The 144,179-nt window shown below is 27.0% G+C and overlaps 1 protein-coding gene and 1 long non-coding RNA gene across 2 annotated transcripts; both read left to right on the top strand.

Moving 5' to 3' along the window:
- Positions 1 to 57,574: 57,574 nt before the first annotated feature.
- On the top strand, positions 57,575 to 103,021 carry LOC136985791 (probable G-protein coupled receptor B0563.6). The gene is made up of 2 exons (XM_067283148.1): positions 57,575 to 57,779; positions 101,422 to 103,021. The coding sequence occupies exon 2, from the start codon at positions 101,432 to 101,434 to the stop codon at positions 102,512 to 102,514; it is 1,083 nt and encodes a 360-aa protein (XP_067139249.1). The 5' UTR covers positions 57,575 to 57,779; positions 101,422 to 101,431; the 3' UTR covers positions 102,515 to 103,021.
- Positions 81,202 to 82,312, top strand: LOC136985794 (uncharacterized). Its single transcript, XR_010882394.1, has 2 exons — positions 81,202 to 82,032; positions 82,240 to 82,312. It is a non-coding gene; the product is annotated as an uncharacterized lncRNA (long non-coding RNA).
- Positions 103,022 to 144,179: the final 41,158 nt, after the last annotated feature.

Genomic DNA, 144,179 nt, shown 5'->3' on the forward strand with positions numbered 1-144,179 from the left:
CCCCGTCCCCAATTGATTCCGATTTTCGACTCTCTACTGTACTTCGTTCATCTCTAGCTGTTGCTAAAGATGGCATTGCGTCGAATAAATATTCCTCAATATTTTATTAATATATTTTAAAAATAAAATAATTAAATTCATTAATATAAAATATTCATTCTTTGTAAACGTTATAATCTATTAAAATTATAACTGAATTAAATAAAATATCAAAGGAACTCCACTTAAAAGAGTAACATTTAACTTTCAATATAATTCAGCCGTTTAAGTAATAAAGTGTTATCAGTTATGTAAATTATTAGAATGCGTTTTCAAATAAGAATTTTGTATAAACGTCGAATTAATAATGCGAAACTAGTTTAATAGAATTTCTAACATCACTTGATTTGTAATTATAATTTGTCAGTGTTTTACAAAACATGATCAATTGTATAGCTTAAATATGAAGAGAGAGTTCGTGTAATAGTAATCCATTGTAAAACTTATTCATTATGAACATTCGATAATTAAATTTTAAAATTTGCGTAAGTTATATTCTAAAATGCAGATAAATTTTCCAAAGGAATAGAGATGTAACGTATATAACATTAAATTTACTTTTCATTTCAATTCTTTTATACAGAGAATTAATACGAGACTTATGATTTAGAGAATGGAAAGTATTAATATTTAAATGTCGTCAAACTTTAAAGACGTTTTATTTGCTTTTTAAAATGACTCAGTAAATTTCCAAAATTTAACGGATAAAACACGTTTATTATTTAACATCTATTAATTTTATATAATGAAATAAAAATTTATTTTGATAGCCTTATGATCAACAGTGTAACCATAAATAATATGATTATATTACATTATTTATTTAATACATGACTAAGTCTACAGACCAAATAATAATATATAATATATAATTAGTTAATTAATAATAATTTAATTAAATAAAAGACTTAATTAATTTCTTAATTTTAATGTACAGTGTAGATTTTAGTGATACAAACGTTAATTATTAATCAAAAACATGAATTATATATATATTTGATAACTTTTTAAATGTATAATTTATCATTTAAAACACAGAACTAAAGAAATATAAAGTTAAATTAAATAATATTTTATTATATCTTATATTATTATAGTGATATTAATTAAGGATGTATTTGTTTAGCTGATAAACTATAATTAATTTATTCATTATTTATTTGTAAATATTTATAACAACAACAATAATAAATTAAAAATTTATATTAATCTCTTAAATAAATACATAACAATTATTATTTCTTATCTAAAATATTTATATTTTTACTTTGTAAATAAACATAAAACTTGATAGGAAAACACGATATTAAGAAAATAGATATGTTTTATTACTGGATACTCGATTGTCAATATGAAGATTGCTAAGTATTGATTCAACCATTTGATATTATAAAATATAGTAAATTATTATCCATTTAATATAGTTTAAATTGATCTAATATCAATTTTTTATAATTGTTAAAAATGATAATTAATTGATAATAAATGACATTTGTTCAAGTCTCGAATGATTTAATATTATTGTCGTGTACAGTATATGGAAATAAATTTATCAGACATATCTACTAATATATGTAAAATATGAAAAAAAGAGTTTTAAATTAATGTTTATGACTTAAATAAGTAACGTAGAACTGTCTTAAAGAACTTTATCAACAGAATAATAAATATTTACGTTTGAAGGAATTAAAATTTCGAATAGTTTAAAATTGTTTAATCTTTCTATTCTAAAGCCTTACTTTTATGTTTTACGTTTTATTTCTGCTTAATTTTCTTTTTTAATCTAAAAAGTACACATAAGATTAAAAGAGAAAGATTGGAAGTTTTAAATTTATTCTGAATTTCTTCATAAAAAGTCGTATAAATATTTAAAATTTACTCTTTAAGAATAAAATGCATACAACTTTAACACGATTATAAAATCAAATTTATATTTATTTGTAGATAGAAATGATGTTAAAACTCGTTTCTAGGTTTGTATTTAATACAAGATCGGTCCTATTAATACTTCTTTTTTTCGAATGATTTTGGAAGATTTATCGATTGCAGAAAGCATTTTTCATTTAGTTAAAACTAAAAATAATCCCTTCCCTGGAGAATTCTCTACGAGTCGATTTTTATTTCTTGCTCGTTGTTTAACCAAAGTCGTATTTGTATACAATACGTACAAAAATAACATTCGATTATTCTTGTAATTACTCAATATTTTGTTTTATTTAAATTTCCTTTATGCATTTTTATATTTTGCATTTTAGATAAATATATATTTGTATTTGCAGATGCTGAAGTAATAGGATTTCTCTAAATCTTTATAAATCCTTATTGTACTTCAGATAATATTGAACAAATATCTTTTAAGGGTAGCAATAACAATATTTGCTATAGAAAATTTAAAAAATAAATATATATATATAAGTATTTTTTTAAACAAAAAATAAAATAAAATAAAATAAGAAACCAATTTTGAAAATCAAATAAAAGGAAAATATTTATGTTAAGAAATTACATTTTTATTTACATTTCCATTTACTCTGAATTCATGTTAGATTAATCCATTTACAAATATCTAATTTTTTTTTTCTATTTCGATTTGTTTTTATAATCAACAAGCGTGTAAATATAACAACAAATATACATACATTTATAAAACGTTTTTTAAAAAAATATTAATGAATAAATTATTTTCGACGGGAAAAATTTTATATAAAATTTATTTAACAAAATTGACGCCAGATGGAAGCACGATAAACAGAAATCGAACCAAGCAATTAAGTGGTTAACATTAAATAATTAATTGGTTGATAACATTTAATTACTCGGTTTTCTAATTTGTGTAAATGGGATCTATTTTTAATAAACTTTTTTCGTTTAATTAGAGAAGTTTAAATTCTCTGTAGGTTTTTAATAACTAAGCTGTAACAAACAATGTAGTTAACTTATTTCTTTGTAGAATAGAATTCTCTCAATGAGATTGTTCTCTTTCATTGATGTTTGAATCAAATTCTTTACATGACTTTCAATGGTAAAAAAATACTGACAGATTTCATTAAAGTTAGTCTGTTGTAATTAATCTAATTATGAAAAAATATGAAATTTTAAAACATATAATTAATGATGCCCAGACATGTTAAATAGCAATATTAGGTAAATGTTAATTGAGTACTGTTATTTCATAATACGTAGAGGACCTTCTATTTTTTGACATTAATTGGTTTGTAAAAAATAATTGTTAATCGACTCGTCGTAAATCGAACTTTGACTTCTCCTCCATTTAGTGTGATAAATCAAGATTATATTGCAGAAAATACATTTTGAAACATATAATGCTTTTTCGATATAATATAGACACGACAACAAAGAATGAGGTACTTAAGTACAATATTTCATAAATCACAATAGTAAATGTATACCTGTCGTAAAGCGAGAAATCAAAGCAGAAGACGTAAAGCGAAACCAATTTCATTGATTTTTTTCCCAATTGAAAGCGATTTATTACAAATTTTCTTATTCTTTCCTCGTATAAAACAATTTTTAGTGTTTATTTATTTTTATTAAGAATAAGAGTATCGTCAGAGCACCCGAACTGAAGACTTTACATTACAATAATAAAAACAATATTATTATTGAATATTTTTAAAATAAATTTTTTTAATAATTGAATTATTGGCAAAAGCTTTGAAATTAAAATTCAAGTTATAATGTAGTATTTTCTAATGATTCATTATGAGCGATGACTGGAAAAGAAACAATTATTCAAATCAGAATGGTATTATCACATAATCAAAGCAGAAAAAACTAAAATTGCGATCTTTAAAGAAATGCAAACGAAATTAGATTAAAGAAAAATGAAAATTCCAATTTTTTAACATGAATTAGGTAATTTTTTATGTTCTAAAGTTTTGATAATTTTTAACATTATCTACTGTAACTTTAGGTGAATAGAAATACCTCATCGATTCTGTAACTCCAATAACGTTAATGATGTGACCTCGTAAATCCTGTTAAAAATCGGTCTTATCCTCCTTAACAACTTCATTAAGTGATATACGAAGTTATCAAATTTCCTGATTTTTCTTCTTCTATTTCTTGGTGTTTCTTTTTACCCCTATCCTTGACGTGAAAAGAAATAGCAACTTAAAAGTCATGTTTGTTTCCATTTTATAACTAAAGGGTAAAAGAAAACTTTTTTCTTTTTAAAACAATATTTATTATGTTAGGGCTTATGTTATACCAATTACAGAACTTATTAAAAAAAAACTTTTACCAAAAATTGTTCGGTTAATTTTAAAAACTAATCACATAAATAAAAATAAAAGAGCTTTTAAAAATACTCAAATCACTGAAATCATCACAAAAACTTATCACTTAGAAGCGTGCTGAACAGCTGATAATGGGACAGAGCTTCTTGACAACATTCTCATATATAAAGAAAGATTCTTCACACATTTTCAAAAATCTCATTATTTATGACGTTCTCTTGTAGAGCTTCACATATCCATCTTCAATTTGACAGTCTTTGGCAACACGCAGTCTTCTGGAGTCCTTTTCCTTCCTACACAGCAAAGTCACTAATTTTAAGAGATGTATTTTTACTGAAATAAAAGAAAACAAACGTGGAAATGTAGCTATTCCAGAGGTAGATCTTAAGCTTCTTCGATTTTGAAGTCACTGATATTGAAAAAGTTGCAATTGAGTACAGACAGCCATTTTTACTGTTTATATTTACCATACAAACTCAAATCATTACACCCCAAAAAAAGAGATGAATGATTATATGAAAATCATTACAACCATATCAATAAAATTTAATGAATATTGCCATTCGTTTAAAAGTAAGATGACTATTAAATTAACATTTATTAATTTATTATGAGGTTAATATTTATTTGTTATATGATGTAATTAAAAACTACGAATCTTAAATCAAATAAATGAAATGAACTAATACAGTTATATTAAACTTTTTAAATGTCTGTTTTCTTTTTAAAATACTTTGGAAATTAAAACTAACTTCTAGAATTTGAGAAAAGAAAAATAGGTCCCAGGTTAGTCACAAATGTAGGTCATGGATACATATGAAATTCTTCAAAATCCATATTAAAATATATATATATATATACGAATAAATTCAATAAAATACAATAAAAACAATAAAAGTCACGGAAGAAATTTATTTTTAAAAGAAATTCATATTTATTAAAAAACTTTTAATTTAGTGTTTGCACGAAAATAAAACCTTTTACAAAACTTTAAATTCCCTTAATTTATTTTAAATTCAACTGATTAACTACACTTGGTTAATTAATTTAATTTATTCCTGACGAAAGGCTATTATTAACGCATAAACATCCAGTCTAATCTATATGAATTTCTACCACAATATATAATATATTTGATGTAAAACTGATGTACAATTTTGAAAGGAATCAGCTAGAAAATAATAAAATTAAAAAACAAATTTCAACGCTTCTATATGTCAGTTAGGGAAGAAGTATTGATTTTTTTCTACTCAGAAAATATATTAATTCATTTGATAATATTAACTTTGTTGAATTATTGTTTAATAATGTTAAATTATGTTTCTAATGACATGTTTTAATAAATGTTTTGATACTTTAAATGTTTTACACTTGATTTAAATTTGTGAATCTTTTAAAATAAAATCAACAAATGGATTGAATAAGTAAAACTAATGTCTATAATTTTTCGGGATTGGTTCGTCTCGGATATGTTGACCCCGTCCCTCACCCATTACAATCCATGATGGCCTGATAAAAAGCCATCGCAGTGCCCACAGAGCAATGAAAGTAAACAAATCTAATATATATATTATAAAGCGTTAACTAATTTGTTTCTTTGATACAAACAATTAAGTTTTATACAAGTTTTATTACTTGCACAAATAGGAAAATATGTTGAAACTTTTATAGTTTATAAAGTGCTGTATTACTACTGTATTAACAAAATTCAGATTACTTTATACGCATAAATATGATTTATAGAGAGTATGTCTCAAAAATTCATTACAATCGATTTTGGTTTTTTTTAATTATAAAATTTCTAATTAATTTAAAACTAACAAAGAAGAAAATACAATTTAAAAATTAATACTTAGACTTTTCTTTCTTATTTTATTTTAATAATTTAAAAAGTTTATCTTTAAAATTTATCAACACCATTAAAATCATTTTCATTTTAAAAATTTCTCCTTTCTCTTTTATTATATTCTATATATAAATAATTTTATAAAGTTTATGATCACATGGCTTAAATATAATGTATTCACTTTCTTTCATACAGATTATTGTAAGAAAAATAAAATATATTATTATTAATTTAATAGAAGTTGTCTGCTTTATGTTTTATAATCGATCATTTTTAATCTTAGTATAAAAAAAAGTCGAAGTAATTATATCCAAGGCTATTTACTTTATCTATTTAAATATGTATATAGTGACAAATCTGCATAATTGTCTCATAAATTATTTTCTCTTCTTTTTTTTGTATAATGACTTTTAAAAAACATTAATATTTGTATAAAAATATAACTATATCAAATATACTTTTTAAACATTTGAATATTTAAAAATATTCATTAAAATTTATTAACAAAACAGTAATATTTTATTCTACGAATAATCATTTAATAAGTAGATTTATTGCTACATTAACCAAAATTAAATGCATAATACTTTTATGCTTTTATTTTGTTACATTATTTTCTATAGTTAAGCTAATATCGATTTTATATTAATATCATTTTATAATACAAATAAAATTTCTTTTCTAAGTAAGAAGCTTCTTATAAAGATGCATTAAATCAAACAATGCACAACTAAAAAGTCTTTACTTGTAATCCAAAAAAATCCTGGCTACTGCTATTAAGCTATATATATATATAAGAAGACCATTTATATGATTAATCAAAGAAAATGGTACCGAAATAGATATAAATCATCAAATGGCATAAGTATAGTAGAAGCTAATCTGAAAATAGAAAAATCAGTTACCATTATGACTAATATTAATTCCTCTTATTTCTAAACTTAACTTTTTAAAAGTTAAGTTTGAATTTATATTTATCTTACAAATCCATCATTTTATAAGCTTTAATCACATATTTATTATTTATTTTTCTTTCATTATCATAATGACAGAAAAATTAAAAATTACAATAAATCTCCGTTTTATGGATTTGTATAAGGATTACATTTTAATCTATAAAACAGAGATTTACTGTAAATATACATCTATCATAAACTTCAGTTTTACAACCTTGGAAGTTCTTTGTTATGATATGAAATGCCATGTCTTTGTTGGTCTTCACTGTATGGTAGTATACTTTATGTGTTGATAATAGTTAAATTAAACTTTTAGGAATGTAATACTAATTAATGGCATCGAGTTTGTGAAAAACAATGCAGCTCACTTAAAGAGAAATTTGAAAAATCGTCGTTAAGTGAGCCGTTGTTATTTCTATAAACTCCATGCCATTAATTTTCAGGTACTAATTAACATTTCTACGACAGTTTGACGGAATCTCAACAGAACAAGAATTAAAAGAACAAAAAGAATTTCTATAGCCTTTTATATTGTTTTGATATATTCAAATTTTATAGAGTATTCTTCGCTTCTAAGACTGGTATAAAGTCTTTATTATGTTTGTATGAAAAACTCTATATAAGTATAATAATTTTTGTTACTTAATTAAGTATAGTATCTCTGTTAATGTATTGAACCAACTAAAATTTAATTTGCAACAGTTTTCCAGAAACTAACTGAAGTCCTAAATGAGATCTACTGTAGACCTATATAAAAATTAAAGTTTATTAAATATTATGAATTTCATTTAAAAATTATAATATGTGTAAACGAAATATTATTCTTACTAAATATCATAGATTAGAAAAAAGTTATATTAATAAACCATCAATCATTATTCTTAATGCATTTCAATCTCATTGAAGTAGTTATTATTCACTTCTGCATAGAATTTTGAATCATTTCGATTTCGAATTTATATTCTCTTAACCTTGCAGTAAAGATATAGAAAACAGATTAAAAGCCACTCTACCGCTTTCAGCATAAGTTAAAACGCATTATTGGATTATTGTTAACTTCACACAAAATTTGAAATCGATTTGACGCGTTTCAAACTTCGTAGAATCGGTAAATCGGTAAATGGATATGTAACTGTACAAATTTAATGGCAATATATACAGTCTCTATTACAATTAGGATCCAATAGTTTATGACCATTCCATAATAGTGAGCATTTATTATATTTAATTTAAATACAGATTGAAATCTAAATTTATCTCTTTCACTTTGCAAATATAGGCTAATGTTGGCTAATACTGTAAATTTTGCATTGATCTACATTAATTAATAATATTAGGCTTCATAGAAAAATGAAATAGTATAATAGTATTCTGAAAATGAAGAAATATATTACATGCGAATATATATCTAAAAAATGTGTTTTTTTAATATATTATAATATATAAAATATATATTATAAAATTATAACATATATTATAAAATTCAATGTAAAAGTACTCCAATTAGTGTAATATTGATATAACTGAATACACTCAAAGTTAATTAAAGTTTTATTATTAATTAACTGATGTTGTTGTAATTAGTATCATTTCTCTCTCTTAACATCTTAACATATATATTTATAGGCTTATAGAGTATATATACGATTTAAATGAGCGTATATGTATTCGCACTGCTATTGCTACTCATTAAATAATTTAATGATCCGTACTCATTAATCATAATTTATGTAAAATCTATAATTGGCCGATCACTTTTATTGAAATTTAATATAATTGCATAAACTATTATCATATTAACTTAATAAACGACAAAAATAAAAGAAATATTTACTATTTAAATACTTTTGAATTAAAAACAAAAGTAGACTATTGTATAGGATGAAAAATAATTCAGAAAAATTTATTATTTTCGTCGACGAATAAATTATAATAAAAAAAGTCATGTAAAATACATTATATCTCACTTTATGTCTAGTATAAATTTTCTATTGCGTAAACTGTATTTTTGTTGGTCACTTTAGTGATACAAGAACCAATTAGATCATAAAAGTCATTTCCACTGTATTTGACATGTTAATAAAATAAAGAAATAATATTCTAAATTTTGTTTAACTTTTTGTATTTTAATGCTTGAAGTTATTCTAAAATTTGACTAATTAATATCTGTTAAATCTTCAGAAAAAATTTTAGAAATTTTTATTCGTAGCCATTAGATATAAGAACAAAGAAAACTGGCTCGAATTGAGGTGATAAGATAACGCAACACATGGGCGAACTGCCAAGGAAAACACATTTCCCAGAGGAACGTGGCCCTTATTTGGGTGTTATTTGGGTATAAGGGAAACTGGCCCTTATTTGAGTGAAAAAATTTGAAAAACTCTATGCCGCAAGCCTAATGGTCAGGCGCAAACCCACAGTGTTCAGTGGTTTTATCTACCGCGCCACCGGTAGGTCACAAAGAAATTAAACAACCATGCTTTTAATGCGTGTTATCAATTTTTTCATCTAAAAATAGCACTTTTAACTGTAACGAAAAGATTTGCAAGTATGAAAATCGTTTATTAACATTAATTGTACTAATACACCTTAATGGAACTACAAAGAGATTTTTGCTGAAATATGACTACTTTATTTCTCTAAGGTGCCGCCTTTACAAAAGTATTTCGGACTAAAGAACGTTACCATAAAAAATAACTTCGGCAAAACATTCGCAGTGGGCTTCCGTCTTTGAAAGAAAATTCACCTTAGTTTAATATAATTTACTTGCGGGTTCAAGGAAAAGGATTAAATATTAATTATATCTTGAGAATCAAAGTCTGTTATGAGTTTTTTAGAAACGTCTTAACATATTTGCCAAGAAAATCAGTCATAAATTTAGTCATTAATTATTGAAATATAATTTTTTTTTCTGGTTACTACACATTATATTTCATGATTATTTCATGTTATAATAAAATTATCGACATCAGACTCATCGTTTATTTGTGAAGTTATCATTATGTGAATTATTAACTCTAATTTTGTATAAATATTTAACTTTGAAATTTTTAGTTTAATATTACTCGTATATACTTAGATAAATTTGAATTATCTCATTAAATAATTGCTAATTACAATTTATAATGTTATACATAAATGTCAATTGTAATAATGTATGATTGTTTACTTCAATAATTAGAGACTTCCTATTTAAAATATAATTTGTGGATGCTAAATTTCGTTCGTAAATTATAATAATTATCATTTGTTTGAAACATTTTAATAACAGTATATAAATACGTGTTGAAAAAATATAACTTATATATAATTAAGCACGGTCTGAGAGAGATAAAATAGGCCTAAACAAGTAGAAAATGTAAGGCCCTAACTGTTTTTGAAAATATATGAATAACGTTATTACAATTAATACACTTAAAAAGCAGATTTTTCACCATTCATCAAACGAAACATCACTTTCATATCATGGATTTATTTTTTTTATAAAAGATGAAATATTGGAAGCTTCTTTATGTTCGCAGTCTATGTCAGATGACCTTTCAAGTCCCCTTTATCTGAGCTTATAACCGGGAAGAGTAATTGTTTGACCAAGCCAACGTGACATTTGTACTTGCAGCTAAGAGAACAAAGCGCAAACATGACATTTATAGTCAGAGATCTCGAAACATTCAATTTACTAAAATAAATTTTTGTATTTTTGCTACGTTTTTAGTGAATGAATAGTGTTTGGACAAGTATCGAAATCTCGATCATATACAAAATATGAAGTATTTCATTCGTATACTTGATTCGAAATGATAAATTTCATAGATTTGTCTATTGATAAATAATCATTTATCGATCTATTTATCGAATGCAACATAATATAAGAGTAATTAATTAATGAAAATCGGTTTACATATATTTAGATCTATAAAGCATCTCGCGTTCAATTCAATGTTAAATGTGTTTCTTGCAACTAAATATTTATTTCAAGGAAAACCTGAATAATAACAAATCGTAATATTGTATCTGTTATATTATAATCAGAAGAAAATAACGCTTTATTGTTCCAATGAGGATCTAACTTTTGAGGAATCAATACAAAAATTTAAATATTAGATGGTCGTAATTAAAGTAATTCTATTCAACGTCGTGTAGAGAGATATTTAAGCAGTCCAAATGCAATCCAAATCTGGTATGATAACATCTCAGATAAAGAAAATGGGAAGGCCATTTCCGTAAAATAATTACTACCAAAACTGGCCACTATGAATGATATTTTTGGCTCTGCAAGCAACAAAAATAGAGTTTCATTTGAAGGGACATTTATGGATGATTTATCGATGACATTATTGAAACTTAACAGTCTTGAAAGGCATATGAGAAGCATCATAAAGGATCAATTACGGTTGCCCGTTAAACCCTTTTAATTCCTTCAGATTTTACACCTTCAGAATGGGGACCACATTTTGCAATATCCCTGCATCGCTAAGGTCTCTATATAGTATGAACGTCACGCAGAAATAAAATGTTGCTTGCAGCATTAAAAGCGATATAGTGGTGCGTTTTGGTATATTTCTTCACGGAAATGTCTTCTGAAATGTCATTATACCAAATTTGGTTGCATTTAGACTGTTAAATATCTCCCTACAGTCTAGACAGCATTGAAAATAGGAGTACTTAAATTACGATCACCAGATACGTTAAGATTTTTAAGATACGAATTTCTTGTTATTATTTTTAAAACTATAATGTTATATATCAAAGCTTTGCAATTGGAGAGTAAATCTACAAATAAAAAGAAAAAAATATATTAGAATTAGAAAAAAGAATCAAGTGAAAATGTAATAAAAGAAGGTTATTTTGTCAAAATATCTTTGTGTATCACATAACATTTGATATTTATATTTATTATTTTCGTTTACTGCATTTCGATGCAAAGTATTGTTTTAAATATTCAATACATTCGGAATCAAAGAAAATGCTTACTAAAAAGATTTTAATTGTGTTACTAGATAAATGCTAAAGTTTAATTCCAAACTAAATACATGTAATAACCTAACATTTTTCTATTGTAAATGGAGACTTGATAGAATTATGTTATAAAACATTTAAAACCAATTTCAGGAATGAATTAAAAATCAAAATTTTTAAAAGAAATTTATTTAATATATTCAAAAATAATTAAATATTCACTTTTCGAATATATCTTGTAAATAGTTTCTATTTTATTATATTTCAAACGGGAAAAACATCCACAGAACAATGATATTACGAAATGAAAATCAAATATTCAAGATAATGCGCTTTAAATATTGAATGTAAAGAATAATTTATTAACTCTATGAAATATAAATAGGTTTCTACGACAAAATATTCTTTTGTGATTTTAGCCCATTTATAAATTATTTTTAAACTTTGTTTCATTTTATGTTTGTATTGAAAAAATCGCATAACATAGATACAAAATTCCGAATTTAATCGAAATATGAGTAGAATTGTAAGATTTCATCCTATTATTAAATAAAATCCAGTTATATATATAAAGTGACAAATATTTTTTTTTATATTTAAAAAATGGCTGACGAATTTATACATTAAAAAATACGTAGAAGAGACTAAAATGTCTTCATTTTCACCATGTCGAATCACCAGTCTATTCTACGTATTTTTTGACAAGACTGTCTTGTTTATAAAATCGTATTGCCTGCTGTGTTAGAAGCATAGAGGTATGAAGAAGTACATATCAGGATTTGAAATTTGGCACAAAGTATTAGGTGCCCAAATCATGCGCGCATAAAAAAACCAGACTTGTAGGAAGTCAGGGGACCGAGAATCGAGTCAAAATAAAATACAAAATGGCGACACTCTCTACAAACAGGTAGTAATGCGAGATTTGCGCATTCGTTGCTGGTTGGGAAGTTCGAAAAGCGAATGTTGCTAAATCGAATTTTGACAAACGAATCTTTGAAAAATCCCATTTACCTGTCCCGTGTTATTCCCCACATATTTCTGGTCGCCACGTGCTAACCAGTGTTGCCGCAATGAAATTTCAAAACGTACTGAATCTCCTTCCAAAAATGTACTATTTCTATGGTTGGTTGCTTTTGATATTAATATACCATCATACTAAGTTTTTGTGCTTATTTTAAATTCATATTCATATATACTTTGATTACGTGCCAATATATATAGGGGCGATCGGGGCAACTTCGGCATACGGGGCAAGTTCGTCAATTAAATTTTCTTTTAAACAAAATAAAAGGAGACTCTCTTTAGAGGCTAGACAGATGAGTTTTAATGACGGCTTGTTTAGTGTGGTGTCTGTGTTGTTCTCCGACAAGCGTAGTTGAAATATCAAATAAGTTGACTGTTTCATTCAATTTCATATAATATTTTGCTTCCATTTATATAGAATTGGCACGTTTTGTTATAATTCCATAATAACGAAAGTTATTTTTCCTGTTAGAAATATAAAACATTAACTTATTCACGTAACCAGATCATGGATTAGTACCCTATTCTCAGGGTTCCACTTAGTGTTTCTTAATCGTCACTATTGGGGCATCTTCGGCAATGTTGCCGATCTTGTTCCCGATCGTGTTTTGCTATGGTTTGATTTGGCCGCAGCTAACAACTAGCAGAAGAAATAACTAGATTCTCGTACAAAGCCACACTAGAAGCCAAGGCTAAAAATAAAAAAAATCAGAAACTCGCATAATAAGTTCATAATTTAAGAATTAAATTATGGTGGTAAAAAATAATATAAAAGTATTTATATTATTTATACTCGTACAATTTCAAAACTATTTTCTGTAATAATTCGAACTCTGACTCAACCGATATTTTGATATTATTGACGACAAAAGTTTAAAATCGTTGATTTCCTTACCTGTCCATTATTTTTGTTTGGCGGATTTGAATTGCCTGGACTACGTGGCGTGAAAAATTTTGTCAAGGTCCTGATGAGAATGTGCAGACGACTGAAACGTGTGACACACGTGTGAAAGAGGACCACTGAGTCAAGACATTTGCACGTGAAACTATCTATGTTTTTGACGTCCACCGACATACGCCATGTGCATGTTGTGATTGGGTGATTCAAATTAACAAGTAGTGACACTAGTGAGACTTTATTGAACTAATTTTTTCTCATTTTCTTGTTAATTAAGGCATGAAATATTATTTTGTACCATAAGTGGTACTGAAATATTATAATGTACTCAAAATGTACTAAAAAACTAAGTGTACTTTCAATTTACTCGAAAAAGCAAAATGTACCCGAAAAGTACAAATGTACTAGGAACGGCAACACTAGTGCTAACCCTGACCGATTGATCGGAGATATCTCGTTTCATCATTGGAACGTTTGAAATTTGAAACTAGATGGCGCGTCTTTACAATTTTATATTAAAACTAATTTCCGAAATATAATTTTTTTTTTCTTTTTACATTTATTAATATATATATTTCGTTTGGGCAAAATAAAAAAAAATAATTTTGAACGATACAATAGCCACCATTGCTTTTTCAAAAACGGGAAATTTTCGCATTGACAAAAATTCAATCTAGGGCGTCATGCAACGGAGAGAAATTTCAACATTAGATAGGTTAATCTTCACCGAAAATGCATCGTGGATGACCTCGTGGTCGTGGCTATCGGCGAAGTTTGAACGATCGCGCTCAAAACCAGCGATACCAAAGTTGTTGGAGAATGAGAACGAGACCCGCCGTGAGCCCGCTTAGTAGTGAGTCCCAGAGACATAGTCTTGTCCCAAATACTGCCTTGCCGTTTTACTTGTTTTTTTTAATGTGTAAATTCTTCAGCCATTTTTTAAAAAAGAAAATTATGTATTTTCTAATTATTGGTTTGTCACCCGTAAACTTTTTAAACTATTTTGCATAGTTTTGTACAGGCTTAGCTGTCAGGCTTATCAAAATACATTTTCAATTTATATTAAAAATGTATTTTGAGACTATAATCAATGCCTCGATAATTTCTATGTAGTCTAATGTAAACACTTCGTTTATTTATTTTCAAAACGTTTCAATAAATTTTTGATAGTAAATAAATAGAAATGTTTATATCAATATAATTCGTAAATACATTAATAAATAGTTTCAAAAATTATTGTTGATAAATTAATGATGAACTTATAAAACTATTAAAAATGATTTCTACAGAAGGAACTTAAGCTGAAGAAAAGCTGTTTTCTTATCAATACTCTACTGTTGTCATTATCGAGGGAAGTTTGGGTAAGAGTATGCATCCAAGGAAAACATGTTCATAATTACTAAAAACTTTATTAATTTGAAATTGTACAGGTGAAATGTATGTCTCGTTTTCTTGAAACAGTTATAGAGAAATTTGTGTACAAATGTTTAGAATTATAAAATAATTATATTTAGAAAAAGAAAAATGCAACTCGTCTACCTTTGGAGGACTAGGAGTATAAGACAATTAGGGTATCTCATTCCCCGGTTCTTTGCTTGTCCCGAGATTTCGAGAAAAAAATTATCTCTTTCCTGGGAAATCCCGGAATAGAATTAATTATTTTTAAGATATACAAAATGTCTTGAAATCAAATGATATAATTATTTTTCAATTTTTTAAAGTAATTTAACGCGTTCTATCTGCAACCTCCAAAATAATAATATTAATAATGCTGTGTAAAATATGTATTAAAAATTACCTTTGAATTACGTAGAAATTTTCACAAATAAAAAAAAATTATTAAATTTTGTTGGAAACTGCTTACAAAAATTTTAAAGAAAAAAAATGAACTTAGATCAAACTTCTAACTTAGAAAGTAATTTTCGTTTCTTAAATAAAACATAATACAAAATATCATTATAAATTTTTATAATAAAATTTTAAAAAGCAAAGATGGTCAATATTCCGATCACTCAATCTGGTTCTTATTTCAGTAATGAAAAGTCTTGCTACCGAGAATGCCCTTTCCGATTCAATTGATGTGAGTGGAATTGTGTTTAATGCATTTAAGAAAAGACAGATGTTACGTGTTTTTTCACCCGTAGCCTAAAAGATTTCTAGTTCGTTTTCGAGATTGTAGTACTTCTTTTGCTCTTTAGTATTCTTGATTTGTCTACCTCGGCTACTTTAATAGAAACATCAAGCTTATAGCCCATTAATTCGGTAGTTCGTTTGTTCTTAATAATCCAGGTTTATGAAGAAAAACTTTATACTTGCATACTTCGTACTCGTTTGTATCTTTGTCCAATTTGTACAGCTTGGCATAATGTAGTTATTAAAGCTACTGGCATGGTTAAAGATTAAGACATCGGCGCAATTATTCGAGATATTACAGGTTCAGACAAGTAAAGAATTTTCTGTGTTCTGCCACAAATAGGCTACGTATTGATTATTGACCATTTGTGACATACCATAGAGAGCAAAAATGTAAAAAAAAACTAATAAGTAGGCTTAAAATTAATAAATAAAAGTGTATTCTGACAATTTATGTGTTGATTATACTTTCTATTTGCAAAAATTCCTCAACCTTAACACAAAAAAAAGTAAACTTTTAAGAAATTTCCGGTTTAAAAAACAGCTGGGATCTCGTTAGAAAAACCCTAAACAGAATGAAATAAAGCGAAATTAGTCCACTTCTCACAGTTTGCTAACAATAGTTACATATGTAAGAACCAATCCCTACGTAGTAGGAGTACGCTCGTGTCAGCACTCTTCACAACTGTTACACTGGCCCAGTCTTCCTCAAAATCACCCACACAGCCATGATAGACACTACACGATCTTCAAAATCAGTGTTTATTTTTGCTTTACTCACATATTCGATATGTCCTTTCACTCTAGTCTCCTTTTCATTTTCGTTTCATTTTTCATGTGCTCTTGTAAATCTTTCTCTTTCTGCTTTTTCAGAAGATCCTTAACAAGTGTAGATGATATAATTTCATATTTTTTGATTTTTCCCTTATATCTGCAAATACATGTAATTGATCTCGCGTATCAAGTTCAGTATGTATTTTATATTTATTAAGAGTAAGAATGTAAAACAGAAGTATTGTAAGTTCATTAAAATTGGAGGATAAGTTTTTATTCATGACTTAATATCACAATATGTGTCGTACTATCAAGTTATTTTGTCAAACAAATTAATCATTGATTTTTATGGTTCTTTAAGTAAAGTGTAATCTGGAATGAAGGGGGAAAGGCTATAAGAAGGTAAGAGTACTTAGTATGGGTAAGTGTACACACAGATTCTTATCCGAACTTTCAATGCGTACAATTGGATGATCTTGCACAGTTTCACAGAGGGAGGAAGATGCCATCAAATGTAACAAACGGTTTTTATTGAGTACATAGCTCTGGCTTACATGGCCCTAGAGTTTTTTGTTTTTTTTACATAGTAAGATATATTCACTCATCTAACAATTAAGAAATTCCTTAAATATCACAATTTATAATAATTATACCAAAAATATTCACCTACCTATTAAAATTTTTCACTTGTAAACAGAAAGTTCGAATATGATACTATGAGCACTAAGTTTTGGCTCTATGGAGGACTTATCACGCGCTATTGACATTGTTGGAGTAATCACACAGATGTGGGTAGACGGTGTAACCTAACAAATTGTAACAAAGACGGCTGAAGAGGGACAGGTAAACCTGTGTCTATCCACTTCTGGTTGATTACTCCGACAATGTCAAGCGTGTGATAAGTCCTCCATAGAGCCAAATCTTAGTGCTTATAGTTTCATATTGTAACAACAAAAAGCAAATCATTAAAGACAGTTAGAAGATACTGTATACACAATGACATCGTCTGCAATGGCTACTACTATTTTCCTTTCAAGTGTTTCCATCTTATAGAAAATAGTACTTAGTACTTTTACAATATCATTGATAAATTTGATATTAAATAATTAAGTAATTATTTGAAATAGTTTAAAAATATAGCGCTCAAGAATATAGAAAATATCATTTTATTCAAATCAATTAAAATCTCCACTTTTGCCCTCATTGTTTAATCAGAAAATGGAAATCAAATATGATATTAAATGAATATACCGGTAAGTAAAAAATTCTAGACAAGTGCTTTCTGTATAATATTTAATTTCTTTTGAAAAACAATATTGAATCAATTTTAAAAAGATTTTTAAAGCGATAGTTAATATCAATTAGAGAAGCCATCAATCCATTGGCATAAATATTGTAGAGTACGAGAAAAAAATTAATAGTTCTTTGCGTAATATATATACAATCGATTTTATCAGTACATTAAATACTACGTACTGTACATTAAAGCTGTTTCATTTTTACAAACAGTACTTGTTTGTAAAAATGAAACAGCTTTAAATAATTGGGAATAATGTCTCCAAATATAGCATTAATTAAATTTTTAATTATAAATTTCATACAGTAACAGTAACAAATTGTCATTAATGTACAGTACTTACGTAGTATTTAATGTACTACGTAACAATGTACGATGTTAAACAATATTCATTTTTAAATAAAAAATAAGATAAACCGTTTCTATCTTACATCAATCATTTTTATTGAATTAAAAGTATTTAAAGATTATTTAAATTTATTTTTGAGTATTATTGAAAAAAATTGTTAAGGGTTTAAAAGAAAACCATTTTAAAAATTATTACAATTATTTATTAAGTAATTTAATTAAGAAAAAACGTTCAAACTGAAAAACTTAACATTATGACTTAAGCAAGGTTAAATAATAACAATAAGTTTCATGATCTACATCAGAAATTTTAAAATATCGAGAACAGTCGATAAAAAAGAATTTTGAAAAATATTTTAATATTATGATTATTCTATTTTATTTTAATTTAATACCTTTATAATTTTGAAAAATACTTCACGTTTAAAATTTTTGTTTCAATTGTAATTTTACGTATAAAGTTACAAGTGAATAATATGAACTATAAGCCAAGGCTTAAACTCTCGTACTATCAGAAAAAGAAACATGCTTTTTACAGCTTTTTCTTATTATTTTTCAAAGTTTTTATCTAATAAATTATAATTTAAATTGTGAAATTCGATAAAAGTCAATTCATTTTATTTATGAAAAGTCGAAGATTAAATTTGAGTTAAGAAAATCAGTTTATTTTTATTTTCGGATTTGTTTAATAATAAATAATATAAAAATGACAACGATTTTATTTTAATTTCCAATTAATTGTTTTAAAAATTATTTGATTAGCTAAATCCTTATTTGAATAATATAAGGAGAAACATAATAGAACTAAATATACTCTAAAATAAAAATAAATGTATCGTTAAATTAAATTTTAGTGAGAATGATTGATTTGCTGACAGGAAACAGGTCTTTATGATCGTCCTATTGCCTTCGTTTTCCTTATTTGACCTTAACTTTGTCTTATACGGAAAAATCAAACAATATTGAGGTCAACCAGTATTAAGGAAGGTTAAAAACAATGTTCTTAAGCAAATTACTTGTGATACAACCAAAATCACTTTTTACGATATTTTTATTGCTTAAAATCTGAAAGAAAAAGATCATTTTTTAGTTTACTGAAGTCAAATAATTATATATAAGTAATAGCATAATTTCATTTATAACTTATATTCAGTTTATGTAATATTGTAATATTTATTTTCTACATTTAAAAAATTTAAACAAAATACTGTATCTATTAAATTTTTCAATAATTTTTTACCTTAAAATATGATACATCAAAGCATAAAATCAGACGAATTCACTAAAAGTTTTTATCCTTTTTATCTATAAAATAAAAAATGTGACGTACAAAACCTTATAAAAAATGGAAACATTATTTTTCACACTTATAAATAAAATGTAAAATATATATACTGTATATTAAACTCTAATTTATTTGATTTTAGAACTTTCAACGTAAAAAAAAACTTAATTTTAAGTTCTCACGTTATTTTAAAAATTAATTTCATTTGAAAAATTTTCGAGTATTATCAATAACATTTGATTTATTGTGAAATAAGTTAGATATGTCAGAAAAATATTTAGTCGACATTTAATTTATTTCGTTAGTAACGGTATTCATTTATTATAATACCGTAATGTCTTTCAATCAGGCAGCTTTTTACCTTAATTCATATTCTCCAATTAGAAAGAAATGTTCTCTTATACGATAACAAATGATATAACGAATGAAAGAAAAGATAGAAGATAATATTCGATATTATCTAATATAGAAATTTATCTCTTCGAAAGCATTATACTGAATATTGTTTAGCGAAAAAGTGAACGGTTTCATATTTGTTCATAAGTTATATATGAAGCAAATTCATCAAATATTTACATCGTCATACATACCATTTGTATTGAGATACAGTCTCGAGTGAAATTCACATTCCAAGGTATTTAATAGTCTTCTTTGAAATAAGATTGATCGATACTGAATATTTTCCTGATTTTAGAGCAAATATTGAAATCTTCAATATTTATAAATCGTCTACAGAAAGTTTCCTAACACTTATATCATTTAAAATAATTTAACAGTATATTGAATTTTTTAAAATATATTATTGACTTATAATACTTTAGAAAGAGGATAATAATATGTATTATTAGTCTAAATTACCAGAATATATGTAAATTATAATGGTGAAACTTCACAAGTATTTTGAAGATATTTTTAAAACACTCTCTTGAACTGATTTATGGTGAATATCAAATTTTATAAGTATAATATATGAATATTATATAGCGATATTGTACAAATATTGTCTTTGAAGCGTTTATTAGAAAGAACTTTTGCTTTATAATTCAAATATAAACACTGACTAAGTCCATGGGCGAAAATAAATGTTTTTGTTTACATTGGCCCACTCAGTTTAAAATCTAATATTAATATTCTTTTTTATTCATTGGAAATTCAATAAAATGTAATTATAGAGTATCTCAGAGATGAGTAATTCATTATTATCGTAGATTTAAAAAATGGAAAGAAAACTAATTATTATAAATAGATGCTGTTTACTGATGTGGATGTATGAAGATGACAAATGAATGGATGTGTATATTTATCTAATAATAATAATAATGCTTTATTAATTATTTTCGTTATCGAACATGAAATATTCATTTTAAAATCTGTTATTGAAATGATGAATTAATTATAGTTTATATTAAATTGATTAAATTATATTGTCAAATTCTTTCATCCCATTGTTAACATTTTTTTTCTTAAAGATAATCATAGAATAATTTTTTTCCCTTTACTTTGATCGATTGCTATTCAAATTTATTGAAAAATTTAAAATATATTGAAGATACATCTACGCCTTCGACTACTTTAGTAGTATTGTCGTAAATTTTTATTATATATGAAAAGTTCATCATTCAAAGATATTTTTTTCTGCAAGATAAGCCTAGGAAAAATATCGCTTTCAAAGCGAGATAAAATATATTTTATCAAATATAATTTACGAAATGACGTTATTTATTCTATCTGAAAATAATATATTTAATTAATTATAAGTATTTAATATTAATTTATGTATATTAATATTGTTAAGTTTAAATAAATATTTAAGCAGTCAATTAGGAAACAAATTCTGAAAAGAGAGCAAATTTACAGCTAGTGATTTAAAAAAAGAAAGAAGCTTATTATCTTTTGAACATTCTGCGTATTGTTTGTTGTCGAGTGTTTCATAAATTAACTTGATAATTCATTTACAGCGCTTGATATATAAAAGAATATTTCTAATTTAATTCTGCGACCGACTAATTACATGTAATTAATGTGTAAAATGTTAAGGTATAAATCGGAATTTCTACTTAATAATAGAATGAAAAAATAATGAAGAATCAACAAAGTGAATAAAGATTGCTAATTACCCTCTTGTAATTTTGAAGAGTTTTGATGAATTTATTAAAAACTAACAAAACTTGCAAAATTACCCTTAAATTTGAATAATTGAAAATTATAGCATTAATAATTTCAGTAATTCAATTTGTATGAACATATGTATGTAAATAAAATACCGTATTTTGATTATAAATTCTTTTTCCGAAAGGGTTTATATTGGGACTAATAATACTAAGTTAATTTTTAAAATAGATAATATAACATTAATAATAATATTTGAAAAAGTCTTTTCTTTTGAAGTAGGTCTGTCTTAAAATTAAGTGATAAATTGTTTAATATCAAAATTTTATGTTTATGACTTGATGTTGAATGATTCTATTCAAAATCGGTTCATAAACCCAAAAAATAAAGAAAATGCATATTACAGAACACAATATTTGCAAACGACACATGTAGAAAATGGTACATTATGCACGAAGTATCATATCACATCAAGATGCAAGTCTGCTGGAACATTTACGATAGATTACTTTCATAGATATAATATACTGTAAGAAAATCTTGCAGAAAATACAAATTACTACACACACACTCAGACACTACATTATAAATTCACACTACAGACAGTAATAGAAAGTGCACATTACATCGTATCCAAAATAATATACTATGAAATAACTATAATTGTAGATAAAATAAACCACCCAACAAACTAATTTTTATTCTAACATTTGTTAGTAAATAAAGTAAAATCAAACATATCTGCGACGTGCTCATTCCAACACCTACAACACGCAAATACCTTACATTGAAAAATCAATAAATGTACAGAACTCGTCTAAGAAATAACGCGCCTAGGAAAAGGGATGAGGTATATTGTGAACATCCTCTCATCTGCAAGTGTGGCATCGCATACACCAAACAAACTGTGTAGAAATATTGAACTTTCATCTATCATTTTCATCAATCAACAGAAAGCAGCAATACTGAATGTGTCACGCAGTAAAAAAACTTTTCAAACACAAATACGAACATTAACAGTATACAAACGTGATTAAAGAATTGTTTTTAGTATCAGACAGCTATATCTTCATTTATGTCCGACACAGCACTTAGCACCAGTATCAACGGAGTAGTATATTTGCATTATCCTCTCAAAATGATGATAATATCACAGCAGTCTTTGCATCAAAATATAAAAACACCAGATTTAAGAGATTAATAACTAACACCTATTATTAATTGATTTATTCTTTAGTTAATCTGAGATTTCAACCGAATTGTTTTTGAATATTAATTAATAACAATGTAATCGATATAAGAAACTTTACAAAAAATATTATACGAGTTCATTAATTGTTTGATTTAATATTTAAATTAGAATAAAAAATAGCATTCATCAGCAAATTAATTAATTAAAGTGAGAAGATAAACTGTTCATCTATTTAATAAGAATTAGATTTTATATTAGATATGAATAATTTCCCAGAAATTCTAAGTAATAGCTAAAATCTTTTCTAAACCGAAGATAAAAAGCTATGTTTGATGAAGTACAGTATATGTGCTTTTATTATATTAATATTTAAGGAGGAATTCATTTAAAAAATGAAAACGAATAATGATTATAAAATATGAAAATTCTACATACTTTATTTTTATAGTTGATAAGATTTGTGAAAAATCTATACAAATTATAATTTTTTTATTTACAAAATGAATGTTTAACATTTAAAATAGATTATATACTGTATTTGAATATAAATATTTTAAGATTTTTTCTTATATATTTAAAGATAAATGGCTCAATTGTTAATGGTTGATATAATTTAATTTCAGCCATTTAAATTAATTTAATTTAATTGAAATAACAATTTTCATTTGTTTTTCTTTAACATTTTTATTTATAAAATAAATTAAATAAAACTTTTATGAAAAGAGATGAAAGTCTTATGAAATATCGTACTTTTGTTGACCATTTTTATATTATATTACGTAATTTAAACTGTTATTTTCAGACATGTAATCTCAATTTAAAACACTGGGCTTATGGGAAACAGAATGATTCGTTTTGCGACATTTTTTCCAGGAACCAATTTGTCGTAAAAGCAGGTATTTACTGCATAAAGAAAACGCTTTATGGCATGTTTGATATCTAATTGTCATATTAAATATTTACATTTTCAGTGTATTATATAATGAAATAATAAAATCTTGTAATAAATAGTCAATAAAAATTTCCTGACATTACAAAACAAATTATACAAGCTAATAGAAAATTCAGAAGAATAATAAAAATGAAGGAAAACGTATTTATTATATTCTACAATAAATCCTTTGCATAAATTCAAATGCGATAAATTTACGTGAAAATGAATTTTATTATATAGAAAAGTCCAAAGTTTTGTTTTATAAATGACAAATTTTGTTTCACGTAATCCGAATTTTATTGATAAATGTATTGCAGCTATACTAATGTTCTTTCAAATATATTGAAATAGGATTGAATTCAATTTCATTTACTAGAATTGATTATAGAACAAATTGAAAAATTTTAAATGATTACTATTTTTTTATAAATAATACGTTACAAAGTTCTACAATCAGTCCTATTCTTTCTATTGTTTATAACTTGCAAAATTCTACTTAAAACATACAAGAATATACTAGTTTAATAAAAAAAAATGTTTATTAAAGCATTTTTTTTATGAACATAAATTATGCCTAAAAATAAACTGTAAAATGTTTAATGTTATTTGAAATATATATTATAAAAACATACGTAAGTTTATGTTAACATAAAAGTTTGTTTACAATTTGCATAAATTAAATCAAATAAAAATAGAATTTAAAAATTATAACATTCCCAAAATTATTCAAAATTTACGATATTCAAATTCGTAAGTATATAATAATAACCCATGCAACTGTTGGTATACTAGATACATTCATATTGTAAAATATATTATATAATTTTATAAATATAAGGCTATTCAATTATAATTATATTAACTTTTAAGGTTTTATAAGAAAAAAATTAAACAACTTAAGTTTCTACAACAATTTCTCTAGATTAAATAGACTAATGTTGCTTATTTCTCAAGCTCTTTGAATATGCTATGCAACCTTTAAACATATCCTGACCTTTATGAAAAATACTTTTTTTTAATAATTTTTAGAAACTATTTTTGATAAAATTAAAACACTGAGGAAACAATCTTTAAATTATTTTATTATTTCAAAAACTAAAGTATTCACAAACTAATATAAATTATATTCTCAAAAGTGTAAAGGTAACACGTAAAAAGTTAAATTTATTCAGTTATTAGATTAAAAAAAAAAACTAAAAAAACTTAAGAAGAGAAAAAACTGACAAAGTTGTGATATAAACGACACCTAATCTAATTCACTACTAAATTTTTTTTCTAATTCCAATCAATAGGAGAATATAAATCCAGATACAAATCAATATATAAGTTTGGAGAGTTTTAAAAAAATTTATTTTAAAACGATCATATAAAACGACTTATAAATTAAATTTAGAAAGTGTTGGATTCGAATATAATTCAAAAACAGTGAAGTAAGCAGACATTTACCTGTAATGGTATGATAGCGCATCATGTAAACCTGCTCCATAATAAAAATTATGAAGCAGCTGTTGGCATCAACATCTGAAAATATTTTGTAATCAGAGAAACTTAAAAGTTGCATTAATTATAGTAATAACATATTTTTTTATTATCTTTTTATGTAGAAAATATTACAATTTATATAGCTTTATACAAACAAACATTTTTTTTAATATTTAATCTTACATTTAATTATAAAAATAAACATTGAATAATGTAAACTTTCTTCAGATTTCATATCTTTAACAAAATAGTTAATTAACAGAATTAATTTGTTAAAAATTTTAATCAAGCGCTATTAATTTTGAATTTCTTCGTAAAGTAACTAATAAATTATACTTCTTACACCCTCATTAGCAACATCTCAGTATCTATTGTTAAATTCAATTCTAGCAAAAATAAATTCTAATAAATGTCTGTAAGAGATTACCATTTTTTCAGTCATCGATTTCTCTTGGTTAATTATAAATATACAGTGCCTGCTCCAAAAAGTAATCATTCAAAGTAGAAAAATTATTTTAAAGAACAGCAAGAATATTTTGCCGAAAGAGGAATAAGTTATGAAAAGTTAATTATCCGTTACGCATATTTTTGTTTTACGTAATATTCATTTTCTACTTAAGTTATTGATCATTTTAAACGTAATTTAAATGAAAATAATAAATTATATAATATTTTTTTACTTACGGGAAAGTTATCATACCATAAGTAACGTAAAATTAAAAAAAAACGCTTTTTTGTACATGTAATAACTACGTATCTGTATCATTCTTAATATATCATCATAACTAAAAAGACTTTCGCGAAAAAATTATTTTGATATCAGAAAATTTGTTATTTTCACACGACAGATTATATTGATCCTCAGAAACGATATAAAACCGGAAAGGGAAGTTGTTAAGAGTTTTTTTTATTATATGATCGAGCACAGCACTGCAGTATATATCAAATATGTTATATAATATCGATTTAGAATAAACGGTGCTTTTGTGTAAGTATGCTACCAGTTTTCACTTATTTGAATAACATTTCGAGAAGATTAAGCCGTTATGTGACTGGTTATATAACTTATATAACTGTAGATCGATTTAAACAATATAACCTTAAAAATAAAGCCAAATGATGTTATTTTGGAAAAGGTTTTATTTACTTCAAATAATTAAACATTTTTGCTGATTAATAAATTAATAAAAATGTGAAATCAACAAAAAATCAAAATAATTATATAAAGTTTAATGAGGCAACTAATCGAACAATTATGTTTATATAAATATATATATTAATATATGTATTAAAGCAATAAACATAGTGTGTGTGTATGTGTGTAATAATTATTGTTAATTCCTTATTTTCTTATTATTGTATTAATTGTATTATGATTAAATAACCTATATATATATATATATATACACACTTACTCGTAAGCTTAATTATTGTAAAAAAAATAAGTTGGTAATAAATAATTGTTAAAAAATATTAAATTACTCGTACAATTTACGTGTATTTGAATACCGATATAAAACATTTTATCTACTGATTCTACTTTAATAAAGTTTATTTATTTCAATTAAATTACTATTAAAAAATAAATGGTTTGACTAAAGGAATCGATTATAAGATAGAAAATCTAAATTACGCGTATTTTTATACATCAGATGAAATATTTTTAAATTTCTTGTAAACATTGATTTTTTTATTCCAGCAATTAATTTACATATATATTTTATTCTTAAATTCAAATTTTTATTACTGCATTATGAAATGTCAATAAAAATTTTTTTATTTATAAATAACTGAAAAATTCATTTATTAGCATTAAAATGAATTGACAGCATCTAATACAATCCAGATTATAAATAGAAAAATAATAGTTAGTTGATATTTTAAATTAATATATATATCTACTGTACATGCAATCAGCTCGTAGTATCCCCTTTTTCCGCATCCGCAAACTCAACGAATGGATCGAAAATATTCGGGAATAAATGATCCAGAAAATTCCAAAATGCAAAACTTTAATATGCTTGTATTTGAAATATTCTATATTTTCTCTTTCATATCATTAAATGAAAGTAATCTGTATGTGTTTAGAGAAAGAAAGTGTTACGTTGTTGCTAACGCGTAGTGTTCATAATTAAGCCTACAATAGTTGCCTATTGTAGGCTTAATTATGTATTAATTATAAATGCGTACACTGCATAACTACAGTATTTCTTTGTAATTATTTCGTGAATACAATATAACAACTATTTGCATACCATTTACATTGTATTAATTATTATAAAGTAATCTAAATATGATTTATAGCATAGGAGTGTTATATGTAAATACTACGCTATTATATGTAAGTAATATTCGCGGGAGATCTCAGAGCCAAACCTCTGTGGATACTCAAGGACGACTTTTTATAAAAGTGCTCTGTGACATATTCTATTTACTATCTTTAGTTATAAATAAAAAATAATTTTATTCACTTATTTTTTTTCGTATTTTGATTTGTAAAAATAAAAATATGAATTTATTAATGAAAATAAAATAAAATAAAATAAAATAAAATAAAATAAAAATAAAATAAAAATTTATTATATTTTATTCTTATCGTCGCTTTACTTTTGATATCAAATTAATGTGATATTGTTATTTAATATATAAACAAAAACGTTATTAAATGTTATTTTATTTTCAATTATTTAACATATTAATATGTAATACGATGACGTAGAGAATTATTCAGAATAACAATTTGTAAAAATAATATGCTTTTGCTACGTGACACAATTATAGATTTACTTAAAACACAGTCTGTTATTTCAAATAAAAAGCAATTATTTGGAAACAATATTTAATGTAATCAAAGATTATATTTAGCTTATTTTCGTTCATATAACCTAATTGGTTCTTGAAAACTCATAAAGTGGAACTTTCTATTTTCCATAAGTTTAAAGTCATAAATTGGAATTAAGTTCTTGAAAATTCGATTGTTAATACATAATACTTCATAGAGATAACAAAAGAAAAATTTTACAATCTAAATATGACGTTTTATACAGACAAATTAGAAAATTTATACCAATCGTAAAAGCCAGAGTTTATTTTATATAATTTTGAATTTCCACCATGTTTAATTTTAATTATAAGAATTTTAGATAAATTAATATTATCATTTCCGACGATAGAATTATTTAAACATAAGAATAATACACATGAAATTTTTAGAGTAAAGTCAAGAATTCAAACATGTATTTTCTCAACTTTTATTATCAATTTCATTCTAAACTTTTCGACCAATAAAAAAATTTTAAAAAATACTTTAATCTTAAATAATTTTTCATATAATTTTAACATAAATGATTAACTAGTTTTTATTTTTTTTAAAATCCTTTGTTGTTTTCTTTTTAATTATCTCTGCAACGCTCTTCAATCAATTATTCGCGGCTGTCTTGTTCATATTGTTTAATCTGAATGCAAAATTTTGTTTACATTATTAAAAACTAGATAAGAAAATTTATCTAGGTTTTTTATTAAAAACTTCTAAGTGTAAAGCACTTTAACATTCTCTTTAAGAATTGGAGAACGTACAGTTCTTCAAATGTTTAAAGTCATCTTCAGTTTTAACTTTCGAACAATATCGAAAGTTAAAGTATATCGTTCTATTAAACGATATACTTTCAAGAAACAATATCGTTCTATTAAAAGATATCGTTCTATTTTCGTTATTTTTACATCAAAATTTTATATAATTATAAGTAGTTTTATTACTTTTATAGGTATTTATATGCATTTTCCATTCTGTGACTAATAATTTGTTGTACAAGTAAACCATAAGTGAATAAATAATATAATAATAATAGTAATTCATTGATTTTATTATTAAGTTTATCATTCACTTATGTTTTATTTGTGTGGTTAATTTAATTTTGCGTTTTTTTCTACAAACATTTTTTTTATGTTCTATAATTTATTTTTAAATTAACTTAATTCGTCTTTGATCGTACAATATTTCACTTTTTCCGTGTTTTATAATTATATTTATCGATTAATTATATATTATAAATGAATATAAAATTACATTTATAATATATAATCATAGTTTTTATGAAATGTCAAGAATTTAATTTATCGAGCGATTTTCAAAAGATTAAAAATAAAAATTTTCTTATTGAAACTTAAACTAATTAATTTGAATATTCAGTTATTATAAGTAATTCTCTTTGTACAAAAATTCACTGTCCTAATGCATATGAAAATTGATTTTAATCTCATTATAGATTTATTGAACCGAAGAGTCTCTTAAACAAAAACACTTGTTATTACAATTTGTTGGATGACGAATAGTTTATTTCATATAAATTATTAGGAACTTTTATTACGTGAATGATTTGAGATAATTCTAATTTATAAAAATATCTATAAAATTTATAAATTTATAAAATTTAAGTGATTTTCGAATTGACTTAGTAATTGTTAAATGAAATAACACCGAAAACTCTTGTCATTACTTATAATCTGTATGAAAAATATACATATTAAATATAGGCTATATTTAAAAAATAAATGTATATGAGTTAATTTATACTAATAAACGAATATATCAATTCTTTTTATTATGTTAAAAATTATAAAAGAGAAAAATTAAAGACAATTACGACTTATATGCTTTCCATAGCGTCTGTTTGAATGCTTGGTTTTTCTGTCTGTCACGCTCTATTTCTCGAGAGTTATTATCATCAACAAATGCGGTTGACGACATTATGTTCCTATATGGAATAACACCCTGGGAAAACTGTTTTTCATCAATCAGTCGCGTTTTGAATTGTTTCCATGCGGAGACAATAACATAGAGAAGTAGGCTAATAATATTACGACATGAGATAAAAACGATACGATAATGCTGCCACACGTTACATAATTTCTTTTTACGTTTAATAATTAATAACTGGAATGTCGAGAAAAGTACATTTTATTCAAATTTATTATTTACAAATTAAAACAATATTTTTAAACTTCTTAAATATTTAATCGTTCAACGGCAAAAATATTAACTTGTATCTCCGTAACTCAGTTATTAACGACAAGATTTTGTTTATATACAAAAATTATTATTCTCTTATTAATGCTATTAAATTTATATATTACCTATTTAAAGAATATCAGTTGTGTTACATTATTACAAACAAATTCGGCATTTAAAAGATACTCTACTTTCTAAATAATATACAATAAACTTGTTTAATTGTATATAATATTTCGATAAGCAAATACTAATGTATTAAAAATTAGAGAAAAAATCAACACTAAATCCATAAATTATAAATTACATAAATACTCACAAAGGAAATTTCATATTTAGGTACTGTGCAATGAAAGTGACATAGAAGTCGTCGCATCTCTTATTAATTAAGATGGAAACATTAGCCGAATTAAAAAGCGTCGAGAAAAAGGGGAGAACTGGAAAAAGTTTATGCAAATAACTCCTTTAAGTCGAAGTGTTTTTTTAAAAGTTGATGAATTTTAAATTTTTCCTATTGATTCGCTTTTAAAGTAATCATTATAAAATTGCTGCAAAAGCAATTAAACCTTGGACGAATACTCAAGAGAGATAAAGACGAGGTCATTTTAAGAATTTCTAAATTCTTTCTGATTCAATTAGTTATAAGAATGAAAATAACTTTCATTTTTACTAAATACTAATCAACCGGGGCTACACGGGCTTAAGTCCTCCCCATTCACACACATACACACAAAAACACGAAAAAAAATTTATAATTTTTGTTCGAACTTGGAAACGTTTTGAAAAACATTTACGATGACGACAACTATTGTTTATCGAGCCAATCACAATGCAATCGTCGTGCACGTGTTAATAAGTACCTTTATTAATAATAATTACTACAATAATATGTGACTAATTATAAATACATATATATTTTACTAATTCAACTAAACTCAATACAAAAGCGACTTTTAATCTAAAAATATTACTTTTTCAGATTATTGTTAGTGTTATAAATTATATCATAATTCATATTTAAAATAATTTTTATTCTGTTTTATAATTACATATTTACACTGATTATGTTTTGATAAATATTTAACAATTGATTTTAGAATTAATACAAAGTTATCTAAATTACTTTTGCTGATGAGAAACATTTCAAATTTCGAATTAATAACTTGAAACATGCTATTTAAATACGCAGCCTAAACGAACATTCGATATTTAATTATAATTACAAAAGTAAGAACAGAATTTTGACTGTTATAATTAATAAATCCTCTCCATATAGAAAAATATTTATTTCGACTTATTTTTAAAATGTTTTCATATTTATAGCGTTTAAATTAAATAATTATAATAAATATTTAAAATTTATTACAGTTATTAATATAATATTTATTTAAAATTAAATTATTTCGGAATTTTATTTCGAAATTGCTATCGATTAGTTTAAAAAAAAATTACTAAGAAAAATACATTTACCATTCAATGTGTATAATTTTCTATTATATTTATTCTATTTATTATTTATTGGATGAGGATAATATTTGTGAAACATTACAATATTTTAATTTAAAATAGCCATTTATTGAAACTAAAAGTAATTCTTCACTAACTATAAATTTCGTTCTTCAATAAATACTTTTCACGTATACTGTCGATATTAAATACAAATATATAAATATTATAGCATGATCTAACAATCATTAATCAAATGGTAAAATATCAACATTATTGTTTACATTATTTACTCATATAATATTTAATTACATACTTTCGTAATTTTCTTAAACTGAAACTGGATCCGTTAAAAGGGTTTATATAAAAATCTAGTAATTTTACCATAATAGTATATTAAATCTTTTAACTTTACATGTATTTTTGTAACTTCTTTATGATAAAATTTAATATCATTTAATTTTATACCGTTTTTAGAAACACATTCTTATACAGTAAAATCTCGAAAATTCGACATGTATAGGAATATTGTCGGATTAAGATTGTGAATAATCACGTTACCAAGATGATGGATTCCATTAAATTTAGTGAGAAATTTAGTGGGAGTACAGTATTTTGTGGGAAAGTCCGTGCGACTAAATATTATATTTTTAGAGCATTATATTATAGGATACAACACTTTTTTCGAACTTAATAATCTTCAATATCCTGTCCAAGCACGAGTGTTGAAACTCGGTCTCGATATCATGCAACGTTTAGTGGAAAGGTGTTTAAAGTTAGTGGGAACTGGAGTTTGAATTAGTGGGAAGCTTGGTACGACTTGGCAATATGCCGGTAATACTCGAGAATAGATAAATGTTGGATTACCGGACGTGTCGAACTAGTCAACGGCCGGATTACCACAATTCTGTTTTATTGTTGAAAATGTACATTATTAATCTATTGAAACTCTTTTCGAAACAATTAAAAACTGCAAAAACATGATAACATTTTTAATTACAAATTTTCTAAAATTGTTTGTTTTCTATTGTGTTTTAAAAGCATAAAAGCATAAAATGAATAAAATTATTAAAATCACTACTCAAGTGATAAAACCACGAGTTGAGTAAGAATATCAAGAAAATGTAGGTTCATTATTTCTCCAAAACATCTGTTGAGATCTGTTTTGCTTAGGAGAAAGCATATTTTACCTCGAATTGCATTTATATATGTTTATTACATAGAAAACCAACATAGTAAACAAATGCTACAGAATTATTTGTTTACCAAATAACTTTTTCTGAGTTCTGTTATATCTTCAAATGTAATCATATGTTGTAACTGTTCAATCTGTAAATATATATACTTTTCATAATAGAAAAACATTTTATATCATGACATATCCATAAATAACATACAAACAGTAAACCGTTATTTAAATAAAACAAAGTTAACTAATGCTGATAAGAAAAACATTAAGCTTTACGTATTAACTTAATTTAAAATGACGAATACATGAAATATTGAAAATGTTATGATGAGTATAATCATGTCTTTATTATTAAAAGGTGAATAATACGCGGGAAAAATAAATATTGGAATAACAATATTTAAAAAAAAATAGGTCTACGTGGTAAAAATACTGCGTAATTTAAGATGAAATAAGTAAATATTTCGTTTGCGTTGGTCATTCCAACAAAGATTAAGCCATAGTGGGTAAAATTGACCAGTGGTATAATCCATTGTATGCTATTCCTTTTGACTGAAAATCCAATTTAATTCTTCAATAACACTCTTACGTGAAAATTACAAATAACACCCTCACCTGAATATATGCGCTATATCAGTTATTTGCTAAAGAGCAAACAGTACATACAATAGCGAGATGTCATATAGTTCAAGTGAATTACAAAGAAAACAAATCTACAAGCAAAAATAAACTTTTCAAGATGAGAACTTTGACATAATTCCAATAATTTTTATTGATATGAAGTTTTTCTTTATACAATTAAGATTAAATAGGGAGCTGATGATGATTAATAAGTCTACATGACTTATCTAATGGTAATTATTATAGATGTAATGATGAATGCTCGAAAATTCACATTTTTTGCTTATGTAAAGAAGCTCATAAATTAGGTCACAATTATAACTTCCGAAAATTAAAAAATATTAAAGACGAAAAGAGTATGTATTGTATATCCTTTTTCCACAGGTTAGAGGTCAAAATCTATATATAATTTGTATAACTATTTTCAAAGATAGAGAGTGAGGTATTGCATGATTATTAAAACTCTAATTGTCAATAACGGAAAAGGTAGTTTCTGTTAATAATTAAAATAAAAATGGTCAACTAATTTAATTTATATAATGTTATGTACTGTACGAGTTAACTTGTTCTGAAAATTAAAAGAAAAGAAGTGTAATATTATGGTGCTTATATAAAGACTGGATACTCCAAATGTAACGGGAATAACTCTTAATACAATAAAGTTTATTTGGAATTTAAAAAAAAATAATAAATATTGTATATATCAATTAATAATTTTAAATAATTATTTTATTTTATTGTCCACAAAAATTTTTTTATTATAATTTAATAAATTGAATTTTCATATAAATCTTATTTATATCAAAATGCTAAAATAGGAAATGATTATCAGTTTGTAATTCTAGTGAAATATTTTATAGTGTATAATATATTTTAATATAAGAGACATGTTTTTAACGTATTCTTAATTTTATCTTGTAGGGTTATAGGATAATATTGAACTATGTTGTATTTCATCTCGTAAACTTTTAATAATGTTTAGTCGTGATAAGAAAGTATGGTTTGGAAAGATGTGAAAAATAGAATTATTATGCAATAAAATAATACAGGAAGAAATTAAAAAGGGCGGAGTGAGTCAATGTTGCTAAGCCGATTTAAGAATTCCAAGTTGAAATGAATAAATCATGCAAGAGAGAGAATGTAATGTAATCAAATTTTCAATTGAATCTACTCAGAATTTTCGAATTAAATCAATATTCGAAATTAAAACAATTGTTTATTTTGTTAAATTATACATTTCATAAAACTATTTATAGTATGAATAGTAGTGTACTGTACTGTACTGTACATATGTAATTTTAACCTTGTATAAACCTTAAAATGCTTTAATTTACGTCTGTGAGAACGGAAATAAAAAAACAACAAGAAATTAATTAATCCCAATGGATTGGAAAAACTGAAAAAAAAATCTTTTATCAAAAAAAAAAAAAATCGATATTTTTGAATTTATAAAGAATTAACAACTGAGAAACAGAATGGTCTATAAATTTTTCAATTGATTAAGCTCTTACTACTGTATTTCTGTTTTTAAATATTCTGGAAAAAATTCTGTCTTATATTAATATGTATTCTGAGTTTTTGAATGTTATAGTTTTCAATGTTTAAAATATGTAAATATATTTAAAAATTATGCATTGAAATTATCTTTATTTTAAACAAAGGGCAGATAACACATCTATATTATAATTTATTATGATTTTGTTTTTGTCATTTTATCTTGACTTTCCGAAAAATCTTTTGGATTTATCTAATTTTTCGGTTCTCGAAAAATTTCCTTAATGTTAAATTTCTAATATTAAACAAAAGTACGCAAAAATGACATCTCCAAAGGATGTTAAAGACTGTTTTTTTCTGAATCTTAAGGTATAATTTAATAACAAAATGTTTACTGAAAATTTATGCTTTTAATTTAGAAAAGAGTATTAATTAATTTAATTTAAAATATTTTAAATATCACTTTCCCTAGCTTATGTCTATAGATTTAATATTAACTTACATCATTAAAATGAATTTATCATGAAAATAATAACTATAATAAGAAACTTGAGAATATAAAAGAATATTTTACATTATTATATATTTGGGAAAAACATTAATTTAATCGTTCAATTAAATTGTTATTATGCGCAGCTATTAACTTTATTGAGAATAATCAAGTGCTGTAATTTTAAAATTCGATTACAGTTATTAAGAAGCATCGAATTATTGGAATTATATAATGAAAAACAGAATATCAATAGAGAATATTCAGTTTTTTCGAATATATTATAAAATTATAAATATTTTTACTATTTATTTTTAGTTATTTACTGAGAAAGCTTTTAATTCTTTAACACTACATACATTTATTTATAATAGATTATATTTATGTAAACTTTGTAAAAAAATATTTGTTATCCTCAACCGCAGAGGCATTGTAAATTTCACAGTTTAAATATTGATACACGCTTTGTAGAAAACTAGATACGCGTTTTATTTACAGACAGAAAGTAATTAATCACAATAATCAGATCTTAAATGATTAATAATAAGCACACCATAGTAAATCTTATATGCATAATATAATGGAAAAGGTTTACTTTCATAGATACATATTACATATCAGAAAAGTTACTAAATATAAAAAAATAATAAATACAAGCATGGGTTTACGCGATATTTATTACATTACAGATACGTATAAATAGATAATATCAACTAAAATATTTTAAACTATATTTTACAACGTTTAAATATAAGATGATCGTTAATGATGTTACATTTCCAAATTAAATATAGAAGTTATATAAAAATACCTGTTCAATTTAGAAATGAAGCAATTTTAAATAGTTACAAACATTAAAAGACAATTCATTAATTCATTTCATGACATTCAATTCAATTTTTACTGTCGAGTAACTTATATTTGAATAATGGAAAAATAGATTTTCAATATTTAATTGGGTCTTTGATCGATCAGTTAAATAGTTCATTCGTATTCTGAAGATAAGTTGGAAATCCAATTTAGTTTAACATAATAAAAGGAATTTGCGCCGAAAAATAAAGATGTTTTAAACGCTCCTTGATATATTATTCAAGATAAATATTCATCTAAAAGAGTAAATTTGCAATTGAAAAATTGAATTTAACCAATAACTTAGAAATTTAGAGTATTATTTTATAAAAATAATAACGAAAGGAGCAGGAGAATAATACTAATGACAATAAGTATTATGGAGATAAAGTTATACGAATAACAACTGATTGAAGAAATAAAAATTGGAACTTCATACACTTTTAGTTTATCAAAAATCTCTGTTATATTCTTATATTTAATACTGTCTCTCTCTAATTTTATAATCTTAAATTTGTAACATTTCTATTTAATTTTATTTTTTCTTTTTACATTTTTCGAGTCTGTTTTATTGAATAACAATTCGTAATTGAATTGAAACAACATTCACAGTCGAATAGCAGAAACACAGATAACGAACAAACATAATGAAAGAAAGTTGAGCAATTTAGAGAATTTTTAACCAGTAAAATACGATATCAGTAGTATCTATTAATTCATCTAGAAGTAATATGTCTTAATAAATGGCTATCCTACAAAAGAAGAAAATAATAGAGGGGGAAAAAAGGAAATTTTATATTAGCTTCTTACATTAATAGACTATTTCTAACCTGTAATTCCGTTTGAACAGAATAAAAAGACAGAATCATAAACTCGATTAAAGAATTAGCCTCAAAATAACAAATGCAGAGCAAAATTTAAAAATTAGTTTTATATCTATAGACTTATCAAAGTGGAAATTAATGCTAAAAATACCTTTAATAAATTATTTCTGAATTACAACTCTAAAAAATTCAGATAAATGTTTTACTATTCAGTTGAATTTCTATTGTGTATGTATGTATATTATATGTACAGTACAGTACAGTACAATTACAGCGTAAAACAACAGACAAAACATAAAACTGAAATAGTATCTTAATATAATTGGTAGTAATGCAGATAAAAACTGAAGTTTAACTATCTGATATAACTTTAGACAAAATTAAATCAAAAATGCAAAATTTAACGTATTATGAATTGTACAGTACATGATAATTAAAACTTATTTTAATTTTAATTATTTAGTTTGTTCTTTCATTACATTTTGGTTATTTATTTTGTCATCATCTGGTTTTTGTTTCTTTATAAATAAAATATAAAAAGTTTGTAAACGTAAACGTTTTGTTTGCAAATAAAACAATAGGAACTTATTGCTATTACAGGCTGAAATATAAACTATAATATAATGAACAAATCATCAAATTTGTATTTAATATTAAGAAAATGATAGTAATGTTATTAAAGATAGAAAGTTATTAAACGTCAGCAAATATTGATAATGATCTTGTAATATTATTATTTATATCTATTTACATTATTCCTATTACATATAAAACATGAATTTCAGACTGTTAATAATCAGATTTTCTTCAAAATATTGTTTGTTTTCAATTCAAAGACTAACAAGTTCATAAACAATATTTTTATATTGGAAACAAAGCTCTGTTGTAGATCTATAGTCCTAAACTTTTTGTTTTATAGATCATTAAATGAATTGCCCTCTGATACGAAAAATATTAAATATAATGAAGGATGCTGTTGGGATCTTATTATTATAACAAGAGTTTTTAAAAAATAGTAGTAATTTTTATAACGTTTTTAATCAACCGATCAGTAATAGTTCTGTTTTCTCATGTTAATTTCTGTCGTAAAAACATTTTAGTATCTTTGAAACATCAAGATTTAACATGTTTTCAAGAATATATGAAACAGTAAAAATGGCTTATTTAAAGTTTTTAATGGCTAATTTTAAAAATTTAACTATTTACATCTATTGATCAAATATACAAATAGAATATTTTATAGTAATCAGATATTGAATGTAATTATAAAATTTGAATCAACTAAGCCCTAACCATAAATATTATGTTACATATTTTTCATATACAGTGGTGCCTCGTATAACGTATGCCTCGAATAACGGACTTTCCGGCATAATTGGTGACTGTTCCATGGGTGCGTTCTTTAATAGCGGTCGCTCTGCGTCTCTGGTATTACGGGAGTGCGCTGCTGTTTGTAGGCATTTAGGAACGACGGTGAAAGAAAGAAAGATGGCGGCGCCCGCACTATCGATATAGTATGGTGATGGAGGAATCTATAATTCTAAAATATGAGCTTTAAAAGGCAAAAGAAGGGTCCTAATTGTAAAATTTAACCATAAAATGGATTATTTGTTGAAAGAGCATTCAAAATAGCCTCGAAAAAAATTCGTAAAGACACTTACATCACCGCGTGCGCTAACTCGCGCTTTCACAATTTCTAAATTCTCATTCATAAAACCACATAATGGACTCGGAAACGAAACTATCTGAGCCATGGAGGACGCCATGTTGCTTTTCACCGTAAACTACTGCTACAAGCGGCCGTTTTTGCCGTTCGACGGCGCGCACTCCCACTGGAATTTAGGAACGCGTTCCTCAAGAATTTTTAAACGGATGTCGCTCGCGCAGAGTTACGCGGAGGAATAAAAGAACGCACCCCATGTTCATTTTTTTATGATACAGTACGGTTATTTTATGCTGCGGAACGAATTAGATGTTTTAACATGTATTTCTATGGAAAAATGCGTTTCGTATAACGGACGTTTCACTTAACGGACGTAAACCTGGAATGGATTAAGTACGTTATATGAGGCACCACTGTACATTCTGAAATACATACATTGTACATGAGTCCATATGTTATGAAATATTATACTTTGTTTTCTTAAAAGTTCATCAGAACAAACTATATTCTAACATTCAATCATCAAGGATGAAGGCTTTTTGCCAATATTTCCGTGATTAATTGTTCGATTTATATATTTTTAAATTAAAAAATAATATAATTTTTATTTCTTGTATGCTTTAATAAAAACTGAAAAAAATTCGTAAAACCATCGGGGAAAAATGAATTTTAAAATATCGATCAGACTATGCATTTTTAAGCAGTCTTGATGATGCTCATAACGATAATGGCAACATCAGTGAAAAATTTCTCTTCGGGGGACAGAAATACGTATAGAGAGTATAGAAAAAAGAATTAAAGATATTTTTCAAGGCATAAATGGATTATTATTAAATTGCATATTTTTTGAAAATGTATTACTTAAATTGCTATAAATTTTATGATAAAAGCTGCTTTCGAGAAAATAATTGATTAAATTTCTATCTCAGTCAAAATAATAATAACAATATCATTCATAAAACGTATACATAGTTTTGAAATATGGTATCAAGCACTATATCAGATATTATTAATCACATTATCATTTCGTTTCAACTTTCAGCGACAGTATTTTTAGACAGAATATGAACAAACACGAATTTTTCACAGTTTTCATATTGAAAAACAGAAATAAGATTTGAAAGATCTCGGTTTATAATGTAACTCCTATTTTACTGAAGTTATTCATATAGAATTTCTGTAATTGATGATTGAATATTAAAAACTTTTGCACATTGTTTTACGAAATTTTAATTTTGAAATTGATGACATTAAAGTTAATCTAAGAAAAAGCATTTCTTAATAACTGAATTTGATATCAGCCACAGAGAAAATAAACTAAAATGAAATTTGTACAGTATTTTTTGATAAAAGTAATAACTGGCAAGACTATTATACTTTAAATATTAAAGTCTACTAAAGGTTAAATATATTTATTTTTCAAATATAATTTAATTTTACAGATTTCACATTACGTCGTTTTATTAATGTTATTTAAATTAAAGTTGAAATACTTCGTTTTTAATGTCATATTTTTTTCTCTGTTTTCCTGTATTCATTTTTTTAAGAAACATTTGAATATTTAAGAAAAGAAATTTTTGCTGTAATTTAATTTTCACATATAAAATATGCGAATTAAATTTTTGCTTAAAAAGAAAGCAACTTATAAACTCTAAATTATATTATTAGCTTTAACTTAATGTTTTAAGTAGAAAAAAATGGCTAAATAACTTATAATTTAACAAGAATCCATCTGTTAAATTATATTTCATCTATAAAGTTTTATATTAATGCGTTATATCGTTAGCTGAATTCTATTTTAGTTCTCTAAAATCTAAATTAATCTGGAAAATTATTTCAATTTTCTAAGATTAAGCTAAAGTAACCTTTATTTAAATAGTAAAGAGAATTGTTTATACTATTAAGAAGATAGAAAACATTTCTTATAACAGTAATTTTATTATTAGATTATCAAAATATTTTAAATAATTATTTACTTAATCAAATTAAACACAAATAAAGACTTTAAATCGTGTTACAATCAAAATGTGATAGTTTTGATTTGAATATATAACACAGTTTATCAGTGACATCATTAATGAATTAAAATGTAATGGAAAAGGTAAGAATTGATACAAAAATCAATTCTTAGCTTTTCCATTAGTAATAATTAATTTTAAAGCTGCAAGAAATGGAATTAATTTAATTTTTCAAGCAAGCGTGAATAAAGAATATAATTAATTTTAAAATATTAAAAAGTTTAAGTTAAGTTGATAAATAAATTTTAAAATGCTTAAAATTAGTAACATTAAAGCTTATCAGAACTGAAATCTGATTGATATTGTGCTAAAGAATTTTATATATTAAAGTCTTTAGTATTGATAAATATAACAAGAAGATGATATATGATAGAAATTAAGTATTTAACTAATGGAAACGAAAAGAAATTAAAATCTATTCCAAAATTTCTTTTCATAATGATTATAATTTATTTGACAGATGAAAGCACGAAATCGCAATGACGTTTTGTACTTCACATTGGAATTTTATTTTAATAATAAAGATAAATATAATAAATTTTCCTGTATTATTAAAAATTTTGTTTTAAAATTTTCCATAACACTTTAGAAGTTTGATTTTTCTCTCTTTTCCTTCTTGATATCTTTTAATGACGAATTTATTAAATATTTTTACAAATAAAAACAGTCGAGTCCATATTAAATTCATTAGCTAATGATAATTTATAGTTGTAGAGAATTATTTAAACATATATAAGGAAATTACTAGTTTAAAACTAGAGTACAAAAGCAAGCATTAATTAATATGTAAATGGATTTTAATGAATAAAAAATTTAGATATTTCAAATTCAATATAAATGAGTGTTTAACTATCTGAAAATTTAATTTTTAATTTATTTAAAATTACAATATAATAAAAAAATAACAGAATACAATGTTATTAATGCGTAAAACATTCAATTTTTGAAATATATTTACTAAAACAATTTCCTTTTTCGGTAATTTACTTTATGTCAAGAGTAAATCAGTAAATCGCCAAAAAGTGTAGAATGTAACGAATTAAAATGCTTTTGTATAATCACATTCATAAATATATATGGAACATTATCGTGTAACGTAATTACAAATCATTTTTCTTTAAAGCTTTTGATGACGAGAGAAACTTTAAAAGCCTCATAAAATAACGTTTATTTACGTACTTTACAGTTTAAAACTTAAAAGTTTAAAAGTAATAAAATTATATGTAATCTGCTGGAAAATTGTAAGATAACATAAAGTCAGTTCTCATCTCAAATATCTTTCAAATTCAAAAAAATCCTGGATCGAAAATTGCTTGAGACTGTATCAACTGAGTATCGTATTGTTAAACATCCTAACAATAAAATTCTGAGTTTTTTTAAGTTAATTATCTGTTTTTAATAAGTCGAAATTCTATAAAATAACATTTAATGAATTATTATAGAAAATGTTTAGAAAATTCAATTAAATTGCTTCAGATCATCCCATGCATAAAAATAGTTTGGAAGTAAAACAACAATAATTACGATCAATTTATGGACAAAAGTTAATGTGTTCGAATTAAAAATCGTATAAAAACACGCGTAATTTTTTATTTTAAAGTGTAATTTTAATGCAGTTTAGTAAATCATATAAAATTTTCAAGAAGTAAATGTTTTAAATAAAACTGAATAAAGGAAACGAATGTGTAGATTGCAGAATATTTTATAAATATATTTTCATATTCGTTCGTAATCCATTTCATAAGTTATTTAGATTTGTTTAAACCAAGTATTTAATGTATACATGCAATAAAATGTTACCATTCCGACGGCAGAAGAGCAATAAAACAGGTAATGTAGACATATTCCATTTCTCGTAACTTAAAATCAGTGACAAACTTAAATTAGACAAATGAAAATATAGATTTTTATAAAGTTATATTAAAATTATTCATTTATTTTATAAAAAACTACTGTAATAAAATGTTAAGGAATTTTTACTACAAAAAGTTTCCTTCTTTTAATTTAATATTTTGTTTAAAAATTCTATTACATCTTTACTATGGAGCTTTTATCTGCAAAATGCATATCATTATTAATAGTTTAAAAAATAATAATAACAAATAACAATAATATCTAATTATGTCAGTACAACCGACGTCTAAAAATACAGTATACGTTGAAGATCAATAATAAAATAAGCAATTGAAAAATATATTGCTCATATTAACATTTAACTTTCTTCAAAACTTTGATAGCCTAATTGTTTTCAGAAAAATATAACGTTATATTATATTTTATAAAAATTTTAAAAAACATCAATTCCATTGTTTTTGAGTAACTTCGTCTTAATACAATATATTTATATTAAAAATTTTTAGTCTGAAATACTTCAGACAGAATTTTACAAATACAATAAAAGAGTGAATAATAAATTTCCATGATATTTATTATTATGGAAATTTATAATGTAATATATATAAATAATATGATGTGGCTTTCTGAAATAAATATTAAAAACAAATGTAATTTTAATAAATTTCGTGTCCTGTCGAAGGATTTAAACAAATTTTGATTACTATTTTATCCGATAAAAAGAATAAATGAATAATAAATTTACTTCAAAATTAACCAATACCGTAAAACTTTCAGTTAAAAATTAAATACCGGGAAAATATGTATATATTATATATCGATTGATTTATTACAGAATGATAAAATAAAATTCTATAGATTAAAATAATTATAAAACATCTTTCATTAAAAACAGGAAATTATGTCCATTATTGTCACGTATTACACAAGCATAATTTTGATTAAAGCATTTTTTTCTTTTATTTTTAATTAAATCTAACAATAGGATAGGGCGAAATATATTTCCAATTCGTTAACGTACTGTGTACGAATTACATTTGCGTTTTATACGCCGTTTTGAAGCTTAATCGTTGTAGATTAGCCCTACTGCGTCTATTCTGATATTTAATTTCGTTAAAAACAATTAGAAACGAAATGACTCCAATTTCTCTCTTCCCGTAGGGGTGCCCCTCCTTGCTCTTCCGACTATTAAAGTTATCCCAGTCATGTATAAAAACGATTCAGAAAATAATTTTTCCAGTTGGCATTTTTTCATCAATTTCCGATTATTCGTTTCTTTTGAATAAAATGGCGCCTAAGCAAAGAAGAACTCTTATGGGAAGACGAAGAAGAAACGAAAAACTACATTTGATTACGACTTAAGTGTTACTTTCTGTATGAAAACAACTATGAAATTACTCATATGGTTATTCGAACATTTTCGGAGAAACCGAGATCACGTGACGAGGAAAATGCAAACACGTGTTAATATTAGTCTTTACTAGAATTAACCCGGAATGCGTTTGAATCTATCTATGTATACAAAAATACGCTATGGCGAAAATCTATTCCCAATTTGTTAAAATACTAAGGTTCTATACCGAGAAACTTTATAAATTTAATATATATATATTTTATGTGAATAAATTTATTTGCTTCTTTATTTTCCCAAGTTGTTTGTAACTTCGCAATTTATTACATCAAACATTTTACTGGATAAAACTAATATGCAAATACGAATTTTGTTCTATGTATTTAGCAATTCAAAAGTTAATAAAAATAAAGAAAAGTTAGAGTAAACAATTCCTAGAATATACTGCTAATCAATAGTATTGAATATTGCGAATTATTTAATGCTATTTACTAAACTATACTATTTACTAACAATTAGTTAATAATTTTAATGTTTTGTTCAAAATTTTAATTCTGAACGTTTCTGTACAGTTTTATTTTCAGTACATATGAATTAACATAGATGCGTAATTATTAGATTTAGAGCTTTTTATTATTATTATTAAAATGAAATAAAGGATCAAAAGTTGAAAAACAATTACGTTCAATTTCAACATTTTCAGCAACAAAAAATTGTCGACAAGAAATAAAATAGGCTTGATAAAGTCATTATAAACTCGGTACATACATCGATAGAATGTATTTTAAATAAAAATCTATTAATAGAAGATGCTATTACCAAATGTAAAGATCTGACTAGAAGTCACTCTCTTACACAAAGTAATAGTTTGAAAATAAATTAGACTGTTGTATAGAACTTAATGATAGATGATGCATAAAGACCAAATTTGTAAATAAATATTCTTTGTTATTTAATATTCTTAGTTTATATTATTTAAAAAAATTTTACTGTTATATTAGAAATTCCTTCTTTAAAGATGATAAAACTAAGTGATATATTAGGCTATTGGAAATATACAGTATTTGTCTTTGGTACCAATTCGTTTCAGAGGGAAAGCATAACATTGTAATGAAATGTTCGATTAAAATACTAAACTATTTTTTTCTTTTTTATAAAATGTATATTAAGCATAATAAAGCAATAAATTCTAATCAGTTTTAAAAATCCATTTTATATTTATTCCATTTTCCTTACCATAATGCAAGTGTTAAGCGATAAATAATAGCTACAAAAATTGTGCAAGAAAATATCTGATTATTTACAGATATTTTGTTTATTCTCATCCGGTTTTCAGTAAAAAATCTTGCATTCTGGTTTCCACTTTTAATTTTACAACTATATATTTATGACAACTGTTATAATCAACCATGTCTTAAATACGAACAATTTTGACACAAATAAAGTTAAAATGTTTAATTTCAAAATAGAAAACGTTGATATTAATTTCTTAAGGAAAAATATATATATAATTAAATCTAGAGAAGTTACAATATAAAATTGTAATAACTCAGAAAGTTTAATATTTCATTGTAAGAAACATGTGTATGTAAGTAATATAAAACAATATTAAAAACGTAGGTTTTTATACATTTTTGCAATTCGAAAATAGATTAAGCCACTTAAAATGACGTTTGAAGGCCGGATTCATTTACTTTTATTGTAAAAACCCAGTTGCGAAGACACAAATTTGTACGTATGTTGATTTATTTAAAAATACAAATTTTATTTTTTAATTACATTCGTTACAAATTGTGTTTGGAAACACGAGTCTAGGATTTAGTGCACGATAGTTTAATATTTTATATTTTGACTAGTGTATATTAATATAATAGTAAACAACAGGATAAAAATTTTAATTTTATACAATATATAAATGTATTTATACTATTAAATTGCCGACTATTCTTCAGATTTGGATAAAGAAAATTTAATAATTTGTTTTCTTCGTTATTCTGGTGGAAAAATCAAACACAAATTCCTTATAACCGGATACTTATTTGTAAAGTTTGCTAAGATTTATTCTAAGAAGTATTTCTGGAAATGGAAGAGTCGAGCTGTTCTTTGAGACACTAATCATAAAGATTCTGGAACAACTGCGACGGCTTCTTCTTGATAGACCATTGTGCTTTTGGGATTGCTAGAGATAGCAAAACTGACAACCATGACGACAGAAGGGCAGTAGTCAGACAGAAATAAATCAATGATGAGTTTCTAAGTATCGACTTCTATCTGTAACTTTTATATCTGGATTGGTCCTGTATTAGGTTGCCATTGTTTTCGCTAAACCATTCGAAGAAATTTTCCAATTTTTATTTTGTGCGCGTGTATTTTGTTTTATTGAGAATTTCAAGAAAGAAATGGGTAAAAAATTCGAATAAATATCGCCAAGAGTTCTGGTTCTGTAAATGCATAATCCTTGCACCAGATTATGAAAAAAGCGTAAAATCATATATTTGTCGTATCTGTTGTGGAATGTTGATATATACCTAGTACGAATGTTATTTAAATAAAAATTATATCTTTTAAACATATAATATTTATTAAATATAAAATTTATAAGAATAATAAATGGGATTGTTTAGGACATTACCATTAAGAAGACAATTTTCCTTAGCACTCTAAAAGTACACTTAATAAAAAAAATTATAATGGTTAATATTGAAATAAGAAATTCATTGTTTTAGAAGATGTGATAAAACTGTCGCGTTTTATCATAAGAATAAAATACGGCAAATATATTTTAAGCTTTACCAAATTCAGGAAAAATTTAATGTACAGTACATAACTTACTAAGAAAATGTCAAATAAAATATTTGCGAGATGAAAATGTTCATAATTTTGAAAAAAACGATAAAATCAAGAATTACAGAAAAATTTCAATTCTTTTTGTTCGAATTTTGAATATTTTCAGAAATTTAATGAAACAAATTTCGCGTTTTAATAAAAACAATCAATGTAAGGTATTACATGAAGTGTTTTATTTTAAATTGATTGCTTTTTTCCAATTAAAAGGTCAATTCCCTGACTAGCTAATTAGGGCAAACTGATATTTTTGTAATACGTACTTCGTAATTAAAATAACTGACTCGAAAATGATATACGTGGTAAAATGCATTCATTTTATGCTGTTGAGTGTATTTCAGTATTTCTGCTTATTGCCGATCAAGATTTTTCATAATTATCCGACAAACATTTCCATTTTACTGTTAATTTGTATCTTATTTTAACGTTCTATTTTATATTCCGCGTTTGGTTTGACGGTAGCTATCATAAATTTTCTGCAAATTTTCTAAAAACGAGTAGTTACTAACAAATAAGAAAAAATATTTATTAGTCTGTAAGATAATTTACCGCATTTTTCAAACAGACATCAAACATACGATTTATATCTTCTTGTATGGTTTTTCACAGTATCCATTGTTAACAATACCATTGTTAACAAATCATTTCTGTTTTTACATTAAATATGCGATGAAGAAAAATGGTTTAATTATAGAAAACAGAACTAAAACACGAAATATCATTCATAACCACTATATTCAGATTGTTACATCATTCAAAATTATAGCTAAAATAATAAACAATATCCTCAATATATAGTATATAGAACTATACAGTAAGGTCTCGTTTTACGAATTGGTTTTCCGAATACACTGTTCGTAAAGTGAATCTGTTAGTAAATTGAGGCAAAATCGGAATATATTTATAGATTAGTTTCTTCGGTATGAGAATGTTAATAATATTTCAATTAAAAAATGATGGTTACTTTATTTTTCATAAATAATATTTATAAATAAAAATGACAAAAGTTATAAATTAAAAGCATATTTGAAAACAAACGAGCAATTATTTTTATTGTGACATAATCATAATCCCAGGCTGCAATTTTTAATCATATTTTTAATTTATTTAATTTAAAATATATGCTCTCCTCTTCAAATTAGTATTGTCTTTCCCCCGTACATCATACTTTTCCGTTTGCAACAGAGTCATGCCGGTCATCTACCTAAAATTTTTCAGGGAAAAATTTTGAATTGAAATAACGTGACTTTCGGTTTGCATTGGAAGTCCGTATATAGTTAATCGGGGCTTTCTGCCCCTTAAGTTTCCAGTCTCGGATTTTATATATCTAACTCCGTTCTCGAGATTAAGGAAAGAGACAGACGGACGACAGTGAAAATTTATAGTTCTAGTATCTTTTCAAATTGCCCCTCAATGATATTGGTCTGATTGAGGGTCATTTAATCAACAGGTTCTAAGGTTTTTCTGGTTAAGAACTGCATTAAGGATGTGTGTTGGGCTTTTTTCCACTTTCTTCCATATTATAATATGACTTCAGAGCATTTCTTACAGCTCTTTGGATTGAAGAGCTGCGTTTTCAATCATTAAATCATTATCATAAAGCGATTCACAGGCAGTTTGTATCCGTTAAAGCTTTAAGTGTCTTTATAATGATAGCCCTAATAGTATTGCAATTTCCTGTATTTAGTAAGTTTTACTGCCAGCTCTTTCTCCTCTTCTTTTGAAAATGTCTCTTCACGACTTTCTAGCAAATCATTGGCGTCATGGATATCAAAATTTCTAGTATCAACCTTCTTGGCCATTCCACACACTTCATTAGCTATATCTGAATTAGACTCAAACCCAGGAAAGTCAAAAAGTGGGTCGGATCAGAATTTTCGCCAGACTGTGACACTTCTTTCCATACTGCTGAAATGTTTGTTATATTTTTAAGAATATTAAAGGATTTCCAAAAATAGTTATTGGTTTTTTACCAAAATATCGTCAACTTTGTTAACAATCGTAGTATTATGCTGTCGACATATTGCGTCTTTGTTTTTGTTTTTGAATTTTTGCTATTGATTTTGAAATTATCATTAATGCGAATCTTCGTAAAAAGAGAAAATGTAAAAGGAAGCCTTACTGTATATATTATCTAAGACAAAAAATGTGTTAAAATTACCTGTCAAATTATACGAAGAGTTTTTCTATATGCTATGTGAGTATATATTACATAAAGCTATTAATTTTGAAAAAAAATATTTGACTTACCATTAATGCTAAAAATTGAAATTGCAAGATTTAAATTTAACTTCGATTCTTTAATAAAAAAAAGGTAAAAAAGCTATTTTAAATTTGTTTTATCTCTTAATTCTGGTCTAGAATTAAAAAGTTCTTATTAGAATCATTAAGTTGCCTTTTTTAAATAAAATAGTTTGGAACAAACAGCAAAATCTGTTTGTTTTCATAGAATATAATACTACAAAAGTCACTGTTAAATGATATTTGCTACGAATCGTTAGTCTGAGATGAAATTTCACTGAGTTTTGTTGCTAATGTTTTTGCAAATGTTGCATTCTTGAATAGAAAACGAAGAAACTGCAGAATATATTTCCATTATATCAACAAAAGATGTGAAATAATATTACAGCTAACACAACACAATGATACAAATAATCTTTGAATATTTTATACTAAGCAGTTGAGGAACTAAAATCTTTTTATTTACAAAATGAAACAATCAACATATTCACGGGATATGAAAAAATTAAAATTAAAATCGTTAGTTATTTTCATTCGAATCTTTTACTCTGTAAACTTTAAATTGATATTTTGTAAATATTAATATAGAATTTGTCTAAATAAATTTCTATATATTGATTTAAAAATAAATGAGTTATGTAACATAGTTCAATTGAATTACATAATGAAAAATAAATGTATTTTTCAAATATGTTACTTATTGAATTTTAACGAAGCACATGTTAAGTAATAATTTACATCCAGATGATAATTCCATTATAAAGAATTTAATTATCGTGTAAATAAGATTACGAAGACTTCTTCTAGAATAAGATATGTACCGTACATTTATCACAGTTAAATAAACTTCTAGGTATATGCTTTCTATAATATACTATTACGAAATGAGAAAATATATTTAAATTATTGAATTAAATTTCTAAGTAACAATATTAAAGATATTAAAATGTAAAAATGTCTATAAACTAAACGTATGTAACATTTACATTTCATGAAAATGAAAATTTCAAATTTAACTTTAAAACAAGAATAAATGCAGCACATTATTCAAAAAGAATGTTTAAAGTTTTTTCATGTAAATGTGTATGGTTAGAAAAATAAAACAGGAATACAATCAAACTTTCAAAACTCGACTTTATTCAATCAATGAATAACACAAAGCAAAAAGTAAATAGAATCGTTCGGAAATCATTGTAAAAGAAATTTTCAAACTCATTTCTTTCAAAATTTTCCTTGTTCCTTAATATTAATAGTGAATTATCATCAGCGGTATAACGATAGAATACCCATTTCCATTTATCCATTTTGAACACCCGTCTCTGGATTCACCACTATCTCCATCACAAAAATTAGACTTTCGAATACAAGACCAAATTTCTTTCTCATCGATTTTAATTTCTTATTTCACATCTTGATTTTAAATATTATTATAATAAATTTATATCGTATTCAATTGTGTACTTAAACAATTATTCTACTTTCTGACATTCAGATAACTAATAGTACTTCAAAATTAAATTTTATTACTTTCATTATTATACAGTAATATTAAATTTTCTATATAAAAGTAAAATTGTTTGCGATGTTTGGGATAAAACTGGTTTTAAACCAAAGCATTTGCCATCTTTTAATGCCAAGAAACAATCTAGTCATAATTCAGTGTAGTGGTCATTGAAACTATTCTAGTTGAATTATAAACTAAAAGTAAAATATATTTATAGCTGATAACTAATATAAAATGAAATTTTTTATTATTTACAGTCAATTTTATCCGAAAAATGTATACGAAAATGTATCCGAAAGTATTTTAATACTTTCAAACCGTACTTACTCGTATACAGAAATTTCATGATGTTCATAGTTCAATCAGAAAGAGAATATGTCGTAATTGGGCTGATAGATTTAAGATAACTGAATATTTTTTTAGTTGGATTATTCTAAAAAAGAAAAGACATTTCACAGATAATGCACATTCGATCTGCTGATTAGTTGAAGGCAAAAACAAGAACAAGTAATTGTCACAGATGTGGATCATGTGATTGGTCAGGCAAAGATGTAACAAATCACAATGTAATCGCAATTACGCTTATCGTTACTTGTTATTTGCTTTTTTATCAGTTACAGGAACGAATACGCATTATCTATAATAGAGTTATTTTATATTTTTGGTTTTTTAAAAGAAAAATAACTTTTAGCTGTTTAAATCTATCTTTACAGGAAAACTTTATATTCTTTTCTACTACATAATTAATCTTTCGATTATTTTCTAATTTTAATTTAATTAAATTCTCAGTTCAGAGAAAAAAAAAGATTTTCCGAAATTGCTTTTAGTAAAACTAAATATTTTATTTATTTTCTTATACAGCTGTTAATTATATAAACATTTAATCGTTAAAACATTTTCAAAATATAAAATATTTCATTCCTTTAATTTTAATCTTGTACATAACATCAAATCTTATTATAGTGGTTTTCCATATAAAGCGAGATTTAACTAATCCTTAAATATTATAATATTGTAAAAAATGTTTTTAAGAAATTCGTAAATGAGTATATTAAACAATAAAACGTACTTCTAACCTTCCGAAAAATTTAATTGTTTAAAACATTATTTTAAAGTATACTATTAAAAGTTAATCTTTGTTAAGATATTAATTGAAGTATTAGATTTTTATTTTTTTTACAGATAAAACTATTTTACTACTTTAGAGAACATTTTATTAAAGAATATAATTTATAATTCGCATTACACTCTACTGATTGCATTAAATTTTTGACGTTTAATGCTTAGATATCAAGTTCTTCTCTTATGGTTATTGATATAAGTTCCATATCGATTGTTACTTCAAAGGCCGTTTCTCCACTAACACTCTAAATCGGTTATGTTCGTCAATATTACGATAGTCAGTTACATCGAGAAAGATACGATAAGATGAACCTTTAAATGTATTTTTTTTTTCATGTTACTGTAGCTTTTAAATCATCGTACGCTCTAGAAAACTCTGTAATGCTTCTGACATTTTTATATAAAAATTAAAGAAAAATAAATAATACATCTTATACAGTTACTAAACAACAATTACATTCATCAACTGAAAAAAAATATTTCCATTTAACCTAACTTAACCATATGTTTATTTCATCTGAGTTAATATTAAAAAGTCAATTTAATTTCTAGAGCATAAATAAACTGATTTTATGCTTATTTGATTTTCATTTCAATACTATAATTTTTTATAATTTATTTTATTTTAATATATATTTAAAAAAACGAAAAATATTCAAACTTATAATTCAGATTCGTAAACTTAATTACATTATAAATTTAAGTCTGTTGAAATGGAATTTATAATAAAAAAAGAAAATTGTTAATGAAGTTGTTTTTAATTGTTTAAAATAAAATTAATTATTAAATTTTATAATGCGATAGAATGTAATAAAATTCAAAATTAAAATTTATAAATTTAATCTAATTATTTTTATAGGAATTTTTTAATAAAAAATGAGTTTTCGTCTGCTCTAAAATAAAAAAATATATTCATTTAATTGTCAAAAATATTAATTTATATCATTTTGAATTTGAATTTTTGATTCAACGCGATAATATTTTGACTAATTCAAACTAAAAATATATTTAAATATTAATTCTAATTTTGAAATTTTAACTCTTTTCGACGATATTATATTAATAAATAATAAATGTAAAAATTGCTAAAATATTTTTTAAAGTTTAAAAATATTATAAGTAACAGATTACTCAGTGACCTTTTGTAAAGAAAAAAAAATTTAATATAGTTGTAATTTAAATATTTTAATATAAAAATATTTAAATAATATTCGTTTTCATCTTTAGTGTTTCATTTATTTTTAGTATATTTAAGTTTGATTTTAATAATTTAAAATTTTAAATTTTCTGAATTTCACAAGCCAAACCTTGGGATGTATTAATTGAATTTAACATTTTAATGATGTTATAATAATTGAAAATAGTATATAAAATGTGTATTTAAATTGTTTTCATCTGATATGAATAATTAAAACTATAATAAATGATTTAATTCATTAGAGTATTAAAACTAACAATTATTACTTCAGAATTAATAGCTGATGTAATTGCTTACAAGTATAATATAATTGTTTAAGTATCATTTATAACGTTAATCATAAAATTTTTCATAGGTTTTGAAATTTTAAATGTATGTCATGTAATCGCTATAGGATTTATTTTTATATCAGAAATTTCAGAAAAACTCTGAATTCAATATATTTATATTTATAATAGTTTGAATAGTTTTAATTAATAACAAATGATGTTTAGTTATTACTTGTTGTAATTAGAAACTAGTAATAAAACAAAATAAAATAAACCAAAAATTTGAATATTTATACATTTGTGAATTTATAGTTATAAAAGATTTTGAAAATGTTTTAAATATAAACTACAGTAGAATATCGATTATCCGAGGTTCCTCATTATCCAAGTCAGAGTTTACGTTATTGCTTTTATATATGACTAAATTTACTAAGGTATAAGAAGAACTATTATATAAATCGTTTACATTCGTTACTTTTTGCTAGTTGATTTTTAAACGAAAACTCGGATCTGTTTCGATTGTAGGAGTTAGCATCGTTCACTGTTTTGAATACAGAAATAGATGATTAAATTTTATGTAATTTTATCTTAAAAATCAGAATAATGTATGAAATAATATATATTTTTAAAAAACTCCAGCAATGAGTTGACTAACTTTCCCGGCAAAATATTTAAAATTTTTAAATAAAATATCGTAACAGATTATACACAAACATTTTATATTTTTAATTATTATAAAATGGCTAAAAGCTTAATTTTGAAGATAGAGATGAGTTTTATTTGTACTTATCCCACTCGAGAAATGACACACGACTCCCTCTATCTCGCCACCTCTTCACCTTTGACCACCAACATTTAATATCATCAATACCCTAATGCACAAACCACTCTGCAAAATTTCAGAAATTTCCGAAGAAAGGCACAGGAGTTATTAAGCTTCAAAGTGAGTAAACAAAATTGTGCTCCGGCCCCATACACACACACAAACATCCACACATACAGAAACCCCCCAATTTATCTTTCATTTCTGGACGTTTTAAGGTTTCTCTAAGTTTTAAAGTGTAAAAATCTTGGGGTGTCATTTTGTAACCGATCGTCATACTTTCCCTCAGTAATGTGTAACCGTCGGGAAAGCAAAAATTTCGACTAATAACATTAATTTAAGCATATAACATCGATAAATATTGATATTAAACATTATCTTCAATGATAAAGCTTTTATGTAAGCCTAATTAATTAAATTTTTATACTTACTTATGAAATTGAGTAGTCCCAATAGTAATTTGCAGTGTATAGAAACATTATTTGATATTTCATATAATGTTTCTACATAAAAGAGTAGAAAAAGCACTTATGTAATCTTGAAAAACAAAAACTAATGTATATTAAAAATAGACCTACAATAACACAAGAGATGTAAATTAAACGTCATACACGGATTTTTAAAAAGTAATGATGGCATAAATGTCAAATATAATATTATGTAAATTTTAAAATATATATCGTTTATATAAGGAAAACTTATTGATTATAAACAAGATTTTTATCATCATATTCTTTAAAAATCTACAAAATCATAGATTTATGATTAATATCACAGCTATTAGTTTTAGTTAAATAATGTTTCATCTTCTATTATGTAAACGAAATTTATTATTTTATAAATCTTTATTCTCTTGTAATGTCTTAATCTTATTAAAGTATTGGGAAAGTTATTAATTCTGATAGGTTAATAATATTGTTTAACGGTCACTAATCTGTTTATGTTAAAGAGAAATTTTATTGAAAACTGGTGAATTATATTTGTTCAACATATACACTTATATAGATTATTATGTAAGGTAAATAAATATATTTATGTAAAGTTTTTGTACACAAACTATAGCATTAATCATGATACTTGTAGAAAAATCTAGCAGAAAAATTAATTTATTAAAAATTTTAAAAATAATAAATTATTATAATATTTTAAATGTAATTTATATTAAAAAATTATCTGTCAAAATGTATTTGTATAAAAATAACTACTTACTTAATAAATATATTTGTATAAAATTAATATATTCTATAAATTGAAATGTATTATATTTTTATCATTTATTGATTTTAAAATTAATATTATAATAATTGATTGCTAGTTAATCTACCTTTTAATTGCAGAATCTGAAGTTAAATATAATTCCTATAAAATTTTATAATATTTTAAATAATATTTAATTTTGGTTTAATTTTAGCATCGATCACCAAAAATTGATTATCCGTTTTGCTTTGAAACGAATAATAAAGCTATTACTAGCCAATCTAATATGGCCTAAACATCAATCATAATTTGTCAGAACATTATCGTTTTAATTTATGGAAAAAGTTTATAACTAATTTAAATGATTGTCATCAAAAATTATAAGCTTTCTATAGCCTTTTTTCGGCGAGTTGCGTTATTTTTCTGTAATTTTTTGAAGTTTTCAATTCATTTCTTGAACAAGTAAAAACATTAAAAAAAAAAATTCCCCCGAACAAAGAATGGACCAGAAATGACTCTTGCTAACATTATTCTTCTCTTTCTATCACTAATTGTCTTTTAAAGGCAATAAAAGGATAACTTATTAGGAAATCAGAAAATATCCTTAATTTTACACTAGTCTATAGATATAATCCATATCTTCACAGGTCAAATTTGAATTATTTAAATTTAAAAATAAAATAACAACAGATTACAGAACATTTATTTTAACTTAAAAGTAACGCAATCAATATATAAAATGTTTAGAGTAAAAACTATGAATTTTATATAATTATTTAACGAATATAAAAATAACGTTACAATATTTTAATATTTAATTTATACTTTACAACTTTACACATTCAAACATCTTACATTTATGTAAACTTTAATTATGAATTACATTTAAATAGTCCCTTTGAATATTTGATATTTCACAATATTAAAATAATTTCTAATATAAGTTTTTATATATTGTAATACGGTAAAAGATTATGAAAAATTTAACAATATTTATTTAATATGGAGTAACAAACTGATAATATAAATATAACATACTGTACAGTACATTAGATTTATAAGGATAATTGAAATACTCGAAAACATATTGAATATTATTCGATAAAAGCTATGTGTAATTCAAGATCAGAAAATTATATTAGTAATACAAAACGAATTATGACATTAAGTGATGACAGAGAATCATATAACTAAGTAAATAAATTAGAAGAATGACCTGATAGATATAAACAGTCAATTCATAAGAGAATAGAAAAATGCATTAGTTTCCTGAATCAATTGAATATTTGAATATTCATTTGAATAATAAAGCGTCGTCGGGATGTAATTATCACGAAGTATCATAATTATCCAACCAATAATGATCGTAGTGGCTGATTTCTCTATTAAACCTATCACCAAATTTTTACAATTTACGTAATACAGCATAGTTTAAAAATCGATACATATTATACAGATACAGCTAACTACAGAACAAGTACCAGGATAAATTATAATGAATTAAGCTTAAAAATTATAGTTGGGTATACATAAAATTAATTAACGGTAATAAATTATTGCAATAAATAAATATTTATAAAGTTAAAAGATATTTTATGTTAATAATAACAGTTTAGTTATAAATTACCGAAGAAAATATGCTTAAAAATATAAGCAAAAATTTTAAAAATACTATACGATAAGTCTTGTTGATATCAATCGATAAATTATTTAAATTCTGTATTTTATCTACAAACAAATAAAATATAAATCTTCTCTATGTAAGCATCTCACTTTCTAACAGAATGAATTTTGAAAAATATTAAGTTGAGTTTTTTTTTTCTTGTTATATAGAAGATACCTTAAGACCTGGATTTCCATAAATTTTTACGTGACATTTAATTTTAAAAAAATTAATATATATATATATATATTTATTTATTTAAGAAGCCATTTTATTTGTTAGCCAATGAAAATTATGGGTATAGACACGTAAACACTCAATTAGCGAAAATATAAAATATTTGTTCAACCTTCTCCATTCTAATTCCATCGACTTTCCCCACAAACGCCTCCTGGCGGAATTCGACTGCGGCATCAACGCAGCAAATCAGTTTGGCTAAGTTGCTGGCTATCCAATGCTTTAATATTAAGTGCTTGCTTGACGGAGTATTTTCGTAATTGCACTTATTAATTTCTTATAGAAAATCGTATGATGATAACTGTTCCTACTGTCCACTTCACGTTATCTCACTACTCTAAAGGTAGGTGAATATCTCGGATCTCTTCGAGCCTCGGGCTCTTTCCATTGAACGGTATCGAGAAAAATACTTTTATGTATCTTTCCGGTCTTACTCTCTACTATTAATTTACTTTAAAAAATTAATTAATTCAATTACACGCGTGGTTGTTAAATACGTTTAATTATGTAGGGATAATTACAGTTTTTTTGTAAATACTTTTATTGCTTATATTACGAGTTATAAAATAGCAAAAAATATATATCCGAAATCTTCGAAATTTGGTTTAATTTTGTAGTATTTACTCAAACATAATTAAAATGTTAATATTGATACAGCCGAGTTTTAAACATGTACTGTACCTGTATTTATTGCGTTATCTTATCGTTAAGGTGTTTGGTGGGGTATTTGTTTCTTTTAATTTCCAAAATCGAATTAAATTTAGTTTTATTTATTCTTTTTCAAAATAAAAGGAAGCTGTTGAGTTTTCCTGTAATCGATATTCTCAATGTAGACCCGGTCCAAGGTACCAGAAAATTGTAAACGACCTATATACCGTGCACGAAACATAAGAAATTTTGATGATTTTAATAACGCTTCGAGAATTAATTATTTTAAAAAGCAAAAATAGATATATCTAAAAGTCATTTTATATATTACATTAATGAGTAAACTGTTGTAAAATCAGCTATTTTTACAGTGACTAGCTCGAAACATCGATAGTAAAAATTGATGCTATTTGATAAATGGAAAAATCAAAACCGATATCTGGTCCTATTCAAAGTATAACTTAGATTTTTGATTGCTTGCAATGTTATTCTCTTACGTTCCTATCTTTTAATGCAAATTATTCTACAGCTAAGCAGCATATATTGTCTCTTAATTTCTAGAATCAATTTCATTAAGGCATCTTCTGTATCATAGAATGCACTTAGCATTAATTTAACTTGAACAAATATCCTAATTATAATAGATATTTACAACGCGTTTCGTATAAGACTTTATCGTTTAAAAAGTATATAAAATACATGTTTCGTAATAAATATTTTATTTAATTTCTAAAACTCGTCGGATTTATATAAAGAATATTTAATCAATGTAATGACGATGCCTGATAAAATCAACTTAAAAGAAAATTTTAAAATATAAAAAAAAAATAACTGAAATAATATTTTATTAAAGAGAAAACAGTTTTGTAAATGTAGTAAATAGGAATTTTTGCATCGTAATACAAAAATTGGGAAACAGTTGCCTTCAAAAGGATGCAACTAATACGATATTTATTGAATGATTTACTATCATCTACGAGATCATTTTTTGTAGTAATGTTTATAAAAGATTTTAATTATTTATTATTTTCTTTTTATAAGAAGTAAATAAATTATTAGAATTTTGATTATCGATGTTTGTTTATATTTTTTTATCGATTTCTTATTTGCAGACAGGATATGTGTATTTGTTGAATATAGTCTGCAGTTTTTATCGATTGATTTTATAACTTTTCATTCTTATGTCGAATTCTGTAGTAACAATTTTTTATCAATCGATTTTTTATAACTCATTAAGGGTTTTACATTCATATAAATACATTTAAAAAATAGGCAAATGCATATTACGATGAAGTTTGCAACAAATCATTATTCGTTTTCTACTTTCTTAAAGAGCTTCGGTGCTATATGAAAAGAGGTTTAAACTTAAATTTAAATAAAAGAGAATGTGCAAGTATTCCAAAATCACGAAGTTTATCGTTTGTTAAACATAAAATATTTATCATTCATTCAAGGTTTTTATCTAGAAAATATGATTTGAGTATCTCGACATAGAAATATCCCTGGAGACTATATTCCTTCTCGTCAGACACTATCAGACAAAAGATTCATTCTCATTAATCTATAACTTAGAATTGTGAATAATATACATTTAAGTTAAAGCTAGATATCTACTTTTAGAAATTTTAAAAATCGAAATATTGATCACTCATATAAAAAGAATGTGAAAATCCATTGGAGAGCTAACCCACACAATCTGAGAATTATGTGTTTTCAGCGAAACAGACTAAAAAATTATTTATAAAAAAATAATAATAAACGATTTAAAATTAAGAGAAAACAAAAAGTTTTTATTAAAAATAATTATTTTATTTATAATTGGGAAATATATTAATTATGCATACCGTACTACACTATAAAAAATTTTAAAAACGTTTATTAGAAATTTTAAACGTTAATAGTGTTATATAATTAAAACAATGTTTAATTAAATTTTTATAATTATTTGTAGTAATGATTTATTATATTTAAATTCGTAGAAAATATTCTATTGAAACGGAAACTTTTTTTGCAAGCGGTGAATACAAATTTTTGACTTGTCATAGAATGAGACGATTTAAATTAGTTTCTGATAATTTAAATATATATATATATATATATATATATATATTAAAATTTGTAATCATTTTAAATTATATTTAATATCAGATTACTCTAATTTTTAATATATTTTTGTTAGATTAAGTAATTCGATGTTCAAACTTTTTCAACTTTTAAAAATGATTAATTTGAATTCCAGCTCGGATATAGATAGAATTTTTCCTTGTAAATGTACGTTTTGATGTATCTACATTATTGTAATATTTAAATAATTACAACGTTTGCTTAAAATATGCAAATCATCAATGTAAGGGAAAAGCATTGTGTATTATCATACACTTCAATGTTGAATGTCAAAATAATTAAATCGGAGAATATATCATATTTCTGTCGACCAGACAATGAAATTCTATTTTCTTTTAAAAATTGAGCACGCATCAGAATTTTTCTACATTTTAGATATTTTGTTTCAACAAAATCTGAGGTTATCGCATATGAAATTTTGCTGATTTCCCATGTTTTCGGAACAGTAAGTTCGTATTTCTGTGGACTGACATTTTACTACTTTCGATAAATAGTAAAATAATCATTATTTAATTTAAACTTTTATGGAATAAAGGTATATAAGTAAAAAATATATAGAACACATATTTTTAAATTAAAACAAATTGTACTCTAGAGCCATTTCAATTTTAAAAAGAAGCTACGTAAAAATTACGTTTTAAAATAATAACAATAAATTATCATTACAGAATGAAAACGAAGTGGAAAAAATTGTTGATATAATTATTATTTGATACGTTTTTTAAATCTATTTCCATATTTAAATAGGAAAAATTTGAAAATTTACTGTTGCCTACGTAAAAGAAAACTGTTGCAAAATGGGCACAAACCAAAAAACAGTAGAGTGGTTAAGTTCAGTATAAACTGAATGTTAAATCGATATCATATATATATCACAAATTTTAATTTTAAATTTTTGAAAAATATTCCCTTATGTTGCTGCAGAGAAAAATTGAAATTTGTTTATAAATGAACATAGATAATCGTAATAACTTTTAGTGAATATAAAATATGTTTCTCAAAATTTTCTCTTTCTATTGTTAATAATTAAAAAAAAGACACAGAAAATATTATCTGTCAAGTAACTTGATATTTTTCTTTACCAAGTTTGTTTACATTTCAGCATTGAGTAATTACATAAAAGTGGAAGATATATCAAACGAACTGTTCTCTTTTATTGTCAGTTCCTGATTTCACATCGATTTAATCCACTTTTATTTTTTTTTCTCCTCAAATTTTCCACTCATTTAGTTTTCTTTCAAATTTAGTCAAGATCATCTTCATTACTGAAGCATTGTCCACATAAAAACGTGTAGTTCAAAGATTGTAGACGGAATTAAGCAAACTCATCAATTATTGTGGGATGTTTTCATTTCAAACAGTTTTTAGACAATGAGTTGAAAAGGAAGATAAATGACCAGCTCAAGGGAATTTTTCACAATTACAATATTTTTTGAATCGTGTTAGGTGATCTCTAAGCTATTTTATTTGTGAATAAAATCGGTTCAAGATACTAATTACTATGATAAGTACTTTTTTCTTTTAAAAAAATATATTTAAATATTCATTAAGAAGCATTGTATATATACAGTTTTATTTCGTATTTCTCATTGGAAATTTATGTGAAGACCATTTTTCTTTTTTGTTCTTTCCTAAGTAAATTTTAAAAAAATATATATATAATATAAATTATTAATTTTTTCATATTCTTGTTTTTAAAATATTTTACTCGCAGATAAAAGAAATATCAAATTTTCATATAAAAACATTTTTTAATGATACGATGTTATAGATTAAGTGATTATCGTTATATATAAGTATACTGAGAAGTATCTTCTCTTTTAATAATTTCTTACATTAAATTGCTTGTTTTATATCTTAAATAACGTATTCGAAACTTACGCAAGCTTAACAATCAGCAGGATCATAAAATTTAAGCGAAGAAAGCTTTGTAATTAAGTTTCATAATTGAAATTGCTAAAAATGATATTAACATTTAGATTTTGAAAATAATTAAATTTTTGATTTTAATTTCATAATGCCAAAAATTAATGACTTGTGAGTTTTTTTTTTTCTTAATACTTATGCTTTATTAACGTCGTTGCTATATCTATACTTAAAGACTGCATGTCTTTAAGTAAATTTACATTTTATATTTTCTCTATTAAAACGAAGGCAAATAGCTATTTTCTTCTGAATACAGTATAAAGTTTCTGTTTAAGCATGAAATTATCTACTAAATGTGAAGCAATTTACTAACATTATTTTTCTATGTCCGTACAAGTTTACTTAATATATTCCTTCAAGAAGATAAAGATCTTCTGAAGTACTAACGAAGTGATAATTTTTCTTATCAACTGACAGAAATTCATTACAGAAGAATTAGAGCGATTTTTCGAATGCCAATTCATTAGCTTCTTAATGTTTATATAACTTAATATAAAGTTTTTTGATTGATTAATTGATTGATGCAAGTTATTTTCGGATGTGAAGATATTTTTAATTTCCTGATCTGATGCGTGAATTTACAAGATAATTTATTCAGCTTCATTGAAGATTTAGCCCATGGCATTTCTATGCTTATGGCTATTCGTGCTCATAATTTTAACTATTTAAAATAATAACTGTGTTTATATGAACAAATTAATACCGAAGATTTTTTCAGAATAGCAATTTTATTAAATAATTTCAAATTTTGGATTATACTGTAGTTTATACGTAGAAAATTGAAACAAAAATTTGAAAATAAACTAAGATTTAACTCTAAAAATTATAATTTTTATAAAATTAATACTAGAATTAAATCAGAAACGAAAAACTTTATTGTTCTTTAACAATCTCAGGTTACATTAACGCTTACAGCAAAAGAAATCGAAGCAGAAATCCGAGCTACAGAAACTAAGCTACAGTCTTTGAATTTATTTTAAAAATGTTTCGTATAAAATATGGAAAATCTGCTATTAAATTTGAACAGAATCTAATTGTTGAAATTACATTTTCAGATGTTGAATCAATAATGACGTTGGCTTATCATCATCATAAATATCATTTACATATGCTTATATCGATTAAATAATTTGAATTAATATTTATAAAACAAATAACTGTAAAATTATGAATATTTTAAAATAAAATAAAATTTTATTCAAAATTCCTAATTATCTTTTGAATAACATTTAATTGCTTACTACTTCTATCACTTAAAATAATTTCTTGTATTTTATTTTCCATACGTTTGGAAATATATTTTTTACGGATTTATACAGTTTATTGATTTTTTTTTCAGATTACGAGTATATAAATTTAAATTCGTTTTTAAATCAAAATTTAAATGGATCGATATTGCATTAAATGTAGTTTATAAGAGTAGTCAAGAAATAGTTTTCGTACATCACCGTAGAAATTTGACATATATCATACAGTCCACCTGCTACATTTTTTGTTATTTTAGAAACTTTTACTGTGTAACGCTTCAAATATTACGTTATCAACAACGAGATTAAATAACAGTAAGAAGTAGCGGCTTCAGAAAAATCTAAACAGATAAACAACTGTAGACTTAACAACAACACACATTAAGTTCAGTTAGAATCCATTCTTGTGTTTATAAAGCCATGGTAAACTTAAATAACTGTAAACATTATTTCATTTATTGATAGTAAGAAAATAATTTACTTTAAAATCACTTATTAAATCGTGCGCTTTTAAAATTGATGTTTATTTAAATTAATTACAATTTTAATATTAATTTCAATGCAGTCGAGTCGAGGCTACGGGTGACTTTTCTTTGTGCACTTTGTTAACATGCAGTGTTGGCTAGTTTCGTTTAATTTATTTTACTAAACAAAGTTTTATTTCAAATTCTATCTAATATTTTTGAAGAAATACTACATACTAATTAAAATGCAACGTTCGCCGGTCAAAAGAGGGAGACCACCGCTAAACCGTGCCAAACAATAAGATTAATTTTACAAAACAATCAAATCCGTGATAAATTTTTCACAAAATTCATAAAAATGAAACAACAAAACTCTCTAAAGGAATGGACAAATATGCAAATCTCCCATGATCTAACAAAGGAATCCAGAATTAGACGTAAACTATTACTCCCAATCTTTCATGATATTAGAAAACAAAACCAGCAAGTAAAATTACGCAATGATATGTTAATAATAGGTCGAGACAGACTGACATTCAGCGCTGTTTTGGGAAAACTGGTTCATGTAGAGTCTTTTCTCCCTTTTTCCTTGCCAGGGACAACTACAAGTTGATGTCCGTTGAGTCAGGGTACATTTCATCAGAAGAAACCTATTTTAATTAACAGCCCTTTCTGATCATGAACTGGAACTGCCAGGGACTTAAAACTAAAATACCAGCACTCAATTTTTTACAATCCAAATTTAATCCAGATATTATTGGAATAACTGAGACATGGATGACATCTAACCTAGTATATAAATCAAATTTATTTAACCATTTCATAATTGAAACAGCATTAGCATGTAAACCAACAGGACCTGGTCGCCCTAGTGGTGGGTTATGCATTCTATTAAAAAAAAACCTTTGTACAATTCTTCACACGGAAAAATCTGATAACTATATACTATTATTAATATCCACGAAAGAATCTATACTCGGAAATGAAAATAATAAATTAATTATAGTAATGATTACCTATATTCCACCTGATTCCTTGGGAAAACTAAAAGCAATTTTTAACATTATTGATGTCTGGCAACATATTACTCCATTTATTTTATTACTGGGAGATTTTAATTCACGTATTTCTAACTTGATGGATTCTTGGTATGATGGTCCTAATTCCCGCAGCCAGAACATTCGTCTTTCTAAAGATAAGTATACTAATAGACTTGGAATCAACTTAATCAAAATAATAACTTATAACAAATGATTCATTCTCAACGGACGTATTAAACCCGATTATCCTGTCTGCATTGATGCAGAATAATGGAAAATCCACCATCGATTACACAATTTGCTCAGAATTCCTACTAGACTGTTGCTCCGAATTCATCATAACAACAATTGAAGCATCTGATCACTTCCCAACTATAACTAAATTTTTAATATTTTCGCAAAAGGAAGCTTTTAAACCTAAGAAGTATAAAAAAAATTAGCTACAATACTTCGATATATTTAACAGAAATTGAGAATCGTTTTTTTAATATTCCTGATCCTGCTGACTCTAATAGTAATGACAGCTATAATCTTATGATTCAAATAATGAATAATTATATTCAAGTCAAAAAGATTAAAAGTAATAGATACACTAAGTATAAAAACACCTGGTACGACCATCACTGTCACAAAATGAAAAAAATTAAACAAATTAACTTAAATTTATTTAGAAATGATCCGAATGCTGTAAACTTTTCTAATTATAGAAAGACTAAACAAACTTACAATAATCTGCTTAAAGCAAAAAAGAGGAATTATTTTAAAAACATCGAATCAACCCTAATCAATAACAGTAAGGACAATATCTTATTTTGGACCACTATACGTAAATTTCGCTTCAACATAAATCCTAATACAAATTCTTCAGTTATAGACTTTAATGTATGGAAAAGTTTCTATCAAAGATTCTCAGATATTCAACCTATCTCACCAATAAGTGTTATTATTGATACTCATAATGAATATTTAGATATTTACTTTACAATTAATGACTTAGAAGATGCTATTAATAAAACCAAAATCAATCTACGCCAGGTAGCGACAACATCCCAACTGGCTTTCTAAAGATGCTTCCTCATCAGGCTCAGAGAAAACCACTAAAAATATTTAATTCTATGCACAAAGAAATTACATACCCTGACTCTTGGAATTCAGTTACGATTACAATGATATATTAAAAAGGCGACCATCTTTCTCCGGATAATTATAGACCCATTGCTTTGCTTTCAGTATTAAGGAAATGCTTTACGTCAATGCTAGCCTCTAAATTTTGTCAGTGGACCAAAGATATGGATCTAGATGCAAAATTTCAATATGCTTACACCAAGAATAAAGGAATCGAATTCGCAGTTTTTCTACTACTGTCTATAATATAACTTCAATATGTTATAATGATTATTATTTATATATGTAAACTGTTCGACTTTTTTGTAATCTTCCCTATTAAATGTAACACCCCCTTAACAAGGAAACTCTCTTTTTTTGTCAATACACGTTTATTATTATAATTTCAATGCAGTCTTTATTAAATAATCTTAAATTTTGAACGGTAATCAAAACTGTAATTTAACTTAAAAAAAGTTGTGATTTTTATAAAATTTGAGAGCAATTTTAATTGTATAGCTTTTAAAAGAGAAAAGTTTTTTAAAACGTTTATAAATTTAATGTTTGCCATTTAAAAATCATAATAATTATCTTGACTTATTTAATATTTTACTTTAGCTCAGAATATAGAAAAGTAAAATCAATTACAGTTTAAAAAACAAAAATAAAATATACTGAAAATGTTTTTAATTGTTTAGTTTCTCCTATTTAAAATTTTATATTAAATAATATCTTATTTTTGAAGTTTGTTATTACATTTGTTTTATGAATATCATCACTATAAATCGATAATGTCTCCTATTTTATTGGAGAAGTTATATCCAATAAAAAGAACAATTATTTTTAGCTACTAAAGCAATTCTTTGACAAATGTTATGAGTTTGGGTAAGATAAAATAGGAAAAAAAATAAACAAAAAGTTTTAGTAAACAAACTACTTTTACTAATATGAAACGTAAAAAGTTTAAAAGATAGAGAAAAAGAAGAGATTTCAATAACTTTCTTCAAATTAAATAAAAAAACAGCGAAGAAGTAATAAGTTTCTTTAGTTTTTAAATCAGTTTTGTTAAAACAATTGCACTTTCGATAACTTTTACCATTTTTTAACTTTTGTATGCTACAGAAAATCGTTTTTGTTATAGAAATTTTTATATAATTTTTTTCTTATCTGTCATTTTCCAAGTTAGATTTAAGTAATAAATTTTACATATAAACATTTTATACGCCAGTAAAAGTTGTGCTTACAAAAATAATAAATAAATAAGGCTACATATAAACAAATAAAATATTATATCAAATTTGTTCTAGTGTTATCTTGAAAATTCAATTTATATTGTAGTTCTGAAATTTTAAATTTAAGATTTAAACAGATTACACTTGAAAATCCTATGTAAACATTACAGGATAATGTATCTTTTGAAATTCTATTATTTATCTAAAATTAAAATAAACGGTAATAACTAATTTCATTTTAAATGTTATTTTTTTTATTGAATTTAGTTTAAAAAGGATATTTAGTTGCTTTTATGAGTGAAATATCATCAAGATAAAGTATTGTAAATCACGATTTTTCTTTAATTTTTATGAATTAAGCTATGAGATTATATAATCTTTTCAAATTACTTTTCTAATGTTTATTTTAAAGTAAATATTACTTTTGTAAATAAACATAATTTACTTAATTGATTCATATACATAATTACTTTACTAATAGTAAATAATTATAATGAATAATTTTGAATAAAACAGTTATATTTCTCTGATGAATTATTCAATTCGTTTGATTAAATTTTCACATTATCCTCATTCAATATTCTCATAAGAAAACTGCAAGAAATAAGTAAATATTTACTATTAAATTAAATGAATATTAGTAATGATTATTTCTCTAAATTACTCTTTCATTGATGTAGTTGATGTGGAACATTTATATGCAGCAGAAAGTAGAAAAGTTATTTCTAAAATTATAATAAATAACTGAGAAATCCGTTTAAATTCTTATAATTCTTGAGTAGGTAGTTTTCAATGACCTTAATTTTAATGAAATTTAAATTTTAAACGCCGACCTTTTCTCTTTTTATTCCTATTCTTGAAAACATATTTCTTTTTTTCTACATTCGTTTTTTCTAAATTTAAATTATCACTTTTACAATATTTATGTAAATTTAATGTAAACAAAAATAAGACTTAAGTAAATAAACAAAATTATAGCATTTCATATTACGTCTGTTTTTAATTTCACAGTAAATTCCACTTATCTAAATGTGGTTTTTAAAATAAAATATTTAATATTTTTACTGTTTATTACGCTTATAATGATGATAAAAAAATTGTTTTTGTTTAAATTCCGTTCGCACTTTTTATAACTTTACTTCATAGAAATTAAGTCTTAGAGTCCGGTTGAAACTTTATTTGAACGTCAGGATTTTCTGTAACGTTATTCTGTGTAAAGATGCTTTATTTGTTCGGTGTTCTCTTTACATTAAAACATTTTCTTCCTCTTCGTTTAACAAGTCAAGATGCTTGCACAAATGGAAGAAGTCAATCTACAATTACTTGACACCAGCTAAAAGTTTTCAGATCTTTTAGATATTATTTTCAAATGAAAAATGCTTGAAAATTCATTTAAAATGATAAATACTTTGCTATATTTACTTACTGAAATAATTAGTAAATATATTAATAAATAAATATATAATATATTTAAAAAAAATTGTCGGAAAAGTAATTACAATAATTAGTTTTTTACACGTATTTAATTAAAATTAATGAATGAGATATTTACTTAAGTCAGTTAAGTGTAATCTGTATTTAAATTGTTATGTTAGTATTATATTAGTAATTAAACTTTTTATACTTATTGCTAATTTAAGTTTTAAAATGATTATAACGTAATTAGCATAATAGCGATTTTCATAATTAAATATTTACCATTTTTGTTATTTTATAAACTTTAAATTTAGTTCTAATACAAATAGTTATTTATATGTTATGTAATTCGTGGAAATATAAAAATTTTTAATAGAGTTTGATTGTGTTTTTAGTGAGCACGAAAATTTATTTTTTATCATTGAAACAATAATAGAAGGATGTATAAAAACAGCAATATTAACATTAAGAACATAACTAGTCACATTTATTGTGCTTTAAAAAGCTTCAATATGAAAAAAAATCTATGCTAATGTAGCATTTTCCTACAGGAAATTCGATCCTAAACTAATTCGTATCCTTGTGATTATTTTGAGTAGTCAAAATTGAGGCTTAATTTCTCTTCCTTCACTCATTGTAATTGAATCTATTGCGTTAAGATCAACGTCAACATTAAGAGAAATTATATCCTTAATATGTTGCAATTTCTTAAAATAATCCAAATTCAAAACGTGTAAACACAAAGTAATATCTAAACAACAATTTGATAATGCAATCTTGTAGGTTGAAAAAGTATCCGAAGGTAAGAAATTTGCCTTCTCTACTTGTTGATAAACTGAAAGCTAATATAATAAAATCTACCGAAAAGTACGAAGAAAATCGGAAAAATTTCTACAACGAATTTTATCGTCTTTCGTGTTAAGTAATTTAATTTAGTAACATCTAATTACATTTAATAAATCATGTTTCAGGCATTAATATTTAAATATTACTAAATGTTTTTAGTGAAATTTTAAAAATTTCATATAATATTTAATTATTCATATTCACTATACCGCTTCCCCCTCTTTTTCAGCGGAATTACATAAACAAAGGCAAATTTTAGTGAATTAAGATAAGATAAATTTGTAGTAAATGAGAAAAACGATAAACATTTATACGACTTTTCCATTCCTATTGATAGTTGATTTTCTCTAAAACATTATGATAATCGTATGTGACTTTTATATTTATTTGAAAATTTCTAATTTAAAAATTACAGGTCATTTTAATAACGATACAGTTCTTAATCTGTAAATTGACTGATTTCTATATTTTAATGGTGATTAGGAATTCGTAATTATTTAATAAATTTAAATAAAACTCTAATGGACGATTTGTTCGATTGATAATTAGTCTAAAATAATATTATATGAAGTTCTTTAATTCTTGATTTTTATCATTCAGTGACTTTTATAACTAAACATTACTGTCATTAAAACTATGATTAACAGTTAACTATCGTATACATCCATTCATTTATCTCTTTTGGATGTGTTCTGTGATAAGATTCTAATTAATGACATAGAAGACAAAATATAATTTTAAATCCTTTATCTAATATGAAAGCTGTTTAATTCTTATTATGATATTGTATATAAAATAAGTTATACAGTTAGATAAAATTAACATTTTAACAATAAAATAATCTTGAAACAAGGTGAAATCAATGCTAAGTACGAAAGAAATATGATTGTTACTGTTGATTCTGTGATAAAATTGTTTTTTTCTGTTTTTAGTAAGAATGCTAAATATTTCAGAAAAAAATTTACACTATTATTTTTCGCTTTAATAAAATTTCAAAATTTTAAAGTAACCGTAAAATGCGCTTTTGATTGATTGATTAAAAACCACGCTAAGAAAGTGCGAGCATTAATCAGAATTCTTCGAATATTTATGTTAAGATTTCAGAGTAGATTAAGGATTTAACGTAGATATTTATGTTGGATGATAAAGGAATTTTAGAGATTCATTTCATAACCAAATTCCATAAAAATTTACGAAATCCGGATTTGGAACAAACATTAATTTATATTACGTGATTCAAGTAAAAGTTCAAAAATACTAAGAGAGTTAGAAAATTCATAAATTCCCAATGCTTAAATGGGAAATTAATGAAGCATTATCAAATTTAATTCGTATAATCCTAGATTTTACGTTTTTTCTTAAATTTATATGACATAAAATAATTGTTCTCTTATGTTTAGATTTTCTTTCAATTATTTTTTTTTAAATATCGCTTTATCCTTATAAATATTTATATTGGATTTAGTTATAAGACTAAAAGTAGCGTTAATTCCAATGACTTGGACTTTTAAAATTGACTTTCGAAACGTGTCTCTGAAATTTTGCCTAAAATCTAATAAAATAACTTAAATATGCGTTTTTTAAATAAAATAAAACTCAGTGTACGTGTGCAAAACTATTCATAAACACCTAACTTATGGATGCAAAAATGCGTTTGCTTATCATAAAAGTTTTATAAGAGAACTTTCTTGCAGGGAAATTGAATTTATATTACATATTTATTAAATAAATATTAAAAACAGCAATAGATTTGCAAATTCAAATGGAAGTATGCATAATATTTTTGTTTTTCTTTCGGTTGTTTTTATAATTTTTAAATTAAATATATTTAATAATGTAATAATGTAATAATTCGTTGCTTAAATTCATCAATTTTTATTTGGATATTTGGAAAATATATTTAATAATTTATTTTTAAAATGACTTTCCAGCTACTATAATTATGTAATATATAATATTAAATCTTATATTATTTATAATACATTTCTTTTCCATACAGTATGAATTTCTAAAAGACTTATCTGATGGCAATATATTATCAAGAAAGTTAGTAACATATTATAATAGAAAGTAATATATAGTAATAGAAAACAATCAAACTCATCTTATGTACCAAGCTAGGATGTTAAAAGACTTTCGTTGCCACAACTAATAATAGAAATATATAAATAGTTCGTGGAGAAAAATAAAAACAGGCAGATATAGGAAACATTCAATAGGTCTTGAGAGATTTTTTAAAAAAGAAGGAATGTTTTTATTAATATTACAAAACGAAAAGAGAGGAGACAAATAAGACCAATTAAAAAATGGTCGTTATAAAAACAAATACTAAGCTAAATAAATAGAAAAAGAGAAGAAAAATGAAGTAACAAAAATGCAGAAAAAAACTGAGAGATTGAAAAAGTTAATGGAGAAAAAGAATCTCTATGAAACAAAATAGACGAGACAGAGATTTAATGAGATCATAAAAACGAGAGGAGGATTTTACGTAAGAAGTACGTTCTGCAGCGATTTACTAGATCAGAAAGATGTGCCAGATACTGTGAGGAACTCCTAAACATCGGGAACATTCCAAGAGAATAAGTTATAGATGGTATAGTAGAAGACCGTGAAAACAGGATGGGAGAGATAGAAAGAAAAGATCTCATAAATATGAGAGGTGAGATGAATCGTACGAACTTAAAAAAGGAAGGCACCCAGAGAAAATAGAACACCAATAGAACTATTAAGATATGAAGGACAGGAAATTATGAAAAAATTTTTTGTCTCACTACTGCAATCTAGGAAAAAGAGAAGATGGCTGATAATGGAACACCGTAGTAATGATACATATTTGTTATTTTTTACGTGTAATTAAAACACGGGCTTTCACCCATGTTTTACACGTAAAACGTAACACGTATTACACGTAAAATTACACGTAAAAATAACACGTAAAAAATAACAAATATGTATCATAATCATAGAGAGATATAAATTCTACTAATTACTTGTAAAGTGCTTATGAGAATTCTAGCTTTAAGACTGGTATTTTTTTGAGAAAACAGCCTTGAGGAATTAATAGTGTAGTATTTAAAAAGATGGATCTACAGTGAAACAAATATTTTCACTTAAATAGATATTTTAAAAAATATTATGAATGTTATTGTAATATATACTATTTTGATGGCATTTAAACAAAACTATGGTAATATATACAAAACATACCATTTCAACTATAAAAGAAGTTTCTAATTTAAATATAAATGATTAGACTGGTTGAAAGGACATCGAAGAACACGAAAAACAGTTTGAATACTGCAACAAGTTTTCTTTGAATTCCGTGAAAGAAGACTTGCACTTTTGCTAAAATATTTTCCATCGTTTTACACTGTGATCTGGTACATATTCATGGAGATATTTAGAGATTTTGGAGACCTAGTTATAAGAAATGACAGAGATAATGCATGCTTAAGACTTCGTTACATAATTTTTATTAAACTTATGATTTTAACATGGACACATTTCTTATCATTAAATAATCAAGCACAGTGTCAAAAACAAAATTATAGTCAGGTTTTAATTGTATCTGGCTTCTTCTCCACTACCGAAAAAAGTTTTGGCACAGCTTTATATAAAAGTTATTAACAATTTTTATCAAATTAAAATGTTTATCAAATATTTCAAATTATATTATATTTTCTTTCTTTAATTTAGAATCTGACGCATTAAAGCTTCTGTTGAAATTGGTGACATCCCGATTAATGGCATCAACGGGTTCCTGAAAGATGTATTGTTGATCTTCGTATACCTGTACAACTAAAATTTTTATGATATTTAGTTTCGGGCTTTTTGCAGACCAGTACAAAACATTCACAATGTTGACCTGGAAGAGTCGATACTTCATGACTATCCGCTTTATGTATTACCGTATTATTCTGCTATCATATCCACTATTTGCTGCCAAATTGGCTCTTGATTTATAAGAGAAAGGCTGAAGATCCTTCAGATAACACATATGAGTACCAGTTCTCCGGGACATCCAGGGAAAGTTGTTTTTCATTTGAGAAAACTACCACACATATCATTAAAATCGTTACCCTTAGAGAAATGTGCCGGGCAAACTCCAGGTAATTCTGCTTGTGCCTTAGAAGCAGTTTATTTAATATCTTATATTGTAGTAGCTAAAACACTTCTATTGCAGAATCTGTGAATCGTACTTTAGGATCTAGAGACTCCTGGAGGCGATTATTGCCTTTCCAAAATAAACACCTTATGTCCTTAGTTTAGATGAGGTGGTCGTCTACGTTCTTTTCCTGGTATACTATTGCAGTTATGTATAATACTGATGATACTTTTTTTAGAAATGCCTGTCATTTCTTCCACCTTTTGCAAATTATAGTGATTTTCATACAGGATGTTCACTTGTAAGCAAACTTCTTCAGAATACATTCTAATGCACAGACGTCAAACACAAATATACGTTAGACAGAACTTGATAAATCATCTCAGCAAAGTCACCTTTCCTATTACTGAAAGAACTTGTGGCCTCGTTTTTTACAAGAATTTCGCAGAATGATCCAGAAATTTCGAGAAACTCTTCATACGTCTTGGCCAAATTTGCTCGTTAACTGCATCTATCATTCCTATTTTGATCGTATAGCCATGTCTTATTAATTCTCACCTCTAAATGATGTCTAGTATTACGTTCCAGGACTGTAGAAGAGTAGTATTATCTTCATCACGCTGTTCTATCTCCATTTTAAGTAGATTATACGTATAAAAGTGAGATTTAAAGCAGCGACTTGAAATATCGCAAACGATATGGATGTTATATGAAAACTCCGAAAGACTTAATAAAAGTTTATAAAATGAAATTGGCAATACTCAATTGTCTTATTAACAGTAAATGATTCCTTTAACAGAGCTTATAATTTTATGATAAAGAATATGAAAGATTATAACAGCTCGTAGTAATAACAGTAATAACAGATGATAACAGAATATCGAAAGAGATTAAAAAATAATGTAATAGATGGTTATCCGGGTGGCACAAGAAGGCTAAAAATTAGATGAATTGGAGTGGCATCCTGTAGCTGAAAGAAGTCGTTCAAAAAATGTAGTGTCACGAAAAGAAAATATAACGATTGATGCAAAATCACATAACAAAATATTATATTTGATTTTTAATTATATTATGTTACACTAATAAATATTTTTTGAGAATTTTTATTAAATTATGTTACATTTTCTCTTTTAAATGTTTAAAATCTACAGTATATTATAGTTATTACAGATATTCGAGGTATATAATTTTAATATATAAAAGTCGTGACAAATAAAAGTCATATAAAACCTCCACCATGGAATATATACCTTTTTATGTAGTTGAATAGAAAAAACTTTCTCATTATTCACGTGGCATTTTATGCAGAATCTTCTACGTGATTCAATTCGAAATTTGACTTTCAGATTTAATGAAACTACTATAAAAAAAGAAATGAACAAAGTACGTGTGTATTGGAGGTAACTTTTTTCCTCGTCATTTGGCAATGACTTGGAAGTCTTTCTGACATATAAAGTCAAATATTGAAAATCCGACAAGCATTCAACTTTATGAGAATGACATATCTTTTATAACTTATTTTACTTATTGGAAAAGATTTCAAATTAATTCAATTAAATAAGACTATATTTTATATTGTGATTATTGATTTGGAAACTCTTCGCGATTCTATACTGATGTTTTTCAATTGATTTTATTTATACGAAATTTCGTTTATACGAAATAACAAATGATTTTCTGCAATTATCGCAATTGTTTTAATTAAAATAATCAATAACAATATAATTGTATAAGTAACAAGGGATTTAATTTTATAAGATATTTATGTATTTTTTATTCATTTATTTTCTTATAATCAAACTCGATTATATTCGTATGTAAATGTTTATACTTAAATTCTCCGTTAATTTGATTTTTTTAATTTATTTTATGTTTGTTTTTCCTGTTTAATTAATTTAAACGTGTTTACAAATCAAGCTATTTCAATTTAGTTGAAGGATAAAAAATGTTTGAAAAAACTAATTATTATTTTAACAACTATACTCTTCGAATGACTTATTTGTTTTCAAATTACTGCTAATATGTTATTTTATATCTTTAAGTAAATATTGAAATTAAATAACTATCACGTTTTGATAAACACTGTAAACAAATAATTAAGAATTGAAATAATTATGATGTATTCGACCACTTCCGAGTCTCAAATAGAAAATAAATATTAAATTACTGAAAACTAAAATGTACTTATTTGTTTCTCTATTAATTAACTATTGTTTAACAATGCAAATTATTGTGTAAATGTCGTGCATAATGATGCAAAGTACTGCTTGATGATGCAAGACATTATAGAATTAAATATTAATTGTAAAAATATTTTATACATTAGAAACAGAGTTATATCATTAGTTTTTAGGTATGATCAGATTAATTTCAATTGTTTAGAAAAACCGATAAAATTAGAGAACGTTCAGAAAATTAATTAATAAATTAATGAACAAATTAATTATCTAACAGTTTCAAATTACACGAATAAAATGTTTGAATTTTATTTTTAAATTTATAAAGAAGATAATAGTAAGTCGATACAAAATTTATTTTAAACTTCAGCATTAAAATTGCGATTTTATAAATAACCCGTAAAAAGAGCCGTAAAGAATATTTACAATCATTTAATTGAATATTAAGTTTATATAAAAATTCAGTGAATATATATTTAATATTAAATGTTATTTGTATACGAAGAAATGAACGAATTAATCTAATATTTGAAGTTTTTAAATAAAGTATTACATATAAATATTATATAATTAAATCTAAATCAGAGTAATGATAATGTCTTTAATAGCAATATATTTCGTATGTATAGATAAATGTATAAATGTACAGATTGATGTATTTATCAATTCACAAGAGATAATAGCATTAATAGATATTTCAGATGTTAGAAACTTAACAGATGGAATAACAGAATCATGCTTGAGGGAGTAATCAGAGATAAAATTCCCTAATAATTTTTTTAATATGGTTCTCTTTCGGGCCAATTACAATGTGATTCGCTTTTCCAATAATTGCGCTGTTTATGGTTTATTGCTAGTCTCTTACTGCCGATTACATTAACAAATGTAATCTCTAATGATTCATATTTTTAATAATACATTAACCAAGTAAGTTTCAGATTCCTTCTATAAAATGAATTAGGATTACTTCATATTTTAAATATTTCTATATTTTATTTCATTTACAGTATATTTGAAGTAGAATTTATAAAAATCAAGAAAAAGCATGTGTTTTTTTTTTTTTTTTTAATTTAATGAAATATTTTATTCCGAATCTTTTATGAAAGAATTCAGTGATTTATTATTCTTAAAATAATTTCATTTTAAGAATATATCATATTGAATACGGAAATTGAAATATTATACAAGTGCTCATAATAATATAATTCCTGGACAGTTTTAAAAATTTTATTATGGAAAAATTTCCTATAATAGCGAAATACGTTATGTTTTATTTGATACATTTACATTAGTAGGCTACACATTACAATACATTACTAGTAGGCTAATATTTGTAGACCTCTATATTATTTAACCACTCAACTTTAAATGTGTTCTTTTAGTGACTGCTAACACCGACAAATGATATTCGAGCTGTCATACTTGTCGTCTCTAATTTCGTGTGAATTTATAGGTTATCCAACAATACCAATAATCAATATGTGAGAGCAAAAACAGAAAATATACAAATTTCATTAAAACACAAACTAATCAGTTTGTGTATTAATGAAATGAATACGAATTAAATATCCCATGTCATTTGCATAGACATACACGTTTAAAAACAGTTCAGGACGTTATGAACATCATTTATGCTGTTGTATAATCACATTAATATATAATATATACAGGGTGGGCCAGCGAAAACGAAACGGCAGAGTGTTCGTGTTCGTCCAAGCAAATCGCTCGGACAGGTCGATTTTATTCTCGAGGGGACATCTTATGCAATAAAGTTTTTGCGAATCTGAATATTAACTAAACAAACATTTTTTTCCGAAATAAATGTTGGTTTAGTTAATACAAAATAAATGAGTTTTTAAATTTTTTTGTTGTCTGTTGTATTCAGAATCGCAAAAACATTATTGCAAAAGATGTCCCATCGAGAATAAAATCGACCTGTCCGAGCGATTTGCTTGGACGAACACGAACACTCTGCCGTTTCGTTTTCGCTGGCCCACCCTGTATAGTTATATACAATGTACTATACTATTGCAAAGTATAAAAGAAATTCAGCTAAAATGCTATAGTAATTATAATATTTATAAAAATTTATTTTGCCTAACTTATTTCTTTATTAGGATTGTATAAAAAATATATATACTAAAGTTTTAAATTTAACATAATTTTTTCAAGTATATTCATTTTTATTGTCATGGAAAGTTACTTGTTTTGCTATTGAATGGATAATTCTTTTGTTTTGATATATAATACGTTTCAAAATATTAAAACAAACTAATCAAGTATATAACAGCAGATAAAAAACTAGAATAAAAGAAAAATGAGTTGCATTCTGTGCAATTGAATTTTTTGTGATAAAAAAATTCATTGGAATATTTTTAAAAAACCAGAAATAAAAAATAGAAATGTAATTGATGCTTAACCATTAATTATTTCATGCATATAAAAATACGTTCAAATTTTTCGGCTTTCGTTACTGTTCAATAAGTAGGCAAAAATGAAATGCCTACTCGAATTTATCAACCGAGTCAAAATAATGGTGTGATGAAAATTACAGATATATAACATTGCTGTTACGAGTATGTGGATATTTAAACAGCTTTATAGATTTTGTAAGGTTGCTGAAATTTTCTATAAAATCATATCATATAAAAACGGATGGGAGAAAAAATCTCTCAAGTTATGCCAAGAACTTCATAATTGCTCTTCACAGTGATGACCATTCACAATGAAAAATTGCAGAAAAAAGTTGACCCTCTCCAGTCAACTGTTTTATATATGTATACAGCAAAACTTTCAATAAAAATGGTTCTTTGAAAGAAAGAATTGTGGTCAAAATAAAATTGCATCAAAAAGACAAGAACAAGGATTAAAACATCTCACAACAACTCATTTTTTGAATCTGTTGGCCAACTTTTTAAGTATTGTTGAATAAATATGTAACAGCAGCGTCCAAGTCAAATAACTACTTTGCAAAGGTTGTGTTCAATGGATTTTCGATCACAACTTCCTAAGGCTAAACCTTAATTTGCCTCACTGAAAAAATAGAATCTACAGTGGTTGCAGTTAGCACAAATCAATCGTTGACAACATATGACTAATCAAAAGTGTTATTTTCAGACAAGTCACATTTCTGTAGTGTCAAAAGTATGCTTTCAGCATTACGTCGAAAGCATGAAACTTACAATCCATATTGCTTGAAGACTACTGTTCAGTTTTCAATAAGCGTGACTGTTTGGAGTTGTTTTCTACCAATGGTATCGGTAGAAAATAACTCCAAACATTAACGGTGATATGTATCAGAATAATTAGAAATACTTCATGCTCTCATCAGCTGAAAACATTTTCGGAGTAGATGAATTTGTTTCCAAGGTCATTTAGTGCCAAATCATTTTACGAAAAGCACAAATCGTTCTTTTCATAAAACATCAACACAACGTTCCCTTGACCGATTAAATCTTCTATCTTAATCCAATTAAGAACTCGTGGAATGTTGCGAAAAAACAATTCGTAACACTGCAACCAACTACAGTAAATGATCTGAAGAGAATCTTTTACTTAATGCCAAAAGATGATTTATTCCATGTCTTGCTGTATTAAAGAATAACTGCAGCCCACGTAGGACCAACAAAAACTGATAACTGTTTGCATGTTGAAAATATCTATCAATCATTATTATAACTTATTAGAATGGAACATGATCCAATCTTTTTTGTATTCCATTCCTACGATCTGATGTTGTAATTGAAAATAGCATAACTAAATTTTATTCAAGAAAAGAATAAAAAAAACAAATTATATAATAATTATTATGCATTAAGATTACATTTTATTTGAATATCTAACTTCTTAACTATTAATTTAAAAATATACAAGTATTATTATGTGATGTTGTTAGAATGTATCTTATACACATATATATACCGGTGCTTTGTTATATGCCGGACCAAACTCATAGCTACAAAGATCAAATGTTGCGGCCGGATGGCCGAGCGGTCAAGGTGGCAGTCTACCGCTCTGGGGGACCCAGGATCGAATTCGAACGGGTCGAATAATCCCCAGGAATTTTTCGGGGGGTGGTCCGTTCGGATATGTCGGGCCCCGTCCCTCACCACCCGGTCGCCCCATTGTGGGCCTGGCCGAACCCATAATGGGCTTACTAAAAGAGGCCCTCTTAGTGCCCACAGGGCGGAAAGAGTTAAAAAAAAAAAAAAAAAAAAGATCAAATGTTTTGTTTGCTTGCTGTTTGTGTATGTATCTATATTTAAGAAATTTCTATGTGAAATGTGTTTAGCATGGCAGCCTTTTGTAGAGCGATGTGCTATTGTGAAGTCATGTTTCGAAACTTTTGGTGTAATGTGTGGTATGATGCCCTGTGCAAGAAATAACTACTGACACAGTACGTACTGCACCATCTATTCTCTATAGACGCTTTATTTCGTGAGCGAATTCTGAGTATTTATTAATCTTTTTAGTGTATGTATTTTGTATGTTGTGGTTGTTTAGTATAGCTATGTCTGTGATGTATATGGTTTTGTTTTGTTTGTCAATGATCTAGTCTATTTTTTATGTTTTATAACGAAAGGGGCGGAAGATCAGGACTACTCAGAGGTATCGCCTGGAGTGAAAAAGGAGAATAAGAGGTGGGAATGGACATAGTGGGGTGAAAGTGTGGTAGGAAAGATGGCGAAGATGGGAGAGACCGTCAGCGCGAGCGTCACAGTAGTATAAATAGAATGCATATAAATAGTAGTAGTAGAATAAATAGAATAATGCATATACACAGTAGAATAAATAGAATAATGCATATACACAGTAGAATAAATAGAATAATGCATATACAGGTTACAGAAAGAGAAAGTGTATAAATAGTTATGACGCGTTACGTATGTACGAAAAGCTTTGTGGTTACAGAACAAATACAGAGTTGAATGTGATGACTAGTTACAAAAAGGTGCTTGGAAGTAAGGTTACAATGGGCAATGGAGTGGAACTTCAGATAGCGCGCTACATTACCCAGCAGGGTGCATGGTTTCCGTTCGGTGCCATTACTGGCTATCCAATTCCACGGAACGGCGTCGATTACAATATAACATTGAATCGCAGCAGTTTTATAGAGCTGGACATTAAACAGGTAGTGTACCGCGAAGGAATTGTTTGTTTTACCTTTACAGAAGGTGACTGCCTGTCACAATTTGATTACAATAAATTGGCGGGGTTACCGAATACAAACAAATAACGATTACACAATAGAAGTAGTTGTTGAATGCTATCGGTGTACAAACGTAAGTATGGCTTGATATAAAATCAGATAATTTACGACTGATGAGCCGCATTGCAGACGAAAACAACAATGAGCACCCGTTCCAATCACGAAAACAAAGTTCATTTGAAAGCCACAAAGGGGCAGAGACAAAAGGGATGATTACATTGATTAGTGTTTGATGCTGACTTCGCCGGTTTTGCTGAAGATCCTAGTATAGAGGTCACCTGTCCTGTCAAGATTCCCTTGCTTGATTTCGGTCGGCTAAGTCTGGATCCAAAGCGCCGGTTTCCCGAATAAATTCGGTAAGTCCGTTGTAAGTGGCACTGTTGTTGATGAAAAGATCGGATATGCAGGGCCAGTTGCATCCTTCAATGTGGGCCTTGTGGATAAGTTGAGTCCTCTGTGCGTCGTAGAGGTTGCACTCAAAGATAAAGTGCAAAGGATCTTCTATAGCGCCGCTGTCACACTAGCAGAAGGGGGTATCGCTGTGGTGGAATCTATTGAGGTACTGGCGAAAGTTACCATGGCCAGTAGGGATTGGCTGGTGAAGTAGTTGCTATATATGTGGTTGAGAGAGAGACGGGTGGAAATGTTAGGCAGAACTCGAAGGTAGTCCTGCCAGTGTCCGCTTCTTCCCATTCCCTCTGCCACATGTGGATGAGCGTTTTTCTTATAAGATCCTTGATAGCCACGGTTGGGATGTCATTGAAGCTTGGTGTGGCAGGAGAAGTGGCTGCCTCCTTTGCCAGCACATCTGCTTCCTCATTTCTTATAACACCTTGATGGGCGCGGTTTCAGGAAAAGTAAATGAGGTTGCTTTTGTTTTTGTTGAGTTCATCTATGATGAGTTGGTGGAGAGGTTACGCTGGACTTTGTTGCTTATGCTCCAGAGAGCGGCCTACCTGTCAGAACAGATGCAGATCTGCTTTCCGCGAAGCTGATTGGAATTGTTAATATAGACCAATGCTTTGTAAATGGCGTACTGTTCCGCTTGCGTTTAAGTTGTTTATGCAGTGCACTCAACTGTGGCTTCCCCACTGATGTATATCTGTACATAATTACTTCTTTATCATCGTTGATAAGACATCAATGTAACTAGTGTAATACTTTCTGTTTTCCACCCCAGTGATGCCTAGCGGTACTGGGGTTTTTAAATAAAGAGTTTTACAAAGTGAAGTGAGTTTAAAAAGTGTTCCGCTTGCATGATAGAGCAGTAATTTGCAAGTTTAAAGCCTTTTTTGTGGACCGGGTGTGTACAGTTGCTATTTCTGTGCACGATGGCAGCGGATCTAGTCTATTGTGATTAATTGTTTTTTATGTGATTTTGACCCAATTGTAAGCAGAGTTTAAAATCTGCTATTCGTTAGCACCCCTCCCCATTAGTTCTACATCTACGATGGTCGAGAATTCGGAGAACTGAGGGGTCACGAAGGGGAAGGAAGAGCTTGGACAGGGGAGAGAGGAGAAAAAGGTCACCACTTTTTAGACTGGACATGTGTGTAACGGACGTTGAAGTCAGCTGTGCTTGTGATCGCATTACTTTTTAGTTTAATTGTTGTATTATTAAAATTTGTAATATTACACAGTCATAATATATTATGTGTTTGTTGTTTTCTATGAATATCTGAGGTGTATGCGGTATGGTTCCTGGGTGTGTAATTATTTGTGTGTGTACAAGCTTTTGATGTGTTATATTAATATTTCTTTTGGTAATGCCGATGTAAGTAGTCAGTTTGTGTTAAAAGCTTGCAACCGGATGTGTTATGTTGTGTACTTTCGTGCATAATGTCACACTTCTTACAAGTATCGTCTGTAAATGTTCTTTTGAAATATGCTTCTTGTGGTTTCTCGTATTTATGACCTGGTATTATGTGGCAATCATGAAACATTTTGTTTTTCTTATGACGCATTATGAGTTAGTCATAAATTTTACGCCATTCTGTCAACATGATCCTGACTGAAATCGTTAGGATATCTATCATGGAGCTCGTTCCTAGTCCAAAACGGTTTGATGATTTCTATCTCTTGTGTAGTATGTTAGATCCAAGTCAATGTTGCGTAAGTTTAATGGTGTACTGTTTTTATCATCAAGAGTTATTGTTTTGTGTAATTTTGATGCTTGTTTTTTTTTTACATAAACTCTCGCAGTGTCTGTATTTGTTTGTAGTGTAAGTTCTGTAAAACCTCCTTCTTTAGAGGAAGAGTCAGTGGAGAACGGAGTTATATAGATAAAAGTCGAGACTAAATTTGGAGAACTTAGGGGCAGCAGGACCCGATTAATTATATAGAAACTTCTGGTTTACACCGGAAGTCACGTTATTTCATGTTGTCAGTGTTTTTCCTTTGAAGTTGTTCTAGTTCTATATATATCTAATTTATAACTCTAAATGATTATGTCAGTAGTAGGATAACATAGGTGCGATTGCTTTAAATGTGTGGTTGCATTCAGCTGTATTGCTAATATCAAGTTTAATCTATTGTATTCTTTTGTTAATCTTTGTTTTATTTCTGTGTGTTCTGTGAATTTAGTCTGTTGGAATGCTAAGTTTTTGTAGAGTTCGCCTTCACCCATAGGGTCAATGATATCACCATTTTCAAATACTAAATCATTTTTCTTCAGGATTTCTCTTTTATATGTGATGGATTTGTCTAGGCCAAAGTCCATTTGAATATCAGCGGAATAAGTATGTGTAACTTCTAATAGATGATTTAGCTGTGATTATTTAGATGCGTAGAGTTTTATATCGTCTATGTACTGTACATAAGATGAGATAACATATATTGTCGTTTTGATATAAATATGCATAGTGAGTTTTCCGCCAGAAAAAACCAAAAGTGGATTTAATGAGTAATAAAAAGTTTAAAAAAACCAATCAGTCCCTGGATAATGCCTTGCCTTGCCTTGCCTTTTGTATAGTTGGTTTGTTTTGATGTACTGTATGTGTCGTGAAGACAGATGTATTGCTCATCTCCAATGTTGCATTGTGTTTTCTAAAAATGTAATGAGTGTTGTGTTTTGTAAAGATGTAGTGTTTGCAATAACCACGAAGCGGCATGCTGTCGAATGCTTTCCTGTAATCTATGTACGCTAAATGAAGGAGGCTTCTCTGTGTTATTAGTATGCTTGTCATAGAATAACTGAATCTATAAGTAACTATTCTTTGCATATCATGTGGCTTCTACGGCAGCCTTTTTGTTGTTCTATGACAATGCTATGTGGTTCTGTCATGGTATATTTTGTTTGTAAAGCATAAAACGAGTATTTAGAGAGTAAAAAATTTTAGAGAGTAGAGAGTAAAAATTCAGTGATTGTGGGCCTATATTACGAAGGATCTCTATTGTTATTTTTGAGTTTCATTGATATGATGCCCTGTGTAAGAAATTTTGGTATGTCTTGTGGATTGTGGATTGGACCAAAGAGAAGACAGACTAATAGTTTTTGAGTTGTTTTCTGTTGGTGTGCCTTATTACTGTGATTGTGCAGGAGGTTTTATATTTAGTTGTCTGTAATAAAAAGCTTTATTGTTTGTTGATAATTTATTTTTGTTGCTTTCTTAGCATAAGGCTTTGTAACGTTTGTCTTTGCGACTTAGCTGCAAGTTTTTAAAACACGAACAATGAAATACGTACGTACGTACGTATTGCATTGTTCGTGTTTTAAATACACATACACAACACACATACACATACACATACATAACATACACACATACACAAAACACACACAACACGAACAATGCAATACGTACGTACGTACGTATTTCATTGTTCGTGTTGTGTATGTGTTTCGATTTTCATAAACTTTTTCATTAAGTTTGGTTTTATGTTGTTTTAGTGTATTATGTCAGCCTGCCTAATTGTTGTCTAATATTATTTGTGTGTTTCTAGTTATTATTATTATTATTGCCTACGTGAAAATTGATTTACTAAAGAAATTGTAATTATTATGGAAAACATTAATTTATATTGTAAAAAAAAATACTAGTATACTTTTGTAGGATTGAAAATTACTTCAGTTCTACAGCAGAATTATTTATGATTTTAATATTGATATTTTTATACTTTATAACATTTTAATTATAAAACTTTCATTCTTTAAAAGTTAAAACTCACCTTCAATATAAGTTTATTTTATACAATGATACATTGCACTGTAAAGCATGTTGCATGCATGAAAGATTCGATTTTTTGACAGAAAAATCAATATTTTATTTACATAAAATATTATTTTAAAATAAAACCGTATAATTGTTAACTTTTAGTTTTAATAATCATATTATTGATACTTTTACCTTAATAAAAAATAACTTTTTTGTACCTAATGGATTAATGAATATGATTTTGAGTTCGAAATTTAAAAATTCTTGTTTTAAAATTACAAATATTATCTGACTAATCTTTCTTTCTATATCATAAAAACAGTTCTTTTTTTCTTTATAATATAATAAACTTTAAATAAATAATTTAAAAGGTTACGAAAGGCAGAAAAATGTCCACATTCTTTAGTTAAATAATAAATAATAGATAAATGTATAAAAATATTTTAAAACGTTTTATTTTATTAAATTAATATAAATCATTTCAATTATAATTTTTTAATGTATCCGTATACTAAATTTAATAAAATTAAATTTTGTTTACAGTATTTGAAATATTGAAACATTGTTAGATTAGTTTCACTCTAGTTAATTAAAATACTTATATAATAATATAAAAAAGTGATTTATAGATATCTTTTACTGTACATTATAGATCCTCACATACAATTAAAGTATATTTTGGCATCTTTCTGATTATTAAAGTGAACGATGAATAAATCTACAAAAATGATCTTCGTAGAATTCGATTAAATTTTTAAATAAAACACTGTTAAAATTTTAATTCTTACGAAAAAATATTTGTGTGTGTGTTTTTGGAACAATAAGAAAGGTAAATAGTTTACAATAATATTTTAAATTTTGATTTTTTGTGTAAAACCTATCAGCATTTTAATGTTTTCATATAAAACTATATTACGTAAAAAATTTACTTTACGTAAATTTATAATGCAACATTTCTAAGTAAATTAATTTTATAAATTAAATTCAGGTAGATGTATGATTAGATGACAAACTCCAGTGAGCTAATTTCTTAATGAAGTTGTTAGCAATTCAGTAGTATAGTCTAGAAAAACGCTAACAATCAATTTTCACGATGAAATGAAATCATAAATTATTATCAATTTTAAATTTTAAATTTAATTTTAAAATACAAACTTATTTATTAACGCTATTGCACAATATAAGTCAAGAAATTGAATTTTATAGTCCATAATTAAAAATTTTATCATCGCGATTTCATATATGATTAAATAATTAAAGAGTAGGAAGCAATTTTCTGAAAGAAACGCCTTGCCTTAGGCTACATTAATGAAATTAATAAACAACAATTTTTGTTCCAGGATTAAAGTTAGGAAAGTACGTTTCGTTAATTACTTTATTTACAGTTTTAAAATCCATTCAAATCTATCTCGTTTTATGTTGTTGCTTGAGTGTGTACTGAATTAAATTCCATTGATTATGTTTGAGTATACGCTTTACCTTATATTGCAATACTCGCTGTACAAACAAGAACTGATTAATATAAATTAAATTAAATACATACGAATACAAGTTACATCAAAGTTATCCACATTCGAAATTTATTTCAAAAATTCATTCTTAATGATTTGTAATCTTATATATAAAATTCTCGTGTCACAATGTTAGTTACCGTACTCCTCCGAAACGGCTTTACCGATTTTTACCAAATTTTATATGCATATTCAGTAGGTCTGAGAATCGGCTACTATCTATTTTTCATACCCCTACACCATTTCCCCCTTTCAAAAATATATTTATATATGGATTAAGGCTTTTATGTCCAACAGATGGCGCTAACTTCCGACGACCTAAGTTTGCTTTTCTGTGAGGCATTCTGCTTTTCTGTGAGAATGGACTGAAGCAGATCATTTTCTATCTATCTATATAAATAAAATATAACGTTCGTTTGTTCCTACCGATTCCTTTGAAATTTTGACACAACGTTGCATTCGAATACGCACGTGTTTTTATATAATATACATGTCGAAATCCCCCCAGTGGGGGGAGATGGACGGGATTAAGGCTTACCGTGAAGAACTCGGCTTCTATTATACTATTTTACATGCGGTTTTTTGCGTTTTTAATTGCGTTTTAATAGGTTACGTCAACAGAATATACACTAAAAAGGGATTTTTCGATATTCCCCAGCGGGAAAAATGACGGGATTAAGGCTTACCGTGAAGAACTCGGCTTCTATTATACTATTTTACATGCGGTTTTTTGCGTTTTTAATTGCGTTTTAATAGGTTACGTCAACAGAATATACACTAAAAAGGGATTTTTCGATATTCCCCAGCGGGAAAAATGACGGGATTAAGGCTTACCGTGAAGAACTCGGCTTCTATTATACTATTTTACATGCGGTTTTTTGCGTTTTTAATTGCGTTTTAATAGGTTACGTCAACAGAATATACACTAAAAAGGGATTTTTCGATATTCCCCAGCGGGAAAAATGACGGGATTAAGGCTTACTGTGAAGAACTCGGCTTTTATTATACTATTTTAGATGCGTTTTTGATTGCGTTTTAATAGGGTACGTCAAGAGAATGTACACTAAGAAGGGATTTTTTGAAATTCTCCCCACGGGGGAAGTGTTATACATTTATAATAGATACATTTTGAGCCACAACAACGCGTGGCCGGGTCAGCTAGTCTTATATATATAATTCTCCTGTTACAATTTTTGTTACCGTACTCCTCCGAAACGGCTTTACCGATTTTTACCAAATTTTATATGCATATTCAGTAGGTCTGAGAATCGGCTACTATCTATTTTTCATACCCCTACTCCATTTCCACCCGTTCAAAAATATATTTATATATAGATTAAGGCTTTTATGTCCAACAGATGGCGCTACCTTCCGACGACCTAAGTTTGCTTTTCTGTGAGGCATTCTGCTTTTCTGTGAGAATGGACTGAAGCAGATCATTTTCTATCTATCTATATACATAAATATAACGTTCGTTTGTTCCTATCGATTCCTTTGGAATTTTGACACAACGTTGCATTCGAATACGCACGTGTTTCTATATAATATACATGTCGAAATTCTCCATACTGGGGGGAGTTGGACGGGATTAAGGCTTACCGTGAAGAACTCGGCTTCTATTATACTATTTTACATGCGGTTTTTTGCGTTTTTAATTTGGTCGTCAACAGAATATACACTAAAAAGGGATTTTTCGATATTCCTCAGCGGGAAAAGTGACGGGATTAAGGCTTACTGTGAAGAACTCGGCTTTTATTATACTATTCTAGATGCGTTTTTGATTGCGTTTTAATAGGGTACGTCAAGAGAATGTACACTAAGAAGGGATTTTTTGAAATTCCCCCCACGGGGGAAGTGTTATACATTTATAATAGATACATTTTGAGCCACAACAACGCGTGGCGGGTCAGCTAGTTAAAGGATAAAATAAATGTTTCTAATGTTTGAATATTCTCGTTTAAAAAAGATGTTAAATGTTAATTTTATTATAAAAAAAATAAGAGAAACTAAAGAATATATCATTAATATACAATGAATAAATGGAATATCTTGTAATTCATTTATTATAAAATTACATTTTTCTCATCTTCAGATTTTAATATGAATTTGTAGTTGTTATGAATAAATGTATATACTATATGTCTATATTAATGAGATTAGTGAAATATTCATTAAGGGAGAATAAATTTTAAAGAATAGAATAAAGCATGATAATATAATAATAAATATAAGTATATTAAATTTTAAGCATATTTTATGAGTAATGTTTAATAAATAAGGCTGATATTAAATTTTAAAAGTTATAGTTGAATATCGTTTACTTTTGCTTTTAGCAGTGAAGATTACAAATGGCATTTAAAAGTAAAAATATATAAAATTAAAAGTAAGTCTTTTACTATTTTATGTTAATTTAATTTCTACCAATAGTTTAATAAAGTATTTTTTAATAGAAATGGAGTAAAATCTTCATTCTATTAATTAATAAACTGCGAAATATGGCAAAGGAAAATATTACTTATAACGTGTTTTATAGTATAAAATATTTAAATTATCTTTTATCCATGTTTGTAAATTACAGATATTAAATATATAGACAGAAAGATAAATTTTGTTGATTTTGATCATAAGCGATTTTAATATAATGATAATCAATAGTAGCTGAAAATTGAAAATTGTATTATCAATAATAAAATAAGCATTACAATAATATAAATATTAGCATAAGTAGATTAATGTAGATCTAAAATTAGTTAAAGATATTTAAATTCCAATAAGAGTTTTCCTTTAAATGTTCTTAAAACCGTGTTTTTACTGTATATTGAGCACTGAACACAAGACCGTGTTATTTATCAAACACCTGGCTTTTTCCACCTTTATTAGTTGAGACGAGGTCTTATTTCACTCGTTTCGGGCATTTTGCCCCTCTTCAGTCAACTAATAGAAAATAATATATACGGTATTCTACGGTATAATATAATATACACCAATAAATTGTATAGAAATTATCTTTCTATACAATTTATTGGTGTATATTGTATTATTTAGAATACCGTATATATTATTTTCTATTAGTTGACTGAAGAGGGGCAAAATGCCCGAAACGAGTGAAAATAAGACCTCGTCTCAACTAATAAAGGTGGAAAAAGCCAGGTGTTTGATAAATAACACGGTCTTGTGTTCAGTGCTCAAAAGAGTTTTCCTCTTTAAATTATAAATTTTCTAAAATTTTTAAATTTTATTTTATTTCATATAAACTGATGTATACTTTTAATTATTTAATCATGTTTTCTAGACAGAGACAACTAATAAGTTGTCCAATAAAGAATCGGTTAATGTTACCTATGGTTCCAAAATGGCAGCTCGTCTCTGATTCAAGGGAACAGAAGAAAAAAAAACAGTGGGGACGCACGTTCTAACCTAATCTAACCTATTCGAATAATTTGGTTGGTAATAATTATGGTAATTTAATAGTAATAGAATAGGTTAGGCTAAGTTAGAACCTGCGTCCCCACTGTTTTCTTTCTTCTGTTCCCTTGAATCAGAGACGAGCCGCCATTTTGGAACCATAGGTAACATTAACCAAAGAATCTTAATGATATTTTAGTTTCAATATTATAAAGAATACAGGAAAATAAATCTTATAGCAATGAAGAAATATACAATATATATTGAAGATATTTTAAACAATCAACATCTTCGGTCAATCGAATATAATTCGAAAGCACGAAAGTGAAATGAAGACAATTTGTAGCCTTCCGCTAAATACGACATATCATAAAATTAAATTAAGCAATGCTATTAATTAATTAGTATAATTGTGTTTTAAAAAAATTTATAATCAGTATATGTGAATTCATTAAAACATTAAACATTTAAAGAAAATATATTTATTATAACTTTAATTGACAACGTCTTATCTCGAAACTTAATCTCAATAATTGAAAGTTCTCTAAATTATAAATTAATTCATTCTAATGTAATTCTAATTTGAACTTAATGCAATTATAATTGAAAATTGTTAAATCTTACAATATCTGAAGCATTTTCAATTATTGAAAGCGACCGACAAAAGGCTTTTAATTAGCCTATACAAATAACAAAATTATAATTATAAATTTTAATAATGAAATTATTTTTAAATTTTCTTACATAACTAGACTCTTAATATTTTCATTTTAATGAAATTTAATATAATCAAAGCGATTTTATTCACTACATCCGAATTGTTTATATTTATTTTTACTTTCCCCGTTGTTATGTATACATAACAGTCGGAAAGTATTGTAATTGTGTCAAATTTGACCCTCCGGGTTCTTTGCAAATCTCTATGTTTTGACACCTCCTGAACCCCCAAAAAGAGTAAAATTCCCTGTATATGTATGTATGCTTATGGTGTGTTTTGGCGTGTATTTCGCTTAATATCTCAGGATGGGATAATTATAAAGAAACTAAATTAGGCATGGTAGTTTGAGTTTCTATTAAATTTTGGTGTTTAAAGATCGAGAGGGTGGAGAGATAAGGGGTGATCACATATCATATCTCCATTCGAGTCTGACTTAATGCAGATCATATTCGTTATTAGCATTTACAAGTTTTCATTTGCGCTCAAAATTAAGGCTTTTATCATAAGACCAAATTTAAATTTTATGGTCTTTTATACTCTTATAAGAAATTTAGGTTGTCGATTTATACAACATAATTATTCGTTTCTGATTTGTGTTATAAAAACTAATGATAATTCCGGACTCTCCAATGAAATTAGTTGTTTGAAAATCCTTGTGTAATGTCAATTATGTAATATATAAAATCAGTACTGTAGCAGAATGCTAAATAAATAAATAAATAAAGTCAGTATAGCTGTTTAATATAATTTCCAGAATATTTTAAATCCTGACAAAATTATATGAGACATTTGAGATTTCATTAGCCCTCTTGAACACTTTATCAAATGGTACTACAAGTTATTTGTTCAAATAAACGTTGGTATTTCAGAGATATTGGAAAAGAAATGCCATTGTGTTACAGATAAATACGTGAATTTTTTAATATGCTATGAGAATCGTTTCATGTGATCATTTATTAATCCCAAAAATCTTTAATGTAATGATGCTCTGAAATCGGATAAGAAAATTCGATAGTCAATCAAAATTCATTTTACATTTTGTGTATTATGTTACAAATATAAATCATTGTATCAGTACTTCTGATTAGTATCATAAGAAAGATTATACTATAAAATGAGATTCTAAAAATTAGAATAAATTTGAATCAATTTACATATTAGATAAACTATTTTAATGAATTTTACAATATAATTACTTGTATTAATTGAATTTTCAAAATATGATACATATCTATATAAATTTTAAAATAAAAGTACGCTAAATTATTTTAAAAAATTACTTTATATTAACTTTTAATTAAGGAAAACTTTTATCTTTTTATTCCAGTATTTAAAAATCATATCTTGTAATCAAATATTATGCTTCTAGATAATTTTTAATTATAGATATAATTATTTCACTTAACAATTCTCTCTTCCGCTTTTCTTGATAATTAAAAGGATAGAAAAATATTTTTCTAGCTGAAAATAAATAGATGATAACAGCTTGCAGTCGGAAGTATGTTCCTATATATCTCATAAAACTTGAAAAAAGTCGTTTCTGAATTCAGATAAAAATAAAAATTGTGGTTTTCATCAATAACGTGAAATGTTAAAATTGTTTTGTTATTTATAATAAATAAAATTGTTCAAGCGAACGATGGTTTGTATTCGTTAAACGCAATTTAATTTAAGATGAAATGTTTAATTACAAATCATTTATTTACTATTTTTATTATATTTTATTAATTAAAAAGATATTTAAAAATTCTTATAAAAAATTGTATTTTTTATTTAGTCATCTTACATACAATATTTACTGATTGCTTGAACTTTTCTTAAAGTTAAATGATTAATTTATTCATGTTTTAATCTTATCTGAAAGATTTGAAAAATAGAAGTTTTTAAGTTTCTTAAATGGTCTATATGTAATAGAGAATAAAATATAAAAGAATTTATATACTAAATAAGAAAACTAAATAATTTTTTTGAAAGTATTTTAGAATTTTTATCTTTTAATGAATATTAACATTGAATATATTACCAACTATAAACAAGGACTACTCTCTATTTTTTCTATAATAATAATTTAAAATTCCTCTTCGTTTAAAACTAAACTTAAACAACGAAAAACGATTTAATAATATTAGCAAATATATCCTCAATCAATATTCTCCATCAGACTGTGTAACAAAAAACTTTTAAATAAATTTAGGAACAGAGTATGTGATCAATTAAGCATTGTTATACAAAATTTTACAAAGTGTGAGCCAAAACATATTAAAATTCAATGTAACGTAGTGTTAAATATTAATTAATTGATAATTATTAGAAGATTTAAAATTTCTTCCTTGAGGCAACGTGTGACTCGTAAATCAATAAAAATCGATTAAGTAAATTGTTTCTGAACATGCGGAACATCGTGTTACTATCTCTTACTTAACACCTGAAAGTATCCAGATTTTAAACCGTAATGCAGACATTATAAATTAAATTTATAATTAAATGAAAGGTTTTTTTTTAAAATTTAGAATTGTAAATTTAATTAAAGTAATTTAGTATTTTAATTAACTTCAACTAAATTGTTCTAATTTGTAAGAGATATTTAAAAGAATAGATGCTACAAGAAAAAGTTTGTATTTAACTTCCGCTCTCCTATAGATTATTCTGTTGAATAATATTACTAAATTTTACTTACACATTTACTTTTCCCAAAGATAATTTCTGTTTTGATGTGTGTGAGACTGTATTGATTTTGTGAGATTGTATTGGATTTGTTAGGCTCAATATAAATCTTACATCTAAAACCACTGCAATGAGAGAGATTGTTATTCAAATATGTTCATTTTGTAATTATTATATACCACTAATTCCTAAATTTTGTCGTAAAATACAATTCTAATTCATGGTGCTGCTTACAGATTTGCGCCCTAAGCGGCCACCTAATTCTCCTATATGGTGGTCCTACCCTGAATTTTTAGTTAACAATTATAAATAAATTTTCATTTAATAATTCTTGGTATCATTGTGTACATCAACAATTACTGAATGAAAATTTATGCTTGGAATATTTAAAAAGAATAATTAAACGTAGTTTCTATAGGTGGTTCTTTCCGATATGTAAAGGATATCTGGATAGAAAGTTTTGTAGTTTGTCTTATCGCTTAAAATAATTTGTCCACCATCATTTAGGAAATCCTCTGATTAAGAGGACAATACACTAAATACAACTAAACAAACTATTTAGTAAAAATTCATACATAAAACACTTAAAAAAAGTAGATAAGTTACTTTATATCATTTATTTTTATTTTTCCAATTATTTATTATGAATAATCCGCATTAAAATATTTGTTTAATTTCGTCAATTCTAAATATTCTGGGGATTCATTTTAATTATAATAATAATATAAAAAATATGTAGGAGTTGAGAAATAACATTTCCAAATTTACATCCTGCGGGTTTAATAGCAAATAAGAAATTTGTAAGTTTTAAATTTTACTTTTAAAATATATTTTATACGAAATAACCATTTGATCCTGTTTTCTAGACAGTAAAATACTTTTTTTCCCTCTTTTTCCACCTTCTGCATTGCAGTTCACTCTGACGATTCGGATATATTTTTAAATGCAAAATATATGATTTCCATGTTTATCTTTGGATTTTTCTGCATATATAAGTAATAACTATATCTATAAAGTATTTTAAAAACTTTTCATTAAATTAATTAGCTTTTTAAATACAATTTTGTTACTTATCCGAATTAAGTTTATGAAAATAATAAATTTTAATCATTTTAATTTTTAAATGTAAAATATTAGTAAATCGAGAGTAATGATAACATTTAATGAGAATTTGAAGATGGCCGATTTTGTAGTCGATGCATAAAAAATATAATAACACTGTAAAGTATGTATCAAAAGGTGTGTTTATTTATGTAATGATTTCCAAAAGAATACAATAAAAATTATATTTTTACGTATAACAGATTTTAAGTTTTTCAATTTTAATCATTAATTCTTTATGAATTTCTTTATTATTTCTAAAAGCCACTCGATTTTCGGTAACTTTATTTTATAATAAATTATAAAATATTTTTTTTAATTGCTGTAATAAAAAACAACATCGTGTTTACCGGATAACTCTTAATTATATTAAAGAAATATTTCTTCTTGTTAGTTCATTGTAGCTTTTGTAGTAACATGTTTTTAATCATTTTTTATTTTTACTTTTTACGATAAAACTATTGTTATAAAAATATGAAAGATTTGTGAAACGACTTTCATTGTAGTTACTCATTTAAACGAAGAGTTTCTTTTTAGTTTTATTTTCTTTTTTATAGAAAGATTAAAAATCTTCTTTCGAATAGGTCTATTCATACGATAGCAATAACAGATGATGGTACTTGTAGTTTGTATTCTGAAAGATTTATTCTTCTTTCACCGAAAATTTTCTTGTAAAAAGAAAATATTCCATTAAAGTGCAGTTTGACTCGATGTCAGACTTTGTACCTAAATTGAAATAAAGACCTGTAAAGGACCTTATTTCATTTTTAGCTCATATATTAAGAATTTAATATGTGAAAGGTGATATTGCAAATTTGCATTTATACGAAATAAATTGCTAGAAAAAAGTTTATTCGGATGCTTGAATCCATTATGAAATCGAATCGCAATTGTAGATTGAAAATTTTGAAATATTTGATTTAAATTGCAATGTAATAAGAAAAGTCAACTTTTTCATTCTGAAAAAATAATCCTGAAACTTATTTCTATATCTATCAAATATTAAAATATATAGAAATTAAATTTTCGATCGTAATTTTATATTTAAAATCGAAAATTTTACTATGACTCGATAGTACTGTATATACGTTTGTTAAATGTATCGTACGAAAATTGACTGTAAATACGAAATTTATATTCAGTTCAGATTTTTGAGATAGATTCCGCATTTAGAACAGAACTTTATAAAGCTTCCTTTATGTAGGTAGTAAGTGTTTTCAAAGATAAGATTTCGATTCGAAGATTTCACACACACAGGTTCAATTATTACTACAGTACCATAAAAAGAAGAAAGTTTTAAGTTAAAATTTTTAACTTTTATATAAATAAAATTAAGAATGTTTTTGGTTAAGTGTTACAGAATAACTTAACGAAATAAACTGTTACGTGATAAACAATCTAATATTAATATGATCGAATCACATAGCCACTTCTGTAGATATACGATTAAACTTAATAAAATGAAGTAAGGAGTGTAGATCTTCATAATGAAGAAAGTATATTGAAAATCCTGTTTGTCTTTAAGGCTAAACTGTTAGTTAAACAGTTCATTTAACTGTTCTAGTCTGTCACGAATCTCCGGTTATTGAGGCAGACGGTAATATTTAAACAAAGTTTGTAATGGGTTGAGATAAAGTGTAATAAAATTAAATGTTTTACGTATGAAAATAAATTGATAAGAGAAAAATAGAAATATTTTGAATTTAATTAAACGAGTAAATATTGTAATCATATTTTAAACAGAGTACATAAAAAATTAATTTAACTACACCCTCCTGTTTAACCGTACTGGGTAGCGTATCATCTGATTAATTCCAGAGTCGAGTAAATCAATAAAATGTATAAATCAAAGGAATAATTACAATTTTTTCGAAATAAATAATGCATTTTTAAATCAGTTGAAAGAATAAAAAAATATATTTAATTAATTGTAACTGTCTTAACAAAGAATCGATACCTATTATAATAAAATTAACTGCTATGATATCCGTTGTTGTGATAAATGAACTAAAATTATCATGCCTCTCATTAACTAGTTATGAACGAATTTACGTTGTAATCTTTTCTTTGGTATTTTTATTTTGTGTTTAAACATGTTTAATGCGTTGGTCGATACACTGCAGGCGTTTCGTTTGTGATTTACTTGTACAGTACTTTGGTTATAGCGTTGAACATGCAAATGATATTTATTGTTACGATATGCTTTATAAATGATAAAAGAGTTAGCTCAAAGTTAAGAAGGGGGGCCAAAATAAATTATTATATTTCGACGTAGAGATTAACGCGAGTCTCTCGCTTAAATAATCACTTTTATAATCGATTGAATATGCAATTAATATTTTAAAATAAATTTCGAACATATTTTAACATAAAATAACTTATTTATTTATTTAATAATTTCTCTGTAGAGCCGCCATAATTAGTTTTAATGCGAAGTTTTAATTGAATTTTAACTATTAAATAAAATATTCAAACAGAAAGTTTAGAACTAACCTATATTTAGTCATAAAAATCTTCATCTGTCTCTTTAATGCAAAGCTTTTGAAACCTTTTTAACATATTATTTAAAATAATCAAGTTTTATAAACTTATTTAATGATTAAATATACTTAATTACTGTTTAAATAAATTTAAGAAAATTAATAAAAAAGTAAATTTTTGAGTTTATAAATAATATAAAACGTTAATTTAAATTGGTTAAATTTATTTAATCTTTTAAAATGTTTTAAACGCATATATACCTGTATTGTTCAATAATAAACTAATTTATAAATATCTAAGCCATGTTTCAGTTTAAGAATTTCCAGCAAGTGTGAATCTGTCATATTCGTAATTCTAGACATTGCAAAATATTTTTTTCGTATCTATTCTCTGTCATATTTCCTCCCTTAATAGAAGAGAAAAATATATATGATGTCCTTATATCTATCATTTTCATTTTTGGTATTTTCAAAACAGCTTCGGTCGCTATTTCTCAGCTATTTTTACCCCATTTTTGTTCACTTTTCGCCTTTTGATTATAATTATTCTGACAAGTAACAAGTTTTATTGGATAATATTTCTTCCAAAAATCTTTATTCTTATGAATAAGACATGACCTTCGGTTTTTTATATTCTCATTTATTCTTTTCTTTTCTTTATTTATTACTTTCGAATAAAAATGAATATTTTGAGTATTTTTTAAACCTCAAAATATTCATTTTTATTCTAATATTGTTAAAATGCCATACATCCATACATTTTATAGCCAAAAAGTAAGCTATGTTAATTAAATTACTTAGTGAAAAAATAAGGATGTTTTTAACTTAATTAAATAACGATTTTTAAAGTATAAATTTAATGTAATATCGAAAATTATTATTAAAAACAAATAAATTTAATTTTAAACTATAATTCGAATTTTGTATAGTTAGTAAATTTCTCTTATAAAAACCATCGTAAACAATTGAAGTCTCGATTTTCAATATTAATTGATCCCAGAATTTTAATTGAAGTATAGGTAAGAAATTAATAATTTTAGCAATTTTAATTAAAATTTTATCGTAATTAGTTAATGTTATTAAAAGTAAATTAAAACTGTAATGATTTTTTAAAAAAACTTTACAATTTTAATTAAAATAATAATAGATAAATGTCATATCTGATTTGAGTAAAACACAAAATTAACTTACTGACATGCTTATGTAAAAAACGTCATTTTTAGCCAGTAAATATGGATAAATATGAATGATCTTTTTGAAAAATAAAGAATTTCCTTTTACTCTTCTAGAAGTATAATGATATTCACCTATCGATCACTCAACAATTTTAAAATGTTAAACTCTTTACAGGATTAAGCAAAGATAAATTTCTTCATTTCCTTAAGATAGAATCTTATTAATTATGGCAAATTTTAAAATTTCGATTACACGATCTAAAAGAAAATTACGAAAATTTATTTTTCTTTGTAATAAGTTTATTCTGAAAACAATTTAGACTTGGCTGGAAGTTTTTTGAGCTACGAATTTTTTTATCTAGGTTTTACAAATTTTTCATTTCCATACACACACACATATATATATATAAAACTAAACATCTAGTTCAAAAGTATTTAAAGTAGGGATTAAATTAAATCCCAGATTCTTCAGATGGAAAAATTATTTTATAACTTTTATTATTAAAAAAAAAATTGTTGGCAATGTTTGCACCGGTTTTAAGAATGATACTAATCTCCATTATTTACCAGATTATAATTAAATATTTTATCCTATGCAGTTTTATTATTATTCTTTTATTTTTATTTTGTTGTTCTAACGATTATTCAACTGTTTCTGTATATGTTCAGTCAAAACTTTTTCTGATTTAATGTTTGTTTACTTTTAAGTAAGCTAACTTTGATACGTTACTACAAGGATTGTAATGCTAAAATCTGTAGAACAATCGAAATTCTTAGTGGTTATTTACATTTTTACAAATTTTTTTTTTTTTTTTTTTTTTGTTTTTGATATTATAAATACGCATAAGTTAATTCGTAAAGTATACTTTCATTATAATTATAATTTGTTATTTTCATTCTGAAAACATTTAAATACGATCAGAAAGAAACAGTTGAGGCGCGTCGTTCAACTGTTGAATAATTATTATGACGCGCCTCGTTCAGCTGAACGAGGCGCGTCGTTCAAAATTGTGTCTTAACCACACTTTCAATAATCCTTGTCTTATCCATCTTATAAACTTCAATATCTTCCCAATTCATCGTTGAAATTATAATACCATTAGCTAATATCTCACATTACGTCTACTCTATGCGTTGTTTATAAATCAATGTTAGCATTGTCAATTTTCGAGTGCATTGTCTTGAATTTTTGAATAAAAAGAAATCAATCTATTCTAATTTTAAGGCATATAAAATAGAATTAATTTTTATTTATCGTTATTAAATAAATTAAAGCAGTATGTGGAGGTATGCTTTCACTTATTGACATTTCAGAGTAAATATATTGAGCTTTTTATATTCTGTTGAGTTCATTTGTTTCCATACAAACATTATTACCAATATTGAAATCTAATATATTAGCGGCATCTATCGGGAATATTTTTAATTTCGTGACAGATTCGAGCTCTAGAAAAGCAATTTTATTTTAATAAATTGATGATAATATAAGAAACCATTATTAATTATAATCATCATATATTTTATAAAAAATATTACGAAATAAATACCTGTCATAGTAGCTATTACCTATTTGATCAAACGTTCGCGTTGAGGAACCTCTGTTTTTAACTTCTCTGACGACATCCTTTCAAGAATGTAAGCAATTTATTTTAAATAATATATTATATATTTAAAAAATAAAAAAAATTTTCAATAGTAATTTATTTATAAATTATTATATATATAAAACATTAATTTATAAGTAATACGTATTATAAAATTAAGTGTAAATATTATTTAATAAAATTACTGAAAATATAGAGATAGATGTCGTTAAAAATCTATAGTGAGGATCGAAAAATCTGATAAACTTTCCTAATAAAAAAATTAATTTATTTTTTATTCATGTAAAGATTTTCGTGGCATTCGTAAAATGCAATCGTTCGATTGAAATTAATAAACTTTTTCTAATATATTTAATATTTTTTTTTAAATGAAAATAAATCTATTTAGCAGAATCCTAATCGACTTTAACGTTTAAAATGGAAAATTGTTTATTTCGATCACGTCTTAAAATGAAATAAATAAAAGTTGAACAGAAAATATTTCGAAAAGACAAAATCAAGCGTAACGAATTGATTCGAAAATCTGTAAATAAATTCTAAATCAAATGAAACTTTATATTAAAAATAACGATGATTCGAAATATTTAAAATAATTCAATAAGCATGAAATTATGGATTTAATTCGATGATTATGTTTCCTGTTATCAACGTATAGCAAATTAAAATAATAATAATAGTAATCAAAAATAAATGAGAATATTTAAAAATAATTTAAAATATTATTTCATATTTGAAATGTTTTTAACAATTTAAGTTAGAAATGGCTTCTTTACAATATGTTAATTGAAATAAAGTGTAATATATTATCAAAGTTTTAATAATGTTACAAAAATTTGATAAAATTATAGTAAATTATCATTAATGACAAAATCATTTGTAATTTTAAATTAAAATCAAGCTAAAAATAGATATTCGATAGATTATTTCACGTAACTTACACAATTGAATCACTAATTTGTGAGATTATAAAAGTATTATTTAATTAATATCTATTTAATAACTACAAGTAATAAAGAAAATATTACGTTCAAATATTTTCTTTATTACTCGTAGTTATTAAATAGATATTAATTAAATAATACTTTTATAATGTCACTTAGTGATTTAATTAACTCTACTGTTAAATTAAAGAGATTTAGATATACGTATTTGAACGGAGGGAAAAAGATGTTTAAACATAAACATTTTAAAATACAATATATTTGAAACTTCTTTAGTGATAAGGAAATAGTTTAACGTGTTTATTTCTGTACATGAATTATTCATGAGCGATCGCAGAGAAAAGAAAATGAGAGTGCTGAAAAGATGTCTGTTGCAAATCCCTTTTTATGGCATAGAAACCTAAATTTAATCATATAGCCAAGATAATAAAATCTCTAAGATACAGTACGGAGTATTAACTCAATTTGGATATTTTATGGGATAAGCATGTTTCAAGAATTATCTAATTTGAGTAGTAATCCATAATTTATTTGTAATATTTTACCTATATTTTATAAAATCTAATAACGGGTCTACGTTTTTATTCATTTAAAATGTATAAAATTAAATATTGTTTTTCTATTTCAGATAAAATATCGATTTATTTATTTATTATGTGATTCATAGTCTAACTTATATTTTATTTTTCCGTAGGAAACATATTATGGGTGAATGTACTGCAGCATCGAATCTTCATATCAATAAAACATTTAATTCTTCTCCCGATTCGACAGATATTAAATTACACCAACTTAAAGTAATTGGCTATGCAATTATTGGTTCGGTGATTATAGCTTTAGGAATACTTGGTAATATTATTAATTTAATTGTGCTAACACGACCCAATTTAAAAGGGGTAACGTTTGTTTATCTTACATGGTTAGCCACTTCCGATCTTATATCTCTGTTAGTGGGAATTCCTTCTTTGCTAAGACTTCATGGCATTCAACCGAGGAGTTACGCAGCGGCCATTTATTACGCTCATCTCGATATAGCCATTGTTAACGGTTTTATGGCAACCAGTGTCTTCCTTGTAGTCGCCCTCACAGTCGATAGATATTTTTCTGTATGTCTTCCAACACGTTTCAAAGAGATACATACGACCAAAAACGCTAAACATTGCATTCTCGCTGCTTATGTCGTACCTTTCTTCTTATATTTACCTATCTGTTTTCAGAAAGAAACTGTAATTGCTGAAAAAAATTCGAATTATACCGAATACATTGCTTGTGAACATCAAACGGTTACTAATCATCCGGCTTTTAAAGCATATCTTTATGTGAAAGAAATCATTGTTAGATTAGGACCTGTAGTCATTCTTGCTCTCCTTAATACCGCAATCATCATTGCTTTCCGCAAGACTGTTAAAAAGAAGAAGATCCTTTTAAGGTCGTCGCTCATTGGAACTAATCAAGTGAGAGAAGGTAATAAGAAATTCCGTGAAGAAAAACGTCTAGTAGCTTTATTAGGTGGTGTCAGTATTCTTTTCTTCATTTGCATGACACCAGCAGCTGTTTTGACGCTATTGAATAGTGACGAGAAAGAGAGAAATTTTGCTTTTCAGACATTTCGCGCTGTGGCTAACGTTTTGGAACTGGCTAATTACGCCATGAATTTTTATGTTTATTGTCTCTGCAGTTCCGAAATAAGAAGAACATTCCTCAGGCTCTTTATATGTAGAAAAGTACCAAAAAATACACACAATTTTAGTAACAAACTCTCATTTGAAAGCAGCACTAAAGTATAATATATTTAATGGTACAATCAATAATAAATACTAAAATATTATTATTTTATTAATAAGAATAAAATAAAACATTTTTATTAAAAATAATATTTTTAAAAAGATTTTAAATTTAATAAAATAATCATCAGATATGTGATAAGATGAAATAGAAAATTAAATATTAATTTAATTGAACAACTAAATACTCTGATTAATGGAACTAATATTTGTTATTTTCTAGACAATAGGTATGTTCGAAAAATAGAAAATTTTACATTCTACTAAATAGAATACGTATAGTACATCAAATAAGTAGTATACAGTATTATCAATATATTAGATCTAGTCTTTCGTATATCGACTTTAAATTAATGTTAAAAATTTGCTCAATAATGCCAGAGAAATATATTTATTGTACTGTACATTATTAAATATGAAATTTAATAAAGTTAAATCATTTGTGTAATTGATAAACAGATTTAATGCTTTTAAAAATCAACAACAATATAACAATAAACATTTTAGAATCAGAAGAGGAAACATTTCTAAATAAAAATACGAAAAATAATTATTATATTACTTTAAACAATTACCTTTATAAAGTTAATAACTTATGCTAATTCAAAGCATAATATACATTGACAAAGAATATTAAAGAAATATTCATTAAATACTTTCACTGGTCTTGATTACTTTTATTTTAATGTGGTATTTTATGTATTAATTTTAATTTATTCATATTATAACTTTTTAATTTGTATTGACTAATGTGAATTTGTCTAATATAAAATAAACCTTACGAAATTATCTGAAAAAATTGCGATTTTATATTCAAATAAATTTTACCTGTTTTTCATATAAATATGAATCTATAAAAATAAAAAAAATATTGAATTTATTTAAATATAATTTTAAAAAATTAATACCGAACTATTCTTTAATATCAAAGATTTCCAAAGTAAAAAACTTTATGATGTTCCTATTTTAATTTTACTAAACAGCAGTTTTCCGTTTTTGTAGGTGTATTATGATTATCAATTCTTTAAACAAGTAATGGATGAATATAATAAAAAATTTAATAAAAATTATTTATTTAACAAAAAAGAAGTTTTGAATTATTCAATGTATATTTTCTCTACTAAAATACATACGAATAAAGTCTAATTATTATATATTTTTGAGATTTCGCGGTGTTGCTCTCACCAGAGCCGTAGCTACGGCTACGGCTCTAAGCTGAGGGTTAAACTCTTTCAGCTTAGTCAGCAGTGCCTACATGCAGCACACATAATACATGCTTTCGCTTGCATTACGTAAAGTTAAGCTATTGTTACATTTTTTACGCTTGAACAATAGCTACCCGGCTTAGTGCTTGCTGGAAAAAAAAAAATGCTATTCAAAATCTTTACAGTTTGCTTCTGTAGCCCCTCCCATGGTTTATACCTAGCTATATCCAAATAATTGGCCTGTACAAACCTCAATGTCATATTTCCCTTATTGAAAAGTTAGAATCGCATACGCTTCGGTGGAGTGACAATGCTCAATTATAATGAATAAACATACTTATTTAGTCATATATTTTAAGAAGTCGACAACGATTTTTCTCTTAGATGTATCTATAACAATCTTCCACACGAATGAGTTTTGCGTTAGATCTCATCTGGATTTTAGAAGAGAAGAACAAATATTCCAACTCCCATAAAATCCTATGAAGAATTTTCTGTTGGTCAATAAAGAGGGAAATTTTGGGATTGAAAAGTGTAAGGACACAGAGTCTTAGCTAACGTTGACCGATGGTTCCTTCCGTTTGTCCAGTACTCGTTTCCTTCGACCGAGTAACCCTTTTTTTCGAATTTTAAATTTTTCGACTTTCTTTCGTTGGAGCAAGCCAGCTACTAGTGTGCGGGTACCATGTTACCTGTTAAAAAGAAGATGATGACGTTGTTATACACCATAGAACCATCGTGATAAGATGGAAAGGGTTTCCACCAAAACGTTGAAAAGTTCTTGACGTTTACTAATTTATATAAAAATTATATTTAGTATTGCATTTAACATCCTCAAATATTTTAAGTTAGCTCTTTGTTTTATGACTTACTTGTTTTCTGGGAAACCAGGTACGAAGGTGATATGGTAATACCAATTTTCATCGTTAACAGATCAAATAAGCAAGATTACAGAAATGTTTAATCTCAGAGAAGAGAGAGAGGGGCAATAAATTTACATACAGCGTTCTGGATCAGAGCATCTGTAAGCGTCAAAAAGAAGCAGATCTATTTCACATAAGCTTATATCATAACTTGAGATTCTTTTCTTCGAAATACGAAATACCTAAGTAATATCATATAGAGATAGCGAAGATAAACAGCACTTTTATACTTCATTTATTAATACTGCTGAACAGAAAATTGATACCAATCGTAAAAGCCGGGGTTATTAAAATAAATCATATTTTAAAGAGCGGTTGTAAACTAGTAATTTGTTTTGTAAATATACATCCATGTACTTCTATAAACTCATGTTTATATACATATAAAACATATACATATGTAACGAAATGTATGGTTATTATCGTTAAATAATCATACATTTCACAACACTCATATGAAAAACAAAGTATTATTATTAAACTTGTTCTCGAATTCTCGGATCTAGTTAGTTAATAACTATTCCGTACAAAGCAAGTTGGAAGCACTGTGCTACCTTATTTTTTCGATGAAATGCATTCTTTTACATAAACAGACAATTAATTTTATTGTAGAAAGTTTTCGATTCTTAAATCTGTTTGATTCTGCCCCAATTAAATCCTACAACAAATGAATTAAAACTTATATATTAGAAGTATAATTAAATGATTATTAATTTTTACAATATTCTTTTCGTATGTTATTGCTTGTATTGAATTGTCATGTTAGCATTTCAGTTTTATATGAATTTTTTTTATAACATTTTCTTATATCAGTAAAAAGTTGATAGTTAATTGCAGCTTAAAATATCATTTTAATCATTAAAAAATTTTGTATTTGGATTAAAATTCTCTCAGATCACAGGAGTGTAGAGAAAATATTTTGAAATCTGGTTAACAAGAAAGACACACTGTATTAACATTGTTGGTAGTTACAAAGATTGAACCATTGCTTAGATTATTAAAAATTCCTCTGAGTTATATCGCAGAATAACTTGATCTCTGTATACTTTAATTCAATTAGAATTTCCGACGGCAGAGTGAAACAGTAGTTCTTGATACTCGGATTAGTTTATTTGCTGCCGTGAAAGCTCGTAAAGATCGCATCCGAGAATTATTCGAATACCTAGCATTTTTCTGATCTCACTTCTGACCGAATCTTTAAAACTTCATTAGCAAATTGGATGTTGTCCAAGAGCATATATTATGAGAATGGCTTGTTGATTCTTTTTGTTTCGTGCCCGTATTACTTGGATATTGATATATTCTGTCGTAAGTAGTGACATCCTATTTATGTCATATAAATATTTCTCGATCAATGACGTAATTGAATACGAATAGCGTTTATATTGTCATGATTAGTACCAATTTCGTGAAAGATATAACTTGTGTAAACATTACGGATTGGTCATTGTTGTTCATCTGATTTAATAAGCTGAAAGAGTTGCTTGTTTAGAGAGGACGCACTTATGCAACGCGACAGCGAAAAGCAGCATCTTTGCACGACTATACAAGTGACAATCTGTTTAAGTTTCAACCCATGAGTATAATATTTAAGATGGCGACATTGCTGTTATCCTCGTGTTTACGAATTTCGTTTTGTATGGCTCGCTTTATTAAGCTGGAAGACGTCGTCCAAGATGATTTCACCAAAAATTTTGGATTAGAGATATTTTTTTAGATCGAGAAAGAACTGGTGTGCAAAATAAGTTTATTCCTCGATCAAGATCTTTCGATAAAAATTACTATTTTGAGAAAGATTCGTTTTTTTTGTCCTTTGAATTAAACACAAATTCTACGCAAATATTCATATATAATAAAATTTATTTTGCTCTCCCCTTTTTATTATGTCGGTTATCACAGTTAACCTTGTTGAACTTTCCGGTATTAAAACAATACGTAATTCTGTGTTCTCACGTGACTGCGAAACGAACTGTTACTGGCTAATAAAAATGGATCTTGGCAGCGTCCGTCTCGAAAGATAAATTCCGCCAATTTTCGCGGCACGAGAAAAGCGACGCAAAATTCACTTCTGCGACAAACAGTTGCCTCATTCTACTGCTTTTCGTTGCCGCGCTGCACGTGTCCATCCACCTTATGGAATAATTTATATGAAAATAAAATTTTATTGAGAAAATCCAAACCAAAAATCTAAACAATAAGCGAAAGGCTACCATCGAAAAAATATACTTTTCGATAATATTATTTTGCTCGCAATATAGAATTCGTCATATTTAAATGCAATTTGACAGCATTTCTATATTTATATAATGGCATAACGTTTAGATGACGTCGAATTGATGTAATTAACACAAAAAAATGAAGAGTGCCTGAAGATTAAATATGACGTACTGTACGTGAGATCAATCTATATTGATCGTTCCAATCTCCAATCTATAAGTCAAATATAATCCAGATAAATGAGCCAATTAATTTAACCCTTAAAAAGTATACTTTTCTTGCGCTACTAAAGAATTATCTTTTTAATTATTCATTTTTTAATAAAATGATTTTTTATATTTTCTAAATAAAATGTCTTTAATAATAAATAACTTTGTTTTAACTCGAACAAAAAATAATAAAAATCTAAAATGAAAAATAAAAAATAAAATTTGGATGGAATTAATTATTGGCTATTTGAACTGTATATAAATAAAAAGCAAATTTATTTTTTAATGCTTATATCTATAAGCATTAGATGGTATTTCGTTTTTTATGTATTCTCGCTCTTACGCGTGCCAGTTTGTTTGGCTTTTAAGAGCACTGCACTGCTGTATCTATGTAAATTAAACATACATGTACTTGATACAGTAACTAATTAATGTTATTTGAGATTAACGATGATTACAGTAAATCTGTGGTAATCATTAAAAAATACAAAATCCTTTCGATGCTGTAAAAGTTAATAAAAAATCATATATTGGTTTTTTAGGTACTTTGCGTAATATAGTGCCGATAAGAACATGTTCTTACACTCGGATATGATAATGCTCGTATAGACAAAAATACAGTATGAATATTGTTATTTATGATAATATTTTGATCAAAAATTATATTAAAAGCTTTTTGTTCATTCTGGGATATTTTCCTTTGTTTTGAAACTTTAACTCTCTTTTGTCGAATGCCTTATAATTATCTATCTGCTAAAAATTTAACATTTGCAAAATGTGAACGGTAAAGATATCTTTGTTGAACTGTAAAAAAAGTTGTTACGAGAAAAAAAAAATCAAATACAATTTGAAACATTTAATTTAAATTTATGAAACTACCTAACAAACCCGGTTGTGTTGAAAATTCTGATTCATTTGGTAGCCATAATTTGTTTCAAATACCCAAATAAAAGTGAAAAATATACCGAAAAGTTTGAATTCGGGAATAGAATGTCTGGTAGATTTCGGATATTTTGCTTTATTAATGTCCAATTTCAGAAATTCTCAGGCCTATCACTGAAATCCTATATTTCAAATACAAGACATAGGATATTACTAATATTATTAAAGACTGAAATATTTAATTTCATAAGTTTAAAATTGAACTTAATTTAATAATAGCTTATAGAATATTTTTTAAATTTTATAAAATAGTTTTATACAAATATATTTTGTGCAGCATATTGAATTTAATAAGTTTTTGAAGTTTTAAGTTTTCATAAATTAAATTTCGGTGTAGATCGTTAATAAAAAAAAATAAAAATTAACAATTTTATTTAAATGAATTTCAATTATTTAATATCTCAGAAAAGAGAGAGAGAAAGAAAGAAAGAAATAAAAGAATACAAAGAAGTTGTAAATACAAAGAAAGTTGTTGTAATAGATGTATGAGGAAAAAAGAATCTAGTATTAATAATTGTCTTCAAACATAAAAGAAAAAGATAATTATTCTAAATGGATATTGTGTCCTATTGTTCTTCTTTTGTTGATTGTAAGATCCCTTATATCCATTTCCTCGTATGAAATCAATAAGAATAATATAAAATAAAGAAATTTTAATTATTACTTTTTAAGTACTTTTTAAGAATAAACACGAACAGTTCAGTTAATACTATAAATTTATAAATTATTCATAAAATAACAGACCTCGAAAAGATGATCGTAAATTTGGAAAATATCCAACATCCCTGCTTGGAATACAAAATTTACTTTCTAAAAAAAATATGACAAAAAATTTTATTGCATATGATATATTGTGCATCATGTTTTAATTTTAGAAAATGTATTTTTACCAGACAAAGCTGTTATTACTTTAATTGTTTCTCACTTTATTAATTTTTTAATTTATTTTTCTTATATGAAATTCTCATTTCATCTTTATATCGATTTGATAAACATAATGTAATTATTTTATTCTGTTGGGAATAATTTAAATTTAATTATATTAATAATTAAACATGATTAAAAAAATTATTAATTATAACTTTTATTTAAAAGTAATAAGTCTAAATTTGCACTAAACTTATGTAATGTAAAAATGTCCTAAATTATAAATATCAACATACCAATAACTTTTCCGAAACAATTCTATTGTTTAATGCTATTACAGTCTTATTTAAAGTACATATGTTAATCGAAGTAGGAATTGCAATTGATCGAAATACAATTGAGTATCATTATTAATTAATGTTTTAGAAGAATAAATGTATCGGTTTTTATTATATTAAATACAGGATGATCATTAGGAGACGTATTTGTATGCAACGGTTCAAAATTTTGTATGCAACTATGAACATTACGGGCTGCTAATTTCATCGTAAGAAGTTACAATATGTTACTATAAAATAGCTGTAATTGCATATTTCTAGTGTTTTAGTATATTTTTTAAAGCATTGCATGTTTTACACATTTTTTATGTCAAAGAAATAAGACGCTGTTCTTCTTTCTTACAAAAAAAATTATATATAAACAATTTTCTTTGAATATCTACATATCTAAATGTAGGACGGAAGTTTCTGACGTATAACATAACATTATACGTAGTCGTAAATTTTATATAAAATTCACAATAATACATGATAAAATATACAAACTTGTTATAAATTTAAAAGAAATAATACTAAATAACTTTGTTAAGAAGCCAAAATCAATCTGTTTTCAAACATACCATTGGTCTTAGAGAATATATTATATGTACTGTACAGTACTGTATATATTTGTGACTGTTACCGATTTCCGATGATTTCCATATAGACGATTGCAGAAGAATAACAGAAATTAATTAACGACTCGTTCATAAATATGGAGGAAGAAGAGAAGAAAGACATGATTTTCACAAAATTAGGATGTGTTTTTTTAGTATTAAAATTAAAACTAAATTTTAATTTTAAAGTTTGAATTTATTCAATTGCGTTTCAAAGTTAACACAGATATATATGTACTGTACGTATAGACAGTGGTTTATTTTACTATTTTTTTATGTGTTTTATTTTAAATAATTAACTAAATAATTAAATATTTAAATAATAAATAGTTAACATTTCAGAATAAATGTTTTTCTTAACGTTCATGTTCATTCGTTTTATGGATGACGGAGGCGATTAAACCTAACGCATACCTCTCGGGTATTCTGGATCGAATCCGGTTGGCAAAAAGCCACGGGAATTTTTCAGGTGGTGTGGTCCCAAATATGTTAGGGCCCGTCCTTCAGTACCCGGCAGCCCCATTACGGAGATGGCCAATGGATAAGATTAAAAAATCCCTTTAGTTACCACAGGACGAAAAGAGTATAAAAGAAAAAGGAATTATTGTTTCGTGTTTAAGCGTGTGCTCTATTTCTGGAAACAGAATTCTAATTACAAAAACTGAAAAGAAGGACAGGATAACCTTCCGCTATTCATTTTTTATACAATAGGTAGTACGTACAGTACAATCACATTAGGATAGTTTAATGAGAGCTGCTATTCTTGAAGGGTACAACTGGCCTTGCAACCTGCACCAACTCATTCACACGAGTACAATGTTCTACCATCTGCTCGCATTCATATCCCTTATTGGGCCTTTTGAGAGCACTCACTCCGGAGGCATGGATGGCAATTAGCTTTCCCTTGCTTTGTTTCAACTGTCGGTATATAGCTGCCTTTGAACTTTGTATTTCAATTCTTATTTTCCCATCTTCTTTTTCAGTCTAAATTCGGTTAAAGTTAGTCTTAGTTGTAAGTTAGATTAGGGACGCTTAGCTTGATTTCCGGTTAGGTTATGATAGGTTAGGTTAAATTAGATTAGGGTTTGTTAGCTTTAGTCGTCTGGTTAGGTTTGTCCTAGGTTATGGTAGGTTAGTTTAGTTAGTGAGTAAGTTAACGTTTAAAAAATAATAATAAATGCATAAAAATATAAAAAACAATAAATAAATAAATAAATAAATTTTTGGGTCTTGCTCGTTTGTCTGCTGTCGGTCCGTTCGTCTCGTCTAGTTTGTCATTGTGTTCGTTTGCTTTCGCGCTGACTGTCTAGCTGTTAAGTAGTATTAAGACTTGCAATCGCGTTCAGTTTTATTAGTATTAAGTAGATATAAGTCTTCCTACTAACAGCCACTTGGCACTAACTTCTACACTTAGCTATTCGTGGCGGCACTCAATTATTGGTGTTCGCTACACTCAGGTTTTCTTTTAGACTCTTCGGAAGACTACGGCCTTGCAGCCTAAAAACTGTACACCAACATCAAATGTAGCCTTATGTACACCGTTCAAATCTTACCTTTCTCTACTGTCTATCTCCTCTCCCTCTTTCTTCCCCTCCCCTTTCCCTTACCCTCTTTTCTGCCGGCTAAACACTTTGTGTACGGCTGATGTGTATATATGTATCCATTTTTTATATGTTAAACTTTCATAATAACCGTCGATGGTTATAACGTAAGCTTACGTATACTGAAAGAGGAAATCGGAACGGAGGTCTGGGTAGCATAATTGGCAACGTATCTGCACGGAAGGCAGTCATATGTTCGAGGCCCGCTCCGGGCCTATTCTTTTCTTTCAGTACTTCTAAATTATTTATCTTTAATTATTAAATTTATCAAGAGATGGCGCTTGACGCCTAACTCTAGTGTCAAACTGTCTTATAAATTATTAATATTATAGCCATTTCTAGCCAGATAATATTCCGTATTAGTTGGACGATAGTGTTAAACATTCACTATTCACTGAAACTCCGATAGTTTAACAAATTCAAAATAATAAAAAAAAACCATTGTAAAGAAGAAACTCTAAATAATCCAGGACAGAATATATTTTTACCCGATTTTCCTAGATATAGGCGAGGGGAGTAGCCTATAAGAAAAGGTCGACTCGGCCAATTTGGATCATGTTCTGCGATTGTGATTGTAATGTTCTGTGAAGACTACAAGAATACTGTTATTCGTATAAGTTTTTAATGTTTTGTATTTTTTACAATTTGTTTAAAAAACCAAATTCAGTAATAATTTTTATTACCTGTCATTATTGATACATTGTTTTAATTTAAATTGCTTCCACTTAATTTCCTACTAATTTTTGATACATAAATTTAGAATTCTATATAAAGTTAACCCTACTAACTCGGATTAAAAGGAGATAAATGTTGTCCGAGTTTACTAAATTCCTATTTTGCGAGGTATTTTCTTCTACGACGAGGAAAACGAAAAGGTAGATATACAGTATTGCTCGTTTGAAGAATCTTGGCCAGGCTGTAAAAGTGCACAATAGACGTCTATTTACTTAGTGAAGGAAACGGACGTTAAAGAATCTTTGACAAGGTCACTGTAAACTATCAAAAAGAGACTCTTGAACTTTTTAAACCTTTCAAAGCCCCAACCAAGTATCGCGCATTGCCTGGCCAAGACATGTGAAACTATATTTATAGTAAATTATAGCGATAAGCTCTGAACAGAAGTTTTACTGAATTTCAGTAGGATAATTATCCTGCTAAATTTATTACAAGAAATGAGCTCAAAAGATTTTATGACATTATATAGCAATGTACAATCTTTAGTAACTTACCGACTACAGTATCGCAGTCGAGTACAGACTACAATATAATGCACGGTATCGCAAAAACTTTTAGATATCAAAACACTCGTTTATTATAATTTTGTTATAATTATATTTTTCTATTGACAAAAAAATTTTAATTACTACACAGTTTTTCCAAAAGATTTGTCCAAGTTATGCGGAGTCGAGTTACTGTATATTCTACTCGTAGTGTAGTATATTCATCTGGCATGAAGATTTTGAACATTGGCGACGGCAGCATACAAATCGAGTCTGACTATTTCGTACACTCTTGATAGTGAAATAATATAAATCCACGTAAATATACGATGCAAAAGTTAACACGTTGCAGCTAGCAGATTTATTTTTAAAGTTAATGTTTTATTCCATTTTTTGTCATTTCATAATTCAAATCGGAATCTTAATTAGGAATGTCTTTTGATTCCTCCTCGACGTTGGTGCACGCACTGCATACCCGCTTATAGCAGCTTTGATCGAGGTTTCAAGGAAGAGTGCTTTGTCCAGGAAGGCAAAATCTTGGTGGAGCGATGCGGGGTATTAGAAAGAAGGTTTTTACACGTTTAAAAAAAAATTTACTCTGATGACGTCTCAAAACAAATTCTAATTTTAAAATAAGATTAAAGAAATTTTAATTAAAACCGTTGTATAACTTTAATTTTGTAACAATATTCTTGTAATTTGCCGATCATTTTGTACCAAACATTTCCTGTTATTCGAGTTAATAAGTTAACTCTGTGAGATATCATTGGTCGGTAAAAATTTAAATATACTCAATTTATAGCTCATGGTAAAATTAATTTTTTGACTTACCTTAATCACTGAAACAAAGATATGTTCTAATAGTTTAAAGTCTCCTCTTCATGATTTTCAAGTAGCAGTAAAGTTTATGCATAATAAAAAAATAAATAATCATGATTGAGCAGTCATTACAAAAGAAAATACGTTCGGGGTGAATACTTAATAATACCCCAAATATTTAAAAATCAAATTAAAAAATAACGGTTTTGGAATTAGTGAGTAATATTTTCAAATTTTACACAGTTCAATGCCATTCGAAGCATGTAAAAAGGTAACCATTTATGGAATTTTGGTTCGAGGTTAGTACGTTGACTTGAATTCATCAAAATATTCTAGGTTAACATTTAGAGTCAGAGAATTGCAATTTACAGAAGTGATTTTCAAAGAATATTTTTGTAAAGAAATAGTACTATGACCGAGGAAAACATACTATGGGAGTTAATGTAATTAATGTGATTAAACGGAAAATAATAGATAGAAATATAGGTTTTATTTTGTAAGTTGTCATATGTATAATATATTACATTAATAAAATATTAATACAGTATATAACATAATATTAGCCTATATGTTAACTAAAGTAAAGGGAGATTAGATATTCTCCTTTGAGAATCGTCTACAAATTACAATACAACGCACGTTCAATAGAATATCGGAAAGGTGCCATTAAAATTCGGGAGGATGAACAATAGTGAATTAATTTTGGTACACAAAACGTCCAAGCCAGAGGCAACCACAACTGCCACTGGCAACATGCTTCACACAGACATCAGTTTTTTTCATCTACCATATATCCCTCACGACATTTATGACTGCTTTTCGAATTTCATTAAGCGAGTCAATTTGAATCTAATAAAAAACAGTCAAAAGTGCTAATAGAGACTTATAATCACAATAAACTTACATACCTGATGAAGTATTAATACAGAAATTGTGATTAACAAATAAATTAATACGATGAAGTATGAAAAGTTAAGAGTGAGGGGAATATTTTACGGAGACATTCGGTTAACGTCGAATATCATCGGTTTTGTATTTAATGTAAAGATAAGCTCAGACTATTGCTGCCTGATTTTCAAACATGTTTGAACTTGTCACAGCAGTTAAAACCGTTCCAGGCTCATATTAATTTTAATAATTTTTCACGGAATACTTATTCACTTACTGTGGAAACCATAGTTTAGGAAACAATGCTCTACATAATGATAGAATTTAGCGATGGGGAAACAAAAGCGCAACGATACCGTTCCTTTTTTCTAAGTTTGCAATAAAAAAACAATTTTCGTTTTAACTAACAAGCGCCCGACTACCTGGAGTTTCCATTCCAATTCGTTTTCTTACACCAGGTCACGTGCACTGCCGTATTGTGAAGACTTAATACTTTCAATTCATTCAAATTTTTACACCTAGATGGCAATTGGTAAAAATATGAATAATTTTGTTCTAATTTACTAGTAATTCAATTTATTATATACAGATTTCTTTATTATTACGCTAGAATGTAAGGACGGCCAAAAAATCGAAAATAAAGTACCCTAAGATAACGGCACGCTGAACTTCGCCGCTGGAGGGAATTATATCTATAATTTGGTACACCGGAATTAGTACGAAATAGTAACAACATTGCCAGACGTACGAGAATTTGGACTAGTAATGTGAAATGCAAAATAACGGCAATACGAAAGATAAATGATTTTATTATATACTGATATCTGTGTAAATGAAAAAAATGTAAAATATTCAATTCATAGGAATTTTGATAAACAGCAGAATTTTGCTGTTTACAGAACATTACTAATAAAGTAAAATATTTTAAAATATTTACAATAAAAAATGTTATTTCAAACTCGTGTTTCTGTAAAAAAATAAGAGTAAAAATATAAAACAAATATTTCATATATTAAATCAAAATTATACATTACTATAGGACCAAGTAATGTAAAATATTCACTTTCTTGAATAAAAAACAATACAAATTCTTCTTCGAAGTGCTGACTGTAAAAACGTAAAGAATGTTGATTTCTTTTTCTGGTAGTATAGTAAACATTCCCGTTATATCAATAGAAAAAAAAATGTAATAAAGAAATAGTTTTGAACTTAAAATTATTTTACGTGGAAAGGAAAAAAAATTCAAAATTTATGGTTTGTAAACCTGCACTGAAAGAAAATCTCCAAAAAATATGTTTTGTGTATTAAATACTTTCAATATTGACAAAGGAAATGTTTTTAAAATATTTTGTTCATAATTTAAAAATTCCGTTTTATAATTATATATTTTAACGTGTCTTCGTGAATTTAAATTTAATAAAACGTAAATCTTATTAAATAACTCGTAAGATTGAGAATATATCTAAGGTGTTTCAAATTGCCTTGTTGATATATTTATTATATTTTTTCCATACTATACTGTAAAAAAGAAATATAACGATAATGGCATACTTTTTGTATTTCTAATTAAAAATCAATCAGACATAAGAAATACTCGTAAAATATATGTAATAACAGTAAAAATATTAATTTTAATTTTTGAAATAAATCGAAATTTTGAAACAAATCCAGCGACAAGTTGCGTAACCTTCCCGACTGTTATGAAACCTTATTTAAAAGATAACTTTTATATTATTAATCATAATAAATAAAATTGCGCGTACGCTATCTGTTGAGTTTTTTTTTAATTAAAATTATTTTTATATTATTAATTATATTATATTATAAAACGGCAAAAAGGTTACATTAATAAAAATTGTAAATGCTAATAAAGAGTAAAATCTTCATTAAGTCTGACTCCTGTTAAGATATGATACGTGACCACCACTACTCCCCATCTCCTCGATCTTGAACCACCAAAATTTAGTAGCATCAATGTCTCTTATACACAAGCTACCACGCCAAATCTCGTTTCTTAATCTTTACTCCATCCAGAGATATGAAACGAAATAGATGCCAACATACACATAGATGCATGCGGAATTTTTTCTACCTTTTTTTTTTTGACTTTTTTTGAGTTCAACCTATCTGCAACGAGTATTTGCAAACGTTGCAAATACTCGGAGGATCAAATTTGGCACTATTCCAATACCTTTCCTTGTTATGTATACATAATAATCGGAAAATTAAAAATAATTATAAAACTGGCAAAAATTATTGTGACTTCATCATAATGCCGGCTGCAATTTTTTTATCATATTTTTAATTTAAAATATATGGTCTAGATCTCAAGTTATTATCGTCTTACCCCTGTACATCATACTTTTTCCGATAACAACAGAGTCATGCCAGTCATCTATGTAACTCCGTGCTGGGTGAAATTTTTGAATTGAAATCACGTGACTTCCAGTCTACACCACAAGTTAATATATAGTTAATCGGCGCCTCATTCCTTAAGCTTTCCACATCTGGTCTTGACTTTCATCTAGCTAACATCCTTCTCGCGATTTAGAACAGACAACAAACAGACAAACGACAGTAGAAATTTATAGGTCTAAAATTTTTTTTCAAATTGCAGCCCAATAAAATCAGTAAACTAACAAAATAAATAAGTAGTTCATACTTAATGAATTATACGTTCGAATTTCCGTTGCATCTGAAGTTGGCCCATCATATTGGGTTAAAAACGTTAATGTCTGTTAAATAGTTCTTAGCATTAGGTATTGAATGATTCATTAGGTATTTTAAAGAGCTGAGTTTGATATTTGGTTAGTAATATAGCGGCACTGGCCAAGAATTATAAGCAGTATAGAAAAATGGCATTGAAGATCGTAAGGGCAAATTGTAAATTAGAATTTCTTAAGCAATGTATGCTTAACAATGTCTATCCGACGTCCATTTATAGAATCAGTATTACAAAGGAGTGTGCTTCATTGAAAGAAAAAATTAAAAAGGATTATCTATGTAAGTCCATCAGATTGACAAAAAAATAGAAAGTATGAAATGTTACAAGAACTCATTGCATTAGAAAATGAAATATACACAAATGATCCTGAAAGACTTAAAGAAATTAATGAACGAGTTTTCAAATTGACGAACAGAGTATACAGGGGTTTAAAGAAAAGATATATCAGAAGAATATCATGGATCATGAGAAAACAAGTATCAAAAGGAAAGAAAAAGGAAAAGAACATAAACCCATCACCATTTGTTTTATGAAACCATATGGCAAATTTCAATGGTGGAACTGGAAAGAGGAATCTAAGAATTTAATGATTTAGAAAAGGATTTCTTCAGATGGAAGACTATTCTTAAAGACCATACCCGCCAGTGGTGTGCCGTCATTGGAAGCGATGGAAGCGCCGATTCCACCTTCCAATGACCTTCCCTTGTATTTTATAAAATATAAATTTTCATATTTTAACGTACAGCATTAATTAAAAATAATTTTTTATTATAACTGCATTATGTATCTTTTACAAATTTCTATACTACATGTGAAAAAACGATAAGATTGCTATTGTATATTCGAATAATTCAGTGGCGGAAGGAATGTCGAAACCGGGTCAGTTTCCAATCAACCAGATTATATAGGCATTGGCACATGCGGTTTACAGAGCACCAACCTCACCCGGTTTAGCTGGTAGAAGCAACACACGCATAAAGCATCTAATTTTATATCCCGGACCGGTTCTGGGCTGTTAGCCGCCTGCCTGCTAGATATTCGGCCGCCCTCGCCCGATTATGTGAATCACGAGTAGACTAGATCAACGGCGGGCAACCCCCGGCCCGCGGGCCAGCTACGGCTCGCGAAAAGTTTCTATCCGACCCGCGAGATCTTTAATAGATTATTAAATTGGAAAAATAACTAATTAATAGTTATTTTTCCAATTCTTTGTAATTTTCGAAAACGATAAGAGAAATAAATGTAGTAATTAACTTTTTATTTATCTATTTCATATTTGCAGACTAAAAAATTACGAGTCACAAGAAGGCGTCAATTAACTACTACGGCCCGCGGAAAAAATCGTAAAATTTATTCTGGCCCATGTTATAAAAAAGGTTGCCCACCCTAGACTAGATTTATAACTTAACCCAACCGATAGGAATTTACTGGCATGTTTTTATGATAGTTCTGTATAGTTGACAGGAGTTTTAAAAAAATCCATTAAAATATTTGATATATTTATTCCGCGTTTATTCTGCTCTCCCATCTTATATTACTTACGGATTTCAATGTTAAACCGGTGATATTACGATTTAGTATGTCCCACCTGTAAGGGGATGCAGAAAAAACGTGTACAATTCTAGTAGTGTTAAAAAATTAACTGTTACTTTGACAGCATCATTTACAACCAAACTTAATGAATGAGACGTACAATGGTACAAAAAAAGCTCTAGAATTTATTTTCTTTAAATTTACGATTTATGTATCGGTTGTCATAAAAATTTCTTTCCACTTCTTTCCCAAGACTACAGATATTCAAGTACAAAGTAACCGGTTTCAACTTATTTCTACTTAAGTAGTAGTTAAATAATTAAGCGATTAGGGAATTAGAAACATAAATAAAACCCTGATGAAAGAGCCGAAATTTTACTTAAACAGAAGTTTAATTGAACCAATCTCTTGCCGAGTACAGTGGGGTCTGTTCTCTTCATAATATTAGATGTAATAAAGACAGGAATTTTTCCAGTTCAATGAGAGTGACCGAAAAGTTGTAAATTTTTGAAATTTCCGTGAACACTCGGTCCTAAAACGAATTAGTTAGAAAACGAACGACGGACAATCTGTTAAGTTTAACATATTTAGATTTTTACAGCTACGGTGAGAAACGTTTAAAATCTACAACAACCCTGTCGCGTCCTTTGATATATACTAGTGATGTGACAAAAGAGGCATATGACATTGACCGGTATCGGCACCCTCGGGATTTGGCACGCACACACCTACCTGGACCATCTCTGATTCCATTCATTAGCCACTGGTAGGGAGCTATTTCACTAAGTGGATTGTTTTAAGATTTAAAAAGTAAAGAATATTTTGTTATTTTTATGTACGTTTCTTCACAAAGTTATATTTAATTATAAGTTTCTTTAAAAGTATATTCGTACAATTGAAGAATTTTTTGTACTAGGCATGTATATTCATCACACATTTTGTTTTACCAAGTAAGTTTTTCTGATAATTTTAATTTTAGCCCTCATATCGTGGCTAGTGATTCAAAAATTTATTTTAAAAAAGTTTTGGCTCAAGACCATATAATAAAAAAGAAAACATTATTAAAACAGAAAGACCAATGCCTAAATTAAATATAAATACGTCGACAAAAAATTTATGACGAATGACGATTCTTTCGTAGAAGTGAAGCAATTCGGAAATCAAAGAGGAATAGAATTTAACATTGGTAGACAATATAAAATAAATATTAAAAATTATAACAAGATAATTACGATTAATAGATATATCTAAATTAATAGATGTTATATGTTGTTTTTTCTCAAAGCAAGAATTGACATTTAGGGGCCATAGGGAATTTATTGAATCTAATAACGGAGGTAATTATATTAAACTTTCTTATTTATTAAGTACGTCGGATAATCTATTAAAAATACATTTAAAGAAGTATACGGTTTTTACTGGCTTATCGAACAAACGAATACGAACGGGCCCTGACGCGCAATTAATTGATTGCCCCTGTAAGTCGGCTTCTTACAGAAACACAGCTTCCCTATCATCAAATGTCACGGCACGCCACTGATACCCGCAGAACAAACATCATTGAAATGAAACAGCTGAAGCACGCAAAACAATGGTTAAATGACAATGACTTGTTGGTCCTAACACGAGCTGACAAAAGCAAACACCTAGTCATCATGAAAAGACAAAATTACAACAAATCATTAGAAGATTACACTAAAAGAACGGAATGTGAGCGGGTCAATGAAAAAATTGTTACAATCGTAGACAGAATGGTTTAAAAACTTGAAAGAGCACCATTAAGCACCATATTAACTTTCCTTAAAGGATCTCATAATACGAAGCCTGGGGTTCTAATATTGTTTGCATTTGCAAAAATATATAAAGAAGGTAAAGAAGTCAGACCTGTAATTGAGAAATGCAGTGGACCCACAGACATTCTTGAAAAACGTTTACATAGATTCATTTCAGATGAGCTAGGTAACAATGCTCTCGTTGCACAAAACCCAACGAATGTAGGAACTACAGGAATTACGTTTACTGGATGAAGTTGGGACGATTATGGACTATGAAAACCTATATTCATCTATAAAAATAAAATCCTGTTATGAAGCATTAATGGAATTTACGCTCCACAAAAAGCAGGAAGTTGCTGCATCTAAAAAAGATATGATAGAGTTAGCCAAATTGATATGCTATGAGCCCTTCTTTACTTTCAATAAACAAGCTTACAGACAAAAGAAAGGGGTACCCATGGGAAGCCCGATGTCAAGATTATTGTGTGAACTAGTCCTACTCAACTTGGAGAAGAACATTATCAATGTGTTCAGGATGTATTTTACAAAAGGTATTAGACGATGTGTGCATTATTTTGGAAAAGCGACAAGAGAATATAACAGTTTGTACGGATAATAAACAATAGCAACAACGATAGATTAAAACTTAAACTAAAGCCAAAAAAGTCATGAACGGATACATTTTTTAGATATATACATCCAATCAAAAGGAGATGGTATAACAACAGGTACCTACATAAAATCAATACGTAGTCCACTATACATTCCGGCTAACTCGAACGTCCTCTACGGATACAAACTGTCCGCCTTTCGTGCATTTATTAGAAGAGCGTATTCATGTTACTCTAATGTGCAGGACAGGATCAAAGAAATTAATAGGATTAAAGAAACAGCTTCAAACTTGGGATATAAAAAGAGTACAATAGAAGAATTGATTAAAAGATACGAAGAAGGCAATATAATAAAAACCCTAACAAATCAGTTTAAAATCTCCAAGTTCACTTATAATCGAAACATCAAAAACATCATGAAACAAGTGTCGGACAAAAACACTCAAAAATAGTTTTCAAAAGAGCACCTAACGTATACAGCATTTTAAGAAATGATAAGGTCATGATTAAAAAAGAAGAGCGAGCATATATAGCATTCTATTTGAAAATCAGGAATTAGGAATTAAGAAGGACTATATTGGTGTCACAAAAAGGAATTTGGCTATCAGACTTAAGAGCACAAATATGACATTAATAAGGGGCACTGCAACACGGTATTATCTTGTATGGCGCAAGCAGAGGACTCTGTGATTAAATGGAATGAAGCGACTATCATCAAGGCTATGCGTTTCCCATCATTAGCATTGCATCAAGAAAAAATAGAAATTTATAAAAGTAAATTAAAGGATGGTTGTATAAACGCCAGGGATGCGGATGGGCTACCTTCCGCATGGAAATTTTACCTAAAAGAAAAACTAAAACACAAAAATTCTTAGTCCACATCTGCCCTATCATTTCTGTGTATTTGTTTCATTTTATTTTATTATATACTGTACATCGTTATCGTATTAGTTCATTTAGTATATTTTGTTTTATTTTATTATTTATTTATTAATTTATCTAGTACAGTCAAACCTGTTTTTATGCGCTCTTTTTATGTGCGATTTTTTTAATGCGAATTTTTAATTTGTGCGGTATAGTTGGCGACTAGTCTCGTGCGATTCGTCATGTCTCACGTTGACTTATTATAGCTAAATAAACTTATTATAGCATAAATGCACTAATTATAGTAATATTATTGCATGAATATGCGAAAAATGAAATAATTTACTTTTTAAGTCAACAAAACACCACCTGGACAAAAATATGTAAAACAGACGATAGACCAGACGATGCAGTCAAGTGCTGACATCTGTTGTCAATAAATTCTATTTCGTACGGTTTTGAGTTATTTTCTGTGTGAGACTTTTTTTATGCGGTCCCTGTTGACCGCATAAAAAAATTATTTTTTTAATTGTGTTGCGAAAACTATCATTTACAGCCATTCGTGAAGTTTCGTGAGATTTTTTTTAATGCGTTTTTTTTAATGCGGTCCCTATCCCCCGCATAAAAACAGGTTTGACTGTATTTTGTTTTAAATTTAAATGTAAAAGTGTTCGAACGTTCTGTCGTTTAAATGTTATGTTAAATACGTTCGAATTTCCGTTGCATCTGAAGATGGCCCATCATATTGGGTTGAAAACGTTAATGTTTGTTAAATAAACAGTTCTCAGTATCAGATGTTAGATAATTCATTTAGTATTTTAAAGAGCTGAGTTTAATATTTGTTTAAATAATTCATGTTTGTTCAAAACAGTTCAAAACTTTAGTTTGGTACCAATGTAAATATAACTAAAGTATGAAGTATGAAATGGACTTTTATGTTATAAATGACACATCCAAATTTTATAATTGCACAAGTTTTAAATTTCTCGAAACTGTTAAAATTTTAATAGCTATTTTTAATATATTTACATGTACCGGCACATAGTAAACAGAGATCAAATATAAAATTCTGTAACTCAATGGCTCTGATTTGTTGCAAAATAAAATCTGTAGAGAAAATATTAAGTCTGTGAAGAATACCGAAAGTAATAGTATAAATAATTTTTTCACGAAAATTAAAAAAAATAGTAATTTTAATATTTTTATAGAAAGTAAAATTAATGTAGTGTCAATATTAAATCAACAATAAAATAAATGAATAATTAATTAATATCAAATATTAAATTAAAGTAGTGTCAATATATTTTTATACTGAATTACGTTTTCTGAAATAGATATACCAATATAATTTATGGAAAATAAACATTTGTAAGTTATAAATGATATTTATAAGCATTAAGTAAATACGATACTTTAAAATACGAACAATAATTCAAAATATATATTTTCAAATCATTTATCATCTTTTCAACTTATAAAAATTAACCTATTGGAAAACTATTATAAAAAATATAATTGATTGATATTATATAAAGTATTATATTTTATGATCATATCAGTTGTGTCAATGATATTAGTAGCGATTTCTCTATCTTCTTTCATCCATCATCTATTTTCTTCTTTACAAAGAATAAAAAAGAATAATGGATAGAAGCATGTAGAATATCAAAATGTATAAAATATTCTGTTCCGATAAAATCCTCGATCAAAATATGAAATAGTACACTATATTATTTTAGCCAGACCGAATGTAAACACATTATAAAAATTGGATATGTAACTTGAATATTGAAATAAATAACAATCATTTTTAGATTCTGAAAATAAACTAGGCTGTTGTTCAAACATGCTTTTTCGAAATTTGAATTACGATAAATTTTTAAACCGTAAACAAAGATATCATTTCTAAGCATAAAACAAATTTAAACTGATAAAAATTTAACTGACTGATAATAGTGATTACTGCATCACTCGAAAATCTAAAGATATCTTTTTCTATGCTAATATGTTATTTTAAATGTAAGGTATATAACTAATAAATTAGAAGCTGGCCATTGCGTAAAACAACTTTTAATTTAATTAAGGCAAGAAATGGCGATTTTCGTTAATAGTCTGTTAATAAAAGAAAACAATTGTGTTACGTCTTTTAATGTAGTTCATTGTGAAATAAAGAAGTTAAAATTTCACTGAAAAGAATTGTTTTAACCTTTTATAAGGAAAGTTATCGTTTGTTATATATTATCCAGTTGAAGTAATAAGTAGCCAAACTTCAGCCAAATTACTTAAATTTAAAATGAAAATAAAAATATATGTTGAAGTTAAGAAATAAAAAAGAATTGTCTATATTTTGTAAAACGGACTTTTGAAAAAGCACGTCATTCAAAATAAAAATACAGCCGTCACTGGTTTCAAATCACAATGAAAAATGCAACACGGTTTCAACAAATACAGAGAAATTCTCAAATTACGCAGTTGGAAATATATGGTTTTAAAATAGTGCGATAGAAAAACAGTATACATTGTTCAAAATGCGTTCGCGATTCAAACTTACGCGCATAGCAGTTATATCATATGACTTATTGATATTGACGGCTTGAAAATTCATTTCAATAAACACCTCAAAAATGGTTAAATTCTTCAACTGTTCTTTTAATCGGCTTCAGAAAAGATTCACGCGACCATTGAAAAATAAACAAAATTGTTTTTAACCAACATTTGTTTATAGTTCGCAGTGAAATTTCTATTTAAGAAGTATAACTTTTAAGCATAAAACTGTTGAACCAAAGCTAAATTAAGTCTAAGAACTCTCTCTTCCAAGGGCGTCGCCAGGGGGAGGGGCAGAGGGACAGTTGCCCTCCCCTAGAAATTCGAAAAAGTTATTTAAATGCTAAGTTTTAATTAAAATAATCTTCTTAGGCTTCTTGTAAGTTAAAGAAAATGTTTTATTTGAGATATTTCTTTTCCGGTACATAGTAAATGATTAAAACTTTATGAATCGTTTCTATTTTACCTACATACAATTCATATCCTCTATCAGTTTACATCATCTTGCTCCCCCCTTACCCATTGGCTGGCGTCGTCCTTGCTCTCTTCTCATCTGTTCAAATCAGCTGTTTGTTTCTAACCATTTGTCATTCTTCTTTCTTCTCAGTTTGCATTTCGCTTTGTCTTCTCTTGTTTTCTTCTCGAAAGAATTAATTCTTTTTCGGAAAAATCCTTCGGCATATGTGAAAAACAAATAACAAATGTTTTTATGAAAAGGAATTAATTTGAGCTTATCCAAATTTTCATTTTAACCATGTTCAATGTTATGTATTGAAACTATTTACTAGTATAGCACATCCCATCATTCGTATCTAGTGTGTTAATTTCAATAGGTTAAATTAACGCTGACGGAATGGAACTATAGCATTTGACATTTAAAAAACACAACATTGTATAATTTGAGAACCTCTCTGAGTTTTTCATAAAAGTTTATAAAATCTAAAACGAAAAATCTGAAAATAACTCACTTCTGATAAAAGAAATGGGAATAATTAAAGTATTTCTCTGCGCACAGGAATACCAAACTTGAACTGCTGATGATTAAATACAATAATTTTCAGATAAATCGTAATTTAATATTCATGGCTCAGAAGGATTTCCCTATGTCTGAAGAAATAATTGAAAAAATCCAGCAACGAGTTACGTAACTTACTCAGCCAAACTTTAAAATTGTGTCGCCATCTGTTATGAGATTTTATTTAAAAACTTTTTATATTATTATGAAATGGCAAAAAACAATTTTAGGAGTAGAAATGTTTTATAAAAATTATAATTGCTAATAACGAGTAAAATCTTCACTAAGTCCGACCACACTCCAGATATGACACATTTAACTCCTTTACCTTTAACGATCAAAATTTTAAAGCATCAATCCCCCTAATACATGAATATCCCTCACAAATATTTTATCGAAATTTCAGAAATTTTTGACAAATGGCACAAGAGTTATTAAACTTCAAAGTGGGTAAACATAATTGTGCACCCCATACATATACAAACACAAATATCCAAACATCCACAAACAAACTCCTATCCCACTTTTTCATATCTCAATGTTTCAAGATCCCGTCTAACAATGTAAACATCTTCGGGAGAGTCATATTTTGACCGATCGTCATACTTTTTCTCTATTATATATAACAGCTCGAAAAGTAAAAAAAATTACTTTAAGTCGTCCAGATGCTTTATGTTATGAAGCAAATGACCGGTTCATTTAAAGTCATAAATTATCTTTTTGTTTTTTTTAATGAACACTAATAATCCATCCATTTAAAATGTAAAAAAACCAAGTCATCTTCAATTGATAATCTCTGATTCGCGTTAAAAGAACAACTTTTATAGCCTTAGCCATCCAGCTAGTAATTCCTCCACCAATAGGAAAAGTGACCGTAATATTTTCTCTTTTTGCCCTGTCAGCACTAACAGAGCCTCTTTTCATGTTCCACGGTCGAGCTACCCACCAAACTATACCTGGAAGTTCTCAAATAATTACCAGGAAAACGGTGGAATTGCTAAACAGTTTTTGTATCTCGGTCTAGTCGCTACCGATGCAAATCCTGTAGCGGTTCTACTCTTTACAATCAAGCAATTACACTAACTCCAGTCATGGATTTGGCTACGATAACAATGGGGGTAGTTAGAGACAGGACACTATCAACAAACCATTCTCATAAAAAGTTCCTGAAACTGCTCACCCAAATTCACTTTTGGGTCTCCCAGAAAAGTAGGCTTGCTTTAACTATCCTATCATCAAAAATGCACATTGTCAAGTTCTATCTAGTATAGCGTATTTTAGAAATAGAATGGCTTGGATTTCTGCAACAGAATATATTCTTGTTTATTTGTTTTCTAAAACCGTGCTGTACTATTTCTTGAGTATTAGACACAAGATCGTGTTATTAATTAAACACATGGCTTCCTTCCCATCTTTATTTAATTGATACGGTACTTTTACACGTTTCGGGCTTTTGGCCCCTCATCAGTCAACTAAACAAAAAAGAATATATACAGTATTCGGAATATCATATTTTACAAGTAATCTGTACAAAAATAATCTAAAACACTTGTATATAATTCAAACGTACCATTAAACACGCTATGGCACTTGTACATCACGAGTTTGTATTTTACAAACTAGAAGAATGAGGTGACTGCATCAACACCATAAAATTCACGTACAGTACATCTGATTAAAATAATAGAACAATATATAAAAATACAAACTGATTTATGGGTATTTAGCAAGTATTGAGTCTTACTGTTAAATAGACGCAATATATTCCCATCTTTCTATCAAAGTTAATGGATATAAATTCCTGAATAGTTTATAATGGGACGTACAGTACACTACAGTATAAAAAACAAATAGGTAGACTTATCGAACCGAGCCTTAAAGTAAAGTAAAGTGACTCCAAAATCTCGTCTCTAATCGTTTCTTCTCTCATACATGACAGAAAATGAACGGATGAGGATAACGGCGAGCACGCAAATAGTGTAAACGTATCTGTCCGCGACATTCATAAAGCAGCATTATGCGTAAGACAGCACTGTTTAACAAAGATATATACGAATGTGTCTTTTAATTTTGTAGTGTGTGTATGAGCGTACGTAAACACGGTTCTTTACACAATAATATTCGTTGGGATTTGGTGAAATCGTCTATTGGTCAGCTTTCTAATACAGTGTACGAACAGTAGAAAAATTTCTTGAAGAATCATAATAAATGGCTTTTATTGACACATCTGTAAAAAGCAATTACATATTTAATGCTTTATACAATATATATGAACAAACGGCAGATAACATATACATCCTCATCTCAGAGGACGAGAGAAGAAGCGATTAGAGACAAGATTTTGGAGTCACTTGACCTTACTTTCAGGCTCAGCTATTTGTTTTTTATACTGTACTGTACGTCCCATTATAAATCATTCAGGAATTTCGGAGCAAGGATGTTCAGGTCTTTTCAGTTAAAATATATGCTCTAACATTTATTAATTATCTCCTCTCGAATTGACCCAGTGGAGTCATCGTTGGCTAAAATATTGGCGATTGAACTTGCATCTTGAAAGCTGATAAGTTTCTGATATTTTTCTCTATAGGGTGATTGATAAGTTCCTGTTTGAATTTGAAAACATGCATAGAGTAAGATAACATATATATACAATCCTTTCTGATACGGTTGTTTGCAATAACATATGCCAGTTTTTATATTTTTGGACGTGATTTATGATAAGTAAACTATCTTTCCAGGATAGATCCCAGGCCTAAATAGCTGACAGATACAACGTATGGTAATCGGCCATAAGAGTTCAGAGATGGTGGAGAATACCACGTGGACGACATGCCATCCCGACCCAAAAATTGTCACTGTAAATTGATGACCACAGTGTCTGTCAAAAATGTGTAGAGGCACGCTGCTTGGAGAGTGGATAGTTTACTACACGCTCTCTGCATCAGAATCGGAAATTATTAATTTATTGTATCTTAACTTCCTCCAAATTTCGCTATAATTGTACAGAAAAGTAAGTAAATTAAACAAATGTAATGCATTCAAAACAGAAAATTTGAATATAAACCGAACTTTTAGACCACGGTTACACTATTGTTATATGAATGAACACCACCTCCTGGCGCACCCACAGAAATATTATGAATTCTGTTGATCCATTTCTTTGAGATCAATTATATTCCACGGCAACGAAGACAAATATATTGGTGGTTCATTTTCATATAGAGCATTCGTTTCTTTGTTGTAAAACGTTCTTGAAAAATTACAATTTTTTAAAGAATTTTCTCTATGTAAGCGAATCGGTTAACAAATTAGGACGACCGCACTGATAATGTTATTCCCATTTTCTTGAGCAAATGGCATTATAATTTTGATAATAAACATTATCTGTAAGTATTTTGCATAAAATAATATACCGTAATTCTTATTTTTTCGCAAGGGATTATCTTCTCATCTATCGTAAAAGATATCGCGGAAAAGTACTTATGAATGGAGGGTAAAGATCGTAATACAGTAAGACCCCACTTAACGCTGCCTCGCTTAATGCTGATTCGATATAACGCGGTCTGCTCGAAGCCTAAAAAAAAAAAAAAAATTCAAAATTTACGCCGATTTAAATTATCGCGGCATTTCATTGATTCGTATATAATACGATTATTCCCAAACACGAACCAATCAGAAACAGGTGGCAAAAAGGTGTACTTTCTTTAAATCTATGTTTGTTTGGGGCAATTTTGGAAAAAATATACATCATGAATGCCATTAGCAATATTGACTTCGCTTGGCAAAAATTAACAGATAAATACATGGAGTGTGGAAGAAGTTATGGTTGAAGGTATCCAAGAATTCTCAACGAGAAGAGCCTATCGCTGTATCGTTAGGTTGACCCAATTGTCAACCTAATCAATACAGCAGGACTAGGAGATGTAGACGAGCAGGATATTGGGAAGTTATCGCAGGTTTCTGGCGAGAGCCTTACCAACAACAACCTTCAAGAACTGGCAGAACAAGGAATTAGTGTAGAATTGGAAAAATAGATATTCTGAAAACGAAGAAACCAAAAAATTTCTCTACAGATTTCCTTAGTAAAAGTTTGATAACGATAACCGAAATCGTTGATCAAATTGTAGAGAATGATCCAGTTTTTGAAAGGAGTGCAAAAGCGAAACCAGGCATTTTGGATGCGATCTTCCGCTACCAACATTTGCTTAAGGAAAGAAAAAAGCGACAAATGAAACAGAAATTTCAAAAAGTCAGGACTTTCATAACAAAAAATGAACTTTACATTTCTGTATGCATGTTTATGTGTAATTTAACATATATTAATATACAAATTAATATAAAAACAACTTAAAATTAAAGTAAAATTTGTTTATTTTTGGTCGCGTGTTTCCCATCTCTATTTACTCTATACTAAAATGACCTCGTTTAACGCTGCTTCCTTTAGCGTTTTGTCGTCTAAGAACGCATCCCCCGCGTTAAGCGGGATCTTACTGTATATAGATTTTAACCACCCTGCCTGCATGATAATACGTTTTCACATTTTACTTTATATTTTGAAAAATTATCAAATAATCTTTTTGTAGTTAGGCTACTTGTCAATCTCCTATAGTTATAAATGCTGGTTTATACGTCTATAATAACTTTAAAACACTGCTGCCACTTTTGTTCTCCGTCTTATCCATTCTTTATCTGTGCACATGAATATATAGTTGGCTTATTGATTAACCATACCATTCATCCTAATTATTGTGAATTGTTGAGTTTGCTGTTTATATCAAAATATTTGTTTACAGTGATAATTCATTTTATCTTTTAATTAAAGTGAATTCTTAAATCAACTATTTATTCGAGTTGATATTTTTATTCTAAATTTATTTACAAAAGAAATTAGTTATTATGAAATTGATTTATAATCTTGTTATCTAGAAGATGTGATAAATTTACTTAATTTTAAATTTGCCTTTTCATCTTCCATTCCTAAAATATTGTTTTATTCTTATTTTATTTCTTTACATAAAAATGTTGAAGTAAAAAGATACTACATTAATGAATGCAAGTTATACAAGAAAAATCGTTTCTATAAATTATAACGTAAAATGAAACTCAAAATAAATAGTATTCGTTAAAATATTAAAAAGGTGATGATAAAATAACACTATAGTTGAATATTTTAAATGAATTTAATTCAATGTTGCGTAACTTTTATTTGTATAAATTCATTTCAATTAATTTCATGTAATAATACTTTATGAACACTCATAATGAGTGAGATCTACGTTTTTTCTGTTCATTTTTTGATAGTTTCTGATTTCACAACATTATGATTCTATGAAAACTATTTAAAAAAATATAACATGTTTTAATGTCTTGTTTCAAATTATATTTAACTTTTAATGCAAAGTAGAGTTTTACGTTGATTTATTTCTACGACAAATTCTGTTTTCCTATAGTACTTGATTTATTATTCTAATTATTAGAATAATAAATCAAATACAGCAGATGTATGTTGTATTGTTCAGCGTATGTTGTATTGTATTAATCAATAAAAAATATTTTAAGGTAAATACTGTACAGTACGTCTATAACGTTATTATACAGTAGAAAGAAAATATATCTTGAAAAAATAAATATTATATAATGATTAAATTTAAAAACTTAATAACAAAATGAAACTTTAAGATTTCGGTTAATGTTACCCTAGGTCAAAGATTTCATATGAAATCTATTAACACTACTGTAGTGTTCAGCTACTGTTGCGCCTATATCGGCTTTAAGTGCTGAACGAATTCCCAGGAGGACTACCGGAAGGGCGTCGGTCCATTTGGAGGATTCGTGTGCCATTAGCGATGCCTTCAGATGTCTATGAAAATAAACGTAGTTTTGTTACTGTTCGTCTCATTCGTTTTTTTTTAATCGCGCGCAGTGACGAGAAGCAAAAGTAATAGCAGTAAAAACACTACATTGGTGACCCGAACCCGGACTAATAACGTAATTCAACTAAGAAAACTACCGAATCCACCCATTGGAACCTTCATCAGGTACGTCGTTCTTCCTTGTTCACGACTTCAATCGTCAGATCATGGCCGAGATTGGAGCAGTAAAAATCACGTTCGGATCACCAATGTAGTGTTTTTACTGCTATTACTTTTGCTTCTCGTCACTGCGCGCGATTAAAAAAAAATCGAAAGAGACGAACAGTAACAAAACTACGTTTATTTTCTGCTCGCGTAACAGTTACATGACTCGACGATGTGGCTAACAAAAGGCAACTGGCTGACCAAAAGGTCCCACAGAGTGAGTCCGGTCCCGTTCCAGGAAGTAATAACTCTTACCACCTGGGGTTCGTTACGACTGTTAAGATGTGGAGGGTGACGTTCCCCACACTACTTTAAATAAGTTGATTTTTAGAAATAATATATTTACTTCGTTTCTTTAATACTTTATTTTTTACCAACGTTAATACTTATTACGTTTACATACACAGTATTCATCGGTTAAATTCATTCTTAGATTTCAATACCGTAAACAGAACGAAAAGTGTTTACAAAGACATTTCGTTTTTTAAAAATTTTATTGAGTTTTTTATCTTTATTTTTTAACATTACAATTTTTTGAATATTTTAAAATAAACAACAAATAAATAACGAAAAATTATAAAATAAAAACAACAAAATTCAAATGAATAAAATAAAATTGATATAGAACATGATTCTTCTGTTACTTATAAAAATTTCTTTTGATATTTTTGGATATTTTAAAATTAACAACAAATAAATAATGGTAAAGTATAAAACAAAAACAGTGAATTTTACAATAAATACAATGAAATTCAAATACATAAAAAAAAAATTGAAATTGATCATGATTCTTCTGTTTCTTATAGGAATTTCTTTTCATATTTTTTTGGTATTTTAAGATAAACAACAAATAAATAACGAAAAATTATAAAATAAAAACAATGAAATTTTCAATATATACAATGAAATTCAAATACATAAAATAAAATTCATACTGAACATGATTCTTTTATTTCTTATAAAAATTTCTCCTGATATTTTTTGGATATTTTAAAATTAACAACAAATAAATAACGAAAAAGTATAAAATAAAAACAATAAAATTCAAATGAATAAAATAAAATTGATACTGAACATGATTCTTTTGTTTCTTATAGGAATTTCTTTTCATATTTTTTTGGTATTTTAAGATAAACAACAAATAAATAACGAAAAAGTATAAAATAAAAACAATGAAATTTTCAATATATACAATGAAATTCAAATACATAAAATAAAATTCATACTGAACATGATTCTTCTATTTCTTATAAAAATTTCTCCTGATATTTTTTGGATATTTTAAAATTAACAACAAATAAATAACGAAAAAGTATAAAATAAAAACAATAAAATTTTTAATATATACAATGAAATTCAAATACATAAAATAAAATTGAAATTTATCATTATTCTTCTCTAACTTATAGGAAGTTCTCCTTATATTTGTTAAATACAATGAATTTCAAATACATAAAAGAAATGTTTTATGTTTTATGTTTTATACATAAAAGAAATTTAATTTCAACATGATTCTTCTGTTATAGAAATTTCTCTTCAAGATTTTCTTGGACATTTTCAAATTAACAACAAGTAAACAACGAAGAAGTATAAAATAAAAACAATGAAATTTACAATACGTACAATGAAATTCAAATACTTAAAAGAAATTTGATTTGAACATGATTCTTCTGTTATAGAAATTTATATCTCCAAATTTTTCTTGGACATTTTCAATTAACAGCAAATAAACAACAAAGAAATTCAAAAGAAAAAATGAAAACTAGAACAAATACAATAATTTCAAATGAAGTTAAGAAAATTCAAATTTAAATTCTTTCTTTTTGTGTTTTTAATAATTTCTCTTCGTATTTTTTTGGATGTTTTAAAACAAAGAACAAATAAACAACAAAGAAATTCAAAAGAAAAACAATAAAAACTAGAACAAATACAAGTAATTTCAAATGAATTTAAGAAAATTCAAATTTAAATTCTTTCTTTTTGTGTTTTTAATAATTTCTTTTTGTATTTTTTTGGATGTTTTAAAACAAAGAACAAATAAACAACAAAGATATTCAAAAGAAAAAATAAAAACTAGAACAAATACAATTAATTTCAAATGAATTTAAGAAAATTCAAATTTAAATTCTTTCTTTTTGTGTTTTTAATAATTTCTCTTTGTATTTTTTTGGATGTTTTAAAACAAAGAACAAATAAACAACAAAGATATTCAAAAGAAAAAATGAAAACTAGAACAAATACAATTAATTTCAAATGAATTTAAGAAAATTCAAATTTAAATTCTTTCTTTTTGTATTTTTAATAATTTCTCTTTGTATTTTTTTGGATATTTTAGAATAAAAATTTTTCTTAAATCTGTGAAAATAAAAATGAAAATAATCAATAAATTTATCTAAAATATTCAATTTTTTAATAATTTTTAAATCAGTAAGTTTATTTTTTTTCTCAAAACCATTATTTACAAATCAAACGAAAATTATTCAGTGCATAATTATTAATTTGCTACTGTTGTGTCATTTATTATGTTTCAAATATATTATTATTAATTCGATTAGTTTAGAATCTTCGTGTACTCATATTCACATAAACTTGCTGAATATTTTAATCTCTACTCCCATTTACCATGTTGCTTTCCCTGTGTTACGAGACTAGTACACTCCCGGAATATATTCTTATCGATACTTGGACAAGTATATATATATATATATAATCCCAGTGCCCTAAAAGCCTACTCTAGTCTGTCTAAATGTAAAATCTCAATCTTATAAAGAACATGATGTATCTCCACGTTAATACACGTTTCCTGTTCTCCTGTTCTCCTGGCCATTGCGTGTTGGTGGTATATCGGGGATAGAAATGATTTTTAATTTATAAATTAAGAGTAAAAAATCTTCTAAGTGTTAAGTGTAAAATACAAAAATATTCTGATTAAACACTTACCCGAGACAAACTCGGACCAAATCAAGCAGATGGATACTTGATGCAATGAAGGAAAAAAAGAGATCCTTATTTAAACTGAACGTATTCAGCTTCTCCATTTTTCATGCTATTCCATACTTTCTGCACCGATCTGAATGTGAAAAAACAAATATAATTATTTGATTGTAAAAGCCTTACTGTCCTTAAATTCTAATATTATTGTTAATTGTCTACTTGGACTTTACTTATTAATAGGACTTTATACTGGTGCTTAAAGATTGGCACAGTAATGAGAGTTAGTTCAGGAAAGAACAAAATTTTTTTATTATATCACTACAGGTGATATAATATCACCTGTAGTGATATAATAAAAAAATTTTGTTCTTTCCTAGTAGACAATTAACAATAAAAATATAATTATTTATTGAAAACTTCTATCTGAATTTGAATTTTATCAAATCATATTGAAAGCGAATATCGAGGTTCGCTCTCAGTATCTATTTATATTAATTGACTGAAAATATTACATTGTATCATATTGATAATTTTTAAAAATTTACATTTTTTCATTCTAAATGTTATTCTTTCAGCGATATTTTAAATTCAATATTAATATTCTAGAAGCTCTATAATTGTTGGGCTGCAATTTGAAAATATTGTAGACTTGTAAATTGTCACTGTGTTGTCCCTTCATTGCATTGTCACTGTGCCGTCATTCAATTGTCACTTCATTGGCCGTCCGCTTTTCTCTCATTTCTTATTATCGAGAATGGAGTTAGACAGATGAATGACGAGACCAGATATGAAAACCTTAGGGGCAGGAGGCCCGATTAACTATATACGAATTTCCGATGGAAATCATAAGTTACCTTTTTTCAATTTAAATCTTTTTTTCCTTCAAGGTGTTAGATAAATAGATCACCAACACGACTCTAATGTTACTGGAAAAGTATGATGTACAGGGGCAAGCCACTACTAATTTGAAATGGAAAGGGCTGCAATTTGATAAAAAATTGAAGCCCGGCATTGTGACAATGTCCTAATAAATAATTGCTCGTTATTATTTTCATTTGTAGCTTATCTCTTCATTGGATTAGAAATTAAACTAGTTTGCTAAATCTCGATATAGCGCCAAAAATATAGGAAAGTTATGCCGTTCTCATAAAATTACAAAGTGTTCAAACTCAAATCTCTATGTACATCTTAATACTATGTATTGTTGCTGTTTGAAATACTTCGGTTTAGCATCACACTGGATTTAGTGAGAATTATAGAGGCGAACGAATGACAGAGCTAAATCGAACTTTGTATATATAAAAACGTACCTCTTAACTGGTTTCCATACTGCCTTAAAGAAAGATCCGGCTTTTTTCAATCCCTTTTTATCTCTAATGGTACATCCGATAGCATATCCAATGGTATATCCAATATTATAACCAATGGTGTTCGTATTTTCCATGCAATCCTCGTGCTTTCTGAATTCCTTATTTATTTTGATGTTTGTTGGAAGACCCCTGATGTCATTATTCAATTCATAGTCCTCCTTATCTTCCACCAATCTCTCACTAAAAGTGGAAAGAAAGAATTTACAATGCATTGAATATTTATATAACTTATAGAGAAATTATAATACATTACTTGGGAAACATTTTATTAAATTTTTCCCAAAATTTTATATAAAATAAACAAATTATTGCTTCGATGTCTGTTAAGTTATGGCAACGCAACTCTTGAGCAATCTGCCTAGGGAATATGCCTTCTGATTCACGATTAAAGTTCCGATGCCCTCCGATCCCTTAGAAATTCACGTTATTAAACTTATTTCTATTTTGTAGACGTCTAGGGCCTCCCCAAGTTCAAATTCAAAGTTACGTGCAGAACTCGTTACTGTATCTCTGAGATCTTTCGGTTTAGTGCCGATCTCAGAGGTGGACATTGGCACTCTATCAAACTTTGAATATATACAGAGGATGTATGTATCGCTTAACGATGTACTCAATAACATCACAACAAAGGTCCATAGTTTTTAATGAAGCCGAAGAATACGTAGCTGCCTGTACCTTTTCTACGTGTACATAGGTAAAGTTAGACATATAAATAATTATCATCATTGCGTTACATATATGGAGTGACCATATATTCATCGCCTAAACAAAGAGAGTTCTCAAGAATGAGAGAAAAATGCGTCTAAAAATGACTAAACTTAATTTTATAAATCCAGTAACGAGTTGCTTAACTTTCCCGGTAACATATGGTGGCTGCATGCGCTATGATATTTTATTTAAAAAACTTTTTATATTTTTAACTATTATAAAATATTAAAAACTTAATTTTGAGGGTAGTGATGGGTTCGATAAATGATTTGTAAATGCTAACAAAGAGTAAAATCGTCGTTAGATCCGACCCTACTCGAGACTTCTTTTATCTCCCCACCCCTCGATTTTTAACCACCAAAATTTAATAGCATCGATCCTTCTAATACACAAATCTCAAGCACAGGAGTTATTAAGTTTCAAAGAAGATGAACAAAATCCTGCCCCCCAAACACACAGCATATATATCAGGTCGTCAAGGATGAAATTTGCGGAGAAAAAGGCAAATTTGGTTGTTAATTTATAAATATAAGGAATTATTTTATTCATCAAAGTATGCATCCATATTGTCTATAGACCTTTGCCATTTACACGGCAGGTTGTTCAGGCGGGTGGTATAAAACCCTGGCGGACGAGAGTGAATGAATTTCTATAAGGCCAGTTTTACAGCACTGTCGGAATTTAATTGTTTTCTTATTAAAATGTTGTGCAAATTGCAAATGAAGTGGAAGTCAGTGAGGGCTAGGTCTGGTGAGTATGAAGAAGTTCCAACTCCAATTCCTGTAGTTTTGCCACAGCCATTTGTGCAGTGTCTGGTCTAGCGTTATCATGCAATAAGATAGGAGTCGATCTTTTGACCAATCTAGGCTGGTTTTCTTTACGATTTTGCATCATTTCGTCTAGTTGGTTGCAGTATATTTCTGCTGTAATCGATGAGCCAGGTTTCACGAAATCATAACATTTACACACACATATATCCATTTATAAATGCATAAAAAGCCCCGATTTTTGTTGCATTTCCGGACGTTTCAAAGTTTCCTGAGTCTTATAAAATGTACGACATGTAAAACTCTTGGAGATCATTTTTTGACCGATCACCATACTTTCCCTCTATTATATAAATATAACACAGCCGAGAAAGTAAAAATAATGTAGTAACTATAAATTTGCCACATTGAATTGCAAGTCATATTAAGTGATCCTATTTATATTTTTGATGTTTAAAAACAAGAGAAAATTGAGACGTCTATTCCTGTACATATAACTAATACGAATGGTAGAATATACTATATATATACATCTGAAATCTCTTACGTAAATTTATATAGTATATTTTACCATTCGTTTAATTTTATACCTATTTTAATTGAAAATTATGTGTTTCTTTTTCCTCATTATAACGAGTCCAAAGTGAACAAAAGTATAATATAAGTAATTAAGATAAACTTGATATAACTGTATTACATATAACTTACCTGTTAATGCGATCGCACGAAATCTGGTATAATGACCGAATCTCGTTCGAAACCTGTTTACAGGCAGGATTTATATGATTTTTCAAGATGGATTTTCCGAATCCACTTCGTGCGGGTTCATCCTGCTCAAAGAGGCCTTTTTTCTTGCCTCGAAATTTAAAATAATCCAAATTGTTTGGATTTACGAACCCCGCACCTCCATTCGATCTCGCCCTAAAAATGGAAAGAGAAAATTCATATAACACAATAAATCATAAATTCCGAAACCTTTCTTCTAATTTTAAAATCGAATATACAAAAATTTGCCAATGAATATTTTCATAAACTTTTAGAGAAATTATTATACTCTAAAAAAACTTTTCATTTGATGTCTCACAAAATTTCCTATCGAACTGTAAGCGAAACAAAGCATCGCTTAAGGGCCTCGTGAAATAACATTAATTTGGGTGAGGGAAAGAGGTTTTATAAACGAAACTTAAATCTTAAATAAGGGTGAATCATCTTATTATAAAACAAAATATGATTTATAAGTTGTTAAATTTTAATATATCTATTAACTACTAATTTATTAATTTATGACAATAGATCAATAAATTCATCTATTATGTGTAGTGAACCGAAAAGGCTACAGATAATTCATACAACTATAAAGGAAAAGCTAAAGAAAAAATGTGAAGCTAATTACATATTGACAAATAAGTCTATTAAAGTAGGTTCATGGAGTTAAAAACGTAATCTGTTTACTTTTCTAAGTAACAGTAAATGTTAAAGCCCTAAGATGTATTTACTTAGCCCGAGACTTTAAACTCTATGCTGTTGAACTCACATGCAAATCCAACCCTTTCTTGTGAACACCAAAGTGATTATGAATACAGCAAAACACAAAAATGTTTGCTTAAAAACTATATTCAGAAATATCGAAGAGTCGAAATCTTAAAATCAAATTAAATTAATTAACATTTGCACCGAGAAATTTCATTATAAAGCCATTAATTTTTCGAATAAATTTCTTATTTGCATAAATAACAATAAAATGTGAAAAATCTCTTACTCCAAAGGTTGAGGCAAGGGTTCATAATTCACAGAATTAAAAAACATTTCCCAGTTTTTCATAAACGCAGTCTTCACAATAAAAGAGCCACAACAATCAAACGTCAATTGTTGAGTTTCTTTGTTACGCGTTAATTGAAGAAGATAGAAATTTAATGATTAATTTTAGGTTGTATTTATTTATTTTTTAAAATTTATGAATCTCTCTCTGTGTAATAATGATTAAAGGGTGATGGTCATGGCAGTAAAGGTCTTGGCCCACCTCTCTGGAGGTGTGGGATCGAATGCGGGCGAGCAACACTCCAGGAATTTTTCATGAAAGCTCTATCTCAGATACGTTGAACCTCCGTCCCTCACTATTGTGGGTTGGACCATACCTACTGTTGTGGGTATCGTTCAACCCACAATGAACAGGATTGAAGGCCTTTTAGAGTTCAACCAGTGTCTGAGCGGAAAAACCACTGAATATTTGTAGTTTTTCGTGAGCTTGCGCCTCGCCGACAGGCTGACAACGTAGAATTTTTCGAGTTTTCTTCACCTTTGTAACACCTAAATAGGAGTCAGTTTCCCATTGAATGTTCTCCCGAAAGGTACTCCTCCCCACGTGTCATGTTACCGTATACAACTAATTTAATCCCTCTTAATATTCACATGGCAAAAAGAGTAATATTATTATTGACAATAGCTACATCTGAACCGGCATCTGTGCATTAGTATTACTATATGCAGTTGTGAGATAGTCAGGGGGCCACTGGGGGCGATCTCTAATGACCACTTACTCTGCACGGGCTGGTAAAGCCCAATCTCGGAGTCGTCGGGTGGCTTTTTAATGATACAAAGGCCAAGGATTGCAAGATCTCTGACTTGTCAGGATGCTGACACCAGTTAGGATAAATTTTGAATAATTTAAATGGCGTCCTAACTCGCGTTTGTAACTCCACTTAAAATTAGGAGGGCTCGTTAAACGATCGAGTGGGAGGGAGGCGAGCAAGTCCATGGGTGTCCTTTCATGCGAATAAGACAGGTTGACGGTTTATCAAATAACAAATAAAAGTTTATTATATAACTAAGTCTAAAACACATATACAAAATATGCGATTAGTTGCGCTTAAATGCGGTTACATATAAACTTCTATGGAGTGGAGCGACAAAAGTTTCTGTTCAGCTCGCGAGGCGCGTGCTTGACCTATTGTTCTATCTCTGTGGCTAACCTAGCGGAGAGAGTTTATAATAATCTACAGATACCTCAAAAGTTCGTTGGTCGATTAAATGACGTTCTCTCGATCGGAGAGAGAGAGTTTGAAGTGGATTGGCAAGCGTATGGCGAGTCTTCCCTACGACCACTTGCATAGGGCTGTCTGTTAAACTTGGCACCTCGTCGTCGTATACTCCGGGACACTAATTAATTGTTTCTACGAGACATCGCCTTCTGACTTTGTATGGGACGAACGCCCGGAACTTAGGTGTTTCCCCCATTTATGATATTGGCTTGGAAAAATGGTCACGTGGTCGACTATTGACAGAGTCGGAGGTTAATTCCTAGGTGCGAGCATAGGTCTCTTCCGGTAACTTCGATGACGTTTAATTGCAACTGTCCCTCTTTCACAATCGGATGTTTTCTTTTTGACATCTTGTTAGAATTCCCATCCGTTTGTTTACAGAGAACGTCATTCGTTCCTTTCTGGTGCGATGTTCTTTTCTAACGATTGAGTTAATAAATTAAGTTACAACTTCCATAAATTTTCCATAAATCAGGCTCATGCTAGCGCTCAGGTTCACCGGCTAACACAGTGTTGCTGTTGATGGCAGTTGATTAATCAATTATAGTGCAATAAATAATTAAAATTACTGCAACATAGTTCAATATTAATGCAAATAAAAATTTTACAGGTTTCATTCGCATTTGTATGTTGTATCATTCACTAATCATTCTGTATATAAAGAACAAAGCTATATTTGACAACACGGCAATGGCGGCTTTCGTTCCACCTCATATTCATAAGCGTTTATACCGTTCCTACTACTATAACGACACATTATCGCTTACGACAGCCAATCATTTTTATATGATTGGTTGTCTTAAGCGATTACCGTCTTGAGCTTGTCGGAAATTCTCAAAACAAACAATAATTACTATTAATAAATAGTAAATTACTGTAGTACTATAATACTATTAAATAACGTAGGCGGAAACATTACAAAATATTCAACATTTAAACATTAAAGATTACATATTTGATTATCTAAAAAATGTAAATAATTAAGCAGAATTGTAACATTTGGAACAGTGAATGGAATAGCTCAAAATTCTCTAAGACTTTTCCCCTGTAAGATTTGTTTTCCGGGGAAAGGTTCAACCTTAGTTTCCCGCTGGCCCTACTCCAGCTACGGTCTTTATCACGCGCAAACCCACTTCATACCAATAGCCCGCTGAGAGGGAAGGCAAATGGGCCTGGCCCCCTCCAAAGAAAAAAAGAAAAACAAACACTAGAAAATTTTCCAAATATATTTTCTTAATTGAAATACATTTTTTATTTATATTGTGTCGTGTCTTCTATTTCTATCCTACTAATGAATCAGCGAAGGTGGAAATTCTATTGAATTCTGATTAAAAAATTTTTTATCTGTTCAATTCGGCTCTTCCAAGACTAAATTTTGAGTGCGCCACTGACTAAGGGCCTATTTTTTACCCATCGCAAGTTCAAAAAGGCCCGCAATGGAGTCGGCTGTACAGTGGGGAATGGAGATTAACATATCTGGGTCGATTTTCCCTCGAAAAAACTTAAATTATCTCTGACCTGAACCTTGGTCCAGAGGAATAAGGGTCGATTTACACACAACAGTGACGTGCCGGCACAGTGCAGTAAGCATCGATAAATATCATACATAGCCAATCAGTGTTTGATGTACGACACTTATATGATTGACAGAATACAGATCACGTGTCGTAGATGAAACTCTGATTGGCTATGTGTGATATTTATCGATGTTTATGCACCGAACGGTCACTGTGCCGGCACGTCACTGTTGTGTGTAAATCGACCCTAAGGTGAGAGCTGACGTTATAAGACAGTAATCATAGCAATGTTAAAGGGTTGCGTCGCTATTAGTGAGTAACAGAGCAGACTTTCTATACCTGTAGGCGCCACAGAAGACAGAAAATACGGCTATAGCTCGGTAATCTGTTATACGCTTTTAACGAAACTTGTTTTATTTTATTTCTATTTTCATTTGGGGTGTACGATTCTTAATAATAGTAAAAATTAATTCTAAAAATCGAAAATGACATTTATTTTCTTCGGCCCGAATTTCCATTTAAATAAGTGCTAGATTGTTTCCGTTTCCCCAAGTATAGTAAGTAGTTGTGGCTAAATAACTAAAATAAGCAGTTTGGAAAAGACATGGCGGCAGCTGTACGTATGACCAGAGTCGATAGATATACCGGTCCTAGCGCTGCCAATAGCTCCAATGCTACGATACTGGCGTAATAAATATTTCTGCCACTTCGAGAGCTTTAATCGCCTCAAAGGCGTAAGTTTGGCTATAGCATAGAGAGAATCAGCTGTAAACATTCGAAATTCTTTTAATACATGAAATTTTCTCGTTTTTAACTCAAATATTTCTTATATATTGAGTTTTGCATAGGTTAAAATTCAAAAATAAAACTTTTTTGCGAAGGAAAGTTTTCATTTTGTAAAAAATAATATTTTTATTACGTTACATCATAAGTATCATTATGCAATTCATCAAGTATGATTTCGTAGTTAAGTTCTTAGAGAAGTATCAATACATTCTATCTCTAACTTCTGTTTACCATATAATATAATATCATTCTCAAAAGCCTTATATTTGACTTTCCATCTAACCAAAAGTAACCTTAACAAACCTTATGTTTAAATAGAAATTTTAATAAATTCTAAGGTTATATAAAGTAATATATGAAGTTCTCGGAGACGTATAGTGCTAATCAGCTACTATGCGTCTCCGAGGACTTCATATATTAAATATATGTCACTATAAAATAAAAATAAATCAAAATAACACACTTGTGTTATTGTGAGTAACACTCAATCGAGAAGAAACAGGCAGACATTACTTTTTGACGTGAATACGTCTTTAATTTAAATTTGTTTCCGTAGTGGGAGGCAATTCAGAAAACTGATGATAACAAAATCGGGAGATAGTTTGGCATTGCAGCTACATATCTATCACCTACATTCAAAATTTAATTACACCACTTGAGAGTTAAAGGATCAAAGAATTCATTACGTTAAGTGGGGACTGTGACGCATCGCGCGTGGCGAAGGGGAAAGCGCCGCCATTTTTAGATCGTTTCGCCGCGTCACATACTTTCCATTTAGTACACATTTTGATTCGGGTAAGCTACGACGCTCGTTTGAGTTTCAATTTACAGCTTTCGTCATTATTTATGGATTGTGTACACAAAACATTAGTGTGGAATAGTTATGGTGAATATATATGGTGTTAAAGTTAAAAGTTAAGAAAACTTAATACAGTCAAACCTGTTTTTATGTAGTCTTTTTTTGTGCGGTATAGTTGGCGACTAGCCTCATGCATTTTCTCATGTCTCACGTTGACTTATTATAGCTAAATAAACTTATTATAGCGTAAATGAACTTATTATAGTAATATTATTACATGAATATGCGAAAAATGAAATAATTTATTTTTTAAGTCAACAAAACACCACCTGGACAAAAATATGTAAAACAGACGATAGACAAGACGATGCAGTCAAGTGCTGACATCTGTTGTCAATAAATTCTACGTGTGTTTTAATTACGTTAATTAAACCTTCAAAGTGCTTTCACATTCCTGGACCGTTAAGATAAGATTCATTTCAAAGCGTAAATTGAAGGTAAATGTACTGTATTATTTTTTCTATTTAGATATAAAATTTTAGGATTTTTATTTTATGTTTAGACATAATCCCTGAAAATGAATAAGGGCAAAAACAAAGCGAAGAGGAAGGTAATTTCCTTAGAAACTAAGACTACGATTTTAAAACGAGTTATTTTCTATGTGGGACTTTTTTATGCGGTCCCTATTCACCGCATAAAAAAATATTTTTTAATTGTGCTGCGAAAACTATTTTTTATAGCCACTCGTGAAGTTTCGTGCGATTTTTTTATGCGGTCCCT

This window comes from Centruroides vittatus, unplaced genomic scaffold (assembly GCF_030686945.1).
Source record: "Centruroides vittatus isolate TY-2023 unplaced genomic scaffold, ASM3068694v2 contig_979, whole genome shotgun sequence".
NCBI lineage: Eukaryota > Metazoa > Arthropoda > Arachnida > Scorpiones > Buthidae > Centruroides > Centruroides vittatus.

Excerpts from the sequence above, each read along its gene's own strand:
- LOC136985791 (XM_067283148.1), top strand. The coding sequence starts at position 101,432 with ATGGGTGAATGTACTGCAGCATCGAATCTTCATATCAATAAAACATTT.